Here is a 112,408-nt window from a genome sequence, read left to right on the forward strand (position 1 = left end):
GCATCCTGCAGGTTCTTGACAGAGAAAGAAAATCCCGCCTCGCAGTGGACTGCAGTTAACTGAGGGGAGAAGGCGGGGGAGCGTAGGAGATGCAGAGCGCAGAATCGACGGACCGCAGCGCTCGTGCCCGTGAGACGGCGTCACTGTCAGCCCTCGCTTGATCAGAACCCTCAGCACACTTCAACTCCGCGCCGTTTCTTCACGCCACAAGTACGCACATACCTGGTAGTGGGCCGAAGTCTTCCTCGAATCAGAGATCCCGGCCAGTCGCGATGCGCATCTCTCAAACTTCGCCTGCTTCAAGTCGCAGTGAGCGCATCCACGCATGCATCAACTCATACAGACAAACGCCCAAAATGCCTATACTCCCATCCACACATCCATGCATCTATTCATCTCGGAACGGAAATCCACGTCTACGTGGTTGTCTATCGACACCTGAGCGCGCGGTTGTGTCTCTGATCGGCTCCTCACGCTGAGCACATGACGCCGAGAGACAGAGAAGCAGTTGCAGCCTCGGACGGGCGAAAAACACGGGCCAGAGAGATGTGGAAGCGAAGGGTAATAATGCGTCTTGCGACACACACGCGATGCAACGAAGATTCCCCGGTTGCCCATTCTAAATTTATCTGTGGAACTCCTTGGGCGACAGATTTTCCTCCATCGATTTTGCACGGTCTCCAAGCGACAGCATGTGCTTACGGTAGACTGGGCTGCCTCTTCGCAAAGAAGCACGCCAGGAGTCACAGCGTCGAGGGCGGGAGAGGCGTCGCGAACTTCACAGAGAGGAAGCGAGGAAGAAGCGATACCCGCGGCTTGCGTACTGGTTTTAGTTTCTACCCCTCTAGATTTGATTGCTCGTGGAGAACGTTCTTTTTTTCGCCCAACCTATCATTGTCCGTGGGGTGGGTCGGTACAGGCATCGAATGGAGAGGTCGGCCAGAGAGTTGTGACGGGGCCGTCTTTCTGCGGATTTCTGTGTTTTCCTCGTTTTTTTCATCGTCTTTCCTGAAGCGTATATTCTGTAGCAAGAAAGCCGCATGTCTGAGGAGATCCTGTCTTTTTCGCGTTTCTGTTCACTTGGGGCTCGTCCCGCGCAGCGTCTCCACTTCTCGCTCTAGGGTTGAAAAGGCCTTCCCGGAGCGCCGTGCCCCAGTTCCCCAAGGTTCTTTCCGACTTGTTCTTTTTCTGCGGAAGCATCGTGTTCCTTGCGCGTTCAAAGGTGCCCGCGGAGGCCCAACCGCCTCTGTTGTTTCGATTCCCTTTTCGGACTCGCCGCGCAGGTGTGCGTTGTGACCGTCTGTTTTTTCCCGTCAATTTACGGTTTCGCCTCCGAAAGCCCGCGGCACAGATTGATGACCAAGCCGCAAACAGTCTGTTTTCCGCTGCGCTTTCGATCGCAAGTGTGTCTTCCACTTTCCTCCACAGTTTTTTGTCGCGTAAACGAGCCCAAACTCCATAGTGCGACAGCGCATAATTGTCTGTCTCTTACCTTCCCGAATTGCCCAGCAGAGAAAAGAGCTCGGGCACCTTCAAGGAAAGCCTGACGGAAAGCGTATTGTGCCTGGCTGACGGGGGATCTCGGATCGTGGGCGGCTACAGCGTCGGAGAAGATGAAGTGAGTCCCGCGGTCTGCAGGAGTAGGCTGCCGCATGCATGCAGCTGCTCAAAGGGTTGCCTCTCACGCCTCTGCCTTTGCGAGATCTTTTGTTTTTGTCCATCGCCGCACGTTCCTACCGCGTCGGCATCGTTCGCGTCGTGGTCCCGAGCTGTCCCAGTCGCTCCCGGGCAAGATGGCGCAGTCCCCTTTTTCGGCCGCCGTGCGGCATCGCAACGGGAGATCCGCCAGCTTCTCCGAGCTGCTGTATCTCCCGATCAAAGACACCAACACACATGTGATCCTGCCTGCGGCGCCGCCACCGGATCTCGCGTCTTCGCGGCAGCCTGGCGAGCGCCTTTCCCGCGGCGACGACGGGGAGTTTCCGACCGGAGTCTCTGTGTTTGTGGATGAGTCCGAGTGCCGATTGATTGGCGAAATGCTCAAGCGAGAGGTCTGTGTCTTGCACCACTGGTTGGACTGCGCGCTCCACTTCCACGCGAACCACAACGCCTCTTCTTTCCTCTCGATTCTGCAAGACGCCGACTACTGCGCGAACACGGTGCTGTACTCCAACAGCGACATCTCCAACCAGCCTCTCGCGGAGCTGCCGCCCGCGCCGAGTCCCGAGACACGGCTTCGCGGCCTCCACGGCGCGTCGCACCTGACGGCAGGTCGCGAACCTGGGCCCGCGGAGGTCTCTGAGCCTGCGGACGGCGAGCGGGCTGGATGGGATGGCGACTGGCGGGTCTTCGTGGATGCGGCGATGGCTGCCCATCACACGCACGCCGCGCTGCGCGCGCGCGACCAAGTCACCCGCCACGAGGAACTGCTGAAGAGTGAAGAGTGGAGACAGAAAGCTGAGGCTGCCGCCGGCCTGCCTGAGGCCTCGCGGAAGAAGGGTGGCGGCGTCGACATCCCGCTCCTGATGCGCAAAGACCCCCACCTGCTCTCGGTTAACAGTGCGGCCTTTCTGAAGATCGCCAAGGCTCTCCTTCTCAACGTCGACGCCGCGAACCCGCCAGCTGGACCGCCTGGCGCGACGACCGTCTCCGGACCTTCTGGAGGCGCAGCAGGAGCTCTAGGAGGACGAGGCCCAGGAAGTGCAGCGCCGGGAGCGCCCGGCGTCCCGCTCGACGGCGCCCCTGGGCCGCACCTGTCGCACGCCTTTGCTCTGCCCCAGGAGCAAGGAATGCTCCTGGGGCAGAGCGCAAGCGAGGTGAAGGCCGCCGAGGAACTCTTCCGATTGGCAGCTGTCCATACACCGCTCCACGCGGTGCCGCTCCTCGGGCTGGCGAGCTGCGCCGTGTACGAACGAAGGTGGGAAGACGCCCTGCAGTACTACTGCCGCTTGATTGCCTACTCCCCGGTCCCTGACGTCCAGAGCTCGGCGTCTTCCGACCCTGTCGTGGTGAAGACGGTCGCTTCGTCTCCGCCGGTTCCCGAAGCCAAGCCGCCGTCTGCCGCCGCCAAGGGCCGTGCGGGCTTCTGTCCGAGACGCTATGCCGCGGATCTGCGCTTTGCGGCAGGAATGTGTTTTCTCCGTTTGTCTCGCCACTCCGAAGCGCGCCGAGCCTTCCAGCGCGCGGTGGCCATCGACCCCAGTCACCAAGGTGCGCTGTGTGGCCTCGCGCGCCTCGTGAAGCCCGGTCCGTCGCAGCTCGTTGACGAGCAGCAGCTTCTCCTCGCCGCTCACCGCTGCTGTCCGAGCGACGCCTCCGTACTCCTCCAACTCGCCGCCCGCTGTCTCCTCGTCGGGGACCTGAGACAGGCAGAAAGCTTGCTCCGCGTCGCCCAGCCCCCGCCGTTCTCCCTCGAACTTCTCGCTGAGCAACGCTACCTGAAGGGTTGGCTGCTCCAGCTCCAAGGCCAGACGTGGCGAGCCGTCGGCGAGCTGCAGCGGGCGCAGCAGCTGCGGCCGCGACACCCTGCGACCGTGTTTCGACTCGCGCAGTGTCTCCTACTCCTGGGCGGAGTCGAGCGCATCATAGAGGCTCAAGGGCTTCTCGAGAGTCTGCTGCGTCTGCTTCCTCGCAGCTTCGAGGTCCGCCGGCTCATGGGATGTGCCCTGCTGGCCGAGGCCGAGCAGCGGGGCCTCTGGGCAGCCGACGGCGCAGATCGCGCGGAAAAAGACCCGTCCGGCAAAGCCGAGGGAGCGCGAGGCGGCGCCGCAAACGCAGGTCTGACCGCTTGCTTGCGGCTGTACCAGCGCGCGCTGCAGGAGTTGAAGAAGGCCGCAGAAGCGAACGAAGAGGACCCTGCCACGTGGATGCTCCTCGCCCGCTGTTACGAGTCCCTTCTCGTGACGGGCCAAGATCCGCGGTTTCAGCGCCCCTGTCTCCAGGCGTACGAAACCATTGTTCGCCTCGCTCTCGCCCAACAGCAGCTGCACGCGGGCGGGGACGAGAAGGCGCCCGCGTCGCTGGCTGGAAAGGCAGAAGTTGTCGACGACGAGGTTGCCAAAGTGGCGAGCCTCGACGACGTGTTCGCGGGGCGGGTGGCCATGCCCGAGGGTCTGCCTCTCGAGCTGCTGAACAACATGGCTGTCCTATACCTGGTTGCCAGCTACCCGAAAAAAGCCCGCCTGCTGTTGACCCGCGTCTTGGACCAGTTGACCGCGGAGGCAAAAGAGCGCGGCGTCGGAAGCGCGGAAAAAAGAAGCGACGGCAGTCCAGGCTCGGAGGCGAAGGTGACTGGTGACCAAGGCGTAGGTGGGGCGAGTCCAGCTGACGACAAACATCTGACGAGCGGCCGCGCTGGGCCTCCTGGCGGCTCCGAAGGCGGGAAAGCCGCGGCCTATACAGCTGCGTCGACGCTGGCGCTGAGTCAGCTCGTCGCGTTCAACCTCGCTCTCGTTCTGATGTCGATCGGGTCGTACAGCTCCGCCAGTTCATATCTCAAAGAACTGTGCGGGTCTTCGGCGTCTCCTGGAGGCGCGCGGAATCCAGGAGCGACAACGCTCGCTGTCCCCTCTGCATGGCTCCTCCGCGCGCGACTAGCTGCGGAGCGAGGAGACATCCTCGCTGCCAAGCGCCTGTGCGAGGCTGCCAAGGCGACAGGCATCACCGCGGCTCTGAACTCCACCCCCTCCGCCCTGCGCTCCGGGGGAGCGTCCGCCGACGCGGCACTGACACTGGCTGAGATCTTTGTGGGGTGCGGCAAGATCGAGGCCGCGCTGACGTCTGCCTTGCGAGTGGCGGGCCTTAAGAACCGCGGGGGCGAACGCGACCCGTTCGCTCTGACCTTCGTCGCCGTGCTCCAGCGCCTCAAGGCCAAGCGCCTGCTCCAGCAACAAAGCATTGAAAAGTAAGCCGCTGGAGTTACGTATGAGATTATCTTCGCTCCCGCCGTGTCGGGAAAGAGCCAGTGACGAGCAACCCAGAAGTGACGCGCGCAGCAAACACGTGCGGAACAGGGGCGTACATGTCGTCGCGCCTCTTCACCGCTCTTCGTTTCTGAAGACCAGCGAGAATGACGAGGACATGCAAAAGGACCGGGAACAGGAAACGGCGCCTCGTACGCGCGCGTGACCGCCGTCAAAACGTATCAACCGTAGACTGTATAAAACCACTCTATACATACAGAGAGATACAGGAATGCGTTGGTGTCGCTGGAGACATGGATATGTGTGCGTGCGCTTGCGTTCCAAAATGCGTGCACGAACGTCGTAGAAGGCGTCTTCGCGGTCGCACATGTGTCACGTCTTGAACCAGCTTTTTGTCCACGTCGACTACGGGGAAAGCGCCGGTCACATGCGAAAAAGGGGGTTGACTTCTTATTTCCCCCCTCTCTCGCGGCTATGTCCTTGAATCGGTCTCGCACAGGGCTAACGGGGCGCTGGCAGAGTCCCGGTATTTCTTCACGCTCTCGCTCCAGTCCTCTCCCAGCAATTGTCACGCGGCAAACGGCCTCGCAGTCCTGCTGGCCGAGGAGAATTTGACGGTACGCTGCAGAGACGGCTGTGCAGTGACGCGGGAACCTTTGTGGCGTCAGCGGGAAGGCGCATCTTTCGTGTAGCGGCGATACCCCTGGAGTGCCGCTCCCCCAGTGTCTCGCAAGGCAGCCTCGGCGCTGGCGGAAACGAGGAATCCCTCAGGAGAACCGCGGCCTGCGTGTGGGTGCCGAGGCTCGTATGCCCGGGTCCCGTGGGGTCGTGTTTCCAGATTGTGCAGTGCGCCGTTTAGGTGCAATGCGTAGTCGTAATTTTTTTGCGCCTTTTCCCGTGGGAGCCAAGGACACCTTGTTCTTCTGTGCCGACTTTGTGGTTGCATGTTGCTGCGTTTCAAATCTGCCTCCGGTCTTCTCCCTGGTTCCAGAAAACAGCCCTGAGCATGTTGCGGCTTCTCCTCGAGTGTTCGGGATGCAACACCGAACTGAAAGCGACGATCCACACAAACTGCGGGCTCCTGCTCGCGGCGCTCGCTCTCACTGAGAGGCCCGACATCCGCCTCACGGAGGATGTGTCCAAAGCTGACCATCAGAAACTCCATCGCGTAAGAGTGATTTTGGCAGGAGGCCCGGCCTTCGCCTTTTTTATTCTGGAGCCAGGAGTCGCCGCAGACACTGCGCTTGAACGCCATAGAGAAAGAAGACTTCCGTTCGCGCCTCCCAGTCGGTTTTCCGCCCAAGAGGGAATCCCCCCAGAGTGTCTTTCGGGTCGGCAGTACGCGTCGCGTGAAGATTTACCCCTTTGCCCCAAGCTCGTTGTCGCAGCAAGTCGCAGTGCTCCACTTTCCTTTCCTGTCCTTTGCAGGCCTTTCGCCACCTGATGATCGCTCTGGAAGCTGCCCCGATGCAGAAGGATCTGTATCTCCTCATGGGGCGCCTGCTGTACGACTGCATGGTACGATTTGCGCCAATTCGGGAGCCGACTGCGGTGTCGCCTTCCCCACCGGCAGGCCGCTGGGCCGTCCCCGGCGCCGTGGCGAAGGCCCGCGCTTGAAACAGTCTCCGAGTGGCCTGTTGCACTGGAGCAGAGACCTTAACGTTGTCGTAGGCGGCGGCGCAAACCGCCCGTTCAACCCTTTGGAGCGCGGCCTCGGCGGCTCTGACACTGCGGAAAAGATTTTCGGGGGAAACCGGCGGAATTCGTTCTGTTGGCGCCGAGAGGAGTCGCGTGGGGGAGACGCGTGCGCTCTAGCAGTCGGTGGTTACAAGAAAACGGAGACTGGAGGGTCACCCGTTCAAGCAGGGGTCTTGGGCGTTGCCCGTTGTCGGCGTTTTTTCGCATGGAGGTCTTTCGTGTCGCCTTTGTGAATTTTTGCCTTGTCAGAAATTTGACGCTGCAGTTCTCCTCCTCCAGGCTGCAATGCAGCGGTGGCCAAACGACCTGCGAATTGCGTACAACTTGGTAAGCGCCCCCGATATTCTCTCTACGCTTTTAGAACAGCGAATCGACCCTAAAGTCACAGGAGAAGCGGTCGTAGTCTCGAAGTTCGCCAACCTACCTTTTCCCCCTTTCCTCTGCGTTGGAGGCTTGGCGAGAGGGTGTCGACGTCGTTGCCTGCCTTCCGTTCCCGCGCCTTCTCTCTTCGGCGTCGCAGAAAGTCGGGGAGGCTAGTCTAGCACGGCACGTGGTTTCCAGAAGAAACTGACGTACCTTAAGCCTTCGGCTTGTTGCCCGCCTCGTTCACCAAAACGGAGGTGACATTTTCTGCGTGTGTCCGACCGCCTTTTTTCCTGTGTTCGTCTCTTGCTCAGGCGGTGTGCATGGACGCGCGCGTGTGTAGCGACTTGCGCATGCGAGACAAGATGCAGGATCCGCAAGTGATGAGAGAGTTGCTCTGCATGTGCCAAGGGATCGTGCAGATCCTGACGCGGCTGATGTACGCCAAGCGGAGCTGGGGCCATCTCGACCCTCACGCTCTGAAACAAGTTCGACATGGTGCGTGAGCAGCCCGAGCGAAGAAACGCACCAACCTAGCTTCGGTGGAAATGGGGCGTTCCTTGCCCAGACCCTTTAGGGCTTTTTCCACATGTGCATGTTTCGCGGTTGGCAGCATCGGTGGAGCCCGGGACCGGCCTTCTAGTGTGTCGCCGGCATGTTGTGTGCGACAGTGTCTGCTGACCGGAAGCGTGTGCGCTCCAGTGTACGCCTTTGCCTGCACGTGCACACTTCTCGGGCTCAGGTATCTCGTGTCAGAGATGTCAGAGACGAACTCGTTGCGCTTCTCTCTTTTGTGTGGTCGATGCAGGGCTGTTGCCGCCGAGTGCGCTGGAGAGTCTCGAGCGGAATGCAGCGCGGTCTGACGGGACGGTGGCGATCGCCCCAGACGGTGCAGAGGAGCTGCCGAGTCTTCAGCAGCTCGAGACGCTGCTGATGAAGAGCAGGGACAAGATTCTGCCGCATTTGAAGAAAAGTTTGCCACTCATCGAACAGAACTGGAAAGAGCAACAGGTGCGTGGCGTTACCGCAACCTCCGCCCGCAGCCTCTCGTCTGTGCACCACACGCCACCGAGCGAACCGGAACCTCGCGACAGGGACGGAAAGCTCGGCTGCTTCGGAGTGTGTGTCGTGTATATTGCAGAGTATGTGCCGTCCTCAAGGCCGCACTGCATACGCACCAGCAGATGCATGCAGTGGTAGACGGGAGGGACGGGGTCTTCTCTGGATACAGTGGCCAAGCGTGGGTGGATGCGAGGCAGGATTGCCGGCGGGACGCGTGTTTTCTATACCGATGGGAGGGCTCGGGTGGGCCCCGTGGAGCGAATGGAGGCAGCGGACGTTAGGTTGTAAGCGTGATAGATGAATGACGGTTGTCACTTGCGTTGACAGCGCGAGAGACAACGACTACTCAGATGCTGCGAGGCGTGGTTGAATTCGGTTCCCCGACTGCACGCGAGTCGTGTTTGATGTGTGTGTCTCAGGAGCGGCGGGAGGCTCAGCGCCGCGACCAGGAGGAGCTGCGGCGTTCAGCGCAGGAGAAGAAGCAACAGAAACTGCTGCAAGAAGAGGCAGAGCAAGAGAGACAGCTGGAGTTGGCGGAGCGCCTGATGTTGGAAGCGAAGGAGATTGCGGCGACTCTCCCTCTGAAGAGAGAAGAGGAGGACGGCGGAGCAGCCGGCAAGAAGCGAGGCAAGGCGGCTGCAGGCGACAAGCGGCGAGGAAAGGCTCAGGAAGACCCCGATCGAGACTTCTTAAATGACGACGAAGACGGCGAGGAGCACGTGGAGCCAGACGACGAGAGGGGTCACCGCGAAGGTCGGAAGAAGAAGAAGAAGAGACAGCGAGCCGAGGAAGGCGAAGGGGACGTGGAAGGCGAGGACGAGGACAGGCGAGAGAGAAAGAAGAGGCGCCATCGCGAGAAGGAAGAGAAGAAGAAACTTAAAAAACAGAAAAAGGAGAAGAAGAAACGCCGCCATCGGGAAGGCGGGGACGAAGAACGGCGCTCCGAAGTAGACGCTGAGGGAACGGACGCTGAGGGAGAGAGAGCCGAAGGCGAGACAGACCAAAGGGGAGCGCATCAAGGGACGACGTATGAGGCGGAAGTCGGCGATGCAACTGCCGAGGGCGAAGAGCAAAGAGATGACATTTCGCGGGTCCCTGCGGACTCTGGAGATGGGCATGACGTCGACGAAATGGAGTCTAAAGGTGGCGTCGAGGCGGCCCACGAATCAGTAGACGGGTCACCGAAATCCCAGGACGATCTCCCACCGGCACCGGAAGGGGATGCTTTGCCCGAGGAAGAACAACCTGGCGACGCGTACGAACCTCAAGATGGCGAAGACGCAATGAGTGATGAGGGCAAGTTGAAGAAGGCAAAGAAACACAAAAAAGATAAGAAGAAGCGGAAGAGAGAGAAGGCGAAGAAGAAGAAGCACCGGCATGAAGAAGGAAGTGATTACGAACACCAGTTCGAGGAAGCAGAGGCAGAGTTCGAAGGGAACGAGCAAGGCATTTATGATAGCGACGGTGAAGGGAACAAAAAGAGACGCGTAACCGATGAAGATGAAGCGGAGTGAATTAGAAGTCGCGACAGCACAAGGTGCTAGGAGACATTTGCGTCCCGAGCTGTGTCGACGCCTTGCCAGTCCCAGCAAAACGGTAACGAAGTCGGCCAGGGCACCATTTCAGGACTCGACAAGAAGCACTTTTTTTCGGTCCATGTGCAATCGTACCTTCGGGCTGTCTGGGAGAAGCGGCTAACGCGGACGCCTCGCAGTCGAGGGCAAGATTACGCGTTCGAGAAGAGGCCGAGGCCGCACCGTGGGTTTTGCGGGGGATACGTGGAGGGGACGGCGACAGGCCTGCTGAATGCGGTGTCTTGTCTGCTCGCTGGGTGTGCAGTGGGTTTGTTGGTAAGCAGAGCGTGGTGCCGAGACATGGGTACAAAGACAACAAAGTAAGAAAGTTTCGAGCCTCGAGCGAGTGGATCTTTGCGCCCATGGCGTGTAGGTTCTGCGCCGCATGACGGTACTCCAGGACAGGTTAGCGTAACCCTTGCCGGTGTATTCTCAACATGTTTCCGAGGCATGTAGTAGTATGGCCTCTCTCCCATGCCGCCACTGACGTGGCATGAGACCGGAAGGGAAGAGCTCCGTCCGTACGCTCATGGATTTGTCCAGGACTTCCTGCCGCTCAACAACGATGCCGTCTTCCAGCTTCCAATTAAACTACATACTAAAATGAGTACACGTAAACTAGCCCACCTATAAAAGGCAACATATGAAACGTAATACACATAACTGTTTCGACGTTCCATCAGATACGTAGTATCCTCCAAGTAGCCAAGGTACCATGTATGATATTGAAGAAATGGGGTTTTCAATCCCTATAGCACCCCAGAAACTCTGAGTAGTCGCCCTCGTGCCTCTAGATTTCTTCGCCCTTATTCACAGAAAGTCTTCAAGGTCCGCGGAGTCTGTCGAGATCGTCTTTGCGCGCATCTCTTTTTCCGGAGCTTTGCAATATACTGCATGTAAGGAAGACTCCTGAAATTCACCCCATACCTGAGCACGAAGGCGTTTTGAAATTCTTCAGTCCAGCCGGGAAAAAAAGCTACAAACACGCTAGGGCCATGCGGTGTAACAATTCCACGTCAGCAACCCTCGCTCTCATTTTTTATCCTGCAATTTGAAAGTGAAATTCAATTTTATTTATATAGTGTAAGTGGGAAGACTCCCAGTACGATGGTACTAATCGTACTAGCATCTGAGTAGTAGTTTTCCACTGTCCTCGGCAGGGGGATTACGTTTGTCGTCGCCCGCCTCGCCGACAGATGGAAGCGAGAAACCCTCTGCCTCATTTGGGAGTACCTTCCTCGAACAAGCGAGTTTCTTTCACAGTTATGTAGTGGATTTCGCAACCACGACGACGAGAAGCAGACGTCTCCAGTGTGGATCCTAGATGGAAACAAATTAAACCAAGGTCAGGTCATTCCAGAACACGCGCCTGGTCCGCGAAACGGCTAGAAAACTCTCCAGTCCCGGTTCATAAGTGACACGTTCTTGCTGTGCATATAACAGTTCACAACAGGCACCCAGGGGCGCACATGTGTCCGGAGAAGATACCGGTTTGTAATTCTTTGCGTTGACCAAGCTACCGCCATCACGCGTGGCGTCGTTGTAGCTCCTACGCCTGGTCGACGTACGCGGAGTAATGGTGGTGAAAGTAGCAGTAGTCCTGCATCCCTAGCAACTGAAAAACTTCCGTCTCCCGAACAGACATGCTCTTGGTAGATAGCTGCGGAGGTGTGTGGTGTAGCACATCCACTTTTTAGTCGTCGTAACAACACCCCTTGCTGTCGCGTCTCGCAGTGGATTGTGCTGGGTCCAGTGCGTTAACACCCAAAAGCCATGGTGTACGCACCACACACAATTGTGCAGGAAGGCTGCTGCTCCGCGCGAAATTTCACCGATCTATTTCTTTTCTCTGTTAGACGAAAAGAACCCAGGGTCCGACGGTGGTTTCGCCGAAACCGGCCCCGGCTCTTTCGGGGCTGCACACGGTAGCGTGGTGATCTGTCGCGTTCATGGGAGCGCCGCCACAGCAGTCGCTCACTAAACAGACTACAGCTCTTCTATCTTTACTAGTGGCGAAGCCGTGGATTCCACAGCTCTGCTATAAGGTTCCTTCCCCCTGGCGAGTGCGGAAACTACATATTCTGAAACGCTATCTTTGTGTCCAAACCAATCACGTTCGCAACAATCATTCCAAAGACAAGAGACATGACTGGTGGCGTGTGCGAAGAATCCACCACTGTCCGGTTCAGTCAGCCTTTTTTGAGGAAAAATTGGATAGCAGTTCCTCGCCTGTGTATGTTCTTTTCACGGGGAGAAGTCTACTTTGGTCGTTTCTCCCGTTTGCTGATGGAATAGAATCCGCGGAGGAGCGGTTTGTTCTCGTTCTCCCATTTTCTGTGTGTCGACGCAATTCGCCTCTCCTCCATTTTTGCCGCTGGGATATCACCGAGGGTTCTTTGCATGCTTTCTCAAGTTCCAGGTTTTGAAATAACGAGGTGAGTGACCTTTAAGTATTTTCCTTCCAGCGCATTCGTTTTCCCTTTCCTTCGCCGCACAATGAGGAGCGCTGAAAAACGTTCTTTCCTCGGATTCAGTGCCGGGGCACTGATTCTCTTCGTAACATCGCACTTTCTGGCTAGCAGTGCAGCACGGTCCGAGCTCCCCGAGGGGCCAAGCGGCAACGAAGCTGGTATGTCTCCCTCGGAGGAGTTTCTTTTCTTGAGCAGCGCGTCCGATTCCTCGGTGGCAGCTCCACAGTCGGTGACAGTGCCCCAACAGCCTACGCCCCGAAAGAGAATTGTTATTTTCTTCTCACGCCAGAGTCCAGAGTCTTCTCGCAAAGACCTGAGCACAGGTCCGCATTACGAACGCTCAAGTTCGACAGTCGGTGGCCAAGTAAATGCGCAGTCGGACGTCGCTGAAGAACGAAAGGGACATGCAACTCCACATGCAGGTATCGGGAAAGACGCGGAGGGTTGTCTTTCCCCATCCGACCAGCGCATCATCAACGGAAGCACTCCACAATTCACACAACCGACGTTTGACGCGGCCACCCACTCTGGGCACCCGTCCACAATGTTCTACGAAATCCTTTTCTCCTGCGGTCGCCGAACCTTCGGCAACGAGGAGAGAACGGCGATTTGTGTACAGAACGAACTGGATGCACGAGCCGGCCAACACCTCAACCCCGGCTGCATGAGTTGCTTCGCCAAAAGCGTCGCGTGTGCCGTTTCAAACTGCAGGGGAGCCTGCATGCTCGACACCTGCGCAGACCATTGCGTGCAGGTTCGTCCCCACGTTGCAAGTTGAAGTGCCCCGCAGCGGCCTTCATCGGGTCCGATTTTCCACCTCAAAAACGCCTCATGCACGCAGTTCTCACGTCCTGAATGTTGGGCCTTTCCGTTTGATTCTCCGTTTGATTCACAACCTAAGAGTCCCAGGTTTATATATACACATATATATACGTTGCTACCATATGTACCTGTTTACTCGTCGTTGCAGCCAGTTATGCGTATGGAAACCGTTCAGTTATATATATATATATATATATGTATGTATGTATGTATGTATTTGTGTTTCTTCGTGTACCTGCTCATATTGCTGACCGGTGGAGCCTGAAACATGTCGAGACGGATTCGACACTCGGCCGCTCGTCTTGGCTGGACAGCTTGCTGGCCCCTGCAGTTCGATGTTCTCTCTGCTCATGTGTCGGCGTTGCCACCCGAATTGGAACTGCGTGAGTTCCAGGTTGGAGTTCTGAGCCGCCTCCCTTGCGAGCGTGTGTCTTTCTGCAGTGTTCTGAGGTGCACTGCAGAGACGCGCTGTTGGCCTGCACGGAACTGCCAAGCCTCCCCCCGGCGTGCACTGAGAACAAGGTGGATTATTGGGAAATGCGGAGATAAGGAAGGTAACGCCTCCAGGTGACCGCCGTTTTGGCCTTTCGCTGGGCTCGTCTCCGAGGGGTGCGGCAACCCGTGCACACGAGCGGTACGCGGATCTCTCTCGCGCCGTACTTTGCACGGAAGATGAAACAAGCCCCTGACAGTCGGCGCTGCGCACAGATCCTGGCCACTCGAATCTGGGAGTTTTTCTCCGACTTTTCCAGGCAGGTGGGGAACTTGGTGTAACCGCGAGAACAGTCTGACCAGGAGGCGGGGGTGGGCAACTTCGGCACTCTTGCCACTCATTCTTCCTAGCGGAGATTTTTTATATGTTTCTAGGAAACTTAGTGACCTCGCTAGCGAATGCGCCATGCGAACCAGGCGTCTGGCTAGCGGGGAGGAGGAATTGCGAGGACGGCATGCGCATGGTCACTTTCACACAGGAGCCTCTCAAATGCATGCGTAGACTCCAATGTTTCGTTTTTGCTCTCGGGGGGACAGGTCGAGTGCGCAGAAGGGGGAACGAAGTATACTGTTCATTTCATTTGTAGAACAAATATACCCGTAAGCTTTTACGCTTTTCTAGAAGAAACCTGTTTTTCTGCCGATTGTCTGGCTATGCTGGACTGTGTTCAAGGTCCATCGCCCCCCTTGCCATCGTCGTTTTTTTCCCCTCCGTGTATTCAGAGCGAGGTTCTTTCATGCCTAAGAGATGTAGAGTATTGGCGTTGACCAGCGTGGGCAGTTAGAACCAAACACGAGGCACAGGCGCGTGCAATTGACAAACTTCTCCATGCACAGCAAACCTCGGCAACGGCTCGAGCCGTTTTGGGTCAGGAGCGCAGGCGGCGTCTTTCGCTTACACACGCAGGAATCCGTATTGATCAGCGGTCACAGTTCTTGAAAGAAAGCGTTGACGCGTACCTCTGCGTCGCAACGCCTCACAGCGCTGCCTGTGGTTTTTTCCTTAGCGGACGATGCGTTATTAGCCGACGAGAGTCGGTAGACGCCGCAGGACTTCCTTGGTCTCAGTCGTATGTCTCGTGACGTGTCGGAAATAACCACGTTTCCGACAGTTCCTCCACCGGCAGAACAGGAACCGCGCAGAGACAATCAAACGGTCATCTCGAAGGGTTTTTATTCTCTCAGTCAAAGTTGCTTAGGTCACCCAGCGTCCGTCTTAACCCATTACAACGAGGGTGTGGATCCTGCACGCGACGGTGGGAGGAGCCGACCGTAAACTAGACAAATCCGCTACTGTTTTAGACAGACGGCGTCGGCATCCGATTGGAGCTCACGAGAGTCGGTAAAGTTGTGTACGTGAATCGGGAAGGGAGATGTTCACTGAATGGTATGGCGGCGACGAGCGCACCAACTCGTCGAGGCCGCGCGTAGTAGACACACGCCCAGCAGCATCTGACGATTTCAGGAACACCTCGGTAAGCCACGCGATATGTTAGTGGATGTTCCGTAGTTGCCGTTAACGTTCTTGGGGAAAAGTGGGGTGCTGCCACTAGACGAAGAGCCGTCCGTGCAGGTGAACGGCGCCCGCGATCTGTGGCTCGACTTGAGATGCCCGCGGGGCCGGCGGCTTCACCCCTTCCAGTACGTCAAAAACTTCTGGGTGCTCTTGTCGAGGCAGCGAATGCACTGATCTGCCGCGTCTCTGCACGGTGTGAATGCAGTTCCCCTGATAGCTACGGCGATGCGTTGCACAAGTAAACTGCGCACCCTCTTTTACCGAGGTCTAGGCGCGTGCAGTCGACATTTTAAGTGAAGGCTGTGCGCCCTAAACTACACTACAGGCCCCCGCCTCGCTGAAGCAGTCTCCCTGGTTATCAACTGCCGGGTGTCGAAGAAAGGACACTCTGACGGCCTGGGTTGCGCCCATGCGTCGCCGTTGACGGCCTCTCAGTGCAACAGACGTACGCTCCAGCTGAGCAACGGTCAGGGGCTGATGAGGAGAGCCAACAATGATGGCCAGACTGAATCGAGTACGCTTCGGGGGCGAGGAGATTGTTTGAGTCACGCAGCGAAACGCTAGGACGTTTCACACAGCGAGAGAAAAGAGAAGTAACTGCTTTTCTGTTGACAAGAGAAAGAAGAAGAAATCAGACGGTAATGTCGTTCACTGCGCGGTAGCGCCCTTGGTGCCACTCAGCAAGAAGTTTAATGTGGAACTCGGCCATCTTGACTCCCAGGTGTTTCTGAGAAAAGCGCGACACAGGCACGAAAGCAAAATTCCTGTCGCCAGCGAGGACCGAAAGTTAAGCAGGACCGCTTTGTCTTTTATCCCTACCAGGAGCTGCAGTATCCGAGTCCACGAACCGAGGTGGACTGCGCACGCCACCCAGTATTTGCTCGCCTCTCCTGCCGACACGCCGCGCAAAACGCGGAGACTCTGTCATTGTCTTCAAACTTCACCCGTGCGTTCTTTCCTGTGCTTCCACTCTTTTTGCTCCTAGCGTCACTTGCGTCGAGACGACTCATGCCAGCGTCACAGAAAAAGGCCCCGCACAGAACTTACGAGCACTTGTGCCTGTTCGGGAGTCAGAGGTTCTCCCTTTGTGCACACTGTGTAGTCGCCCAGAAGAAGAATTTTGCCGTCCTACAGACACGACAGAACAGTAAGCCGCGGGGGAATGAGCCAAAAGGTGCACGGCCTCGCACCCACACAGTCGAGGCAGCGGCAATCCGTGGAAAGTAGGCTTCGGAGTTCTTTAGAACAGAATAGTGTTTGAAAAGGCGTGGTCCCTAGCAGAGTTGCGTGACAACCCATCCATGGACGTTTGGCACGAACAGGTCGCAATTCCCATCTCTAGCGGGTACCCGCGTGTGTGCTCCCTGATGAACGGCATCCAGTTGGCGTTTGCAAACTGCTTGAAGAGTACTCGTCGACAACGCGATCGCCGCCGAAACCCCGTTTGCGCCGGACGTCCCTGCAGATCTTACTTTCAGAAGGGTGGGCAGACCTAGAGACCGGAAACGCTGCTCTAGCGAGTGCGGAAACTGGGCAAGAGCGTCGGAACCCTCCTGCAAAAAAGCCAGAGCGCGCGCGGCCCGTTGCACCAGGGTAAACGGAATCTTCAGGGATGCTCAATAACACAGGCACTAGCGACTCCAAGAGAGTGCCTCGCAGCTGCTCGCGGCCCGTTCAGATCGAAGAGAACACTGCAACACACTGGCATCACTTCATTTACACACATACAACGCCACGTCCTGTCTCCGCGACCATGGGGACTGGCCACAGAAAACGGTGTCTGTTGTCTCAAAACGCGTTTTCATCGAAGGGACCGACAGCCGGGAACGATGGGAGCCCCGACGGCCACCGGTGAGCGCAAACAGCTCTGCGAGGCGTTTTCTTGTTCGAGAGCGCGGGCGTGACAAAGGCCTGACGCGTCCATACGACTCGCATGTGGTTCCGCTCACCTTCAGCTGCATGCTCTGGGTGGCGACAAAACCCGCCCTGGCGAATTCTTTTGCCTGGACCTTGCGCAGCAGAGCCTGCAGCTTGTCAGCTGGGTGCGCGCAAACAAGCAGCGCCCGATGGCCAGACAAATTCTTGGACAGCTTGTGAATATTTGGGAGGCACTCGGTTGAGGGTGTCGTGCCCAGCGCTCGCTGGATGACCTTGTTTTTGCCGTAAAAAACTCTGAACAAATGGCATACATATATATATGTATGTATATATGTATATACATGTATATATATATGTGTATATATCTGCATATAAATATACATATATATATATATATATAGAACGAAGAGACGCCATAGTCAGACCAGACTCCGCTTCCCGCTCCACTCTCGCCATACGCTGGCATGCCTCGCCGTGTACACATCTTGCGTTCGGCTCGGAGTTCCTGAGAGTCGACGCTCAGACAAGCTACGGTCAGGGGGAGTGGCAACAGACAGTGGTGCGGCTTGGAGTCCATCTAGCGAGACTCGACGACAACCTCGCGAAAACGACCGGCCCTCCGTCGCAGCAAAAACGCGAGTTCGGGCCGGCACACACACCGAACCTGGTTCGTGCACATCCGGAGAACCCGAAGAAACAAATGGATATACGGAGAAAGACAAAGCACACACACGATTCACAAGGAGAACCAAGTCGTCAGCTGGGCCCGCAAAACGTTTCATCGGCCTCCTCTGGCGACGTGTTTTATGCAGTCGGGACACATCAAGAGAAAGACGAGGGCAGCCAACAATGAAGGCACTGACCACACCTTTGCACGGAAGAGCGGCACACAGCGCGCTGAAACGGTCCCTCGCGTTTCGCGAAAGCGCCAGTTGCAAATCGGCGAGATTATGTACAGTCCCCGGGTGTCGACGGAGTTTCTCGGGGCTACCGCAGTTCTCCTACAGTTGCACTTTCTGCGGCATATCTAAAGCCGTACGGAACGATCCCCCCCTGAGTCCGTAAGGAAACAATCCCAGGTCCACGGAGAACAACCTTTAGCATCCGCCAGGGCACGCATGAAGTGAGCAAGTCAAGCAAGGATGAAAGGATGCTTATCGCGCTGCATCGCTCCACGAGGGCGCAGCTGCAACATGTGAAAAGCCGCCGGCTGCACTGTGGGTGCCGCCGTGCCTACCACCAATATGTGCCCAGAGCGTGGAGAGCCGGACCCGTCGCTGCCATCACCCCTGTTGCTCACCTGCCTGGCTTGATCAGGTCCCTGACCAGCTTGAGCAGAGAATTTCTCTGGTTCACGAACTCGACGAGGTAAACATGCTGGTTCTCCTCTTCACAGACGCTTCGTACGCTGTCCATCCACTGCTCCTTCACCTCCCTGCCCCGCTCGCTATTCTTCTGTTTCTTTACTTTCGTCAGTGAAACCACCTTGTTTCGCTTTGAGACCGGCATCTTTGCTCAACAACAGAGCGGTAGCGTGGCAACACTTGTCTGTGCTGGCTTTGCCGCAAACCACAGACACCTGGGAGGGTCAGCAGGAATCTCTGCTGTCGGCCCGACGGCTCCTGAAAAGTTACGATAACTGGAACGCACCGAGAACCCGCAAAAAAGCCGAAACCGGTGAGACCGGTCGAAAGCGATGAGTGTTCAGATTTAGGGACGCGACAAATGCGGCTCGGGAGAGGGCATACGCGTGGGTTCGTACCCTTGGAACACAGGATGGATTCGAGATTGCGTCTCTTAGGTTGCAGCAGTCAACGGTTAGACCTCCAGAGCAAGACGGACGGCCTCAGACACCAAAGCAGGCACGTTATGGCGGAAGGGGCGCTCCCCCGATGTCCTCCACGCACTTTGGAGTCCACTGATGTGCGGAAGAAAACCAATGGACCAGAATGGACAGCAGCCCCCTGCCGCGTCAAATTTAGGCTTTGGGCAACGCCTTCGAGACGAGGTCGAGGGCGGTCAGTATTCTCAAGCGCATTCGACAACAAGACGCCGCTCTTGTCAGGTGCAGAGGGCAACTTCGTATCACTTTTTGCGTCTCGCTGCTACTCAGGACATCAGAATGCCGATACGGCTGTTGCACAGCGTAGTCTTGATTGTCCGCCGAGTAGAGAGGATCATACAGGGTACACCAGAGCTAGGTATACATTCACAAAAAGCTAAAGTTTTCTGGTTCTCGGGAAAAATTCAAGTAACAGGAAGAAAAGAGTGGGTCAATTGCAAAAGTGACGGTCAGAATCTGGATGTTTTCAGCCCGCTCGTCGCGAAGTTCCGACACAACGCAGCTACGACAAATGGATTTGCCTCTTCGGTCATACTTATTCTTGGAGCAATGAACCCGCGCCCTGTCTCTCTAACGAGATTCAGGAGGCACTAGACAACATAATTACCCAAGTGGCGAGCTTCTTCGTTCGTCTGACTCCGAAAACCGGGCTCCCGATGCCCTCAATCAGATGTGGGGCCCTGCATGCATGCCAGTCGACAGGACAGCTGAGAACCTGTCTCTCGCAATTGTCCTTACATGCTGGTCGCCTACAAAAACAGCAGTCCAACTCGCCGCACTTTCATGTGCAGGCAGTCATAGATTTGTTTATGTCAATGATATTTGGTTTGCCCAGTTCGCCCTACCACTCAATAGTTCGGGTTCCAGAATAATTTGTTTCCGATCTCGTGGGACTGTGCCGCCAGAGTGAAGGCGGTGCTTCCGCTGCAAGCACAGTTGGCTGTAGTTGGCCCAGCTTCTTTGCATCAGAGGTATCGAGAGTCTACGGTTCTCCTTCCGGAATGTGCTCCTAACGTGCCTCTCGAAGTAATCAGCTTCTATATATTGCCAGATATTTGATTTCCTCTGCAGCGCAGTGCAACCAGAACATGTGTGGAGGGGACTTTGGCGTGCTTCCAGTAGGCCGAGCCCCAGGCAAGTGAAAAGCGGCGGAAATTTCAAGCAAACCACGTTTCTTTTCAGTTGTTCTCGTCCCTCCACTCATCGTCGGTGCAAAGCATTGCTCGGCAAATACACAGCCCAAACTCCCGGATGTTTGCTCACTGGACACAGAGCGTTTAGGCGCAAGACACAGCGGTTGTCTATGAATAGCGAAGGTTATCGCGTGTGTCTACAAAAACTAGGATCCAGAAGCCCTCGAAATTGGTGCGCTGCGCACATGCACAAACGCGTTAGAAATTCTGACGAGTTCTCTGTCGTCGAGATTCATCCTTGCGTGCTCTTCACTGTCTGACACCGCAAATCTTCTCCGGTGCACACTTTGCCACGTTCCCCATACGCTTTTCTAGTTGGCAACAGGATAAACTGGAAACTCTGCATTTATACAATGTACATCCCTGTTGCAGATGTCGGGCTCATGATGGCAGCACGGTCTGCGATAGTTAATCCTTGAGGCGGCTGCACCAGGATATTCTAGAACCCGAACTCTTGAGTGTTACGGCAAACTGGGCAGACCAAATATCGTCTCTCCATAGAATTTCCAGGTACCTGCATGCCTCATGAGAGGGCCGGCATTGTGTCACCAAAAGAGAGTTAGTTGTGCAGGAGGGATTTTAGGAATTCGTGACTTGGGTGTCTTGGATACCATCGAAGCGAACGTAAAAGAAGTAAGGTAGGAAAAACATGGTTTCGATATGGAGTTGACGAGTCTTGGACACCATCGAAGCGAACGTAAAAGAAGTAAGCTAGGAAAAAACATGGTTTCGATGTGGTGTTCACGAGTTCTTTGAACAAGCGTAACCCCGACACCGCGCTTGCCGCGTTGAACAGCCATGGCGTGCACGGAGACGTTCCGGAGTCTTCCGCACGCTTGGCACAGGACGTGTCTGTGCCTGAACGTAGTCATTCTTTAGTTTAGGAACGGAGAGTTTAAGTACGTTTGTGACGGTTTGAGGTGCTATTTGCAACAAGTGACAGACGAGAATGGCAACAAGGCCCGACATTCAACCTTAACTCTTCTAAGGGCATCTGTGAGTTCCGTGGGTGTGCTCGCCAGTCATACGTAGCTATTGGAGACACGTGATTTTTGAACCGTTGAAACACTAGCACCCCACTGTAAGGTGAGGGATCAGACCCCACACAGACACGCTCTTTTCAGTCGTGGGGCCTCCAATTGTTAGGCGTGATACTTCGGCGTCAACACCTTTAAAGTCATCCTAGGGAGATTCCACCAATGAAACAGTCGCCAAGGAACCCGTGTTTGCAAGCTATCAGTCGTTACTCCTCGACGCGAGTGAGAGACAAACTGGTGGCCGACAGGGCGTCCTTGCGACCACTGCCGTATTTTTGTGCGGACTTTTACCCAAGATCGAACCACGGACACGGTTTCCACTTTCCAGCAACTGGGAAGCAGCTGATGTGTCGTCGCAGTTCTTGCGCGAAGAGTTGCCGTTCTCGCACCTAGAACCTCAGCGGTGTTCTGGAGGAGCCCTGCGGTGACAGAAATTTCGTGGCAACACAACATCCGCTTGGAGGTTGCGTGCCCATAACGCACTTCCTTTGCAAGTGCGAGTCGCCCTCACATAACCACAAATGCTGACATCTCGAGTAAGTTTGTGCGTGCCCCCGATGTACGGTCCTACTGCGCAGTAAATGTGCGGGTTCTGCGTGGAGCCAGCGTCCGGGTCCACCCGCAGGTTCCCTTCCTGGGCACTGAGGAAGCCTAGCATGCGGCCATGGGAAACCGAGCTTCACCTCTCAGGTGACGTGGAGGTTCGGAAGACTGGCGATTGAAGGCCGTGCGTATGGAACTGCCTTGACCATTTCCTCTGTTCTTGTCTCTTCGCCGTGAGCCTAAACATATCGGTTCTTCGGCACACGTTCTTGGCAATAGCCGATGGAAAGTGCTCCCCTGCCTTGGTCAAGGATCGGTTCAACCACCTGAGCCGTGTTTGATTGCTCAGCCACACTTGGACGCCAGAGTTTCTGCGTGATCTGCGCGTTGGACTGCGTTCTTTCTGTCGACGACGTGTTTTCACTTTGTCAACGACGCATCGGGACGCCTCTAGTGTGAAAGAGAAGGTGCGCCAGGACCAACAGCCACTGGGTGCGGTGCCCGCGCCTATCAGAAGACTGTTTTCTTGTCGCTCGCCCAGGCCTGCGCCCAACCGCCACAGCCCACCGGTCCTCTGTGCTCCCTCGGCCTTGCCCTGAGAGCAAACGCGAGTGCGCCATTATATACCGGGGAAGAAACCCTATGAAAAAGACGATTTTGAGTACAGCGTTCGTTTTCTATATCGGTAAGGGGGAAGCCACACGGGCCACAGAGTGCACATGTGTTTGTGTGTGGTAAGAAAAAGAGACATTTTTCGCGCAGAAGAAGCGCGGAGACATGAATTGGTGCCGCCTGCCAGACAAAAAGCCTTCACAGCCCCGCACATGCGGAGCTTTGCAGTATCCTGGAGACTGTTCCCTGCGTGACAATAGTTAGAATTGAGGCGAGTCATTCCGAGTCTTTGACATTTTGGGGCCTTTCCGACTTTTTATTGCTTTTTCTTTTCAAGTGTCATCTTTGTATGGCGGCCGTTAGTCCTTCCAGACAGACCCCGCAACCTGCATTCCCTCGTGGATTACCCCTACCCCAAACGGAGTCAGCGGGCCCCACACAATCGTCGGCCCAGACGAATTTTAGGTGAGGAGGTATTTGTGCGTATGTGTTATACACCCTGTGATGGGTTTCCTAGGCCATTTGTTTCTGAGGCGAACCGTTTTATTTCAAGTTCATGTCGCCATTTACCGGCTCTCCGAGGGGCCACAGTGCACACGGGATGCGCGGGGCATTTGCTGCCTACCCCATTCTGCTGGCTACGAGTCCGTTCGAGCGCGTGAAGGAACGCCCGCAGCCACAACGAAGTTGGACTCCCAGCAAATCGTCTTGACCCTGATCACCGCGTAGTTGCCCAGATATTGGTACTTCCAATGTTAGATCATTACTTCACAAGGGGGAATCCGCTGAACCTTGTGCGCAGTAACAGTGGAACTCAGCCGCTCCGTCGAGTCCATTGCTTTCCTGGTCCCTTTCAAGTGTTTTCAATCGCTATACATACCATGTGGGCTGTAAAGACACGGTAATTTGGGTGGCCTTCATTCTCGGAGGGAAATCGCCATCTTCTGAATCTCGCAGTTTTTTTTGTTTCACCGTCCATTGGCTACCTCTGTTACTTCGGGACGACACGACACGTACCACAATTCTAGGGAGCATCATCCATTCCCCCCGATGCTCGCGGCTCCGTTTCGAAAACCAAGAGACTCTTGGCCCCTCTCGCCTTGTTGTTTGAGAAAGTCCGAAGATGCTGTACAAGACGAACTTATGTAAATTCTATCTGAAGGGCACTTGTAAACGGGGCCACAAGTGTTCCTGGGCGCATGGAGAGAAGGATATTCGCCCGTTCCCGGCCTTCTTCAAAACTCGCATGTGCTACAATTGGATTTATTTTGGTACCTGTGACCGGCAGCCATGTACGTACGCCCATTCGCATCTCGAGCTTCGTGGATCGGGCAAAGCCCTTCGGCTGTGCAATTACTATTTCCGCGATGCCCATTGCCCAAAAGGCGCCAGGTGTCCGATGGCCCACGATGTGAACCAGCTGGATCCGGCCATAAAGAACCTTCCTCCGCTCCTCAATGAGTGGTCGGAGACAAACCCGCAGTCGCCGTCAGGAAGAAGCCCCACTCCCTGCAGTGGCGCTATTGATGCCGCTGGCGCCTCACAGCACCCGCCGGTCAAGACTTGCACTTCGCCGCGTCCGCGACAACAGCCCAACTACTCTTTACCGTCCCAACACCCGCACCAGCAGCATCTCAATCCCCAAGAGCTCGCCCGTCACCATTTTCCCGGCTCTGTTCCTGCCGCCCCACATCGCGGTCTCCCACTGTATCCCCAAGGGCCTTCTCTGTCTGGCCCACATGCGGAAGGCGTCGCTTCTCCGCATGCCGTCTCCTCGCCTCACCACTCCACCGTCCAACGGAACTCAGGCCTTCCAGACGAGCGCCTTCCACTGTCCCAGCTGCCGCACAGTGGTAAGCCCGCAGGCTCCCCACGGTGTTGCACATCGGGGGGACTGAGTGCCGACGCAGTGCATGAGTCGGCGCGGCAACTCGCCAGTCACGAAGAAAGAGCGTTTCCTTGTGGCGTGGCGGGTGTCGACCCTGTTACACGGGAGGTAACGCCGCCGGTACGGCTGTATTCTTTCGGAGACAACAGCGGTGCATCGACGCCTGCGTCTGGGGTCTCAGGAGGAATTCGTCCCTCAACTAGGCTGATCGAGAACTACGCGAGGCACGCCAGAGCAGGCGGCGGGGAGCGGCTCGACAGCGCCTCGCTTCTGCCTCCGCCGCACCCCTCAGTGACGCCGAGCGCCTGCGGGCCCCACGAGTCGCTCCATGGGGCCGAGCTTTCGGTGGGCGGCCAGGCGCGCGCGCCAGGCGCCGGAGCTCCTTTCTCGCCGCTTCCTGCGGACCCACAAGATGGCGGCTTTCCGCCCGTCTTGGACGGCGTGGTTCGCGAGCAAAAGGGAACGGGAGGATCCTTGCTCTGTGATTCCTGGCTCTGGCCTCAGCAAACCGCGGGGCATCCGCTCTCAGCGCCTAGGGATGCGTCAGGTGTGATGGAGGCAGCCGGCTGGTCAGCGGCCAGTCCGTCGTCGCTGCTCTCCGGGGTGGTCTCGGCAGCGGGCGGCGCGTTTTCGGAGTTATCTGAGCCGGGCACACAGCGCCACCAGGACCACGCGCTTTTATACGAACTGCAAAGGGATGGCAGTTCTGAAAGCCGACGAGGCTCGAATGGCGAGTTTTACCCGGGGAACTGTGACCCGTTCGATCACTTGTGGGCTCTCCTAGACGACTCGCCTGGCCCGGCAAGCACCGAGTTTCGCGGGACGAGCAGTAGCCTGAACAACCGGATGCTTGATCTGCACTCGCCGGCAAGGTCACTCTGCGATTCCGGCGTGGATGCGGGCGTTGCTGACGTTTTCCGCGTGGGCAACTCTTTGAGTGAACTGATCGGAACGGAAAAGCGCGAGGCGGCAGAAGGTTTCCGAGACTCGCGCTCAACGGAGTGCAGCCAAAGTCTCAACCATAATCGTGCAAACTGGTCCGGCGCGGGAACAGACGCCGCCTCAGAGGGTGAGAGCCCTGGACGTTTTCCTGACGTTGGCGTGTCTGGTGCGAAAAGGCCCGACAGTGCGACGTGCAGCCCGAAGGCGTGTGCAGGAAACATTTCTTCGCCTACGAGTGTCTCTTCGCCGCTAGGCGCTTGCGGCCGAATTGGCGGCGGCACCTTTGGTCTCTCTTCTACCGCGAGCAGTGGTGTCGGGTCTGCACACTCGGGAAGGGAACCGTTCTTGTCGCAGGCGCGGCAGGTCCGGAGTGTCTCTCCGTCGGACGCGGCGCCGGCATCCGGATTTTCCGTTGGGGGTGAAGCGGCTGCGGCGGCGGGCGGTGAGCAGAGCCCGCCCACACAGCGAGCGGGGAAGGGGAGTGCGGAGAGCGAAGGCGTTGCGGGTTTGTGCACCCCGGTGCTTTCGGCAGGAACGGGATTGTGGGAGGAGAGTTCTAGGTGTTCTACGGGCACAGCGCTGGGGCGGGAAACGAGCCTTCGGAGCCAGGCGTGCTGTAGCCCAAGCAACAGCAACAGAAGCTATACGAGCAACTACAGCACAAGTCTCGGGACCAGTCGAAACGGAGGCAGCGATGTGGCCAATGGAGAAGGAATTCAACAGGGAGTCCGTAGCTGCTTTGAAGTCATGGGAGGAGGGATCCAGGGCGCGCCAGGCCTGTGGACTCTGGCAGCACGGGCTGGGACCGAAACCTCCTCCGATCCTGCAGGGTCATCGGACGAGCACGTCGATGAAGCTGATGCTGCACATCTAGCAGAGTTCTTCCTCAACGCGCCGCTGATGTAGCCGAACAGGACGTGGTGTACAAACGCGCAGGTGCTGGCGTGGAGACGGCTAGGCAGCTTTGGGTGCATCCGCGACAACCGGGAGCAGCTTCGACGTGCATCGGTTTCCCCCAGGCACAGAGGACATGGGGAGGGGCGCAAACAGGCCGTGGCAGACTCAAGTTCGCACCTTGGAACGCGGTGGGTGAGCCGATGCGAGAATACGAGGCTGTTTCTGACATGCACTGAGAGCCATCAACAGGTCGAAGCAGATGGTTCCTCCATCCTGCTCGGGGGTCGAGAACCGGTCGAGCGGAGCTGCACTGTGTGGCTTGGCACAGGCCAACGCATTCCGAGTCTTCCTTCGCCCGTTCTGCGTATTCTTTCGAAATGCTAGAATACTTTGAAATTTGCGCTTTAGCGGCGACGATGCTTCAGAGAGAACATGCACTATTGAGCAGTGGATTTGCGGAGAGCACGCCTCCGCAGAGGGAGAAGCTGCTGCTCCCTCGGTGTGCGCGTTCAAGGGAGTGTGGTAAAGTCCCGCTAGCATGTCGTGGGAGAGTCAGGAGACACGCACAAAGTGAAGCTATTACCAGAGGCCTCGCATTTTCTGGTTGTGCCTCACGCGGTGTGCTCATGACGAACCGTAGAATGCAGGTGACAGGGGACTGGAAAGTCAAGACAGGGCACAAGGAAAGAGCGGTTGTCGGTCGGAGCGTGGCATATTGGAGCCGTACTTACAGCAGCGAAGCAAGGCAACGCATGGAGTTTGCCAAGGAGAAGCAACGTTATAACAGCTTACGTTGTGAAGCCGCCAGACGTGGCTTAGAGTGCGGTGTAGGCGGGAGAACCAGGCGATCCTTGATACGCAAAACTGTACTCGAGGATGGTGTCAAGTGATTCGCAGTGTTCGGATGCTTAGGACACAGATGCCAGCGGTGGTGGCTGCGTGGAGCCATCAGTCTACGTCGACTCGCGCGCTGCAGTGTGAAGGCGACAATGTTTCGACCCACGGGGCAGTATCTTTCTTCAATGGCTTTAATCCTTTCGAATTCGCTTCGACTACAACTGGTAGGACCCGGCGTGCCGGCACTCTCTGGAGGCAGAATCTCTGACTTCCTCCTCAGTACGCTGACGCTCAACCACGCATGTGCAGCTGCCCGATATCTGTTTTGCGTCGTGGGAGCATTTTGCTGTTTCGACGTGGCGGGGTCGCGAGTTCTTGTTAAAGACTTTGTTTCCGGATGCCGTCCCTCCTCGTGCTTCCGATGCAGTCGCCTTGTCTGGTAATCCCGGCCTCTGATGCGGTCTTTCCCCCGTGTTGCTCGTACGTAAACAACTCGGCGGTGTGTTCTGCGAAGACTCGGTAAATCTGGTGCATTACAATCCATGGGATTTGTTCGTCGTGTAGAGGACCAGTGCAGCTGCTGTAGTGCTTCAGCTTTGTGATGTGCGCGGGGAGTTGGCTGTGCGTTAAGACCGTATGGTGACACACACTTTGGTGACAGTCTCGTTTGCGGGTTCTGCGCCGAGATAGTGACTCAATGGTATCCATTAGCCGACAAAATGTCGCACCACATATATGCGTGAAGGCAAAGCGACGCTGATGGGCAGGGCAGTCTTTTGTGTGGAAAATGTTCGCGGTGAGCCTTTTAATACGCTGACAGACACTGCATGTTTTCTCGGGTCCTGCCTCAACCCGGGTTAACGATGAAGTCGTACCTCTGCTCACTCCCCCCGAGAGTCCACCTTCTTTGGCTCTAACAGGGGGCATGCTTTTGTCTTTCCTTCTTTGTAGTTTTCTTCACGATTTAGAGGGCTTGTTTGTCGGCGGTCCTCTTCAGCAAGTTGCTGGGTTTTGTGTGCTTGGCGGAACCACCCCGTTTCCGCCTCAGGTGCGGCATGAGCGGACGAGCTAAATCGACAGCACCAGATGATGCACATGGGATTTAAGTGTCTTTCTAATCGAAGGCATCGACGCGTGGTCTTTCCGGTGCCTGAAAGTCGTGTACCCTGTCAGCAAGCAATTGCTGTGCATTCGGTAGGTTCTATTTGGTCGTTCACAAATGCATTCTTTCTGGGAACCTCGCGGTTCTTCTTGTAATCGGCGACTAGCGTTAAAGGAACAGGCGGGATGAACCGTATGTTCCTGGCGTTCTCGCGTGTTTTTTTGTGCCCCCGAGCCGTGGGAAGGCGGATGCTCGGAACACACCACGTGCGCGCTGTCGCAGAGCCACGTGGTCACGGGATTCTCCATTTGTTGAGTTCTTGAAAGCTCGGTACTACTTTTTCCCGCAGTGACGCTCTTTTGGCTGTTCTTTTTGGGAGATATCTTTGTTTCATATGTAAGGTTTAAGGACGTTTGGGCATATATATATATATATATATATAACCGGGAATTGCGTCGGCTGCTGTCTATGCGCAGGATTGCTTTGTTGAGTGGTTGCCAGTCCACCGAGTCAGTGTCGTGTGCCAGGGAAACTTGCGGAAATACATGGAGTCGGTCCAGGGGCCACGTGTTTTCTCTTCACTGGGAACGAGGGGCGAGGGCTCTGTTGGACAGATTCCGAGCTTGTGAATGCCTCACGCAGGCTTCGGGGGTGGTATGTTGAGTTCGCTGGTCGGTTTGCCTTTGGGCCCCGGATGATACTTGTCCAAGCAATTTCGTTTTTGAAACGTTCCAAGATACACCAGACTTTCAAGCTTTAAACAGATTCTTCTGCTGTAATGTCGTGCTGCACGTGGTGGAACACGGCCGCTTTATATTCTTCTGTGTGCCGCACCCGCTCGCCTGTTTTGCACCAACCAAGGGTCGATGGCACTTGCAAAAAGAGACCCAAGCGTTTGGCCCAGGCAAGTGCACGCCAGACAACAGCGCAGCGGGGCGGACCTCCGGAGAGAACAATAGAAAAATGTTGCTATGTTGTGCCGTTGCTCGTTACGAACAAATTGTGCCAGCGGCTGGGCCGGAAGTTCACAGACAGTCTCTCTACACGACGCGCAAAATTCATTTGCTGTAAGGAGCCGTTATAGCAGCTTCCGATAAGGTTGACGCTAGCTATTCCAGAAACAGGAGAAACTTGGCGACAGAGAGAACACGATAGAGTGTCCAGCCTCTGCACGATTCACGTACTTCTAGTTGCAAGAACTATGTCTAGATGGCGCCTCCCAAAGGTGCGCTTTCTGGCAGACGACTAACTCTGTGAAGGCAAATGCAGCGAAGTTACTCAGTGTGTATGGCTGCCACACATGCATTCCGCAGATAGATCGTGCGGATCGATTCAGGTTATTCTTCTATTCAAGTACACTAGATGCCAAGGCAGCAATTGGTGTGGGTTTTTCGACTGGCAACCCGTTTGCATGGTTACAGTCGAGACGCTGGTCTTCTGAGAACATGGTTTCCACTGACGCTTTCTTGGTTCCAGCTTCGCCCGGTCGTGGCGGAAAAGGCACCTACCTTAGGAGTTGGTGACGCTGCTCTGTAGAATGACCCTGATCGTGCCTAGCATGATTTTTATCAGCTTTGACTATTCAAATTTTGACTATAGTAATTTCAAGCTATCTGCGAGTAGTTGCCAAGGAAGGCGTTTTCTCCCAGAGAGCCGTGAGTCTACTACCCTGGGCAGAGTGGTGCACTGCGAACAACCACCATCTGTCCTGCTGGCCAAAGCACCATCGAATCTTTGGGATCGGCTTACTTCACACTGTACACACACTCTGTGCGCAAGCACGGCATACTCTCGGTAAGGATACTTGGCAGGTGTAAAGCGTCGCTGACGTACATCTGTAGTTGATTCTCGGTCGGCGTACTCTCTCGACAGCAGCGTCGGTTTTGGTGCAGGCAACCAGTTCACACACATCGTTGAGAACGCGAACATACGTTAAGGTCTTTGCGAAAAAAGAAGTTGTGCCCCGTCCGGCAGGTCGCCCTGGGAAACATGCACGTTCCAGGGCGAAGTCACGGCAGAAGGGACCACAGTTCCCTGCCGCTCCACTTCGCTCGATCCCGTGGCGCGTCCCCGTGCCAGTTTCTTGAGCCAAAGCACCGCCACAAAGATCTGGTGGACTAAATTGAAGAGGTAAACGTCGGTAGCAAAGAATGCTCATGGTCATCAGACACGGAATCAAAGCAAACACAGGACAGTTGCGACAGGCCACAAGCCAGGCTCGATACATCCGCTCCACAGGCGGCTCGTGGCCTGTGTGGTCGCCTACGATGTTCATGCTGGTAGAAAAGTCTACTGTTGATACGGTACGTGCCAAGTCAGCAAGTGGCAGAACGACAGAGCAAAGGTTGTGAACTACACGCGCTATTTTTCGAAAAAGAGATGCTTAGAGCCCGAACATACAGAACCCTTCTCCATTTTCTTCATAGCGCGATCCCTTTGTATCGTCGTACACCCGTACAATAGGTATGACTGTTTATGCGGCTGTGATGGGGGCTGGGGCCCAGTTTGGGCTGTCTCGAGGTTATATGGAAACGTCTAGTGGGAACTGTCCGTTTCTGTGAAGCTACAAAAATTGTTCTTTACGGTTTTTTAGAAAATTAGGCGCGGACCGCTGTACGGTGCGCTCCTCCTGCCATGAATCCGAACACAGCCCCCCAGACACCCTCGGTTTCCCAGAGTGGCGATCGCTGTGAACCACCTCACCAAGTGCTGTTGCGGCTTTCCTGGTTTCTTTTCGCGTTTCCCTTGGCCGCTGTAGTTTCTGTTGTGTAACCTGCACACGAAGAACTGAGCAGTTCCCTTCTTTCTCTGTTTCAATGGTCCCACAGGCAAACGTTAGCCAAAACGTCTTCCGAGCCCATTAGCGGCTCGCACATTTTCTTCAGGGGGGGAGCTCGCACGTCCCGACGGCCAGAGAGATTGTTTCTTCCCAGTGTTTTGGGCACATTTACGCTCTGAAAAACAAGACGTTTCCGCGCCAGAATCTTCTTCAGGGATACACAAATGCTCTTCTGGATTTCTCCTCCTCCTCTGTTCTTTCTCGCTCCTCAAATGCCAGGCACTTCCTGCTGGCGCTGCGAGGTCTTCCCGCGTACCGCGACGATCGTCTTGGCAGAGACTGCAGCGGGAGCTTCAGCCTCCCGCCGTTTCGTGTAGTATGTTCCGGCTCGTTTCTTTGCTGCGTTTTTCTTGCCCCTCGCACCTTTTCGTCGTCCTGCTTCCTCACGTGTGGCAACCGTCTGTGTCTTCGGCGCCTCCGATCGATGCATGGGACGACGGGTTCTCCCGTCGCTGAACCTTGGCTAGGCGGCATTTCTTGTGAGGCCTGACTCGTTTCGGCGGAGTTTGACGTTGAGGGAGCGCGGAAAATGTCAGTATCAAGTGGATCTTGAAGTGTGAGCGCGCGTCAGCACAAAGCTTAAGAGTGCCTCAGAGACCGAGGTATTCCAGGAGTCCGTCCCAGCCCCGCGCGGGCAGAGCGATACGCCGTGTCTCCGTTTCCATGCCGCTCCACGTTTCAGCGCCTCCATATTCTTCAGGAAAACTGAAGATAGTTTTTTCTACTCGACGCGACGCCAAGGGGGCCCTGTTTTCTGCAGCCCGTTTCTTTTTCCTGTGAGTGTGCGTTCTAACTGTGGACGAAAGCCGGTGTCTCTCGAATTCCCCCAGGGCCGTCGCGAACCGTCCTCCACCTTCGGGTGGCGACGGCTGTAGCGCTCTGTCTCTCTTTGATCACGCGCCCGCTTCTCGCACAGAAGAAACTGTGCGGTTCGATTTTTCCTGGTGATCCGTGCTCTAGCCTGGGCAGCGGCGTCTGCCGTCGGGGCCCGCACCGAGTGTTCACCACGTGTCTCTTTTGTGGAGATGCCGGAACTCGTCTTTCCTTCGGGGCAGAAGGCGCCCGAGGGGGGAGTTCGGAACGCGGAACTTTTGGCGTTGCTAAAGCATCTCCAACAGCGTCAAACGGCCTCTTCCTCTTCGTCTCCCTCCACGTTGAACCAAAATGAAGGACAAACTCCCGGACCTCACGCCTCCAGTTCCTCCGGCGTCTCCGTGGCGCTGCTTCAGCTTCTCCAGCAACGGCAACAAGTGGAGCAAAAGGAGTTGCTGCTCCGCCTCGCTGAAGGCCAGCAGGTGGGGCGTGCGCGAGCGCCCGCCAGCGCCTCATCGCGGCCAGGCCGGCCGACTGGGCCCCGCCCCCCGCAGGTCGGTTCTCGCGCCTCTGCCTGCAACCCAGGCGAGTCGCTTGGCAACTCGCGCTCCAGTGTGCCGGCTTCGACTGTCTGTACAGGGGGTAGGCCCGCGACTCCAGACCACTTGCCGCGTGAGGGTCAAGCTCTGAAACAGTTGTTCGCCCATCTCGTCTCTGGCGGCGCCCAAGCGGCGAGGTTCCGCACAGAGAGGCAGTCTGATCCACCGGCGAGCGCCCGAGGGCCGGCGGCCTTCCCCGCGCGTCCACCGAGTCCGGTGGGCAGCGACAACTCGGACGAGGCGGCCTTCGTGCGGGGTCTCCGAGAAGGAAGACGCGGCGAACCGCCCTCGGGAGGATCGCGCGCAGCGCTGGCGCGCCGTCTGCAGTTTGCGTCGGATTCGGAAGAGGCCATGGATGAGCAGGGAGGGCCGAAGCCCGTTCCGCTCCAGTCTGCGCGTTCTCGCGGGCGAGAGCCCTCGCGCGACGGCGGGGCTGCGCGACTCGGGGATCTGGTCAAGCTCCACATGCAGCAACAGACCCACGAGCGGATCCTGCGGCAGCAACTCGCAGCTCTCACGAGCCTGCATGGCGAGCCGGGAGGGAGCCAAGGCCGGTCTGGGCCGCGTCCCGCGCTCCCCTCGCGATCCCCTGACCCGGGCGGTGGCGCCGCGAACTCGCAGGCGGCGCTCCTGCAGCATCACCAAGCGCTCCTGCAGCAACAGAGACAGCAGGTGCACAAGTATCTGGTGGAGGGCGCGGTGGCCGGGGCGGAGTGCGCCTCGCCTGGACCGCAGCGAGGCGACAGTCCCCAGGGGGTACGCGCTGGAGCGTCGGCTCCGCCTTCGGATGCCTGCTTCCGGCGACAGGGCGGCGGCGCGTCAGCCTGCGCCAGGGACGGCAGCCAGGGCCGGTTGGGCGGAACTCCAGATCTTTCGGCCTTCGCTTCGCTCACGCAGCCAGGCCTGCTCGGAGGCTCGGAGCCGTCCGCCGCGTTGCGCGCGCTGCAGCAGCGGCTAGCTGCGGCTGCTGCGGCGGGAGCGGCGGCGGCAGGGGGTTCTTCCGGGCTCGACGGGGACGCCTCCGACCACGATGCCCAGCTGCTGTCGAAGCTTCAGCAGAGTGTGGCCGTTGCCTCCTACAACCTTCTGCGCCTCTCTTCTCCGAATTCAGCCGACGCAGCTGCGGCGTTGCGTGGCCTCGGCGAAACGCTGGGCCGCATTGCGTCGCGAAACGAGGCTCGCGGGGCGAAACCTGCGGCGGACTTCCGCCCCGCGTCTCTGTCCCTGGGTGGCGTCGGGCCAGGCGGGTGTGCTGGGGCGTCGAGACGCAGTGAGACACGAGATGTGCGCTTCGAGGGTCTCCGCGGGCGGCCGCCAGCCGCAGCGGAGGGCGTGGAGTCGGCTGTCTTCCCGCCGCAGTCTCGCGCGGGTGCGTCGCTCCCGTCCAGTCGCCTGGGCAAGGCCCCGTCCGAACCCGATAGACCTCCCCCGTTCTCCGTTGCCTCCCCTCGCAGCGCTTCCTGGCATGCGGCCCACCCCGCTTCGACTCCGAGCCTCGGCGCTTCGTCTGCCGTCTACGCAGACAGCGCCCCAGCCGCGGGTCTGCCTCGGGCGGCGAAGTCTCCGGAAGAGAGCGCAGCCCGCGAGCGCGCAGCGGCGGCGAGAGCTGCGGCAGTGTCGGCGGCTGCGGCGGTCGTCGAGCCGCCGCTGGATCCGACCCGCGAGCGGGTTCTGAGGAAACATGTGCAGGCCTTGCGGCCGTACTTTGAGGTGACGTTCTCGTTGCCGGGTTTCTTCGGAGGCTCGCCGCGCGCTCCGGGGAGCAAGACGCCGGAGAGCGGGAGAAAGGGACATGGGGAGGAAACGGGGAAGGCCGCGCCGCGAGGCCGCGAAGGAGAGAGCTTGCAGGGGACGGAGGCCAGCAGCTGCAGCCAGAAAGAGAATGCATGCGCAAAGACGGAGGCAAGCGTCTCAGAGGCGGGGGCCCGCGGCGTTGCCGGGGCGGAGACACGCAGGGAGGACGGTCAGGAGAAGACGCAGCGCCCGAAGCAGAAAGAAGGAAGTGGCGGGAAACAACGCGGAGAGGAAGCCCCGCGCGGCTCGCACGGTGGGACGGTCCAAGACGGAGACGAACAAACGGCCGAGTGCGTGCCCGCGGCGGGTCACGATCCACCAGGGGCGAGCCCAGGAGCGAAGGAGACGGGCGAACAAGGAAGCACGGGCGACGCTGGGGAAGGGGTCCGTGCGAGGACGGGAATCTGCCTTGAGCCGCGAGCCTCTCGCGCTTCCGACGGCGAGACGTCGACTGCTTCACACACTCCTGACATCCTTCCTCCTCCCCTCGTGTCGTCCTTGGAGGACGAGTTGCCTCCGCTCCCCGCTGGTCTAGGCAGATCTACGGTCGGGCGAAGGAGGTCGAAGGACGGAGAAATTGCGTCAGCGGCTGTTGACGGGGACTCGGCCGAAGCCGCGACCTCCGAGTCTGCGGCGAGTGCAGGGCCAGGCGATTCCCCTCACTTGAGCGTTCTTCGGTGGAGAGCGGACGCGTCTTTCCTCTTCTTCGACATCGTTCAGCATCTGCGGGAGAGCTGTGACTTGGTTCCCGACCCCGTCGTCTCCCGGCTGCTGTCGAGACACCCACGCAACGTCCCCGGGGCGTCGCACGGAGGAGAAGCCGAGCGGACCTCGGGGCAGGCCTCTTTGCATAGTGAAGGCGAGAAGGAAGAGACCCAGACTGTGGGTTTAGATGAGCGGATCAGTTCCCGAAGACAAGAGAGGGACGAGAGGCGAGCGACGTCCACGCGGGCGTCGCCAGGGGAGCAGGACGCTCGACAAGGCAGAGAGCGAGAGCCTTCCTTGCGGTCGGAAGAAGAGTCGGGCCGCTCTCTCTCTTCGCCCAGGAAGGCGCACGCCGTGGACAATGGAACGGACCATCCGAAGGAGAAGGAAAACGAGAGCCGTCAGGCTCAGCTCCCACCGTCACTTCCCCAAGGCTCGCCTTCCACGTCTCCAACAGTCGCCGACGGTCAAGAGGCTGGGCCCAAGGGCGCCTCCGCTCAAAATGCCGTCTCCGCTGGGAAGGAGAAAGCGGGATCGCCGGTGCCTCCAGACTCGGACAGTCCTTTGGAAGAGGGCGAACTGCTCTGGGACGGCGGCGCACCCGCGACTGAGCGCTGGTGTAGCGCCCTGATAGAAGGATGGTCGGCTGACGCTAGGCAGCTGCCAAGAGACAGGAGCAGCACGGAGGAGGACGAGAATTCCGAGACCATGCAGAAAGACTCGGGCCGTGGGCATCGGTCGTCGAATAGAGAAGCCAGCGTGCTGGAGACGGAGACACCTGGACAGGCGCCTTATGCACAAGGAGACCTCGGGGAGGAAGTGGGGGCGGCGGTGGAGAACGACGCGGAGGAAACGACCCGAGATGCCTGGTGGTGTCTCCAAGCTGACCAGGAGAGACTCGAAGACTTGACCATGCCCCACGTGGAGATTCAGCGGCTGCCGCTGGAGTGGCCGCGGAGCCTGGCGGCTGTCTGCATGAAGGTGAGTGAAAAGAGACAGAGTCCCCCAAGGACAGAAGATGGAAGTGGAGAGTAGAGGAACAGGATTGAACGGCGGAAGCGAAAAACAAAAGGCGTGACTGGACAGAATCGGAGAGAAGGGCCAACGGAGAGCGAGAGAACAGGACGAGAGAATTTGCCGGAGAGAAGAGTGTAGAGAACCAGAAAAAAGGGGAGAATATACGAGGAAAGGCGTCGCGTCGGAACACACCGCCTCGGTTTTGCGGTGTATGCTGCCGTGCGTCTCACGCGCCTCATGTGACACCAGAGACTGTCAGACCCATGCCACCCTGCAGGACCGCAGCAGAAAGCCCCCCGTTTGAGAGCAGTCGAGCGCGCTTGCGCCGATACGCGTGTGTGAGTTGTGCTCGCGCGAGAGAGAATCCTACCGGCTTTTGGGCACTGGGGAGGTCTGAGAGAACAACAACAAAAGCCGTGACGGCGCGCCGTACGTAAGCGTTTCGGCTACTCCGGTTACACTGCGGCCGTCTGTCTCGTTCCCTGTCGGTATCTTTCGCCTGCATGGCACACTCTGGACAGTGGCGTTTTCCTGTCTTCAGGCTCTTCAGCAGCCCGACGCCGAGAAGTCGCACTCGTCGCTGGTGACGGGCGTCTGGGACACTGTCTGGGGCGCGTGTCGGGACTTGTGGGCGAAGCGACCGCGCGTGGGCCTGGAGGCCAGTCGAGAGGCGGCGAGCGAGGCGTCGGAAGCTGCGCGAGGAAAGGAAGAAGAACCTGGCGATCCGCAGGTTCCCGCGAATCCCGGCGACGGGGACGAGACGACGACTGCCTCCTTTTCCATCGCTTCGTGTGGCGCGTGCGAACAGGGACCAGCGAAAGCGGAGCAGAGCGAGGACGCGCAAGAAACCTGCCTGGTGTGCGAGGCGCTGTGGGCGGCTGCAGCCTTCCCCGACGCAGAGGACGCGCCAGCGGAGAGGCGACCGTTTCGCCACTTTGGCGGGTGTCCCACGTACGCGCTTTCTGGCGGTAGCTTTCGACTCCAAACTGGCCTCGAAGTCGCGCCGTCTTCCACGCCCTTCAGGGGCAAGCTTGAGACTGTGGAAAGGACGCCTGAGAGGCGCAGCGTCACCGCGGGCGGAATGGGGCACAGCGCCGCGCCGAACGGAGACTATCAAGAGGAGGGAGACTCTGCGTCGAGAGACGCGGACTCCCGCGAATCTTCCGCGACTGCGGAGGGAGGCGAGGCGGAGGAGAGCCGCCCGGTGGAGACAAAGTTCGAAGACGCGTCCGAAGGCAGTGCAAAGAGCCAGGAGAAGTCGAAGGAGCGGCGCAACGAGAAGCAAAAACTGTTCTGGCTAGCGCATGCACACCACCCCGTGGCCGTGGACTTGTGGCGCCCTCCGCTCGCGCTGCTGGAGGAGCGCTTTGTGTCGGAGGTGGAGCGCGAAGTGGCCCACTGGCGCGTGCAGGACATTCGAGAGCGAAGGCGAAGGCGCGACGAAGAGGAGGCGACGGAGATGAAACAGCTGCGTCTGCGTCTCGAGGCGCTTCAAAGAAGGAAAGCCGCGGGGGACCCGAAGCAAGAGGAACAGGATCGAGAAGACGGGGAGTCGGCCGCGGACATCGAGCGCTTGTTCGAGGCCGAAGCGTGGGAAGAGAAGCCTACCGGTGGGAACAAGACTCCCGGACACCCAGACGGAGACGAGCCTGGAGCCGAAGTCGCACCCCGCCGGCCGTCGTCCTCCTCTCTCGCTTCCGCGTCGGCTCCGTCGGCACCTGCGTGTGGGGCAGACGGTTCTGAAAGCTTCGAAGCGGAGGCGGCCACGGCCACACAGACGAACAAAAGTGCCCTTGAGAACAGAAGGGAACACGCAAGGCGACGATGTGTAGACGCCTGGAACGGCGTTGCCGGGGAGCGAGAGGCTGAGGCAGCGCGGTGGATAAAACGCCATCTCGGTGAGTTCGGCAGCAGAAAGCCTGCTCGCGTCTCACCTGTCGAGCGCCGCGTTTTCGCCTCAAGACCGTTCGTCTCGCTCTCCACGCCAAGTGCCCATACATGCAAAGTGCGCCGACACACTGCCTACGCCGTCACTGCGTAGAGTGATCTGCAACTTTGCATATACGTGCACAGTCACGTCTTGTTACCAGTTGCCTACTTGCAGAGCGTTCCGAACCCCGCTGTATCCACTTGCGCGTCTATCTCTGTGTCGCTGTCCTCCTGTCGAAACGTGGATCGAATGGGTCTCTGTAGTCCTCTCTCTCTACTCCTATGTCGTTGCGTGGCTCTCCGTGGACGCGATGTTGGCCGCCTTTCTTCTGCGTTCCCTGTCTTCAGGTTCGCATGCACTCCGTCGCGCGGCGTGTGGCCTTTCTCCTCTCTTGTCGCCCGTTCACGCGCTTTCTCCCGCTTCTCCCTCGCCGTCTGGGGCAGGAGTCGAGTCTGTGGAGACTGAGGACGTGAGCCTTCCGCAGACGTCGGACTCGCCAGAGACGCCAGGGCGGACTCTCTCGCTTCACTTCCTCGCGGGAACGGAAGATGGATGGGCAGTGTTTGCGAGCCCAGCGGAAACGGGCGAGAAAAACGGTGTGCCTGCGCTTGCTGACACGTCGCCTGGGGGTGCGCCGGAAGAACAAACAGAGACGGAAGGGAGCACTGGTGAGAAGGACGTGCATCCGACTGCGAAGGCAGCAAACGGGAAGACAGTTTTGCTTCGGCGTTTCCCCCTGGCGTCTCTTGGCTTCTTCCACGGGTGTCGCCTGGCCGTTGAGATGCTGCGGGAAAAGGCGGGCGCGAGAGAGCGGGAAATGCGAGGCAAAGACCCCGACGGGGAGGAGGAAACGGCTGTTGAACCCGCCCGTCGCCAGAGCGAAGCGTTACGTGAAGAGGAAGAGGAGCTTCGATGCCTCCTGGCTCAGCATTCCGCCGCGTCCCCCGGCTGGCGATGGTGGCGAGAGTTCACCTCGGAGAAAGAAGAAGAGGCCGCCGCGTTGTCTGCTCTGTCGTTGCTCCCGCCGCAATTCTCGTTGCCGGAGCGGTCGAGCGAAGCGGAGGAGGACGCGCCGGCGCAGAGTGAAGACGAGAAACCTGAGCGCGTTCTCCCCTTCCGCACGACTCGGAGTTCGCGGCTGATGCAAGAGAAGCTTTCGCAGCTTCACACGTCCCGCGCGCTCTCTGCGGGGGCTTCAGCGCCTGCAACTCCGCAGGCAGAAAACGGGAAGGCAGCCCGAGCAACGGCGGCGGTTCAGCGCGCCGCCGGGGCGCAGGCGCCGCGCGGCAGCGCCGGCTCGGCTGCAGGGGGAAAGAAGATCCGCATTTTGGTGGTTGGATGCGACGACGTGTCCGACGTGACGCAGGACTGCCGACAATGGCTTCTCCGGCGTCTGCGGCTGTTTGGAGCGAAGCGACAGCGCGCGGCTGTGACCTCTGCGGGGGTCGGGCTTCAATCGTTTTCCGGCGACGTGGACGGAGAGACAGAAAGGAAAAGACAGAAGCAAGGCGAAGAGACCGCGCGCCGCGACGGAGACGGGCGGCCGCAGGGCGCGCCGGGAGAAGGGGTGCGGTCGCCTGAAGAGCAAGAGGTGGAGATGAGCACCCGTACGAATGTGAACGAAGACAGATCAGCTAGTCCCGAGGAGGCGCGAGAGCACACAGTCCAAGAAAGCCTCGCTGCGCGCCGGCTTCCAGACGGCCCGAGAGGCTGCGCGGGCGGCGAAGCCACGTGGCGAGAGGGCGTGAAGGACGGGAACAAACTGGGGAGAGAGTCACCGAAAGACGAAGAAGAGGGAGCAGACACGCCCGAGCGCGCTGCCGACGGCGCTTCTTCGTCTCAGGCGTCAGGCGCTTCTTCCGGATGTGCGTCCCGAGGAGGGAAACGGAGGAAGACGGAACTCGCGTCGCAGTTGTCCTCTTTGACTTCTCCCGCGGGGCCCGCCACGCGGCTGTTGCTCGAGCGTCTGTGTGAGTTGCGCGCGCACGCCTCAGGGACAGGGCCTTACAGCGGCAGCGAGAGGCTCCTGCTTCGCTTTCTGCCCGAAGCGTCGTGCTCAGGATCGCCGTGTGAAGAGAAATCCGAAGACGGCGGAGAGAAGGAGGGACGCGAGCCGAGCTGCGCCTGGAGCAGTGAAGGCGAAGACGCCAGAGGCTCCAGAGACCGCGGCGACGCGACCACGCAGAGACACACAGTAAGACGCAAAGGCAGAAGAGTTGCGGAAGAGGAGAGTTCTGACATGGGACGTGTCTCCTAGGGCCCCGAGTTTTTCTCGCAGCACCCCGATATACACCACCTCGCCACTCTCACCACCTACATCTTTTGCATGAACGTTTACCTAGATGCAACACACAAATGCGTGGATGCGTACGCATGCCATGTGCACATGAATCAAACGTCTATAGACACATACATGCGGATCAATGTCTTGTCTCCGTGAATATAGCTGTGCGTGTGAATCCGTGATGGTGTGGATGTGCCTGAGAATCGCGGGTGGTATTTGGAAGCGTGGGCAGTTTGGCGCCGAGTGACTGCGCTGAGATGGACCTGGAGCTCCTCACGTGCGTGCTTCCTGTGTTGTCTCTTTATAGGCGAACACCTACTCTCTGCGCCACCGTCGCCGCGGATCGCACTCGCCGGTTCCAAAGGGCCCCCGCCAGAGTCCCTCAAGTTCTTCTCGCCAGCACTCCCGCGCAGCGTATGCTGCCCAGGATGCATGCGCCAGGCAGATGTCGCCCGACGCGTCTCCGGTGTCGGGCTCTCGCAGCGGGTTCTCTTTTTCTTCGCTATCCCATTTGCGAGGTGGGCGTCTCTTTGCTGCTGGAGGCCGCAGCGGCTCCGGCGGCCACACCCAAAGTGCGAATGGAGACGCTGCCGGTCTGAGGCATCGGTAGTTTCGTGCCGTGTTTTTCTGGCTGAATGGTTCGTCGCTGTCGATCCTTGCGTCTCTCTGTTCGGCTTCGCCGATAGGTCAGTGTTGGTGTTGGAATGGGCCTTTGGAGATGCTCTGTGCGTTTCCTTGTTTTTTCGTCGGATGTTTTTCCCCGTGTGGGCGAGGCCGGCGTGCGCGACCGTCTGGAGGCCGTGGCGCCTTGCGGGCGTCTCACGTGGGCGGTCGGTTTTCTCTGCTGTTGCGTGTTTTCTCTTTGTCCCCCCCGGTGTCTCCTTCTCTGTGTCAGTTCTCTGCGCTCTTCTCTCACGCGTTCTGTCTCGCCCCTCTCCGTTGGCTGTTTGTGTGAATGCTCTTCGGCCTCGAGGGGTGGTGGGTAGCCTCCCACGTGGGCCAGCTGGTTTCTCTCGCCTTCCCAGGGCGTGGACAGTTTCTCCCGTGTTCCCGTCCTCATTTGACGATCGGGTGTGCTCTCCCTTTCCACGTCTTTTTCTTGCCGAGCTCGGAGGGATTCACCCTTTCCCCGACGCCTGTTTTTCTCCCACGTCGCTGGGGGACCGCTCTCCCAGAGGGGCTTTCTCCCCTGCTCGAAACATGCCAGGGGTGTACATACACCAGCGCCCTTCTCTCCTGTTTTCTCCCCTTGTGTCGGAGGGAAATCCTTTCAATGCGGAGTGACCCGCTTCTTTGCACACCCCGTACACACTGTGCGACGTAGCGTGGTGAGCGGCATGTTCACAGCGAGAGGGTGTTGAGGCCTTGTAGCAAAGTCGGACAAAACTTTTCTTGCGGCGTTTTCAACCCCTGCAACACAGTGACACTCGAGTCCTTTTCGCTTCCAGTGGATCTGCCGTCACATCGACGAACGCGACGAGCGGAACCCGACCAAGCCGGGCGCCACGGCAGGGTAGACACAGCGCCGTGAGCGCCAGGTACACCTCACATTTCACACTTTCGAGGACTGCATACCAGAGGCCAGCCTTTGCATGCAGTGGTTAGAAATGAATTCCGGTGCTTTGAGGGACCGCAGATGGGAGAGGCCGCGAGCTCGCTTCGGTGGAGCGGTATCTGGGCTGCAGAGGAACCGGCGCTGGTTCCTGAATTTCTTCCCACGGAGAGACACTAGGCGGAAAACAGCAAAAATTGTCTGGAGAAAACACTCGAGGCGAAGAGGGTACTTTGGCACACGTGCGGGGGAAACTGTTCATGTGAAGTGCACGTTTGTCGGCCTGTGGAGTACCCTACGGCAGCCTTCCGGCACGGTATCTACACGACGTTTGACATTGTGGTAAATGGTGAATAAGCGCGCACATTTAAGCGCTCTCGAAAGACGGTGAAGACTGTGGGTATCTCCCATCGTAGTCTTTTCACTTGCACGGACCGCGAGAGATAGCTCGGCATTCCCCAAAAGCGCAAAATCCATCGGGTCCCCACTAACTCTACACCACAAAAAAAACACGCCACAGATCTTTGCTTCTGTGTGTCCGTCCTCAAGGTGAATGCCTGCCAGCCTGCATCTCTCTTTTCCTGCCAAAACACCCCTCAAGCCTCCTCCCGTTTGAAAGTGGATATTTGAATTTAATGCATTTTCCTGCATATACCTATATATATATATATATATATATATACGTTCTAGTTGGAGTAAGGGGCTATGCACACGTGGCATGTTTTGCCCCCATGCGGCATCGGGGCGAAAAACATCCAGTACAGTTATACATATCTCTTCCCGTGTCCGCATTTGCATGGAGATGGTACACAGACGAAGTGTATACTCTATGAAGGCGCAATAGCCTCAATAAAGTCTCAACTCCTCTGTATGCGTGTGTGTCTATCACGGGGCGCTACGCTAGGTCTCCGGTTCGATGTTCCCTACGAGGAGCGGGGAGTCTTCAGGCCGTGCGCTGCATTTTCCACGAGCCGAGCAGCCTGTGGGAGAAGAAGGGAATCTCGGGGCAGGGGGCTACCACGTCGCCGATGCCTGCGCGCGAAACACAGGCACGAAGAAAACGGTCACGAGAACGGACAGCACGAAAAGGAGAAAGGACTCGGAGAGCGCCTGTTCCAGCACCAGCGAAAAAAAAGCGGCAGATGCGCAGACCGTTTTTGTGTCCTCTCAGAACGCTTCTGCTTTCACGGAGTTTCGCTGGAAAACCCTAGAGACAAAGCCGAGGAAGGCGAGTCGAGAATTCCGGTCTTACCTTGCACATCGACTCCGCTGCAAACAACAATCGGCAGACCTGAGGCCAGAAGCTCGCCGCCAAGGCCGCCGATGAACTGGAGAAGAACGAGACCGGTCTCGAAGGGAGCGAGGACATTGGCAGGCGCAACTCGCCCGCTGGGCGACGTCGCGGCTTCCGAGAGGGACCGCAGACTGCGCTTCTTTCTTCTCGCCTAACCAGGAGAAACAGAGAGGGAAACCGGTGCGGCGAGGATACAGCGGAGAAGCCAGAAATAAGGGGTCAGCAGGTCTGCCTGCCCTAGGGTCTGAGAGATTGTTGAGAACGGCACACGCGCGCGCGCCTGCTCTCCTCCTTGTATGAGCAGGTCTAGGCGGTCCACGCACAGATCCAGCTGAACGCTGATTCTATATCTATTCCTGGGAGGTTAGCATTTGCCTACGTATATCTGTATCTGTACCTATATATATATATATATATATATATACTGCATATGCATAGCCATACATATGTGTATTTGGTGTGCGGCTGCACGAATGCTTCGGCGTCCTCCTACCCTGCTGCGGCTTCGTCTCGCGGTTTCTGCCTCTCTGCCTTCTTCTCCGTCTTTGTCGCGTTTCTCCTCTTCTTTCTCGTCTTCTCTTTCTCGCTGACAACGACGCTGAGCTTGGCTCTCTCCTTTGCTCGCACCTCTGGAGGAGCGAAATTGCCTCCGCTCGTGCATGCGGGCAAGCGCGCTCGATGTTGCTGCGGCTAGCTCTTTCGGCGAGGCAGACAGCGGCAGAATCGCGAGGACTTCGGTGGCCTAGAAACAACGAGCAGTGCCACGGACGCGCGCGATTGCGGCGAAAACCGCGTGAAAGAACTACCAGCAGGGGAAAGAACTCGCGACGAGAGGGACCTTTCCTCATGGGTTTTTCGCCCTCTTTCCTTGCCAACTGGAAACGAACGTCTTCACCCGCATACCACCAGACAGCGTCCGCCCAAGGCCAAGAAACCAGTCGAAAAGGGGTGCTCTGTACTTTGTCTACTGAAGTGTAGAGCGACGCGCTTACTGGTCTAGATGTGGAATTCGCAGCGTGCGAAGAATCTTTCCCTCAGTTTACACATGTTTACTAAACAGTTTGAAACCCTCGTCGAAAATCCACGCGGTCCTCCTCCGGTGCCCTACACTCTGCATTTCCCACCCAAAGCGCACGAAGTCGTCAAGAAACCCGCAGATCACTCCGGTTCTGAACGTGAAGTTCCACCGCGTAGCCCGGTCTTGGGTCTGGCTCCGCTAGCCTTTTTTTAGGACGCTCAGAAACAAGAGACACCGGACGTAAACGGAAAGGCTTTCGCCTCTTCTTCTCTCACTTGTCTGACTGCGTGCGCGTAAACGACAAGCGTGGTGTGTCTGCGAAGAGCAGACGGATGCGCCAAGACATGCAAACGACACCAGAACGCCGCCACAGGGGTCGGCGGGTGCAAAATTGCCTGTCGCCTCAAAACGCTCTTGTCGACAGTTTTGATTCGCCTCGTCTCGTCAGCAGCCGGCGGCGGAGGTCGACTTAGGGAGTCTCCGAGAGAGTCTCCGCGCTCACGCCTGCATGCAGCTCGGCACATCCGGCGCGCAGAGCGCCTCTGGTACCCCCCGTTCGTCTCCGCTTCCCGTTCGCGAGGCGACAACTGACGCTCCTCACGGCCCCCAGAGACACACGGAGAGAAGGCGGAAGACGCAGCCGCCGAGGAAGATGATGCAATGCAGAAAGACGGCGGGGAAGAAGAAGAACATGCAGACGGAGGTGAAGGGGAACGGGAGTCGGCGTGCCGGGAAGACAAAGACGTCCATGAGGCCTGACGAGGTGCACACGAGAGTGTCTCTTGAAACGCTTCTGCAAGAGGCTGCATGGCCTAGGCTGGGTCAGCCTTCGAAAGGCAACAAGAAATGTTCCACACGCGCGCAATCCCAGCCAGCGTGACCAAGCACGACTTCTGACCTATATTTCTTCTGATCGGTATTTTTTGAGTCGAGACCGGCCTTCACCGGGCGCCTGCTTCGATCCTTTGTTGCCCCCTCGCCGGCGTCTCTGCGCACGTCTCCCTCTCCTGTTGCTAGCGTCTCGCATTCTTTCCGTGCATTCTTCCTCTTGTTGTGGTTGTGCTGAACTCTTCTTACAGGCTTTGTGCAGTGTGTCTAGGCAACGGAGAGGTGTGATGGCCGTCACTCGTCTGGTGTGCGTGTCGCCTTCCCTTTCGTGTTCGGCTTCTACGCGTTTCAGTGTTTTCTCGTCTCTCTTGTTCTCGTTTTTCTTCGCCGGCGCCCCGGTCCATCCTTAGCCGTCCCCTTCATGTTGCCATTCCATTCACAAACACCTGCCGTCGGTTCGTTTTGAACACGAAATGCGAGTTTCTCGTCCGCCTCTCTCGCGCTCTCCATCGCGCCGTCCGACGTTTGTTCGACTGCTTCCTCTCACGTGTGTCTGTTTCGCTCGTCGCCGCCTACCTCATGTCTCTCCGCGGTCAGTCTTACGAGAAGCAGACCGGGTCTCAGGAGCCTCACGCGTCCTTCTTCCCTGCTTGCTGCCTCAACCTCTTTTCCCCTCGTCCTCGCCACGTCGCCTCGCCTCTCCCTGTCTTTTCTCGGACCAGAGACAGGCAGCGAAAACGCACGAGGAAGGCGAGAAGACACGGCGGCACCTTCGCGGCTCTCCGACGACTCCAGTCCCCATTCGTCCATCTCGCCTCCCTTTGTCCCCGCCACTCCTTTCCCTTCTTCCCCCTCTCTCCTTTCTTTCTGAAGTTCCTCGATTTCCACAGCTGGGCTTGAGACGTCTTTGAGGGACGCGACCTCCGGCAGAAAGACAGCAGCGAGAGAGCTGCGTGCAGCAGAGACGCAGCGCGCTGCATGCGGGAGACGACGCGGAGAGAGAAAGGAAGCGAGCGAAAACAAAGAGAAGACGAAACAGAGGCAGGAAACGGAGAGAGAGTACGGGAAAGCGCGAGGCACGAGCACGCGTGTGTGACTGAATGTGGTGCACCTAAATCGACAGATAGACATCTTTGATCCACGCCCATACCGAGACAGACGAGGCGTTGAAATGCCGAAACACATGTACCACCACAAATTGAATTACAGAAACCAAATGCAAATGCAGTATGCACGTATCATAGATGTATCCATATAGACACTTTTGCCTACACGCATGCACACGCAGGGAACCAAAATTGTGGACGTTTCCTATTGCCTTACTCGCGTTTTAATCTGAGCTCGTGAAGGCATATATATATATAGGCCTGTTTGGGCCGTCGTACAAGTGCCGGCACGCGTGCTCTCGGTGTTTGTTTGCATGTGAGTTTAGTTCGTCTTCTTACCATTTCATCGGCGTCGCTATATCAGGTAGAAAGGAAACCGACTGTCTTTCGCTGTCTCGGAGCGATTCAATCCTGGCCTGCAGCCAGAGGAAAGAGGCGCCTCCGTGTGTCTTCCGCATCCGTGCCTCGTCCTGATCGTCCTCCTCCTTCACCTTAGTCTTGACGGTCTTTCCTCTTGTCACACTCCTTCCGTGCTCTTCCTTTCGCTCGTCTCTCGTGGGCAGCCTCGCCGTGCTTCCCTCGCCTCTTCGCGCCTCGTCGCGTCCAGGAGACACAAGCGACGCTGGCGACGACGCGCACAATGACCGGCTGCAGGTGGAAGCGGAAAAAGACGAAGAGGGCGCGAGGAAGGGACCGCACAAAACGTGGTCTCCGACGTTGAGGCGACCCTGAAGAAGGACGCCACCCAGCACAGCACCTATGGCTCTCTCGCCGACTTTCTCTTCAGACGCGCACTGCGCAGCTCGCTCGTTTTCTTCGCGTGCGCCATCATCGCGCGAATCGGGAAAGACGGAAGCCGAGCCTCCGCTACGGGGGCGAGGCCGCACGGCGGTCGTTGCAGATGGATTGTCTGAAAAGAGTGTCTCGTCGCGTTGCTCAGCGGCGGCACGACACCTCGGGAAGACCTCCGTCACCAAGAAGGCGCTGCGAACGCAGGGAGGCAGAAGCGAACACGCGGAAGACAGGGGAGACGGGCGAGAGCAGCGGGAGGAAAAGGCTTCACAGGAAGAAGCGCCAGCTGAAGAGGCGGGCGCGTTTGGAGAAGCGATAGGTGGAGACGCTGACGCAGACGCCGAAGGAGATGGGAAGGAAGACGCAGCAGAGGCGCACGCCGTGGCCAGAGAACGAGACGCGGAAGGGGTAGGCGTGCAGGCCGAGGCGACAGAGGAGGAAGAGTCCCGCACAGAGGAAGACGGAGCCCGCCTGAGAAGCACGTCGCTCCCGTCTCCCCTATCTCCCCCGTCGCCTCGGCTGGTGTGGACAGTCGATCGGAGGGACGTCTTGGAGACCAGCAAAGAGGAAGAAGACCCAGGCCAAACTGAGTGGGGAGCTGAGGCGCGTGCGGCGCCACTGGAGGCGGATGCCTCGTCGCCTGACGCAGGGTTCCAGCGAGGCAGTTGCTGCACGGCTCGGGCAGGCGACGCAGCAAGGAGCGACAAAAAAGTGGAAAACGCAAAGAGAGCAGAGGCAGACAGGGAGGACAGGCACGCGAAAGAGAGACGGAAACCCGGAGAAGAAAGGCATCGAAGAGAGATAGCGGAAGAAAGGACACCTCAGACAGTCGAAGAAGCGCGAGAAGGCGGGGAATAGCGCGACGGACGGAGACGGGGAAGGTGCACGAGACAACCAGGAGACCCAGGTGACGCGTAGACCAAAGCAAGGAAGAAACAACGGAACTCAAAGCAGAAGCCACGTTGAATTCGGTCCCGCCAGACCACGATACATTGCGGGGTCTCCCCCCAAACCATAACTTCCTAGTCTCAATGGCATGCGAAAGAACTATAACACCATGATGTGTACCCAGTTCGTCCCTGGATAAGTTCCTCAGTCTCCTACCTCTAAATATGGTCCTATATGGCTGCGCACGAGGACATCGAAATGCGTGTACGCGACCTGATACATGCCCACAATGGTACACACTTTAATATATATATATATATATAGATATATATATACTGGTGCAGGTGCACTTTTGTACGTCAAGCTGCATGGTCGTGTCGGCATTTGCACGTCGGTCTCGATTTGGGTGAGGGGTTTTCGACAGAACACGAACCTGCAACCATCGCCGCAGCTGCTCTATGCCCTGGCCCTCGACGCAAGAGACACAGAAAGCGCCTCGGCAGGCGAGCGGGAATCGCAGGGCTGCAGCCCCAGCTGGTGCGTTCCCCCGGCTGGCGGATGCCTTGTATCCTGCATGTCGTTCACGTTCTTCTGCCTGTCTCAGTCTCCCCCTCCTTCTCCATTCGTCTCTGCGTTGCAAACGAAGAAGGACAGCACAGTCTTCGCTGCCTGCCTTCCCTGTCCTGTTCCTTTGGTTGCGCTGTCTCGGCAGGCTTTCGCAGCTCGTGTCGTGTCCTCCCGGGGCACTCAAAGAGCTGGAAGGATCGTGTTGCCTCTCTGCAAGTGCTGTCTGCCCCCGATCCTCGCTCTCAAGTTTCGCCTCTTCCGCTGTCTCTTCCACTGTCTCTGCCGCCCCCCGCTGTCTCGCCTGCGTCTCCTCGACGTCTTGGCCCGCACAGATCGGCGTGCAGTCGACGAGGGCGGCTCCCGCGACGCAGAACATCGCCTGCAGGTTGCCCACGACTTCGGCGCACAGCTGCGCCTTTATGGCGGGCTCTTCGTCCTCGTTGTTCGCTGTCTCGTCTGTTCTCTGTTTGCCCCACACGTTTGTCCCCACTGGGTCTCCCGGTTGACCGACCGAAGCAGTCGCAGCCTCGCCGCCTTCCACACCGTCGACAGGAGAAGGGGCGGCCTGGCAGGCAGAAGCGAGCGAAGACCCCGGCGCCGTTTCGCGAGCTCGGCCGCTGTCTGCTCGCCGTTCCCATTTGTTGAAAACCAGAGTGAAAGGCAGGCGCAGAAGCACCAGAGACGTCGCGAGCAGGACGCGCTCCTGCTGGAGTTGGACAGGGATGGGTGCCGCCTCTGGCGAAGCGTCGATGACGATGACGACGTGGTCAAGGCACTCTCTGAGGAGGCCTGCGCGCAGAGAGACGGGAAGTGGAAAGACCAGAAAAGACCAGGTAAGACACGACGCGCGCAACACCACAAAGTGTGGAAAAGCGAGAAATGAGAATTGCGGAAACGAAACGCATGAACCATGCAGAATTTGAAGCCACGACGAGGACGCGAGTTTTCTACTTTTGGGATATGCCCACTGTCTCTACCTGTCAATGCACTTTTGATGTACTTGGGATGCCCCGCCATATCCATCAGCGTAATCGCCGTTGCAGCATTTCCTGCGTCTCCACTATTTCGCGCCCGTCCTTCGTTTTCAGCTTTCGTCGGTGGAGACGTCCCGCCCAACCGTGCTTCCTTCGCATCGGCGTCGTCTTTGGATTCTCCGAGAGAAACAGCAAGTGAAGAACCGTCGCACGCCTGCGCCGGCGGTGTACGGACACCTGAGGATGCTGAGCGGGGAGATGAGGCAGCCGAAGCCCGCGGAGTGCCTGTGTCTCCTTTGTCTCCTTCCTTGCTTCCGTTCTCTGTCTTTCCCGCCGCACGCGAAGGAGGGAGAGTACGAACCGTGGAGCCATGGCGGATACCACGGCCTGGAGACACGGGAGAGAGGAAGGGGGAGGAAGAAGCGAAGGAGGAAGACGCGACAGACGAATGGCGGTTAGGGACTGTTTGGGGCCGCGCGCGAGCGGGAACGGGCGAAGGGTGAAGGGACGCAAAATGAAGGGCTGACGTTGCCCCAAGAAGAACTTCGTGAGGATGCGTGCACATCCGCAGACGAGCGGAGCCTCTGAGGGCGACACAAAGAAAAAACGGGCCGAAGAAGAAACGCACGGGGAGGAATGAAAATTGCATGCACCCGACGGGCTGGCAAGAAGACACGAGAGACGGGTTCTCAGTTGCTGCCACCGCTTTTTTCTCTAAAGAATTACAGACAGCTCGCTACCCTTTCCCTATACGTCCGAAGCAGCTGGTGTCCAAGGGTGAGTGCCCAGACGCACGCGTGGCACACGATGCGACATAAAGCACAGAGAAGACAACGAAGGAGACGAGGGCGTACATCCATCAGAAGGGAAGACACCGAAAAAGAGACACGGCTCTCCGAATATAAGAGGGGAGGAGACGCTCAACGGCAACCGGCCGCGCCGTCGTTGATGCGTAGAGATATGCAGCTACACAGGCGACTCGAAGATAAACGCGCACCGGCATCTGTAAGCCGAATGACGAAAAGGAAAACACCTCGCCACGTGTCCCTCCACCGCTACCAAGCTGTCTCTTACTCCCCGTCGTCCAGAGTCCCTTCTTCGGCAAGCACAGCAACGAGGGAACTCTTTCCCGCGTCATGGGCTCCAAGGACGGCAACGCGGATTTCACGGGCGCCTTGGGCTCCAAGGCTCTCGGCAGATGGGGCCGGTAGGGCGCCGCCCCTCGAGGGGTCGGGCGCAGTCGTCGGCGCATTTTGACTCACGCGAACGCAGGCGATCCACTGCCGCGCGGGGACGAGGAGAGAGGTCGGGAAAGGCGGGAGGCACCAGAAAGTTTCAAACGTGAAGAGAGAGAAAAAGAGAGGAATGGGACACGAAAAATCGAGTTTCAAAGAAGCGAGAAGAACGGAGGCAGAGGAGAGAAGTCCAGAACTGACGGACTGGGCCGACGCGAGCGGCGCGGGGCGGCAAACGGCGTTGCCACCGAAAGTACTGTCGTTCACGAACATGAGGCAGATACATGATAATTTACCCACCGTCATACACACAGATACATATGCACATACCTGCATATATGTGTATATATATTTATAGATAGGCGCATATTTACGTATACATGAATATGTTTAGTGTATATACACGCATACATATGTACATCAACTATCTAAGCACCTGTTGAGAATCTCGAATTGTTTGGTTTGCCGGATGCGAGTTCCATTCGGCGAGTACGGGTTCGCGGCAGGTGAGGCTATGGTAGAAGGAGTCGCCGTTTTGTTTTTCTCCACAGCAGCCAGGCGCCTCAATACGTTGTCTTACCCGTGCGGTGTTGGTCTCGTCAACGGTCCCTAATATTCTCTCCCAGTCCAATCTTCTCTCCTTTCTTGTTTCCTCAGTTCCCTCGTCGCCTTCTTTCTCGTGCCTCCCGTAGCACTTCTCGGCCTCCCCGTCGCTAGCCCTCGCTCCCGGTGTCTGCGTCTCCTCTCGCTCCCTGTCCGTGTTCGTTTCCTTCTCTTCTTGCTCTTCTGTGTCTTTCGCCACTCGCTCCAAGTCCACGACTCCCATCGAGGCTGACAGCGAAGCGGCCATCCGCGCCACAGCTTCGATACTCTCGCGCATGCATCGCGCCGAAATGCCCACACCGAGCCCTCCGTCTGTGACGCCGAGGAGATAAAAACAGACGCCCCCTCCCTCCTGCAAGCGATACTGAAGGAAGGAAAGGCAAAATGGGAATGCACGTGGTCTGCCAGAGAACGGAGTGCAAAGAGTAGACGACATGAGAAAGTGGAAAACGCGAATAGGGACTGGGTTAGTGGCGTCTTACCCTCATTTGTGTGGTGCGGTGAGCGAGCTTAGTTGGGGACAGCTGCGACAGAAAGAGTTTGTACTCCACGTTGCCATCGTCCTTTTCAGCAGGATAGACAATCTGTCGTCTTGAGCTTTTCGTCTGCTTCAGGAGAGATCTCACTTCTTCCTTCAGTGACAAATCGAAGGAACAAACCGCGTCATCGTTCCGAAGCCTCCTACTCCGCTTTCCCTTGAGAAGCAGCTCTCGCCTCGGCATTTTAGGGGGGAAGAAGTCGCAACTGTTAACGGAGGTGGACGGCGCACGAGGCGTTTCGAACCGGTCCGCTGCATCTCCGCGTGTTTGCTCTGCGGTTCCACAAGGCGCGTGCGGAGTCTGGGCATCCGTCTCCCCGGCCGAGGCGTCTCGTGTTTTCACGTCAAGGCTGTCGCTGTCTCGGGCCCCCTCTGCGAGTCGAGTGTTCTCGTCCCAGCTGTGTTTCTGCTCTTCGGCGTCGGCGGCTCCGCTGCCTGTACTACGGGACACCGTTTTGGCCCGAATGTTGTCGCCGCCCAGGCAAGAGACTTGGCGGCGGGAAGAGCGAACCGCTGAGGATTCTCTCGCGCCGGCCGTTGCATGCGGGATCCACATCGGTGATGCCATTCTTTTCCCTCTCCACTATCCGGGAATAAATCGCCGAGGTCTGCCGGCATCGGTCCTCTAGTGTATCTCTATAAGAGGCATGTTTCGAAGCAAAACAAGAAAACGTTGGAGAAATGCAGCACTGAATGTCTCCCGCTACACGCATGTAAGCTGGCAGAGCCGCTGCATTTTGCAGAAGAGCAAAGAGCGTCAAGAAAACGCACCGAAGGGGATGTTTCTCTGCCACGGATGAGAGCGCTGTGGAGCCAAAGAGAGGTGTATTCGCGAGAGGGAAAGATATCTTGCGAACGGCGTGCGGGGTGGAGGATTTCCCCTGTAGCACAACTGGTGGGTCTAGCTACTCAGGCAAGGAGACAGGTGAAACGCAGGGCTTGAGACTTCGAGACTAGGACTGTTTCTCTAGCACTGCCGAAATGCACTCAGCTTCTCTCTGATCTGAACAGGTCGTTCTTCAAGTAAGATGGACTTTTGTGAGGACGAAGACAGCGCAAAGCTGGCAAAAAGAGTAGCCGAATGAAGAGAGCGCCGCAGCCGATGTATGAGCCTTCATCTCACCGAGAAGGAACACTCCAGTCGAAAGCAATTTGGCTGTCCCTTTCACAGGTTTGATCAACAGAACGAGAGAAACAGAGGGAGGAAGCAAGGAAGGTACGAGTTGTGTCCAAGGTATTTACCGATCGATGAACAAAATGAGATGACAAGACAACGAGGAAACGCGGAGATGGACGAAGGAGTGGCAAGGGGCAGTTGTAGGGGAAGGCGGAGAAGGGCTTTGCAGGGATACGAGGTTGAGCATGGCGATGAAGGAGCAAGACTGAGCTACATATTTGAGAAATTACCGCTAAAAAGATCAGTCTGAGACACGAATGCACAGAACAAACGTACTTCGTGGAAGGGAAACGTATTCGAGACTCGAGGAACTTCTTCCTACAGTCTGCTCCGCTAGAAGCACAGCTCTAAGGAAAGCTCCGCAACAAGTTATGCTGGATGACCATCCTGTGTTTCCTCCTCCGCCGTATCCACTGCGCTTCCTTTGGGAGAAGGCATTGCTTTCCGCACATGAAAAAACCAACTGCGTCTCTTACATCTCTCCTCACTGGTCAAATACAACAGGTGCAAACGCAGCTTGCCGGACAGGAAGGACGAATCTGGAGGAAGAAATGAGTAGTAATGGATTTGTGACGTTTTGCTGCTCAGCAACCGCAGTATACAGCCGCTTTCAAAGTTTCGCTTTGTTAAAGTACCCTTTGGATCCACACAACCATCGAGACGATTCGGATCGATGTTACCGATTATGATCATGCAAATAGTAGTGTGGTGGAAATACACAGAACGACGAGACCGTCCCGGTTCTATTGACTGCGGCCTAATACAAGAATGTTCCCGTATTTCCAGATACACAGGAGAGAAATGAAAATCGTAGAAACGAAGGGCAACACGGAATCATGAGTCTTTAGCACCGGCTCCCGCTCGCTTTGTGAGCACTCCCCGACGACCTTCAGTAAAGGGCCGATACACTCGAGAGGTAGCCGCGCGAGAGTCGAACAAAGTGTGTGATTCGTGTGGCTACAAAGAAAGAAGATTTACCTGCGAGTCACCCAGCGCAGCCGCTCTGTTCCGGAGAGAGCTCAGAGAAAAGACGGACCCTCACGCGTGCGTTTGGTTAGAGAGAAAATCGAGAACCCGGGTGAACGGTATGTTCAACAACTCACAACGACTCGCCCGCAACGAGCGGCGTTGAGTCTTGGAGCAGAACTCGAGGGGGTGATTCAAACAACGTACGATACTGGTCGCAATCTTATCGCGGAAACCAAACTCTTCCTCGGTGAGTGTTTCTCTCTTAAAAGCACCTGCCTTTGCTCTCCTTCGCTTTTGGTCTAAAAAATATCATTGTTTATCCCATTATGCGGCGTTTCGTTGGACGGGAAGGCCTCCTGGTCCGCTGCGACTTTTCTCTCGCGCTAGAACACAAAATCGGGGCACATCTCCACTTCTTTTCGGTGGCCAGTGCAGTAACCTGTACTCGTGACAAGAATAAGGAACCTGTTTCCTCGTTGAGCCCACTCCGTGTCAACAAAAACACAGCAACGCATACGCTCACTGGATAGAGCGGAAACCGGAAAAAGTCCGAAGAGAAGGGGATGTCATTATAAAATACACCCATTTCGTTCGAACGAACATTCCTGAAGCGCAAACGCGTACAGAAGAGGGTGACATTTACACGTAGTTTATTTCGCGGTGGCTTCGACAGGAAACGAGCCTTTATTTCTCACACACATTGGGGACGGAAGAAAACGTCAGTTCACCACACGAGAGACCGTATCACAAGAAGCTTCGTTGCTTTCATGCAGCAGCCTCGCCGCGTCCGTTCTTCTGTTGGTCTACCGAGACTCGGACAAAAGGCGTGTGCAGTCACCCTGAATCGTTGACTTAAAGTTTACACAAACAAGCGGTGAAAAGTAACGCAAAATAGCAACCGTGAGTGTAACAAAAATTCAGCGCAGGCACCATCATGTAGGCGAACCAAGGAAAAGTCTATACAGACGTGTAGAATTCCGGGTACCCAAACCCGTATATTATACAGACAGACTCGAGAGGACAGGGTAAAAACCTATGGTTTGTGCGAGCACCGTGATACATAGGCGGAAGACACTTATTACAGTGTTTCATTTGTTACCCGGAGCTTCTCCTGCCGAAGTATAGCAGGCTCCTCAGGGCGCAATCATAACGATGGAGCCATCCCTGTATCAAGACTTACAAGCTCCTCAATGTGAGAGATGGACACATCATGAGCTAATGCAAAGTGATCAGTTGGACGTGTGACACATCCAGTTATAGAGAAAGTGCAGGAAGAGAGAACACGAATGCAGAACATGAAGGGTTCCCTCCTCTATATGACGTCTGAAAAACAGCCCATTATACAGCTGTGAAAAAAGGTGAACATCGAAAGGCGTCAGGTGTAGGGAGAATGGGCCGGGCCTCCAACGGGAAGTGTGAAACTTCCCCAGTATTAAGACTTGATTTCCAAAGGGGAAAGGCTACCAGATGGAGAGAAGTCAGGATAAAAGGAAGTGCTCTTAGTGGACTGAAACGCCGGAAAAACGTATGCCCCACCAAAGGTAGTACAGGAAATACATACATATACACGATAGCACAAAATGATTGGACACGCAGCGCATGCTGCTGTAGAAGGTGGCAGGCTATCAGTTTCTTTCCTGAATATCGGAAAGGATCGAAATGGACAGTGAATCCACACAGCTTCACATGGCTCTACCCTGGTCGTGTATCGTGGGAAAATATAGTTATATCAACACATAGCATCAAGTTTTTTAGATGACTCGAGTCGCGTGGTCCCGGTATCTAGCCTTGCATACAGCGGGCCTCTCTCAAAACAAATGTTGAATGAACGGAGTCATGACACTCTGAACAAGTTTATTTTGGATAAGGTTCGCGTGGTGCCATCCAGCAGCGTGCCCGTCGTTTCTCTCCACTCCGCGCCTCCCGTCACTTCGCTTGCATGCTACGCTTCCTCCCGCGCGATGCCGAGGACAGGTTGAGGGATGATACAGCTCGTCCCGTATCAAAAAAGAAACGAGCTAGGAGTTAGGCGAAACATCAAATAAAGGAGACCTTCGAAACTATCCTCATCGGGCACATGGTGCCGGCAAATTTGTATATACATATATAATCCTACTGATAACTTGGCCCGACGGCTGATGGCGAAAAATGGGTCAGGACTTGTAGGGTGCAATTGTTCACCAGGACAAGGAACAGTGCGGTATTCGAATGAAAAAAGAACGTGAGCCCTTTGCGATTTCGCGGGGACGTTCGAAGAAACGAGGTAAGAGGCGGCGGTCTCTCTATTGTTTCCTACAATACCTGCCCTACACCCACTTTTTTACTCACGAAAATTCAAGGTCTTCCCTGCGTGGTGGACTCTTGTGTACCGAAGGAAACATCCTGCTGCTCGTGTGCGGTTTTTCTGCTTCCTATCTAGAGGTGGACAAGCTCAAGAAGGAAATCCATCTATCCCTACGCATGCAAGCATGTGCAGAAGTAAGCAAATACGGGCATACACATATGTACAGAATACGGCACATATTGGCGTAGAAATAAACGTATGGAACGCTAGATGTCCGGGAGAATAACGATCGGCGGCCCCCGATCATGAGGTGCATGGACCAAACACAGGCAACCGCCTGCAATGGACCCGAAATAGGAAAACATTGGTACAGCAGCTCCGAGTTCGTGGACGCGATATGACTTATCACTATTCCTTCATAACTCAACGGCATCCTTCACTTGGGCTCGCCATATGAAGTACATCAACGGTGACTTGAGAGCGTTCGTCTAGTTGGTCGCAGCCTCGAAATCGATCCCAGCAAGCACAGAAAAGGACGCGCAGGTCCGGAGAAGACGCCTGGGAGCTCGTCCCGACGAAAAAAAAACTCTCTCCAGACGCCCCCCCCCCCCCGTCACTGCACTTTGGTGCCACCCCGAAAACCTTTTTTAGCTGAAACTGTCGTTGCTCCTCCCGTGACTGCGTTTGCACACAAACGCTCCCTTCCGACGCGTGCCATCCGCGCTTCTGCCAGCAGGAAGAGCTCTCTGTTAAGACTCGTCTTGTCTGCCGGCGTTGCACCACCGAACGTGCCGTCGTTTTCCCCTTCACAGAGCATACGCCGCTGGGGGAACTTGCTAAACAGCAACATCGTGACGAGACCAGCGCGTTCGAAGCTAATGAACCTAACGCCAGACAACAATTCACAAGTCTCATAATTTCGGGCCGTCTCGTAGCCGCCTGTTCCGTCCTTGGTAAAACTCGGCATAGGTTTCTCGGGTCACTTGCCACCGGATGCCTCCAGGTGTACTGACACCTCAGGAGCAGCTGGCGGTGTCGCTATCGTGTCATTTAACCCAATGACTGTAGCCTCGGGGACTCCAGCTTTCTGCATTGTAGGTCCAGTGAGTTGGTTCTGGGAATAGAGGAGAGCACTGATGAGAAGGTCTCCGAGGTTGACAGACGAGGCCGTAGCCACAATGGCGAAGAGGAGAAAAACCAAAGCAGGCAGGAAGAAGGGAAGTGAAGAGTCTGAGAACCCAAGCCGTGCATATCCGAGAGCTGTGACGTAACAGTACGCGGTAAGTCCGACCACTTGTATGGCATTTGAAAAGAAGAGTTCGACTGTAAGAGGAAGAAGACGGAGGATGGGGAAGAGGAGGAGGTAAAGAATGAGGCCAAAGACAAGATACAGGAAGGAGGCATTCCAGTGAACATCAAAACAAAAGAGAAACTCAGGGCGGGGGCCTGAAGTTGAAGACGGGGACAAATTCCTTCCTTCTCGTGACCGTGAGGAAATAGTCCCTGTTCGGGAGTGAGAATGACGGGGACGATTAAGAAGAATAAAGTAGTTTAGGAGAGGAAGAACAAACGACGAGAGGAGCAAGTAGACAGGGGGAGCGAGAGATGTAAATAGGAACCCTAGAGCCGATTGAGAGAAGGCCAGAGCGTACACGACACCAGTGACCAGAAAGAAGAAGAAGAGCAGCAGGAGAAAGCCTGGGTCATCTCGGGCGTAATAGTTTTTCTGTTTCTTCCGAATACTGGCAAACTCATACACTTTGCGAGGCGAAAACAAAAGCAGATAAAACTGAGCAAGCGAGAACTGCAAATCCATCAAAGAAAGATGTGCAACCCTGTGACAGAAATTCGATAGGAAGGACGTGAGGGTGGCGGGAGGGATCAGAGAGGGAAAGCAGGGACACCCTCCCCTGTGATACGTCGGCAGCATTGTGGATACGTAGATGGCGAAACGGGAAGTGCATCAGCAGGCGACAGCAAGACAGCCAACGCCGAAACGACAGTGCTCACAGTTCCCCGCTGAACAAGACGAGAGAGGAATAGATGTATGACGAAAAAGAAGGGAAGCAAACGAGAGGCGAATTCGGATTGACGATAGGTCGGAGAACGAGGGGTGCGTCCACTATCAAGCATTGTTCCGTGACACAAGAGCCACCTGCTCTACGCGTCAATGGCAGCCGCCATTCATCCTTTCTTCTCTCTCACATCGGCGTCCAGGAACAACATCTTGCGAGAAACCACTATGTGTTGATTTACCCACCATCTTTCAAAGAATTACACCGCGAGAAAAATGTTGAGCCCTTCGCGGGGTTTCCTGTGCAGACACGCTTTTTCTGCGCGTCGCAGTGCATCCCATTGTTGGCATTCCTCTTCAAATGACGGCGGAGAAGACAACACGAAGGAAATGGCTTATCTCACCGGTCGACGCCGTTCTTGCCGCGTCAGCACTTAGAAACGGTAACAGCCCATTACTCAGACATCCGCACACCTGAACAACAGGACCTATTTCCGTAGAGTGTCGCTACACTCACGAGACGAATCCATGCACTGGATTCCCAGCGTGCGACGATTGGCTGCGACTGGCCATAAACGTGAGGTCGTTCACGAGTGCAGGAGTAGCCACTCTACCAGATGATACACAAGACTCAGCAAGACCAACAAAATAGCAGACTATGCACGACACTCTGAGATACTGTAGTGTAAGGAAATCTTTACTTGTCTGGGGACGACTGTCCTGAACTGTCCTTCCGGCGATGTCGGATTCGCACGTCGCTGCCTACGATCCTGACGCATACGGGGGCTGAAAGCCAAGGAAAAACCTGATGTAGAACGTCAGTTGACACACAAACACCTAAGACAGTGCCAGAAACGGGAGAAGGTTTCACGAGCCAATAGAAAAAAGAGTTACAGTGGCGCATGCGCTCATGAGTAGAGAGGATGAGGTGAGACAACTGCTTAAAACCCCTGGAACCCAAGGGGGAAAAGGGAAGGAACCAAGGAGCGCGAGTGGAAAACATCCGTCAGATGTATAATGGAATATTCGTATGCTGAGAGATCTGCGGTGCCACTCGTTGGTCCACGACACAATCATGATCCGCATGCAATACAGCTCGCTGGACAGCCGGCGAAGTGAGCGGTTTGTGCAGCTTGCGCTCACAGCAGCAAGCGAGGAGGTCGTCGATAGCTTTTCTCAATCGAGAATTAGTGAACTCATCCGATTGAGGCATCTCTAGGGTTTGTTGTTGCATAAGAATCACTCCATACAGTGAACAGTATCTAACCGAGATGCTCTAACAACAACAACAACAAATACAGCACCGCGGCCCGTTAGCGTTGGGTGGCAGTCTCCTGTCCGATGTGTGTGCTCGAAGGCCGTGAGTCAGGTATATCCGATGAAGCTAGTAAATACACCAAGCTACGGATGAAACGCGAAACTCCGAGTACGATGGCGAAATGTGCTCCTTTGTATGAATCTAATCATACCGGCGCGGTCGGTGGTACCCTTATCGTCGGGTTTGCTGTGGTGAACACACCGTTCAACCCAGGCAACCATCGAACTCCGAATATACATTGATAGAATAAACAGAATATTTTCCAAATATCCAACGTACCAAACGTGGCACTGGAGTAATGGGTGAGCCAAATAGCCACAATGAAGTGGGCACGCCGTAGCTGTAGGGTAGTTACTTGCGTCTCATACCATTTCCGAGTTACCCACAATAAAGTGCTTTACCACTGCTGTACACCAGTACGCCGAACTCATGACATATAAACATAAAGGTGGTCAGTGTACGTTAGGGACTATATCTTACACATGTGACTTGGGCGCCAGCTTCTGTAACGCTCTTCGAAGCAGCAGCACTGTCGTAGGCTTGTGTGATACCAACTAACGTCGCCTCTAGTTGTTCACCCCGCATCTAGTTTCTTCAGTAATCCATTATTCACGTGAGCCAAATGTCTCCATCCTTCTAGTGGACCTGCACGGCGATGACTCCAAAACGCAAAGCGAACTGTTTTTCTGATGTCCATTCAACTACCTGAATCACGATGCTTACCAAGAGAACAACACGATTAGGCAGGTCCCATGAGTGCCTTTTCCTCAAGCGAGGCAAGGTACCGTGTCTACGTAACTGATTTGCCTCATATTTGCACGTGGAGCATCGTATGGCTTGTGGTGTACTTCCCGCCGCGGGAAGGATTTTCACGCGCCAGGGCAGCTGCCTTTTATGGATGTTCATCACTTTGAGTGGCCTCTATTTTTCGCAGCTGCTGCGGGTTGGCTCTCATGGTTATGCCATTGTCAATCTATCTTTCAACGCTGCAGTAAGGTCACTCTCGCCACATTTCTACGCATTTTTCTTCATGGATGCAGCGACCGTGCACTCGCCCTTCAATTTCATTCTCTCGAAGACATATGCCTCCCACAATGTCGTACTGAAGAAGACGCCAGTCCTTCGGAGCGCTATTACGAGTCCACAAAAGATGATATCTTTGGGACCCAACAAAAACTTCCGCGATACGCAGCTGTTTGAGAAAAAGCGAAGGATGCGTGTTGGCTCCGCTTATGAAATCATCGGATCACTGCAGACCTCTACATAGGCTATAAGCCTGTGTAGGGTTAACAGGAGCGCTTGAACGAAACCGACCGTACCTGACTTCCGCTGACAAAGTGTGCAAGGACCAAGGGCTGCCGACGGTGAGTGCTGACACTCAAACTGCACTGCCAAAAATGTCAAGCTACGCGATTCTTATTGCCAAGCGAAATTGTGAAACCGAGACTTCCGTGACTGATGACCGTTCTTTGAACCAATACACGACGAACGCTACTTTAAAACATCGTATAATACAGTCTCTTGATAGTTCCCATTATTTCGGTTTCAACAGGAGATACCCACTACATGGCGGTATCAGGAAAGATGATTGCTGACTCAGCTCGTAGAACAGCGTGGCGCATGATAACTCATAGCTCGCCTGAAGAATGGAGAAAATACCCCTGCTGACGCTCCTGTTGTCACCCTTCTAGCTGCCGGCCAACACCGGTGCCCACGACGTGATATTTCGGCGCAGGAAGGCAACTTCGGAATTAATGTGCGCAGTCAAAATCTACGCGTATTCAAATGGCTATACGGACGACGCTTGGCCAATATAGGTAAGTAACCTTTTCCTAGACGGAAACACAATGAAGGGAAAAAGACGCAGTCGACGATACTGCTGTCTTCACCGACTTGCAACACAGATCACTGCTGCAGCATCAAGCTCTACTTGTAGCAATGTCTCACATATCCGTGCAAATATCTTGTGTCGCCCCTACACAGAGAAAACAGCAGGCGATAGCCAGGATGCAGCGCAAGCACCAGCACAAGCAAACAAACGGAACAAAGCGTCACATCTTGCCTTCGCCGGATAGGAAGTTAACGGAAACGGCCGCAATTTGCTGGCTGCAACACGTCGATGGAAGGGCGTCTCTGTCGGGGTTTCATACAATCGACTCGAATCTCGCGGGACTCGGCGTCTCTCACGAGAAACAGAGAGACGAGTCTCGACGAGTGCGAAGTAGGCAAGGCGATAACAAGAAAGTTCGTATGTTCCTTTCCGTTGTGTAGGCACTGCTGGGCAAACTATGTGTAGTTAAATGGGTGCAAGGTTGTCCGTGCAAAGGCACCATCAGAGACCTAAGAAGGCTTTTTTTCGTAATAGTCGCAAACGGATGCGGCGCAACTCAGCTCCCCTGCGGTGGACGGTTGGGATTATATCTGCAACTGGCGCACGGCCTCACAATCGATTCGATTCATATACCGCGTCGCAATAGGCAATCGACGAGACGGGATGAAATGTGGCTACACTGAAATCATTTTTTTTCCCTACGTGAACCATGCGTTTCCTCCCTTTGTTTTTTTCTCTTTGTGCCTGGTCAAAGGGAAAGTTGTCCCTTTCTGCTTTCCAGTAGGATGATAGTGTGTTTGTTGTGCAGCTCCGTTACACGTGCTGGTCAGTCCAGCGGTCTGAGCCCCTGAACAAGAAGATACCAGCGGGCGGTCTCGGTTTATTTCGCGTTTGCACTGTTTTTTCCACGGTGTCGTTGGGACCTTGCCCCCATGTGTTTCACTCTGAAGCAGCGTAATTGAGAGAGCTTTGGTAAAGGCGTAGTATCTTCCTCGTCACGCGTGCGTACTGCCCCTGAACGGCTGCTAGAGATGTTGGATCAGGTGCTGGAGACGCCGTTTCGAGTTGCGGTTATCAGTTTTCTGTCGCTCTACCAGGAAAGAATCCTGTGCAGCGCGTAGGATTTGAGTACGGCCTCATTTCCACATCATCGGCGCAGGTAGGAGAATGTGTTGTTGTTTGCAGCAGGAAGTACTCGTGCCAGGCTTCGTTTTGCTGATCCTTGCCTCGAGGGACATGTGTCGCCTGACTGACGTCGTGTTTACGTCTATGTAAACATAGAAAGAAAAAGGACGCGTGGCGCTGTTTTGAATTTTCGTCGCCAACACATCAATGATGGCGATTTCGCTGACAGCAGGGGCCACAAGAGGCTGTCGGTCTGTAGCGGATTGGTATACGTTTTGCCTGCGCTCTACTGATAATTAGTCCCCATGTAGTAGTTTCGTCCGTATTTGATTCGTATGACCGCCGGTGACAGCTCTCATCGTACATCTTTCCGGGTTGTGTCGCCGACTCTCATAAAGGAAAACCCCTCTTAATGGTGTCGTCGTGAGCAGTAGGGCATCTGGCTGAGCTGTGGTGTGGTGCGCGTGCGTTTTACCGCAGGCGTTTAGGACTGACTGCGTGTAGTCGTCGTCGTGCGGGTTCGTTAATCTCAGAATAGAACAGGTTTCATGATCTGCTCAATCATGGGAAGCTGGCGGCGAGAGAGGCCGGCGCGGCCATCAGATCAACAATGGATTACAGAGTGGAGACAAATTGGGATCGTGGGTGTAGCAATTTTGCTGGTTCTTGTGGCAGAAAGCAGTTTGCTCGCAACCGGAATTAACCCGAAGACTAGGTCCGGCGGATCGCAGACTTTGAGTGCTAGCACTCCACAGAATCCCTTCCAAACCCCAGAGCTGAAAGCCTTCCTAGAGAGATACAACGTAACCCTTCACCACCGTAAGTGCCTGTCAATGCAGCTCGCGTCAGTCAGACTCTGGACATGGGTTGAGCTTGAACTGTTCATTAGCTGCCCGTATTCAGTCACGCTGTTTCTACCAGAAAAGTAGTCGAGAGGCGCGACACTGCGGAGGTGTGCTGGACCCCTGGAAAGAGGCCGTGTCATAACGTGTTGAAAACATTTACTATAGCATAGCGTTTGGCATGGCGGTCTTGAAAAGCTGTTCAATTCGGTTGTTGGATGCTGGTGTGTTTTCCCCGTGGGCGGCGGGAAAGGACCGTGAAGGTGTGGTACAATGCCCAGGTGTTTGCAGTAACGGTCTACATGCTGAATGACACTGAAAACACTTATCTAGGTGTACAGTAACCCGTCAGGGAGACGAGCACAGTGCGGCGGACACACCAGTTATGGGACGAACGACTCTGACATCACTGATTTGATTGAATTGCCATCTTCCTTCAAACACCACAAAGAATATCAAACTCGGAGATTTTTTGGGATCGTTACGTGTATACTAGAATTACTCCTGCATTCTTACGATCCCATTCTTGCGATTCCTGTAAATGTTTTTGCAGAATCTGGTGTTAACGTCGACCTTGGCCAGGACAAGGAAGTTGATGGCAAATTATATCGGGAGGCTGCGGGGTTGTGCCCCGTGTGGGGAAAGTACATTCAACTTCATCAGCCGAACCGTCCTCCATACAAGAACAACTTCTTGGAAGACATTCCGACTGAAGCGGAATACCAGAAGTCAGGAAATCCGTTGCCCGGAGGGTTCAACATGAATTTCGTGACGCCTGCCGGTCAACGAATTTCACCATATCCGATGGAACTTCTTGAAAAAAGTAGCAAAAGTGAGAAGTTGTGGAGCTATCACACTGGATGATGTGTTCTGTCCTTGTTTTCTTGGCGGTCCGTTTATCGAGTCCATTGGTGTTCCGGTTCGCTGTGTGTGGGCAGTACTTGCTATTCTGGAAAGTGATACTGCGCAAGGCACTTTGTATTTCATGTGTCAAGTAGTAATGTAGCTTACACCCTAAACCTAATGCATATTATTTCTGGCATGTAAACATGAAGTACAGTAGAGAGTTCGTTTCCTGTTTTTTTATGCGGTGCTGGAGGACTACAGACTTTCTGCTTCCCTATGGTTAAGTACGTGTGTTCCCGTCTCATCACAGATGGTTAAGAGGCGTGTATCTGAGTTTCCCTACATGGCCCCAGTGTCAAACTCTGGTGTTACTGGGCTATCATGATTTGTGGAATTTCGATGTCATAAGCCGTTTCACTGTCAGCCTACTGCGTAGATCATCTCGGAGCCGGGTGAGACTGAACTGCGCGAGCCACCGACTGAACACAAGATACATTGTTTTCGGTTATACGTTGTTCTTTTTCACGCCATACCGATGGAGGATCAGTATCTTTGAGGGCAAACTTCGGCATGAAGGCTAAATTTGCGTTTGTGCTTGTGCGATTGTGTTTTCCAGTCAAGGCGAGTACAGAGCTTGGGAAGTGCGCCGAATTCGCCTACAAGACGACTGCTATGGATAAAAGCAATCAGGCGACTCAGTACCGCTATCCATTTGTGTATGACTCTAAGCGGCGGCTGTGTTACATCCTTTCCGTATCGATGCAGCGAATGGAGGGCAGTAAGTACTGTTCTACCAACGATGACCCGGTTAATCTCACATGGTATTGCTTCGAGCCCCAAAAGAGTCCTACGGCGAATCATAATCTCATCTTCGGATCGGCCTACGTTGGAAAAGACCCAGATGCGTTCCTCACTAAATGCCGTAAGCTACACGTTTTCACACCTTTCGCGAAACACATTTGCTTCCCGTATAGATCTTCTGACTCCGTTTTTCTTATTCCGAGGGGAGCCATCCGTTTCGCCTGAAGCTCTTCTAGGTATTTTTCACCGCTCTGTGTCAGAACTTGTGGTGAGATGTGCCCTTTGTCTATGCTTCGCGCCAGCCAGAGCAACCTAAGAACTTTGTTGGTATGCGGTTTCGTTCCTTTGTGTTCAAAATCCGGAATTCTCCTTAGTGTTTCACGTCTCACAGCTATGGGCATTTGCTTTGTTTGACTCGCAGCAAACCAAGCTCTTAAGGGGTACAGATTCGGTCATTGGACAAACGGTCGGTGCCACGATTACACTGAGCTGGCCGACTCGTGGATAGAAGCTGTGGATTCAAAGGCACAGTGCTGGGTCAAAACATTTACAAATGATGAGGTTGCCAGTGACCAACCCCGGACGTATCCACTGACATCGCAACATTCGTGGAACGATTGGTGGCCTGTCCACGAAAAGGATCAACCTCACTCAGGTAAGCGTTTCTGCTCAACCTAGCAGTTGTTATTGTCGGTTCATCATTCCGAATGTTGTGTCGGTGCCACTTCCGCTGCTTTACCCGGTGCTTGCAAAGGCACTTCCGGAGTCTGTGCTGTGATATCTTTGGATATAAGTCACATGGCAATCGGGGAACGCCACAGAAATAGCGGTTTTTCGTCTCTACGAATGTTAAATAGGAACGCGTTGTTTGTTGTGCGTGCACGTTCCATGCAGGTGGCGACGGGCGTAATTACGGTTTTTTTTATTTTGACAGCAACGGAAAGGGCAAGTGTGCGCTCTCTCACAAAGCACCCGACTGCCTGGTTTCGGATTCTAAGGCCGTGTCCTATACAGCACTGGGGAGTTTGTCCGAAGAGACGCCTGATATAATCATTCCGTCAAATCCATCTGTCAATCCTTCCACACCCGATGAGGCACTACAGTGTAGGAGCTCGGAGTTCCCCGAGACGTTCGGTTCCTGTGACGTTCAAGCTTGCAAAAGACAGAAAACATCTTGCGTTGGTGGGCAAATTCAAAGTACAAGCGTCGACTGCACCGCCGAGGAACAAAACGATTGTAAGGTTATGATGCTTGTGGCCTAGTTGCCAGCTGGTGCTTTTTAGTCGGCAGCTGTGACAGCATTGCGGAACAAGTTCATTCCAGCGATATTTTCTCTCTGATAGCGTCACCTGACGTGTAGGGTTGTGTAAGTGTTTAAACCTCCCCAAGATACAGATAACTATTTTTTTCTCGTGTAGCCTCCTCGCAGCCCCGCGTATAGGCCTGCCGCACTCCGATGCAGAAAAAACTGCTTTTGCTGTTCTGGTAGTAAATTGCTTTTCGGTCCGCCTTCAACAATGTGGCTTCAGGCGGCTCTAATACGGCATTGATTGCCGGGATGGCTATAGGAGGCGTTCTCATCATGGGCCTTCTCGCCGGAAGTGGCTACTACTACTCTAAGAGGTGAGTCCAGTCTACACCCAGCTGTGTGATGATTGAGGAGATTCGCTGCGGATTCGTGATGCCTCGACGCGAACTTCTGAGTGCACGCAAAAAAATGTGAATCGGAAAAGCCTGCTTCCTAGTTTATTCAAAACGTGCCGCACCTTAGCGCACTGGCTTCAGCTAGGAAGGGATTTTTCGTGGCTCCTGGCGTGACCATGGTTACAGGCATGTCGCTGATCGTCTCCGTTTGTTGGTAACAGGTAGACGCTTGATCCATGTCAGGAATGTGTACGGCGCAGATCTATGTCTTGCATATTACTTTGATACAGTATACGTCAGCCACTTGTGTCACCGAGGCGCTGAAGAGTGTTGCGGTGCATGAATTTTCAGACTGAACACAAACCAAGGCGTCCCTGCAGTTGATCATGACCATGAGTTTCAAACGCAGAGAAATGCTCAGAAAAAGCGGCCAAGCGACCTCATGCAAGAAGCAGAACCGTCGTTTTGGGATGGTGAGTCTGTATGAGCGGTAAAACGCCGTTTGATTCGAGACTACGAGTTACGGCAGTGAATTCATGGTACTGCGGTGGCGATGTGGCGCAGAATTATTTCGGTCAGTGCTGCGATAGGTTTAGTCGAAAGCAGGACAATGCACGAAGAATTACGAAGAGTCGCTGTGATGTTTATTGAAAGCACGGATTCGTAGATGGGTGGCATTCCAAAAAGGGCGACGCCCACTGTGTTTGCAGACCTTTGCTGACACCTTCGTATCTGGGTTGCTTTTGTCCTGTTATATTGGTTGGCATACAGAGGCAGAGGAGAACATTGACCAAAGCGGAGAAACGCAAGTTCTGGTCGAGGGCGATTATTAGTCATAGGATGTTGGATACAGTTTATATTCTCAGAACGCAGTCGTATGAGGAAAACGCTCTTCGTTTTGTTGCCCCGTCTACTAGGAGGACAATATATCTACTAGGACAATATACGCTCTTGGCGCATCATGCTCATATTATGAACACATCGATAGGTGTATCTGCGTACCGCACGGTTGTGAGCTGCCGACCGTTTGTGGTCTGCCGGAGCCAGTCAATCAGTTTATGGAACGGCTTTGTTCTACTGCAGTGTCAAGCGCTGGGATTGTATGTGTTTACAAAGGATGTTTCGAAGCCCAGCGCGCGCCTACATGTATATCTATCTATGTAAATAGCTGGTGAAGACATTGGGCGATTGTGGATTGCGTAGATTATCAGTTATTTGCCTTCCCAGTCAGGTAGGGGTATACGGTCAGTGACATATCCTGTTTTGACGTCCTTCTGACTGTGATTTTCACGCCCGAAACGCAGCCGATCCTGGTAGTATGTATCAGCTTGGAACAGCAGTTCGGACGACAGCCAAACGACACTGCTGCACCAAATGAAGCCCTCGAAAGCAGATATTCAGTGTTGATTTGGAATAACGCAGAAAGTTGGTAGTGTGCGCGTCCCAGCTGAAATCATCAATGCATTAACGCTTTCATGTGTGTACAAGCCGCCCCCCTGGGCTCTCTCGTGGCGGCTAGGTAACCCCGTGGGCAGTTGGCGTTTAACGAAGTTTCGGCGACATGGTTAACCATACGCATGAACAACGATTTGGTGGAACTGTGGTGTACGGAGTCGACTTCTTAATGCCGCATGATGTTTACGTTTATGACGTATCAAGTACACACACGAATTCCACGGCTACGCTCCGAAAAGCCCTATCGTTCCGCTGACCGAAAAACTGCGCCGCAAATGACACACTTCAGACTGGTGACGCGTGAACCAATTGGGCCCAAGTGCCGCGGCTGCCAGCTTATGCGACAAATGAGCGTTAGCAAATTGTATGTCCACTGCCGGTGCGACATAACTGAGATTTCCGTTAAATTGTTGGAGCGAGAAAACGCAGTACTATGCGACTAATCTGAGCATCAGCTGTCTGCTGTCGACAGTGACGAGACTAGAAACGTTACGTCCTGCCCGCTGGACAAGCCCCCCCCTCGCCGAACCCACAGCGCTGCTGCTCTGTGTAAGTCATTGGTGTCTTTCTGGGGGACTCCCGCGGGGTACACAAACACTGAACACGCCACACAGGCTCGGATATGTACCTCACCGTAGAACTATCACGGCCTTGTTTTTCTAATCAGGTAGCACTTCGTGGCAAGGGCCATATATCACGATGTGCATTCTAGGTTCCACAGTCGATGATAATGATTGCCGCAGGTATTCACACCACGTTGACCTTGAGTATCTACACTCTCTATAGACAGTTCGGTTGCTGCTGAGCGTTTCCGTGACAAGCTAGAGATGGTATCTGCAGTTTGACGGCTTTGGGAAGAAAACGATTTGTGGGCAAGTACCGCGAGTCTGGAGAGACGACTCAAAATAACAGGTTTTAGGTCGCGCGTGACCCTCAGTCCGATCAAAATCGGCGGCGTGCGTCCAACACAAGGCACACTTATTGTCGTAGAGGGGATTTTTGTTGCGACAAGCCCATCACTCATGGCTTACAAGTGTTCATGTTCACAAGTGTCTAAGCTGCAGCTGCATACCAATCGTTATAATTCCACATGGCTCATCGTAATGATCACTGAATACTTGACCACCGTAGCTGGCGCTATCGTGTGCGCGTCTGTCACACACAGATGCTACGTTGGATAAACATCTGTACTGTGATTTCGTTTAATCAAGCAGGTGCGTACGGGAATCACGGTGGTTAGTCCGACAATGATTGCCTACCATGTTGCTCCCCAGCACTGATGCCGTGCGACTACATGATATTGCCTACTTGATGTCGGATTTCGCTCTGCGGTTCCATAAGTGCTTTGTTGATGACGACAACGGATTATGGAGAGTACCGGAAATGCCGTTTGCAATTTCAAAAACGATTTGTGTTTCCTACTAGGTTGACAAGAGTAGCTGCGCAAGTACACCTACCCGGAGAGATCCTTCCGGTACCCACCAGTGGTTAGGGACGTTTATGGCAGCTGCCAACCATTTCGTACAGAGATCCATAAAGACAAATATACACTTGCGAGCTCGTTTACAGAAAAAGAAGTGTAGATTCTAGCCCTTGCAGAGCGTTTTGGGGTCTGCACACTTAAAGGGTCCTTGGATATGTTTTGTCCTCTCTTTTGAATTAATCACGAATGTGGACAGCACCATGCGGCATTCATTACATGAATCTTAGGATTCAAAGTGTCGCTGACAAGCTGGACGCAGCCGCAGATATCGTGCCAAAATGTGCTGGTTACTGATCCTCTCATTTGCAAATCCCGCTGATTTCATTTTCTTGCGCGCTGCCTCCTGGTGGCGCCGAAGAGCTGACCGGAGAGCGTCGATGGATCAAAAGGCACCGCAGAGCGTGGCAAGTGTATGCGTCCACCATGAGCTCAATGTTCGAGCGTCCTCGCCATGCTGGAGCCTGTTCAGACACAACATCCAACTGATCCAAGGGATGCGACAAGAGGTACGAAGATGGCAATGCGACCACGAGGGCAAGGAAAAACGAAACTACTGCCTGTGTCTGTGCGCAGTCAAGACACGCATGCGGCTCTGAGGTTCTGTGCAGCTGGGCACGCGCGCAGGTTTACACAACGGCATGCGCTTCCAGACACGACTACATGTGGTCCATCACCGTACAACGGATATTGAATTGGAAGAGGGTTTACTTAATAGCTCAGATACGCTCATCTATCTGCGCTCGAAGCCTGCAGACTGTTTACCACGGATACGACTATTAAAAGACTGCATGCTGCCAATATCGCGGGGCTATACACCACTGGTGAGAGCGCTAATCTGCCGAAGACCACTTCTCCGGCCGTTCAAACCCGGTATACAAATTCCACAAAACCGTCCGGGACCTGTGAGGACGAAATCTTCAGAGCCCCACGGTTGTCTGCGAGGCACTATGTAGTGATCAAATTTTCGGGTGGGACAAGAAACGAAAGGGGCGGTCACCGTATCTTGGCACTCCAAACACCCTGGAGGACCCGACTGAGAGTTTCCCGTAGGACTTACTATTAACGTTGTCGGTGTCATCCGCTCTCCTGCTTGCTTGCCACCACCACTCATATCCGTATCACCGGCCTTCTCAGAAGCATCGCCTGTCTGCTGAGCACATGGAGTCATGCCTGCTTCCGTTTCCCTTTCCGGCAGAACAGTTGTGACGAGCACGAGAGGTCCTTCTTCGGTCATCTGCCGGAGCTCTGCCCCCCCTTCAACATGTTTCAAAGTGCTCATGTCAACCCGAGGAGGCGCGCCTTCATCACCCAGCAACGCCATCATTAATTCATTGCTGATCCGCAAGATAACACGCGCCTCCTTGGCTTTTTCCTGGCACTGCGTACCCGGTGGTTGTTCGCCGTTCCCTCGCCGATCCGGTTTGACATTTTCGCTGTCTCCCCCTGGCAGAAGAACAGCCCCTCTGCTGTCGTCCGGGCCTGTGGTTCCGCAGCTTGGCTCGGTTGCCGCCTCTCGACAATCGACAGCATCAACGAGCGGGACAAGCCACTGAGCGCCACCATAAGAGAGGCGATACTTGCTGGAATTTCGACACTGGAAAGCTACACAGCCTGCGCTCACAACTTTGTACCGTGACCTGCCTACTCCACTCAAGGCTCGCTCGACGCCGTGAGAGGTAAGCCACACAGTTCGCAGAAGCTTTTCGTCTTTCCCAGAGGATCCAACATCCGCAGACTGCTCCGCCGATATTCCCGTCACGGCTGCTTGCTGGGCAGTGGAGGAGGCGGCGTTAGGCGAGACAGACCCGCGGCTCTTTGCTTTCTCCTCGCCACTGCTTTCTAACACGGTTTCGGCCGCTGTCGGGTTTTCCCTCGACGATTCTGCGTTCTCGCGCTTAGGCTTCTTTCTTGCCATACTAATATTTTCACCCTCGCCTCGGCGTCTGACAAAGAGACACGCCCGGAGTTCCTGAAGCAGGCGTAAACGCCGCCGTTCACCTCCCACTCCTTCCTCGTCTTCAGAAACTTCCGCTGCGGGCATGCGCTCCTCCGCGCCAACAGCGAAATCCTTTGTCACCCCCAACGACGCACATGCGGCGCGCCAGGCCGCCCTGAGCTTTTCTTCGTGAATGCATGCGCCTTCGTTCTCTCCGTCTTGGCCAACAAACTCCGAGACCGGAACTGCTCGCTTCTCCTTTTCCTCCGAGAGCTCGGACTGGGCAGACTCTTCACGTGCAGCTTCTGCGGCCAGCGTCTGTTGCACTTTCCGGATGTACTGCTTCTGTTGCTTCTCAACGAAGCTTTGTGGCCAGCCTAGAGACACGAAATCCAACTGAAGCTGATCAAGAGTTCGAAGACCCTGTCCACCCTCTGATGCCACATTTCCTACTGCCTTTCTTGAGCTTTCTATGCACACACCAAGCGACTCCTCCTGTGGGTCTGCACAACTCGGCGCAGGTTTCACTTCTGTCTCCTGATCCTCATTCTCTCGCTCTTCTTCTTCCTCTTCATCGTCGTCATGCATGTTGCCGTCCCCGTGTGTCCCCTGAGGTGGCCGTGTCTGGGCGTTCTCGGAGGCCGACTGTACGTGGAAAGGGACGTGCTTCTTCTTCTCGAGGACGGCTACAAAGAAGCCTCCTGGACAACGAAGAGGGGACCGAAGCGCCACAGGGCGAATGAAACGCCTCGCCAGCCCTACAGCTCAAGCGGACCTGGCCGCCACGGAGAGCGGGTTTCTCGAAGCACCGAAAAAATGTGTCATGCTCTATCGTCGCAGAGGTCTCTCCGCAAAACAAAATAGGGGAGATTCGCACTAATGCGTGTACATAACCAAGAGATGAAGTAGTTGTAGATTGGATCGTACAGAGTATCAAACCTAACACAAATTAACTGCGTTAAAGAGTACCGGGATAAACTGCGGGTATCACGCGTATGCACGTGACTGTAACGGAGAAGGCCACGTGGAAACCCGTACCAACGCCACACACCACATACAAATACACGCACTCACGTACACAACGCGTGAGTTTGTATGTACGTGTAACAAGCTAGAAACGTAAATATCCACGAACGTGGATACTGAATTCGCGTTGGAGTGCATCGCCTATGCCGAGAAGCGAGTGCTCGGTGTGGAGATATGCATCTACGCACTGCCTACTGCCGCCTTGGTCGTCATCCGTTTGCAGACCCCACAGCAATGACCCGTCACACCCAAACTCGCAGAACTTGGGAAGGCGAAACCAACGACAACACGGCTCCAGCTGGGAAATTGGTGCACGACACTGTTCACAGAAAGTGCTTTTCCGTGCGCCCATTTATGTGAGTCTTCTGCGTCGCCGTGTTCTGCACAACGCACGCGAGGGATATCTCACATACGTGGAAACGGCTCGACAGGCACGTACAAGAGGATGTTCAGAGGTTTGCCTCTGGCGACCTCTCCAGACTTCTGCCGCCGCGCGAGAGCCTCACCTGTATTGTTGAGATGAGGAAGGAACCGCATGCACCGATGGAGAGGCGGTCCTTCCTGTCGCTTTCCGTCCCCGTCGCCCGCCGCCTTCGAGGCGGCGTACTGCGGAAACATGGTTGGTCGGATTTTTTGACGAGATGCGCTGGTGTCGGGAACGTCCTCGTATCGATCGTAGAATTCCTTCTGCCAATACACGCGCCCTGGAGAGAGAACGATGCAGAGCAGCACATCTGCATGGGTGTATCCAGCCGGCGGCAGCCGTCGAGGATCGTGAAGAGAGAAGACCAAATTGCCGCAAAACGCAGAGGAAAGCGGCCGTTTTCCGAAGCCGTTGGAACTCGACGGACACAGGAGAGAACAGGCGACAGAAAGCCACCGGACTTTGGAAGCGCGGCAGTTTTTTCACGCGTGCCCCAAAACACGGAATGAGGGCTTTTATCGACGCCTGCTGGGATTTTTAGTTCACGTATGAAGGTCGCCGTCCACAGGTATGTGCAAGGAGACCTCCGTGACACACCGCACCCGTGCGGAGAACCGAGGCGACTCTGAGTAGCCAAACACACGCGTCTTCATCTGTCCATCATGACGGCCCAGGCCGCGAGCCGCTGCGACTAGGCAGCTTCGCAGTGCAGGAAACAGATCCATGTTCATATTTGCAGACACGTGTCAAAGTGAACGTGCCTATTTCTACGGTTAATGGTTTACATGGAAAAGCAATAGGCGACAACAGGGAGATGCTGGGGGGTTCTCGGCTTTGCATCGGCCGGTGGACTGTTCGAGACCCAAAAGCAGCGACCGCGTACTTACATGTATGCAGTCCTGGGCGTCGTTCGAGAGCAGGGAAGACGCCGGAGCAGTCGACGAGTTCGACAGCACCTTTCGTTTTTTCCTGGAAAGCAAAACAGCCATGCGGCGACCCGCTCGTGGAAGGACAGATCGCACGCGCTCCCGCCCTCCAAAAAAACGGACGCGATGCCGCTTCCAATCTGCCTACCTCCCCGTCCTCCGCGTACCCCGTCGGTGTCGCTGACTCCCTCGTGTCCCCCGCCCTGTGTCGATCTCTCTCGCCCTCGCGCTCTCCGTGCGCGCCTGCGCGCTTCTCGACCCCTTCTCCGCTCGGTCGCCCTACTCCGCCGTTCCTCCCACTCTGCGGCTTTGTCTCGCGTCGCCACAGGGAAAGTCGCCTCTGCGTCCTTCCTCGGAAACGAAAAGATTTTAGGGGCCCGCGTGCCGGAACCGGGCGCCTGCGCTACTCACCAAGGCAGCTGCGACGACCGCTTCGTTCTCGACGGGGTTGAAGGAGCAAGTGCTGTACACGATTCGCCCGTTCACTTTGCAGAGCTTGATGCCTCTGTGAAGAACACCGAAAACAGGCGTGTGTTGCCTCACGCTTTGTCGCCAGCCGAGCCCTCTGCTTGCCACCCTCCGTTTTTCCCAAGTGAAGACTACCTCGCAAATCCTCCCAACGAGTAACGAATCGGATCGCCCGGGGCCAGTCGACACCGGATGCGCCTGAGCCTCCCCAGCGGCCTCGAGGCCACACATTGCCGCGCTGCTCTGGGCCTCTCAACACTGGGATCAAAGGCTGTCGCGTTCCAGTCCGACAAACGGGGCATTCCGTTCTCGACTGCGGAAGTCCCTTTTTGCCGCGCACAGCTACCCGGGTTCCAAGCCGCGTTTACCTCAGGAGAATCTGCAGCTGCAGGCGATGGCAGCCGAGGCCTTGGTTGCTGTGCCAGCGTGTCCAGAGGCTCCGCGCCTTCCGCAGCGTCCCGTCTGCGCTGCACGGCACGTCGCAGAGGACGCAGTCAAAGAGCAGAGGCCGTAGGTGCGAGCTCGGAAAGGCAGAGGGACAGACTGTCCCTTGACGGTCCTCGAGGCACGGCGGCGAGGGAGCAGCGGCTCGGTCCGTCGGAGTCGATGCCCCGGGCGTCGCGGCCGCCTCAGAGGGAGCAGACGGCACCAGGATGGCCGGGAAGAACTGCGCAGAGTGCGAGGTGACGAGGAGACACGGCGAGTGAATGTGCCGGAGGTGATGGATGAGCCTGGGGAGCGCGCGCAGGAACACCACCAAAGAGGCAGAAACGGCGTGAAATTAAGAGTGTCGCATGCGTTGCCGTTTCGCCCACAATGCCGGCGGAGACGACGTCGCGGAGCCGAGAAGGAAAGCGCGCGCGGCGCGCTCGCACACGGAGACCGAAGTGTCTCTGCACGCGAAGGCGCCCCCTTGGTGCGGGGACAACAACGCGGCCACATCTCGGCCGCTCTCGCCGCGTGGACCGCGCGGCTTTTGTGGTCTTCACGGCAGCGGGAGAAACTGGGCCGAGACGTGGAACCCTTTCCGAGAGGATTCGGTCGAGTTGACGCTGCGTGAAGAAAACCGTGGAGGAAAGCTGGAGGAACCGACGCCATTCCCATTTCTTGCCCCTACGCGATCCATAACTGTATAACTCAAATCGAATAACCAGAGACATTGTAGTACCTAGGATACTGAATATGACTCCACGCGCGGTTGCGACACACACACGAGTCCGGAGCTTACATGTGCGCCCTGCCAGAATCTGCATCGTTGGCGACCACGAGACCCGCTGCAGGGAGGGAACGCACAAGATAAGAGCTGCGTTCTTTTCCGTTTCTGTTTTAAAGCTGGAAACCCACCGGAAACCACCGAGCGTCTCTCTCGCCGCACCAGTCCTCCAGATACACTGCATGGCGGGAAACGCCAAGAGTAGACTGACGTGCTCTACAGCGAATGTGCCACGAACTAAGGGAGACAGAGAAAAACGGGCAAACATCCACGCATCGGCAGCTAGAGATAGAAATCTGCACATTCATACAGACACTAGCTATATATATATATATATATATATATTATGTATATATATGTATATATGTATATATATGTGTATGCATATATGTATATATGTATATATAAGTATATAAGTATATCTATATATATATATATATGTATATGTGTATATGTATATATGTATATATATGTATATGTATATATGTATATATAAGTATATATGTATATATATGTATATATGTATATATATGTATATATATGTATATATGTATATATATGTATATATAAGTATATATAAGTATAAATAAGTATATATAAGTATATATAAGTATATATAAGTATATATGTATATATGTATACGTGTATATATATGTATATATGTATATATGTATATATGTATATATAAGTATATATAAGTATATATGTATATATGTATATATATACATATATGTATATATATACATATATGTATATATGTATATATATGTATATATGTATACATGTATATATGGTTATTGGCAGCGTTCGATACGTGTGCAAACGGGGGTGTCAAGAGTGCCGAAATGTCTGCGCCACAGAGGCTGGCGGAGCAGCTCACGTGGCACGAGGGCTGTGATTTCTGCGTGGAGAGACGCTTCGTGGGGAGGCGCCGAGGGCCCAGTCTCTTGATCCAGGCGTTTCCGTCTCGCGTGCGCGCGCTCCTTTTCGTGGACGACGTGCATGCGCTCGAGGAGCTGCGACGTTTTGGACCCGGGAGCCGCACAGAGGTCGAGGACGCAAGAGTCCGCCTGCGCAAGGCAAAGGGCGACCCCAGAAGGAACGTGAACGCGAAGGCGAACAAGACAAGAGAAAGAGAGGCAATCTTTACCGCGAGGAAGTATCTCTCGCGTGCCCGTTTGCTCTGAAACGTCTTTCGCGTGGCTTACTTTGATGTCGAAGAACAGAGCGGGAATCATGCTGACCACTTCCTGCCTCATGATCGTGGCGGCCTCCGACTGGGCGACGAGAAAGCGGTGGAAAGCGCTGGCGAGACAGCACGAAGACACAGCGGTGAGTTCCAAAGCGTGGGTCTCCTTCGCACCGAAACACCCCCCAGCGTTCGGATGAAAGCGCTGCAAGGAACGCTCTGGAACACATCTCCAGACCGAGGAGGCGGCGCCGCGAGCGGCCGCGACCACGGCCCTCTCTCTAGGCAAATCTGTCGAAGCAGGCTACACAAAGATCTACAGATGGAGCGCCGGGCGCCCTGAGTTGGCGAGTGTATATATGCCCGCGTTTGCATGCGCCTCAGACCTTGGGCGATCCGCGGTCGTGAGGCGCCGCGGAGGCCAGACAGAACGGACACAGGGTACAACGGCCAGCAAGCGAAAAGTGGAGAGAAGAGGAAGACTGCTGGGTTGTACGCGACGCACAACAGAGGCTTGCAGGATCTCAAGGCCGCGCGCGATACGTCGATCTGGAACGCCTCGGAGCCTTGGAGGAACCACGAAATCGCTCGAAAGGCGCGACTGAGCCGCTCGTCTCGGCGCCAGCAGGACGTTGGAGCTAGGGCCCTCGTTTCGCCGGAGGACGGCGCGGAAGAAGAGGAAGAGGATGAATGCGCTGGATCAGATGCGACGGGTGAAGCGTCGGAAGCGGTAAAAGTTGCGTCTTCTTTCTTGAGTCTGCAGGAAACACAAGAGAGCGAAGAGAGACGGAAAACCGGGAGGCGCAATGAAGGGAAATTCCTCCCAATGCTGGTCCTTGGCGCGGGTCTCGGTCTCCCTCTTGCGCCTCGACGGCGCGACCGTCTCTGCCTCTGTCAGCGATCGCCCCTCGGAGCGTTTCTCTCCAGACTGTCAAAATGTCCTCGAGATCGTTATCTCTGTCTCTCGCTGCCTCGTTCAGGCGGGCAGAAAAAAACGGCGCACGTGAAAAGGTTCCTGCGCGAGGCTTTCGACTGTCTGCAGAGTTTTACGAAGAATTGTAGATTGCACGCAGATGCGAATCGACGTGGAATTCTTCTAAGCACGCGCCCCGCGGAACGAGATGAACTTTCTTTCTGAAACGCGTGCCTCTGCGGTTGAGCGGCCTCCGTGCTTCGGGGGAGGCGCTGAGCTGACCAAGATGTGGCGTCGTTCCCAGACGCCGCGTGTTCGCCTTTGCCAACTTACTGCTCCATGGTGCGGTGTATGTACTGCCGAATGTAGTGCTGGTGAGGCGTGCACGTCACAACGCGGAAGGCAGTCGGCAGGTCGGTCCTCAGGCACTCCAGGAACCGCGGCCACTCCTCTGGGACGCGACACAGCAGCACAGTTGCGAGGAACGCAAAAACAGGCAAGCATGGCTCGCGAGGAAGATGCGAGAAAGGAAGCGAAAGAAAGAGCAGACGGAGATGACATGCCCACAAGAATGCCGATCCTCAACGGATTTTCGGGCCTCTTGACAGTAACGCGACCCCACGGGTATTTCACGAATTCTCAATTCCACGCATATACGTACTGATATATATATATATATATATATGGATATAGATGTGTGGATATATATATATATATATGCATATATATGTATATGTGTACGTATAGACACGCAAGCACATATAAATCAAGAAAGGTATGGATCGACGGATATTGTTGGGGAAAGAGAAGACGCGTTTGCGTTTGACATTCTGAGCTGGCGAAATAACTGGCTGAAAAGAGCAACTGCGCGTGTCTTACCGTCGGGCACGATGTTCTGTTGAAGGTAGTAAGCCTCCCACTCCGCATTTTCTCTCACGTCTGGGGACGTTTGCCACACGCCATTGTCCTCGCCTTTGGTTCCGTCTGCTCCTTTGCCTCCCTTCTTTTTCCCCATCTTGTCCCAGAGAAGAGAAAGCGCCGAAGAAGACGGTGGAAGAAAAAGAAGAGGCGGCTGTGGGCTCGAGAAGCGACGGGAGGCGGCCGGTCGGTCAAGATGGCGCGAAAAGACGAGATGGAACGGTTTGGCGGGCAACAATCAGGCAGAGAAAAGCTGGAGACGACGGCGAAAAGCGAAGAGGAAGGCAGCCGCGGAGGTGGAGACGGACAGAAGGGTAGAGCGAAGGAAAAGAAGCGAGGCAACGCGCGAGAGGAAAAGAGAGACAGCGAGAGACACAGAGGGAGCCGAGGCCCGAAAACGGGGCGCGGAGACAGCGAGTGAGCGTCGCGAGGCGAAAGCTCCAGCCACGCAAGTCATGAACAGACACCAGAGCCTTCTTAAGGCAAAGACAACACGAAACCAGGCAAAGGCAACCGACACGGAGGAGAGTGAAAAACGCAGAAAACACGGGAAGAAGTCTCGGCTGCGGAGAGCGATTGAGAGGCGACTCGTCCAGCGTGCATGCGTTGTGTCGGAAGGACACAAATCGTGTTTCTTCAATGCGTGTGGGGTATGCCTTTTCCTCCTCGCGTTCTCCTGTTCAGGAAGCCGCGACTCCATCTTGACCCTTTCACTCGGCGTTTTTTCTCTTTCGCGTCTTGGTTCCCCCTCGCGTTTTCCCGGTTCTGGGCACGCGTCTCCACAACACACTCGCCCCAGTCCCGTCTCAGCCAGAGAGCGCAAGAGACTATTTTCCGTTGCGCTTTCGCCACTCCTCGAGCGGCCTTTCGACGCTCTGTCGTCTTCCTCGCGCGGTGTTTCCCGACCGCAGCGAACTTTTTTGACTCTCCCCCTTCTCTGTTCGCTTTGCCGTCCCGTCTTCTCCCGCCTGTCGTTACACTCGCTAGAGACCGCGTCTTCTTTCCCTGTCTGTTCCGCGGCTTTTCTCCTCTCTTCTTCCCTGTGAAGAGCGCCTTCTCCGATCACGCGTTTCCCCGCTTTCCCCTCTTCACTCGTCTCCCTCTCGACCAAGGTCTGCCTTTCCGTTCTTTTCCCGCCCGGGTCCTTTCGCTCCGGCTCCCACTGCTCCGGCTCTTTCTCCCGTCTCCTTCCGCCGTCTCCTTCCGCCGTCTCCTGCCGCCCGTCTCCTGCCGCCCGTCTCCGGCCGCGTGCTTTTCTCCACCATGGGCAATCTCCTGTCTTCGCTGCTCCCCGCTAGGGTCCACAAGCGCCTGAGTCGGCTGTGGACGAACTCGTACTGGCTCGTGAGCACGGCCGCGTGGGTCGTCTCCACTGCGGCCATCACCCTCGCCGCCCCCGTCATCTTCCACTACGAGAAAGAATGTCAAATGTTTGAGACGCAGGCGCAGTTCTACCAGCAGCAGCAAGCGCTCTTGGCGTCAGGCGTGGCGGGAGCCTCAGGCAGCGCCCCAGGAGCCGCGCCGCTCTAACGCGGGCGACCAGGCAGAGGGAAAGGGGTAGAAGCGGCGGAGGAAAAACACCGGAGAACGGGGAAAGAGTTAGAAGACGGCGAAGCGCCGAGCGAAAGGAGAAGAAAGACCCGCTCGGGCACGGAAAGCGCTTTCCCCGTCTGAAAAACGCAGGCGCAGTCTGTTGTTCACAAACACCTGGGCCTGCGGAGAACCCGCCTGGTGGTGTGCTTAGCGGTTCGGGAGGCGCTCAAATCTTTTCTCCTGAACAGAGAAAAGAAGGCAGAGGAAAAGATTGGAGAGTGGCAGGGAGGAAAGAACAGAGAGTCGCGACGGGCAGGAGAGGCACGCATGTCGCGAGTCCGGAGTGTCTCCGCGTGGCCGCTCTCGATGTGCCGTTCAGACTAGGCGCGCGCCTTCGATTTCGCCGCACGAGCTGCTGACACACGTTTCCCTCTGGACAGACGTTGCAGGACTTGTTTCTTTTTAGAGATGAAAGCGTCGGTGTGCATGTATCCAGTGACGCCGTCGACTCAAGCTGGACGCTCAGGTGCGTCTGCCCCGGCGTAAAAACACGTTTCTTCTCTGTTTTAAGAAACTTACAAACTCAGCGGAAGCGCCACCGCCGCACGCCTCGTTTTTGTCGCGTAGGAAGGTTCCAGACGCAGAACGCGCTCGCGCGCGTTCTGCGTTCGCGAAAGCAAAACATACACCCTCCGAAGCACACATCCAGCGACTCGCTTTCTCCAAGTCGCACAGGTTTCGCAAACACGAAATCAGATGTGGACTCGCCGCATACAGGTTGCAGCGTCTCGATAGGTCGCGAAGGCTCTGAAACACACACACAGAACTACAGTATTGCGCTTCGAGTCAAATGCAGAAATGTCCAGAAATCTGCATGTGGCTGTTCCGCCTGACGCCAAACGCCCCTAAATGTCGTCTGACAGGAGTTGCTGACAACAGCTTTTTCTGGAACACGCCCTCGCTGCTCGGGTATACCGCTTTTCTGAGTTTCGGTCTAAAATCACCTTTTCCCGGATGTGCGCCACAAACGAAAAAGCATTTTCTCTCTGTCTACTCCGGACGCCCCCTCTTCCTCCACGTCCACCTCCTTTGTGTTCTCTGTCTCGCGCTCTGTCAATGTCTCGTCTGTTTCTTCCTCTCCCATTTTCCCGCCTTTCTTCTCTCCCTAGTTCCCCCTGGCGTGCGTGGAGGTCCGTGTCTACACCGCAGGGTCCACAGACGGCGCGTCTCTCGCCCCATTCTTGGATTGCTTGTCTTGGCTGCCGCACAGAGAGAGCCTTCTCAAGAAAGGTTCTGTGCCGGGTCCTAGCCTCTCACTTTCCTCGCGTACATCGCCTCCGAATGTCGTCTCTCTCCTGTGGCGAGCGGCAACCAAAATCGGGGAGTCACTCAGCGGGAGCGGCGCTGGCGAGGCCGATGCGCCGCATGGATCGAAGGCGGAAAGCTGCGACCTGCTGTTAGAGCCGCGAAGATGTCTTCCCCGCAGTTCTCTACGTGCCCATCTACGGGTTTTCGCTCGGTTTCGGCAATCGCCGGACCGTTGTGTTTAGGAAGGCGAGCGCACCTTGGAAAACGCGACGAACGCAGATACACAAGGGCCCCGTCCAGATGCTCTCTCGTCCACCGGCTGTCTCTCCATGTGGCTCTGAAACGCGTGTCTTTGCATTCCCCGTACGCACGCGCGTGTAGTTGTGCCTCTCGCCTTTTTTGTGTGCTGTTCCCTTGGGCAGTGCCGGCAACAAATGATAAACGAAGATGCTCAGTCTTCCAGCGTGTGCGCGAGGCTACCTTGGGGCCCGTTTCCTACGCAGGGCCAGCTACAGAGTTGCGACTTAGAATTTCGTATAGAGGCACGTGGGACACGCAGAAAGGTGCTCTGCATGCAGAGGCGCGCCATACGGATCCCGCCAACTCCATGCGTTGACGAGGACAACCACAAAAACAGCCCGCCTTTTCCCGTCGCGGCAGGATGCGGCTTTCTTCTCTGCAGCGGCGCGTTCGTGCGCGGGGCTGTATCGAGGCGTGGGTGGGAGAGAAGGTGACGTGACAAGAGGTGCTCACACGGGAAAAATGTGCTACATTCTAAGGCAGAACACACATGGCAGACACGAAGACAAGGACGCGGGACACGGACACAAGCCAAGCGAAACAGAAACCGATTGCCCCGTGCGTCATGTGAACTTGACACAAGGTGTACATACACGACGGATTCTAAGTGCATTTCCCGCCGATGCCGAACCAGGTCGAGCCCATAACTATATATACCGCGCTTTCGACTCTCGCGGGTGCAGAAACGGCGCCTTTTCCACGCACCGGAGTCTCTCCAAAAGGCAGAAAAAACAACGTTTCCCTTTCGCTCTCGCCCTGGTTCCTTCACATGGCTACGGACCCCACACTTCTTTGTGTCCCTTTCTGCACTGTTCGGTCCTTGCTCGCTTCCCCACCTTGGCCTGTCGTCTCTTTCGCTCCCCTCCGACGCTTCTGCCTGCGAGACACGTCGCCCCTCGCCTTCTTTTCCGCACCTTCCGCTTGACTTGCTGTCGAAATGCAGTCCTTTGCGTCCACCTTTCCTATTTCGCCTGTCTCTATCCTCGACTCTTCACGTTTTCCAAGAATCTTCCGCTTTTTCCTCGCCTTCCTTTCGGCACACTTCTCCTTCATGTCGCCGTCCCTCTTCGATTGTTCTCGATGGCAAAAACCGCGAGATCTCATCGCCTTCGCCGCCGCGCGCCTCGCTTCGAATCTGGCGAAGGACCCTCTTCCGTTTTCGACTGGTTCCCGTCTTCTCTTCGCTTCTTCTCTCTTCGGCCTGTTTCATCTCTTGCGGGGACTTCCTCGCCTTTCCGCTTCTTCTCCCGCGCATGCAGAGCCTCGACAGAGCCACCCGCCTCGCCCTCTCCCCCTCCGTCTCCCGGATGCACCGTCTCTTCCTCTCGCCCCGCCGCCGAACTGTCTCCCTCTCCGGATCTCTCTGCGTCTGCCGCACCTTCCCCTAGTCCTTCCTTCTCGGCGTCTTCCTCGCCCTCCCCAATCTCGCCCAGCCGCTCCGCCAAGGTCGCGCCTTCTTCCGGCCCCTGCGCCAGGACAGACACCCGAAAACCACGCATGCGTCACGCCCTGGCCGACGAGCCGCCAGCCTAGCAATGTAGATACAGGTCCGCGGTATTGTCTCTCAACAAAATATAAGCGCTGCGCCCGTTTCAGGTGAGGATAGACTACGCCTGGACTACTCAGGTTTAGATCTTGAAAATGTGTTTGATGTTTTGTGTCGGATGCCCAGTACCACAGACGGCTCGGAAAAACGTAATTCCCGCAGCTCCTCCGCAACGCAGGTGTCCCCGGGGTAGCACACAGAAGCGAGAAAGGCAGCGACTTTAGCATGGAGATATAAACCTAGACAGCGTCTGAACACCCGCAGCGCGGCCTCTCCTTGAACACCCGAAGAAACAGACACGGGCAAAACTGGACGTCTGCGAGAGAGAAGACAGCAGCGGGCCAGAAGGGACTGAGACGCCCAGGAGCCGGAGAAGAGAACAAGAAGAGAGAGAAAACAGGTGATGCAGAGACAATTTGGGAAGCTAGAGAAGAAAAGAGAAAGACACAAGACGAAGGGAAAAGAAGCACGGTCGACAGAAAAGCCGTCGCCCAGATGGCGAAGCGAAAGGGCATAGATTCGGGTTGACGGCGCTTACTCAGATAACACAACGCATCGGGAGGGAGAGAGAGATTCATTCTGTTAACAGGCGTGAACGGCAGAGGAGCGAAGACACCCGGCAAAAAGCTGTAACGAACAAACCAGGCCTCACCTTTTCTGTTGCATCGTCGGTTGCCGCCTGGAGTTTCTTCTGTAGCTCTTCCACGACTTCTCGAATCACCGCGACGTCCTGGAAAGATGGCAAAACACACCAGCCGCACAGGTCTTGGGCATCAACAGCATCGACAAGCGGATCCACCTATCAATGCATAGGAGATGCATTTATACAAACGATACATGCCGATATGAAAATAGATGCACACAGAGGTAATACAGCATGTGCATCCCTATCTATATCAATATATATCGATATATATATATATATATATGCATGCAAATATGAATATGTATATATATGTATACGGCAATGTGTTTGGAAACGAGTGTTCTACCTGAGCTCCGCCACCGGCGCCTCCCAGAGAACCAACTCTGTCTGTTCCGCTTCTCTCTGTTTCTTTCTCTCCGTTCCTGGCGAGTTTGCCTTCTCTGGCAAGCGAGGCGGAGCCTCCGAGTGCGGCGTTGGCGCCCCATCGCCCGGCAATTTTGATGGAGACGCGGCGCAGGAGATCTCGGAGGATTTCCTCGCCGCCGCCTTCTTCGCGCGCCGCCACTGCGAAGCGAATCAGCGGGAAAGACGAGGAAAGCCGCCTCAGGGCCTTCTCCAAGTTCGGCGAAGACAAGCAGACAGCAGAGATCGCCTGGAAGTACACCCGGCGAGCCGCCCCCGCTCGCGCCCCGGCCTCGCTGGAGGCACTCGATGGCGAGAGGGGTGCCGACGAGACAGGCGCGCGGCTGCGCGAAGGCGAGGCCGAGTCGATGACGTGCTTGGGGATCGGAAGCAGCGCAATGCGCTGGCAAAGCTTCTCAATCAACGCTTCGCTGTGGCGGTGCTGCTTGACGAATTGAAGGAGAAATCTACAAAGAAAAACACAGAGGCGCGAAGCCAGACGAGACATCCACACAAGAACAGCCAGGAGAGAACCCCAGGATAATGCAAGTACCTGTGGACGATGACTCCAGGTGTCTTCACTCTTTCACGCCCCGATGCACTTATCGCTCCATTTCTCCACGCCCATACCTACGTTCACACTATATATATATATATATATATATGAAACGATGCAACGCTATATCCAAGCATCCACCTACACCCATATATATATATATATATATATATATACAGAGAGAGAGAGAGGTATGATTTCGTGATAGAGTGTGGTTGGCGGATTTCATCTGTTGAAGCCTTTGAAAAGCCATGAGAAGGTACGGCGCCTCGCAAAACGCGAGGGAGGGGGAAGGGGGGAGAAGAAAGCAAAGGTCGGGACGCCCCCTATATTCTGTAGCTCGGGGGCCCTGTCTCGTCATTCTGCATCCCACACACAGATGTCGTGTTTTCTGTTCTTACGTTACGAGTCTCTGTTGTTCTTTTCTCTCCTTCTTCTCCGCTGCGTCGCGCGGTTCTGGAAGTGCCTTGGACGGTCCGTTCTTCGTGCTCTTCCCTTCTTCTTCAAACGCTTCGTCCTCGCTTTCGTCTCCATCGGCTTGGTCTTCCTCGCGCTTCGTCCCTTTCCGCCCGTCCCCTCCCTCACCATGGGAGCCTTGCGCGGACTTCTGTGTGTCATCGCGGCCGTCCTCCGGCTCGCCTGTGTCCACGGCCCTTTTGTCTCCGCCGGCGATCGCGCCCAACAGTTCCGGCAGGCTGTTGACGATTGCGTGGCTGCCTTTTCGGTCAACCTCGCAAAAGAAGATCTCGGCGGCAGCACGGATGCGAGCGTCGGGGTCTCTCATCAACTGGAGCATCAGCACCAACAGCCGCCCTTTCGGTTTCACCATCCCATTCATGACCAAGTGCGTAAAAACCTGCACGCCTGCGTGCCGTACCAGAACGTCCTCATCCTGCAAAATGTTGAACACCACGTCGTTGTACAGCTCCAGCACATTCGGGTGCCTGCGCGAACGCCTCACACGAGCAAACAACCCTACAGAAAACCCCTCCCGACACAGCACAGCACGAAACGGAGACCCCGCGGGACACACACATAGGCATATACATGAATACAGAAATCAGTACAAACACTTACATATATGTACACAGATACGTGGTGCATACATTCATGTATACATAAATGTGTATGTATAGTACCGCCTCTCTGTGTCTCTGTGCGCGTGTGGCTACAAAGAGGTAGAGGAATGTGAGAAAGTATCTGTAGATCCCTGTAGGTGGATAGCCGCTAGACATCCTTTTCATGCAGAGGTGCGTGGAACTCAGGGGACGTTTGGAAGCGTGAAAGGTGGCGTTTTCTGCGTTACTGTTGAACGGACCGGCAGGTCAGATCGCCGTAGCAGACGAGAAGCGTCTGACGGAGAGCAGAAGGCAGCCTGCCGCTCTCGCTTGGTCGGTCTCTTCCTTCTGTCTGTCTCCGTCCGGGGGGGCCCTCGGTGAGGAGCTTGCCTCCACATGGCACCGGCATCTCTGTCTCGGCGCCGAGACGCGACCTTCTTTCCCCGCAAGAATTTCCTTTTTCGAGCAAAGGCGTTTGAAAGGTATCTTCAAAGACCCGGTCCTCGAGACGAGGCGTCTCGGGCAGGGGCTTCTTTGACCCCGCCGAACCCTCCGAGAGAGACGACGCGTCCTTGAGGGGCTTTCTGGGTTGACTGAAGAGGAGGGAGATGAGCGCGTGGAGCACCGAGGTGGTTTTGCAGATGCGCGATTCGCAGAAGGTTCGCGAGATTGTCGCGAATTTGCACAGAGCAATCACGGCGGCCGCATGCAGAGTGGCGAGCCCCGGGGTGTCCTGGAGGGCGGAGAAGGACGAGAAGGCGTCGAGATCCCGCTGGCTGTTGCCGCGCGCATCGTCCTCTCTGGAAGTTCCCGAGAGGAAACTCGGCGTGTTGGGAAATGGCTGAGACGCATGAAGCCTCGTGTCGCGCTTAAGAGGCGTCCAGGCGCCGTGGTTCTGGAGATTTTCTTGGCCATCGGCACTGCCTCGGGGACGCACGCCCCCTGCCGTCTGCCCCGGCGCCTTTTCATCCTCCAGGAACGTGGCACGCGACGGACACGGCCGGCGAACGAGGCGCTGCGGCTCGAGCGCGGCCACGAGGATCAGCCGTTTCAGAGGCCTTCCGAGAAGGCCTGCACCGACAATTTGATTCTCGACGATGTGTGTGAAAAGTTCGGCTTCTTCTTCTTCGCGCGTCTGCATTCCCATGTTGCCTTCGACGGTCTGCATCTCACTGGAATCGTCCGCCTCCTGGGCTCTGCCGCCTCGCCCGCCAGCCGACGCAGCCCCCTTCCCCCGGGCCCCGGCTCTCTCGCCACCCTTCCCGCTCTCGTCCTCCGACGCCCCGTCTTCGTCTCCGTGCCTCCTGTCCCCTTTCGCCTTCCGCGCTCTCTCCTCGTCCTCACCGCGCGCGTCCTCCGAGCTGCGGCTCACTGCCCGCCGCTGCATCTCGGACCGCTCGTGTTTCACGTCCGACTGCTGCTTCTCGAGCAGAATGCAAATGCGGAGAGCGACGTGGCCCGCGAGGAACACGAGGTGCGCAAGGTGGTACAGCGAAGGCGGCGCGGCAAACAGCGCAGGCGGCAAGCGACAAGGAGACGGTGGAACGGGTACCGCCGTGGCGCTGCCCGCCGGCGGCGCAAGGCTGCGCTGAGAAGCGGGAACGGGCGAAGGGACAGCGGGAGAGAAGCCGACCGGCCGCGAAGGCGCAGGCTCGACAGACGGCTGCCGCAGCAGGTGACTCAAGAGATGCGCCAGGAGCTGCGACCAGAGATGCTCGGGACGCCCGCAGTGCGCGAAGGTCACGTCGATCACCGCCTGGGCCGCAGAGAACCTGCAAGAGAAGCCACCCGTAGAGAGGACACGTGCACGCGTCGGGTATCGGGGGGGAATCACGAAAACGAGCAAGCCTTTGGTATCCCCTTCTCCCCGTTTGCTTTCGTCCTCGACCTGCCTTCCCCCTGACGGCTCGCTCCTGCCCTCCCCGCCTCTGTGTTCTGCCTTACCAGTTCGGGTCTGTCGTGCCGTAGTGCGCCATGATGGCCTCCAGCGCGACGCCTGCAGCCTTGGTGGTTCTCCGGTCGGGCAGCGAGGCGGCGAGAATTCTGCACAGCTCCGCGGCGATGAGAAACCGGACGCCTTCGTCTCGTCGATCGACCTTCGCCCCGCTCGCGCGGAGCCGCGTTTCTCGTCCTGCGGCCACACTCTTCTTCAGCTGCTGCACCAGCGCGCCCTGAAGCGCGAGGAGCTGTCCGTTGGACAGCTTGTGCAGGACCGCCTCTGCGGAGTCTCCACCCCCGCTTCGTTCGTCGTTTCTTCGAAGCAGAGAGGCGTGCGACATCTCCGAGAGCGCACTCAGCGACGGCAACTCACAAGACGAAGAGAGGCCCGAGTGCTTCGTCTGTTTGCTCGCTTGAAACAGCAGCCGCAGCAGCCCCAGCGCGCACCGCGGAGTGGCGTCGCGACCCAGAAGGAAATCTGCGGAGAGGAACGCAGGCCAACGCGACGGGAGAAGTCGAAACACAAACCCGTGACGGGAGGAAACCGACGCGACGGAAACACACGCAAGTCCCCTGCCGTGTGGAGGGACACCAGAGTCGCAAGAGGGCCGCACGAGGCCTTGCAGCCCAGACACACGCTGCACGGGGCCGGATCCCTGCCTCGGCGAAGAACCCCACAGCTGAGAGCGATGAACAGGACGGGAAACGCAACTGTCCCCGTCCACGCCGCGTTCGAAGATCCAGCCCTATTCACCTTGACACAGGAAGATAGACAGTTGTGCCTGTTGATTCTGCTCGGTGTGGAGCACGCAGAATTGAGGAGCTGTGTGGGGACAGACGAGGAGCCACCGACGCAGTCGCAGCTGCTGGCGCCTTCTTACTGGGTTGCATAGCGAGAGCAAAGAGGGCGTCTGCGGCTTTTTTGAGGGCCGCGCGATGTTCGTTTCCGCCTTCCTTCGAGAGTGCGAGGACGAAGAGTTTCTCGATGCATGCAAGTGACGCCATGTCGCCCTCCTCGATGAGCTCGAGCAGTCTGCCGGCTCCGAAGCGAAAGGCGCCGTTGACTGTCGGGCTGATTTCTGTGTGCAGTAGCAGTTTTTCCAGCGGCCGAAGCGGCGCGGTCGACGCTGCCAAGAGGCCCGCCCTCTTGGTCGCGAGCCCAGTCGAGGTATCCCTTGAGCATCTCTGTCCTTTTTCTTTTTTGTCTCTGTCTTCTCTCCCTGCGACACGTCCACCGCCTGTCTCCCCCGGGCGCTCTTCCTCCTCGCGTCTCTGCGCGAGGGCCTCGTGTCGCTGCAGATTGCACCGCAGCGCCCAGTGGTCTCTCAAGATCACTTGCTGCTCCTCCAACTCCTTCGGCTCCAGAAAGAGACGATAAAACTCGAGCAGAAGAAGATCGGCGACCGCCGCACTCCGCGAGAAGGCCAAACGCAAGGCCTGCTGGAGGGCCGGAAGGAGACGCCGCCGCCGCAGTTGGAGCAGCAGACAGCAGTCGACGAGAAATCGCAGCGCCGCTTTCTGGTCGCCCTCGCTTCGGGAAAAAAGGAGATCCCGGCAACTGAAGGCAAACATCGCAGGCGAATTGAAAGGTACAGGGCCAGAAGAAACCGACGGCAACGAGGCCGCGGACAGAAATATGCAGACGGCGCACGAGGAAGGCAGCGACCGGCACGGGCAGAATCCGAGACGGGAAAACCGGAGGAACAGAGACAACACACGCGCGCGAAAAGCCTTACATGTCGATCGCTTTGCTCAGCGCCTCTTCCGCTTGAACTGCGAGCTCCTCGAAATCGACGATTTCCATCTCTTGGCTTTTTTCTTCCCGCGGGTGTTCGCTCGCGTTCCCCGCGGCGCCCTCGGCCTCCGCGTCGTCCTCTGAAGAGCGCGCACCTTCTCCCGTCTCTGTTTGGTCACCTTCCTGCTCTCCCTCCGCACTACGATTGTTTTTCTCGTCCGCAGGCTTCTTCGCTTCCCGCCGTCGCCTCTGCAGCACAAGCACGAGCAAATCCACTGCGCCGTATTTTGATAGTCTAGGTCGGTCCACTCTCGGGAGATTCCGCCGTGCGTACGTGGAATTCGTCTGTGTGTTTCACGTGCACGTGTCTCTCACCGGACAAAAAAACAGGAGACTCGCGACTGCCCTGGCATTAAAAGCAGCCCCGGACCCTCACCCCCCCTCCGGGACCAGCTCGGCACCTCGCCCTCCTCTCGAGTCTTCAATCGCTCCCCCAGAGCATCGGTCAGAGTCCCGGCCAGAGGCAGCCGGACGCGCCTCGGTCTTTTTGTCTCTCTCCGTTCTCCCGCGTCTGGAGATTCTGGAAAACGTTTAAACCACGCGGAACGGCCACCCTTGGCGGGTCCGTCCCCCGTTAACGGTTTGGCGTCGCCCCAGTCGAGAAAGCCCACAACTCGTACAGCAACACTCTCAACAACGAGCGTGTTTCATACTCCTGCTTCTGAGTCTGTCACGCCCAGATCAAGTTCAAGCTTCGGCGCCTGTCGCGTCGCAGCGCGACAAACGATCGAGGCCCGAGCAACGACCTGCTCGCCCTTGACACGCAAGTATACCTGGCCCGCCAGCGAGGGGACGGGGAGATTGGAAGCAGGAGGCAGCTGCTAAGCTCGACAAATGAGGGAAACAGCGGTGCGGAGGTCAGAGTGCGCGACCCTTCGATGCGCAGGGGCATATCCACACGCGTGCGTCGCGCGGCGGAGAGCGCTTGGAAGACACTTCTCTCGATGCATTACCCGTTATTACGGTCTCTAGCCTATTTTCTGTGCTCCGCAAAAACATATTGGTCTGACACCACCGTATCTATTTTCTAGCGCCGCGTGCAGTGTTACCCTTTACACCGTGTAAACCCGGCGGTGCACTAGGATGCATGGCACCAACTGTCTGTGTCGACACAGCCTTTTCCTCGCGTCGCACGCGACGTACCTCGGCCTGTCTCTCCTCAACCCGTCGCTTGGCGAGGGCCCACTCGTCTTCTCCGTGGACAAGCAGCCAGAGGAACGGCTGGTCCGGGGCGTCTTTCCCTCCAGCGCGCTGCTGCTTGACTGCCAAGTGGATGAGGGAAGAGAAGACGCCGACGGCGGCTGACCGGACGAGGGTGCTCTTGTCGAGGAGGCGGCCCACGGCCTTCTGGACGCTGCGGACAACGCAGAGTGTGGGGAGCGCCTCTTGCTCGCCGATCAAGTCCGCCAAGACCTTGAGAGCCCAGGATCGCGCGAGCGGCGTCCGGTCATCCAGGCGCAGCAGCAACTCGTGAATCAGAGAGGCGCGTTGTTTGCTCCAGAAGGCTCGCGTGCGCTGGCGAACCGCAGCGCCCGGCGTCAGCGCGTCTTTGTGGGGCGGGGAAGAAGACCGCGATGACGGGCTGTCTTCTCCCCACGCTGTCGCGCCGCCTAGGGCGTCGTCGTCTCCGGTGGTTTGCCTTCCATCTCGCGCACTCTCGGCTCGACTGCGGGTTTTCGTGTCTCCGCGCGTCGCGTCGCCTTCGCCTTCTGCGTCGTCCTCTTCATCTTCCTCGAGGTCGACGATGCGGTGCGCCCTGAGCAGCAGCGCCTTCAGACACTCGAGGAGCGCCTTGCGAATGTGGTAGGCGTCTGCCGCGAACAGCTGCAACAGCGTGAGTTTTTCGTTCAGCCACACACGAGGCAGAAGCGAGGCAAAACTCTCTAGACTCGTCGCCGCGCACGCAAAGCTCTTCTTCTGCGCAGCCGTCGCCTTGTCCACCCCGCCGCCGCACAACAGAAGCTGCTCCTTCAGCTGCTGGGTCAGCTCACGGAGCACGAGCGCAGGGAGGCGGCGGCGGCGAAGACTCTGGAAGGCCACCCAAACACAACCACACAGGAAGGCGTCGGCCAGAAGCGACAGAGAGGAACGCGAGGAACGGGTGCTGAAAGGCAGGCGAAGCAGAGTCAGAGAAAAGCCCGGAGAGGGCGCCAGGGACTCGACGCAGGGCGAGGTCGAAGAAGACGGAGCAGAGACAGGAGGACACGGGAGCGAAAACAAGAGTACGGGAAATGGATTCCAAAAAGGCAGAAGGTGCGCCATGCAGACCACGTAGAAAACTGAGGCAAGACCCACTGTAAACCGAAAGGTCCGCCCCCGACGCTTACTGGACTCGTGAGGACTTCGACCAGCGCTTTGCATTCGGGTTGCAAGAGAATGCTGTGGAGCTGGGTTCTCCACGACAGCTGTCCCTCCTCTTCCTCGTCATCGTCCTCGTCCGCTTCCTTGTCTCCCTCTTCGGGCTTGTCTTTGGTCCCCGCGCCTTCGTCTTCCTCTTCGCCGCCTCCCTCCTTCCCCTGCGGGGACGCGCCGCGTTCCTCATTCTCGTCTTGGGCCTCTTCGTCCGTCCCGCCGACGCCGTGTTTCGCGTCTCGCATGATGTCCTCTCGCTCTCGCTCCTTCTCCGCCTGTCGCTTCCTGTCCTCCTCCTCGCGCCTTTTCCGCTTCATCTCTCGGCGCGCCGAAGTCAGTTTCTCGCGTCTCGTTTCGATCGTCTCGAGTAGGGCCACGAGCGCCTTCTTCACTACCGCCTTCAGCTTCTCTCCCAAGTTGTCCTCTGACAGAAAGAGCGCCTGGAGACTCGCCTGGCTCTTCATCTTCTCCTCGTCGTACAACACATGAAGAGGCCGCATCAGGGCCCGAAGCAGGTAGAACCGCTGCCGCTCTTCCTCCTTCTTCTCGCCGCCAAAGTCCGAATCAAAGGCGCGCCAAGCCGCTGAGAAACGCACCAAACAAAGCAACTGCCGTCGGAACGTGCGCGCCGCAGCGACCCAAAAAGATATCACTTCTGAAGAGACAGGCTGGAGGCCCCAAGCCCTCCGCGGCAGCTGTAGCACCGATCGGAAGGGAGACACCTTTCGTGACTCACGCACGCGCCACAGCGAGCACGCGATGGGCTAGACTGCTCTCCAAGAGACATCTCCAAGAACGTCGCTGCTAAAGACAACGGAGCTGAGGACGAGCGCGCGCGCACACGCACAATCGTTCGAACGCCTCCGCGTCGACATGGACGAGAGGCGCCCACGAGGAAAACAAAAAGGGGCGAATCGTAAGTCGCGTCCCTCTCGCGCATTCTCTACTCTCCCCTTCTGACTTCGGTGGTAGCCTTCTCTCTTGCTCGGCTCTCTGCCCATTTTTACCTGACGACAGAGCGACTCCACTCAGCGCGCGGAGAACGCCCGTCAGCTGGGAAATGACGTTGTGCGCCGCCCCCCGCCCGCCTTCCGGTCGTTTGTCCCTCTTTTCTGTGGGTTGCGCGAGCTCTTCGTCTTCGTCAAAGCCCGTCGGAACGCCCGGGGAAGTCTCTTCGAAGTCGACTTCCATCTGCTCGTTTTTTCTGCGCTTGCCGCGGTTCGCTGGGATGCCTCGGGTGCTGCGGACGCTCCCCTGTAGAGAAGCACGGAACGGCGGAAACGCACACCCACATCGACTCAAGAGGGATGTCTTGAAAGGGACACCAGAGAGGCAGGGGCACGGCGACATGCGAAGAAGGCAACGGAAAGGGAAGGAGAGCGAAAACGCACGCTGGGAAAGGTAGCGCGGACAGCGTGGAGGGAACAGGAAGCTGAACAGAACGAGGAACTGGTATTCTCCTACGTTGGGCCATGAATGCGAATCACCAAGGAGTCGATAAGCCGATGCAGAGGCAGCTGGTTTTTTCAGCTCTGCGCACGCTGGACAGAACGGGGAGTGTACTGGCGAGGGGGGGTTCTTCGGCTCGCTTCCACGTGAAGTGAGATGGAAGAGACAAAACACAGAGAGGCGGCGTTCGAAAGAAAAGACGGAAGCTCGAACTTAGGACAGGCAGTTCCCCTTTTTCGCTCTCGCTGGAGTCTCACCAGCCCGTCGCCTTTCTGCCGGGATCGAACACTGGCAGCGAAGCGTCTGCCTCGGCCTCGGCCCGCGTGGTCGGTCTCCCTCTCGTCTCCGCCTCGGGCTTCTTCCACGTCTCTCACAGTCGCGTCGACGAGCCAGTCGACGAAAAAGGCTCCACAGAGAAGCAGGGAACGTAGGACGCGAGCTGCCTCCAAGACAGTGTCCACCGAGGCGAGGCCCCTCCCAAGCAGAGACGCCAAAGCCGGCGCCAGTTCGCTCTGGCCATTGGCTACGGCGCGCTCGATTCCGTCATGGGAACCTCTGTCTTGTCGGTCTTCGTCTCCTACCCCGAAATACGAAATCTCGCCTAGAAAGTCCTCGTCGCCGTCTGCGCCTTGCCGTAGGGCCCTTCTTCGCCGCTCCTCCGCAGAGAGCCCGCCCTGTTGCCTCGCGCAGAGGAAGCGGAGGGTCGGCCCGTGACCGTCGGGCCGCGCTGGGCCAGGCAGCGCCTCCACCAGGCCGGCGATTTGCAAGAGAATCTGCGAAACCAGCTGAAGAAAAGCTGCTTGCAGATCGGGGGCTCGACGCAAGGAAGAGCCATCGCCGTCTGCTGGAAACCCGCCGTCCCCGGAAGCCGCCTCGTTGTCTCCGCTGTCCGGCGGGCAAGCAAAACATCTACAGGCAGAAAGCCGCAGTACGGTGGCAAAGGAAACAGGAGAGACTCCGCGTACGAACTTTGAAGACGCGTTGGGCATTGCGGGATTCGACTGGTCGCGGCCTTTCGTGTTTTGGTCGCAGGCAACTGGAGCAACATCGGTTATGTTCTAGGCGTAGTACATGGACTACTGTTACTTCAGTTACGAGATACAGACAGCCAAGTCCCCTATGGTTGAGCTGGGTTAAGAACGTCTGGAGACAGTTGGTTCCCTATCTACCATTTAATAAAATCGTGTAGCTATATTCAACAGAACTGGTGTGTGCGTTTTCAGGCACAATTTCAGGAATGCAGTTTAGAGACTCGGCGTCATGGAGTACCATTCTCTGACCAAGGCCGCGGGGCGTCCTAGCGTCTGAAAAGTAGGCTGCTTTCTGTTACACGATGGACTCAACCATGTCCACTGAAGATGCCTAGACCCACAGACCACAGCCTCGAAGGCGTGTGATGAGCCGAGTGTATTCGCAAAAAGACAGCGAGGCGCCTCGCATGTGGACAAAAGGTGAACGCGTGAATGTATGTGGCAGGCGGTCACTTTTTTCTCCGGCGCATCCAGACGGGAGGGGAAATTCACGACGCGGTGTAAGAGGGCCGAGCGAAGAAGGGCCAATGTACTGCCTCTTCGCGGGGGAAGGGGAACTGAGATTTGGCCGGCCGAAATGGAGGCGAGGCCACAGGAAAAGAAGAAAACGCAAACTAGGAAACGACCGACGAGTTGAAAACGCAAACTAGGAAACGACCGACGAGTTGAAAACGCTGCTGTCGGGAACATTCAGAGACAATCAGAACATGGGGAAAGAAACTGACTTTGTTAGGGCGTAGAGGAGGCGAAAGCCATCTTGCGTCAGAATGGTGAGGACTCCGCGACTCTGCTCGAGTCCTGGAGGGACTCCCCCCGGGGTTTCGCGTCTCCGTCCGTCCTCTCGATTCCTCCAATTCCTACTCGGTGGCGTGCCTATGTAACCAGAAGCGTCATCTTGGAGTCCTCTGCCATTGCTCAGATAATATTTAGACCCGTCACCCTCTCCAGGGTACGTCGAGGACCCGGAAGAGCCAAGAAGGAGACGCCGCAGCCGCTCCAGAGCAGCGGCGTACTCTTCATTGCTCCACTCAGACGGTCGGGTGGGACAGGAATCCCCGGCCCATAGAACGCCTTCTCCGTGAGCAGAGAAATCGGTAGATTGTCGTCCCGATTCGGACGATCCAGAACTGGAGCTAGACGCCGCTGCAAAGGCGTCGAAAGCCGGAGCTCGCTCGAGGGCTTTGGGGTCTCCGGAAGACGGTGGGATGAAGACGCACAGACGAGGAAGGTTGCAGTCAGAGCCCAGAAACTGAGAGGAGCCGCGCTCTGGACCGTCTGTCTCCAGCAGAGCAGGCGCTTCTGAGAGTGCCATTGTGGAGCGTTGAGAAAGAAACGGGAGACGGGAAAGTAGCACAGACGCGATTGGAGCAGTCCTTCAGTTCACTGGATGCGGCATGGTGAAGACAGAACCTGGAGACGGCGGCTCCTCAAAAGAGGTCCAAGTTGCAGTGTGCACCGATGCAAGTCAATAAAAAGCGTCTCTTCTCGCGACCACAGGTGACTCGTAGCGTTTTTGTGTGGCTTTCGGTCCCTGTGTCTATGCCTTACTCCCCAAGGAACCTGATGCGTGTACAAGTGGAGCGTCGTGCCTGGAACTGGTCACAGTGTGAGGCATTTTTATAATTGGCGAAGAGGCGGGACATCCTTGGGAGGGAAAAGTGTATATGCTTTCTTTCCAGAAAGGAGGCCTTTGACCGGATGATGCATACGGGCGTGCTCTGTCCCCGGGAACGCGAGGTTCCCTTGTCTTGTCACCGGGAAACCGGCACGCAGTTTAACATTTTATGGTGCCACGCAGAATTCGGACGGCCAACGAGAATGCGTTCGCGAAACAACAGGGGACGACGACACACTGAAAATAACGTAGAAAAGAAGGGGAGGGAAAATAGAGTCACACCGCGTCACGTTTCTTTGCAAATTGCCATTCAACCCCCAGAACGGACGAAGAAGCTTGTGTTGCGGTGTGGAGGGTGGCGACACCCGGCTCAGGTCGAGACACCGGGAAGAAGGTATAAAGCGGTCTCTTCAAAAACGAGAAAAGAAAGAACCGCAGTGCGTTCCAACCAAAAATGATTGGTGCGGTCGATACTTTCAGGACATTGGAATGGAAAAGCGGTGTACTTCGTGGGCTTACCAGGAGAACACTAGAGACAGTTGAAACCGCCGTGTGCATGCATCCGTGACGAGACATCCAAGCATCCGTGAGGAACAAACAAGAGCCAGGGGGAAGGACCGGAAAGGTTAACAGAGTCTGGCACAACGTAAACCCTGCGGATTATCATTCACTGTGAGGTTGATCGTCGCACTGAAAAGTGGTGAGACACCATGCTGTGAGCTCGGCCTGGTTTTACTTGGTTTCCTGACAGCAGTGAAGAACATTCGTTTGCCCCGACCAAGAAAACAATTGCATGCTGTTGACGGGAAACAACACACGCATCGTAGACATTGGCGCTTGTTGGTGACCAAAAATTGCAGTGTAGGTCATATCTCTCCTCAACAAAACCATCCACGCCGGAAGGTTTCCCAGAATCAGCCCCGAGCTGCGATGTGGGCCGCTGTGCAGCTGTCAATTGCTTCAGCCAGGCTCATCTAATTCGAATTTGCATTTACCACCGAAAAGATGGCGCATGACCTTCTTCAATGAGGTCCACCAAGTGCTTGTGGAACGTCGTTGCCGGGGACAGGCGCCAGGCTCACACCGTAGGGGTTCTGCGAAGCGTGTGCCCCCAGTCATTGTCTCGTAGGTATTCGGTAAAGAAGCTAGTATGTCTCTCACCTGCTATCGCACTCGTGGAAAGAAAATGTTAGGGAACGCTGCAGGTATAGGCCGTTGACTATTTTATGCATTCGGGTGCCACGGCAAACGGAAGGTTCCAGTCTTTCTCTTGAAAGCCCCGCGCCGCCTTGTCCCGTCACAAAAACAGAGGATATCAGTAGCAGACGAAGCAGCAGTTACGGAGTGTCCGTCATGTTGTTTGCGTTGCATTTGCGCATTTGGGTAGTCGAGAGATGGAATAAAGGCCAGGCCTTAGGGACGCGGTGAACTAACGGCATAGCTTGCGTCACAGCGCTTTCCGGTAGGACCAGAACGTACTGAATTCGTGGAGTTCAGGCTTTCTCCTCTTCCCACTATCGTTTCTTTGTCTCCTCTTACACTCACGGATGATACACATGAGTTTGGAATATGTCGTTTGCGGTGCAACTCGTATTCCGCAACCAGCTGAAAACACTTCTGTGTACTGTAGCTTTCGATACTGTGGTGCCTCAAAAAGTCGTTGCCACCAATGAATCTCTGAGGATTTCTAGTGCCTACTTGTGTCTCTATCGTGTCTCGGGGTCCCTGGCATGCACAAATGCTTCAAGCCGATAGCAGTGAATAATGATGTTGCTGTCCTGTTGCAATCGCTATTTATTTGCTTACAAGCGACGCTGGTCTTCGAGTATAGTTCATTCCTTCGAGCCCCCCTGTGACGGGTAGGCCCATTGCCGCCTCGACAGCGGCAGCGTAACAGGGCTAGTGAATGGATGCTTTTGGGTACACAAGTCAGCCAAGGAAGTCGGCCATGATGTCTGAAACCTTTCAGCAGTTGCATTTTCTTGTGCAGCTGGACGGGTGTATGATTGACAGGACCATGGGCGTTGCAGAGGATTCAGCGGATGTGCCGCAGTGGCCACGGCGATTCCTCTTGCATAACTAAAGAAGCAGGTCTTGCCACAGCAGCCACCCGCCTGTTTTCAACGCGGGTGGCGAGCCATGCGATGTGAAGACACTTCTCGTTTTTTTAGTCAATGCAAATGGCGATTTCCCTATTCGAAGGCAAGGTCAATCTCCCATTCCATGCTGTCTTGTACTCAAGAATGATAGAATGATTTAACATTTCTTGTCGCCCAATAGCTGAGGCTACATCTCGCTCTGAACAAGGTTATGAAACTGGATGATTATGCAGCAGGAACCGAAAACTCAGCGCAAAATCCAGCAGCCCCCCCAATGTTACATCAATCTAAGTGGCTATGTCAAAATGGATGGGGTGAAGCATTCCAAATTTTGTTCATAGTCAACTGATGTGTCGGTACCCGCTGATGGCTCTGACAACGAAGAAGAGTTGGCAACACCATCGGATTCCCATTGCTAGAGTTGTTCTGGTCATCGGGCCACAACACTATTTCACTCAGTTCAGTTCTCACTGGGTACGGGCTGGCTCGGCGAACGGCTTCACAGTTACGGCGCCCGCACTTCCCTGGCGGTATCGATAGTGTCTGCTGGCTGTCGATGACAAGCATGACCATACCCGGCTTCTGCGAACGTTGAACCATACGCGCCACTACCTGCTTAGTGTTGCTACAGAATTTTGCAACGCTGGTTGCGCCCGACCCACATTGACATGCCGGCGTGCCAGGCAGATCCTCGAATCTGTGTCTTGAAATGCTTCCTGTCTGCGGCCCGGTCGTTGATGGGATAGTAAAGGCAACTTCATCTTGGGTGGACGACTTGTCTGTTGAAAGCGGTGGATCATTACGTGAGGGTGTTCAGCAACTGGGAGCTGCAAGCACCGAATCCCGTGGCGAGTCCTTTGGAACCACACGCTCCGAAGAACCTCTGGAAACCGATAAACAAATCCAGATTTTTTCGCTACGCTACGTCAAAATATATTGTGATGACACTCGAAATTTCAGCGTTCGCTACGAGATATGCACGAATGCAGCCCGGAGACCCCTTCGTTCTCTTGACTGTGAGCGATTTCACTTGGCACACCTATCTTCTTCAAGCAGCTTCTATTTGCGCCACCGAAATGCGAGAGTCGTGGAGCTGGCAATTTTCGGCAGTCAGCTCTTCACTCACGAAATTTAACAGCAGCGGGCGAGATGCGGTTTGTCAGTGGACGTTGAGATGCTAGAGCCAGCGAATGTGCTCTTGTCATTTTTGGTTTGTAGGTGTTTTTGTAACATTACAATACCACCGAACCCTCTCCTTTTCCGGACTTTTGTGAACGGTAATAATCTCCTAAGCGAGGCATTTCCTCTTGTGACAAGGACGATCCATGCTATCATCTTAGCTGGCAGCGGGTAACAGAGCCAGCACATCTACTCTGACATAAAAGGGACACACGAACCCTCCACCTTACCCCCCCTGGATCGCTGGGCTCGCCTCACAACGCATACTACATGTGACCCAGCACACCGCCTCCACGCGAGAAACAGGCAAGACACTCGTCATGTGAGTACGCTAATGAACTGCACATATAGATTATCCATGCTGATCTGCAAATGCGAAGCCGCAACCGTGCTCGTGCTGGGCATCAGAATTTGCGCTGCAGTCACGTATCCAGCAATCGCCTCTATTAGCTTTGTGTCAGCCTCAGACCTGCTAACGCGTCAGTAGTCCAGGGGTAGGATGCAACCCTCCCAAGGTTGCGACCCGGGTTCGAGTCCCGGCTGACGCACTTTTTCGGATTTTGAACGGCCGCGAATTAGAGCAACAGCGGGTGCTGTACTGTTGTTTGAAAATGGACGGTACTTTTCGGCTAGTGACTGTCTATAGCTACGGTGTGTTTGTTGCTTGCAAGGCACAACAGTGTTGCTCAGCCTCTGCCTGCCCCCGTTGTCGTGCGACCACCCACTATTATATTTACCATATTTACATTCACATGGTTATTGCAGTAAATTTCTGGCCGAACAGAAGGGACTTTGAGCACATATATTGAAGACGAGCTAACTTATCCAAAGGACTTGGCGCGTGGCACAAACTGTCCCCTAGTGTGCGGCAATCCCCCGCCCAAAAACCCCCTGTGGACGAACTTTAAACATTTACATTTCCAAGAAGTGGCATAACTGTCCTCACTATCTTACAGGAGAGGAAAATGTTTCGCCCAGGCGACGGTGAATGTTGGGAAGTTGTAGAGGTCGAAATTTTACATCTGATGCGCTTTTTATCAGCAAGGGGGGGGGGGGGAGGGGTGAAGGGCACCAGTACCCTACACGCCGTCCCTTCCGACGGAGAGGCTCGCTCCCATCATAATTACTTCATTGAATGTTATACGTTCACACGAAATTGTTACAGAACAAAGGCACACCAGGTACAACAGGGCTCTGATGGGATGTGTGAATGCTTGCTGCCGCTTTGGTGCTCATCGGTCCCCTGCCCGCGGCATTGCGAGGAGGCTGAATGGTGTGTGTCCTGTCAAACTCAGCTCTCACCTGGATGAACTGCTGGCGTCCGTGACGATTTCTAGGTTACTGCGGAAGACTGCTCCAGTTGAAGCTTGCGGAGGCCCTTGCAACAGAAGGAATAACCCGGATCTGGACGTCTGTCCCGTCGCACAACAACATTATATAAAAAGAGCCAGCTCTACGGTTCGCACGCGTCAATTGATGCTACTACTTAACAAAAACAACCGACTATACTTTTTAGCTGATTTAAATATATTTTGGAGACTGTCCCGAGACACAAGCCGTCTCTTTGAAGCACAGACGTGTGAGAAGTCCCGGATAAACTACTGGCCATTAAAATGATTGAGCAGTGTCTTTATCGTTCTTGGTGCAGGGAAATACCGAGCGCGTATGAGCAAGATGCGTGAATGAGTACCCACTTCAACTCCCTGTTATAGACAGCCAGTAGCGCTCAGTTTGAAAAACAGGTCAACGAGCTACTTGCAGGTTTCTCCTCTGTTTCGTTACGGTATCCTTGGTCTGCAGCACACATAGGGTCGCGCAAGTACAGGTTACTTTCCTCTTCCTCGATGGAAGCATTGTGTGGTTTCCCACTTGTATCGCCCCTTTTCTGACTGCCGTGTCCAGCAGCTCTTGCATATCTTGCTGAACAGCGTGACATAAAAGTATATGACTGTTCCCGACGTATGGAGGATGCTAGCGAAAATGACTGCGTTCTGTTCTATACCTTCGCTACACAACACATCACAGAAATTGGTAGTGTTTGCGATACCAGCCATCCCGCGCTCATATGCTTCTCTCACTTGAAGCAAAGAGCAGCTGACCTGCTTGAGCCTACAACAAAGACGCTTATCGCTTATTGAACTAAGAGATGCGTTCGATTGGTTGTAGCTACACGAAACCATTTATCGCTCTTTTTTTCGATCTACACGTAGTGTTCAGTTGACAAGAGGAAAGTGATCCACTGGCATAGGTTAACTTGTTCACTGGGCGAACCTGTTGATGATTAGGGTGTCGTTTGTACCGTGTTGGAACTGAAGCAAAAGCACGAGTCTGCTGAGACGCCACTTTGCTACCCACCCCACCGAATCGGCTGGGTGAATTTTGAATTTGCTTGAGTGGCAGCCCGTAGCTCCGTGACGGGGTACCCCTCCAAAAAACAGCACACACAACGCAGCAGCATAACAAGCCCATCGTCTGATGCGACCACCACGTCCGAGACAGAACACAGTGAATGCGAGGTGAAGGTAAGAATCCAGGCAACGTACCACGTCGTCAACCGATCCTCCACCCCGAAAAAGCATGCGCAACAAAAATACTACGAAGCGGAGACCTCCAGACAGAGCGCACCACTGGGTATCCTGAGCCACTCACATTAACATCGATACCCGCGGATCGTCACCTAGTAGCGAGTACGCACACACTGTGACACTAAAGGAATGCCAACCTGCTGTGGAGGACAACTAAAGAGGAGGGCCGCGTGCAAAGGCTAGCTTCTATTACATGGGTCTGTAGCGACGTCAGTGACACAACATCTGCCAAGACCTATGAGGCATGTCTGTTGAGGAAGAGCAATCGTTGCTCTAGCCCCATAGACAGTGCAGGCTGGGATTACGGCCATGATACAGAAGAAAGAGCCTTCGGCCTTCTAGTCCTTCCCCTCACTGAAACCCCAGGAACTTAGTGCCGTCTACCAACCTCAACAGTCGGATGCCTAACCGGAGGCATCCACTAAATTGGGGCGACATGAGCGACCTTGGTGATAGTAGGCTCTTTGCAGCGGGTTATCTCCCTTCTCTTAACGGGTGGTTTATGCGGCGTTGCACAGGAACACTCAACGTCTGATGTACTCAACAGCGTTTTGCTAGAGCACTTCGACGGATTGTTGTCCACAGCCGGTTAATCGGCATGCTGTTGTTCCACGCACCCCTAGAATCCCACTGAGTCATGAGATGCAGCTCGGCGCTTGCGTGAAGACACTGTCCTCCAACTGCCGGTTATCATCCCAAATACTTTGCATGCAATAGAAACGAACAGCAGACGTGAAGTGGGTTGTCGCTCAGGGCAAACCACCACTGTCGATTGCCCCTATCGTTCAAAAGTAATGACGCCAGCTTCTTTCCTCGTGCTTTTTGAATCTCCTTTCGTGGACGCTAGTACCGTGTCGTGACATATTGGCGGTTCCACGGTCATTCGACTCATCCCTAAAAGCAAAGCAAGATCATCACTCGAACTTCCCTTAAAAGCGGAAACTGTTTTGCTGCTTGCAAGCGTTACGGCGATGCCACCTGTTGAAGTAAATTTCTTTCTACCCCCTGTCTCCCCTCCGTGAGGCCTTTGAGGTGAAAGACACTACGCGTAGCGCCTCTTAGGACGTATCACGACAAGTCCGCTGAATTCGCTTCTCCCATCACTGCTCCGTTCCGCGAACTCATGAAAGCATGCCCGTCTCCCCCTGCCCGAGGAAAGAGTTAAAGACAGCGTCTGGGTTTGTGCTCTGGGCGACAGAAGAAGCACGTGGATCTCTCTCGCCGTCCTTAACAAGGCCAGAAGATGCTGTCACGTCGCTCATCTGCCCTCGAGATTCTGGCGATTCTTCTCGTCCTGATGTCAAGCCCAGGAACTCTCCTGGCATCGTCAGGGGCGATCCCCCGAGGGAGGAGAGGAGGGCCAAATTAAGGAGTGAAAGGCCGCCTCCATGTTCGTTTACGCTCTCCCTACTTTGGCCACATGGTGTCCCAGCCTTTGTCACCAGACTCAAATCTGAATAACTCGCGAGGCCTTCTTGAAGCTGGCGTGGCTCCATGGACACCGTCCCCGCCGCGTTGTCTCCTGGCGCGTCCTCGTCGTTCCGAGCGACTGCGTCACCTTCCAATCCATCACGCGAGGTCGGGAAGTTGACTTTCGTCTCGTGTCCTTCATTGTGTCCTTCCCGTGCTGCCTCCACGTCCTGGTCCTCTGTCATTTTTAATGCGTGTTCTGTTTTCGCTTGAGACACTTCTTCCTCGCCGCCAGCCGCTCCGCCTTGCGCTTCCTCTGCCGCCTTCCGGCAAGCCTCCGCTGCCTGTTCAAGGGCCGGAACCGCTGCGGCTGTGCCTACCTCGGCCGTCTCCAAAACGCTGTCCAGGGCGGAGGCAAGCCGGACGAGCTGGAGCTGAACGGAAGGCGAGAGCTGACTTGGCATCTTTTTGGACCGAATGCAGTCGACGAAAACCCCGAGGAACGGCTCGACTTCAGAAAACGTCTGGGCCCTGTCAACGCGCTGAGCATGTCTGATCAGGTGGAAAGACCAGGTGTGGAAAAGCGCGGGGGGTAGAACTGACTGAAACAGACTCAGACAGTTGTGACGAAGATCTTCGAGAATATAGTGGATGGCGTCCTTCTGCAGCACCAACAGCTGGTGGCCAACCACATTCGAGTATGGGGCGGACGGCGCACTCCCCTGAGCGGAAGATGCAGGCGGAAATGTGGCAGCGAGAAGAGAAGACTGCGCAGACGGGGAGAGCAGATACGGAGTCGCGGGCGTGAGACCGCAGACCTCGTTCGCTCCACCTTTAGGCGGAGTCGCCGGGATAGGTCCACCTCGCGGCAAGGAACCGGCAGACGAAGCAACACCGCTGACAGAAGCGACCGCCCCACCCTCAGGCAGCAGCGGCCGGCGACGCAACCCCGCCTCAGCGGCGGTTTCCGGTGAAATCCCCGAGGCGTCCCCCGCAGCGAGCCCTGCGACCTCGGACGGAAAACGTGTCCCTACGCCCAAGACGCCTCCAGGAAGAGGGGAATCGGAGAGCGAAGACGCCGCAAGCAAGCCCGCCAGAGCAGCGGCCTGCGCACCAGCTCCATAGCTGCCGGCCTCGGCTCCCGCCAGCCCTCCAACGCACGAAGCAGTGCCTGATTCCAGCCCGCGAAGGAGCGCGGCGGGGAAGGTGGGGCACGTAGACGCGGCTGTCTCGGTCGCCGCTGCACCATGGCCTCCACCGTGGAGTCGACGCGCCACCGGAGTCGAGCAGAGAGAGGCAAGAGAGGATGTCGGCGACACCTGGAAAAACATGGCAGCCGCAAGAAGTGTGACAGGAAGCAACGCGGATGCTCTGAAGTCGCGCCTTTTCCTCACTTTTTGGTTTGCCCAGGTCGTGACAGTCGAACTCCGTAGTGTGTCCACGTACACTGCGACTTGAACTTAACTGTTGCTGCTAACACTACGGAAAAGGCACTGCCGATATACCATGACTAGCTTGCCAGGCAAAGCATTTGCACACACTACGAGCCAGATGCGGGTGGCCCGGAAGAAATCAGAAGGGCAGCAAACCGCATTCTCCGAGTGCCGGAAAGGCCGCTTGATGACGCGACGAACCTCGGGTAGATGTGACGCGCCTGTCCACGATCCTGGCGTCTCCACTTTTTTGCTTTGACGTCGACCTGACCTGCCGCCCCCGGCTGGACTCTTATCCGCCCCTCCATCTGCTGCTCGCTTCTTCACATGGGCCCCCTTGGGTGCAACAGACCCCGCTCGGGGACGGCCTGAACCGCTGTCTCCTGCATCCTCGTCCCTTCCGGCAGCGGGCATTCCTGGATCCACTTCCAGAAAGCGCGTGGCCTCTTTGCCACCCAGCAGGCTGCGATCATGTTTACTGAGACTCGAGGCCAGAGCCGCAGCGGCAGCCTGCCGGTAAGTCGACTCCATGCGGCGCCGGGTCTGGATCGCGAGCAAGCGAGCGCGAAGGAATCCGTGCTCTTTAACGGGAAAATACTGCGCTCTTCGTTTCGCCAGTCCCGGCAACCGTTCTGCAGAAGACGGCGATGACGCCGCCGAGGCGAAGGCACTGCTATCTTTGTAGTTGCAAGCCCAGCGAAGCTGCGCGCGGTCAAACCAGACACCCGGGACGCGTGGCATCTTCAGAGCCTCCCGCACTAAATCTTTCGCTGGCTGACTCGTCAGGAGTTTGTCAAGCTCCGGATCGTACGCTTCACTTTCGTAGACTGAGTGAGTAAAGACGTCAAGCGAGGCAGGGGGGCTTGAGACGACATCTGTATTCTCGCCCGTCGCGAGCACTCCCTCTCTCTCAGTGTCTTGCTCGGCTGTCCCCACCTGGGATCGCCCACTAAGCGGCTGTGCCTCTGACGGTTTTGACAACGCCTCAGGCGCCAAATCACCCGTGCCCCGGGCGTTGCCTCCCCTAAACGCCTCTAGCAGCGCTAGTGCATTTGCTCTCTCTACTGTTCTGACCCCTTCAGTTTCGCTCTGCTTCCAAAGCTCGGTTGGTGATTCGCCCCCCTCTCCTGTCTTCCTCGAACTACTGCGTCCCTGTTCGCTGGAAAGACATGACGGACTTGACGGGAGCAAGAACATTCGCGTCAAGTCCATCAGCATCTTTCCTCTCAAGTCACCCGCGTCTTCAACGTACGTGGTTGACCTCGCGCTGTCAGTCTTGTAGGCGCTGACGGTTCTTACACCCGGCTGGTCGAGCGCTCCTTCGATCTCCGTCTCCCCACTCCCTTTCGCCTCCCTGCTTCGCTCTCCAGAGGCAGTGCGAAGACCCAGCTGCTCGGGTGTGTGTCGGGCCCCGGACGTGTGTGCCGCCCCAGCCGTGCCTTCAGCCGGCTCTTCTCCAATCATCCCCCGCTGCCGTTCACCATCAACCGATCCCAGTGGCTTACGAACAGCTGCGTCCTCGTGTCCCTCTGCACGGGGACCGGCGGACTCCGTTCCCGTATCCGTGGACATCCCTTGGTGGCCACATGCCACCTCGCCACTGACACAGCCTTCACCGACTACCGATCTCTGGGACAGCTCGCCACGAGCCTGAGCAAGTGAAGAGATCTCACGCGTCTCCCCACTTTGCAACGTCCCCACTGGAGTCGTTGTCTCGCAGGCATGCCCCGAAACACCAAACTCTATCTCGGCTCCACCGGTTCGCCCCGAGCTTTCATTCTGCACTTGCATGTCACTCTCGAGAAGCGAAGACGTAGAGCGCACGAGTTCGGAAGGTCCGGAGTGTCGGCGACGCCGCTTGCGGTCTGGAGACTCGGAGTCCGATTCGGGCTCAGGCTTACTCGACGCATCGCCGCTCGCGTCCCCGGAATTTGCCTCGCCTGGAGACATGGCCACCGATGCGAGAAGGCCCGCAAGCGCAGTCCCGTCTGACGGGGCAGGTTGACACGGGGCCGTTTGCAGGGTGGGCGCTTCTCCTCCGTCCTTTCCCAGCGTGCCAGCGTCCTCCAAGTCCAGTGCTCCCCTCTCTGAGACGTGCCCAGCGGCTGCTTGTTGCAGTGCTTCCGGAGGCCGGCGGCCTCTCTGATTTTCTGCGGCGCCTGCATCCCCCCGGGCCTTGGCGCCGTCCAGCCACGCCGCCGCAGCCACCGCATCCGCGGCTGTCTCCAAGCCGGAGGCCGCGAGCCACATCGACTCCAGAGTCGCGATCGGGTGTCCCCGTTTGCCTGAGAAAGCCCCCGCGGCGACATCCAGGGCGGGAAGAAGGGCTGAAAGGCTTGACGGCTGCACGCCAGGCGAAGCCAGCAGCGCGGCGAGTGTCGACGTCGACACGCCTCCTCCTTTGGATCCTGAAGCCGAGGGGACACCGGGGAGTCCTGTCTGCGGAGCGGGAGCATCGCTAGCTGAGAGACTGTCCAGCGCTGTCGGCGGATCAGGCGACGAGAGCCCATGGGACACATCGGCACAAGGCGCCTCGTTCTTTGCCCCAGAAAGAAGAAACTCGAGAGGACTTCGGGAGACACCCAGAGCCGCCGGCATTGAGCTGAAGAATGCGGCGAGCTGTTGCTGCTGCTGAAGTCGGGCTAGGCGCTGATAGTGGAGCCAAGTCGAAACAAGGTCCGAACCCTCTAGGCTGGCAAGGCCAGAGAGATCCTGCAGAGCCCCCCCCAGAGCATTCCCTGAATTTGCAGCCAGCAGTTGCTGCTGCAGCATCAAGGCACCGAGCGGCGAATTCAGCTCTTCCGGAGACACACCTGAGCTCGCTGGAGAACGGCCTCTGAGATCGCCCGGGAAACCTGCCTGATTCGCCGCCATCCCGAGAAGACTCTCCTGCGCGTCCTGACAAAGCATCGCCTCGACAGCTGCGGGCACAGGAAGAGGGGCGTCTGAGTTCCTCAAATCTCCGGAATCCGTTTCCCTCCGACTGATGCTGCTGGCCCGGTCTGGTTTTGCGCGAGTTCCTGCAGCTGCCGCCAACCGCTGAGCGGCATCGCGGCTGCGAAGGGCATGCAGTGGCGAGTTTACCGGCGTACAGCGACTTGAATGGGCGTCGCCCGGAGACGTGGACATGGGCAAGGCCGGGGCACTCCCAGCTCTCCCAGCCGCGCCAGCGAGTCCTGTTACCGCTGCGCTGAGTGGCTTCTTTGACAACATGCAGTTGACCGCCAATTGGTACGCGACGTCGAAGCCGTGAACCTTCACAGGGTAATATCGTGCAACCCGTCGCCCGCCTTCTGTCCAGTTCACGCACCATCGTTGCTGCAAGGAAAGCGCACGGAGAAGAACGCACTGAATAAAAACGTCAATGCATTTCAGAACTGAGTTGTGATGATTAGTACGGAAGGGACGCAGCGAAAGAAAACGTCGTCGAGGCCGAAGACACAGGCGAATGGGAACGAAATGTGAAAAGGTGAAGGCTTGTTTAGAAGACTCCGAGACTGACACGATGATTGCACATGAAGCCCCACACAGAAACAAACTACCAAACAGTGGTGACCTGTACCTGGTAGCGGTCGAAGTAGACTCCGGGGACTTTCGGGTATCTCTTGGCCTTGCGCACCAGCTCCTCGACCAAACGTCCCTTCTCCAGTTTGTACAGCTCGACAGTCGTTCTATCATGGGAATGCCTCAAGACATCGAGCCGGTGAAGCCGGACCACTTCGTCCTCCTCTTCGCCACTCTGACCAGCCCCTTTTACGTCGCCTTTGACTGCAAACAACCCCTCATCCGACCGGCGAGATGCAGTGCAAGAGGTCTTCTCGGCCCTCGGGGGGGTTCTCTCGCTCTTCACGACGACCGCAGGTGCGCCGCTCTGCTGGACAGCTGTCTCTCGCGCTGGTGACCTTGCAAGCAGCTGCAACCTAAAATCGGGAGCGCCTTTGCGCGATATCGTGCGCGTTGCAGACAAACCAGTTGCCGGACGTGGCGGCACTTCCTTCACAGATGCAGGCGCCAGCACGCCCTTCATGCCACTGAAGTCACGGGGAGCGGACGACGACCGCAGCGGACCTCCATGAACACTACCAGCTTCACCTCCCTTTCTCCCCCCAGCCGCTGGCAGCGCGGCTACGTCGTGCGGCAGGGAGGCAGAGAACGAAGGCGGCGCGCTCGGCAAAAGCGAGGAAGGCTGTGGAGGTGGGGTTGCTCGAGGGCGGAGTTTCGACGCCCGGAGCGAGATTGACGGGGAAGAAGATGACGGGGAAACACAGTCCGCAGCCACGGCAGAGTCGCGGAAAGCGAGAGGCGACGGCGGACCCGCCTCGGTCTCTGTGCAGAGGAGAGACGACCAGCGCAAAGCCGAACCATCGACACGAAGGATGCCCGACGCAGAGCGAAGTGGGTCCGGTGAACCTCCCGTGGCTATTTGAGGAGCCGGAGACGACTCAGAGGAGGAATTTGGTGCTGCCGACGAACCCGTCCCCACGCTTGCTCTCCGAGGAAGGTCAGAGGCTTCCTTCTCGTGGCACGGAAGATCGCCAGCAGACGAAGCCGCCGAGGATAAGAAGACATCGGCTGAATCAAGTCCCTCCGGTATCAGAGGGCAACCCGTCGAAGAGGCGCTGGCAGAAGCCGCAGTGGGACAGGTTGCGGATTCAGAACAAGCAGGGAGACAGGCGATAGCAGGATCCGGCTGCTTCAAAGGCAGTGTGGATGCGTTTGAGGAGCGCGACGCTGAAACATCGTCCAACAGCAATTCAGAAGCTTGCACACTTTTCGGAAGCTCCATTGGCGTGAGGTCCTTCCCGAAAGGCTTCTCGTTCCGTGGAATCACTGACTCGCACGGTCTCCAGTGGAGCTTCACCTCTGCTTCCGGACCATTTCCGGCAGCTTTCGGAGGAATCGTTTCTGTAAGTTCTTCTGTATCTTGTCCGCCTTTATCTCCACTCTCGTGGTTGTTACACCACAGCTCCACCGATCCTGTACCTGAATCACCTACTGGAACACTGGGCACGGCTCCTTCCTCTCTAAGTCCCGTGGTTTCTGGAGTCGATCCGTGTTCGACGGACACATCCTTTCTTCCACCGACGCCGTCGGGTTTTGACTCGGACGGCGCGATCCGGATGTCATCGGCATCGTGAGAGCGTCTAGCAGTTGCCGACGAAGTAAGAGGCGAAAAAGAAACACTCTCGGCACTGTTGGGAGAGAGGTCAGCCTCTTCGGAGGCCCTTAGCGAGGAGACAACAGAATGCGGGGAAGACTGAGAAGCGCACGTCGACGGAGTACATACAGATGAAATGGCCACGGTCGGCAGCCCAGTGCGGCTACCGTTGTTCGTTGGGCTTTGATCGGCAGAAAGAGGCGTCGCTGCCGTGGAGAGAAAGGAAACTGGATTAACAGACGGGATGAAAGATAGCCGCGCACTTCCAGATGCTGATGACGTGGGGGTCTCGAGAGCTGGGCAGACCGCGGGAAAATGAATCGAAGAAGAAATGTCGGTGTCGAGAGAGGTCAAAAGCTTTCCTAACAGATGTTTCTTTAGTGGTTTCTTTTCCCCTTCGAGGGAATCCTCTCCTGCTGGTGACCCAAGCATGTCGTCTTGGGTGTTTTGTAGGCCAGGAGCCTCCATTGGCTGCGCACGGTCTGGAGCATACCCTGCAGACGCAGGCAAATTAGAAGTTGACTGTAGAGAAGCTGAAGCTAACGGTCGCCGGACCTCAGACACCCGCGGCCATTCCCGTGGCGCCTCAGGATTCATAACTGCACACGATCCTGAGCAAGCTGCTCTGGCTTCCGGTGACTGAACAGCACCTCCCTCCCCAGCTGAATTTCGCTCCCGTTCCGAGTTCAAGGGACAAGTCCGTGCCTCGTGTTGGGCGGAGTCCCTACGCGGAGGCGGTTCCAGCACCGCGGCGAATGCTTCGGCAGACGCGTGCACCATCCGCCGAACAGCAGCGCGCCAAAGACGCGGTCAAGCAAAATCCACGAGTCTACACGAAGAAAGTGACCAGACGAGACACAGATTGAAGGGGGCAGCGAGACGCGCAAGGGGTGGCATAAAAACGAAAGCCGACATCAGCTCCACAGATGGCTTCTAAGAGAGAGTCCCCTCAAAAAGTAGGACGGGAAAGCGTATGTTTCTGGACAAGAAACAACGCGTCCGGTACAGGAAACCCAACGCTTCAAGAAAAAGTAACAAAGAAGACGAGAAAACGCGCAAATGACGCTGCTTTCCTCCAGATACATTAGTGTTTCGTTGTGTGACGTTTGCTGGGACGTGCTGCACTGAGACAGCAGAACGGAACTCTGAGGACACCGGAGGAGAGGCGAAAGTTGGCGGGTCAATTCTTTTCTGCCCCCCTAACGTCGTACAACAAGCTTTGCAGAGTGACAGACATACAAATCCCAAGCAAACAGATGCATGGAAAGGGCTGGAGAAAGACAGAGAGAAAGAAAGACGTTTTGGGGTTAATCCGTGTCAGAAGCGCCGGCACAGCACATCGCAGCAGACGCGCATTCTCTTTGCTCACGGCGAGTGCGACGCAAACCGTGGGGCCCGGATTGGGCGGTCTGACCGGCTGTCGCGACACACAGTTTTATTATATCCTTTTTTCCGAAGAATTGAGCACGAATTCGGGAAAATAAAGTGCGTCGTTAACGGAAGAGGCAGTACTTTCCGCGTTTCCACAAGCCAACGAACTCACACTTGCAGGGCCGACGCCAGACGCACGGCAGACGCAACGAAGAAGCAGAGAGGTGGTAGATGAGAGTGACGGTGCCTTGTGCGGCAACCCGCAAGCGATGACCAAAATGACGACGGGCAGCGCCTTCGCAGTGCTTACTGGCGGGGCCACCTCTCGTCTCATGTGCAGAGAGTGCCACGTAGCTGCGGCAGGGGAGTACGATGGTACTGATCATACTAGCATCTGAGTAGTAGTTTTCTCTCGCTGTTAATACGAGTGATAACAGTAATCCATATATTACGCCTAGAACATAACCGATGTGGAATAACCTTAATGTAGTAGGATATTGAAATATACACACGACGCGACACGAAACGGAAGCCACACGAAACTTCGGCAATGCCTCGGTCGTTCTTCGTCGGCCAGGAAACAGGACTTTAGAGAGAAAGCGACAGTGGCGTGATGTCTTTGTGGACCGTAAAGGGACGACAAGATGCGACCAAAACCACGCCAAGAAGTGGCCGCCAGAAGGGCGAAGCGTGCGGCCCATGCAGCACACGGACGGTCCCAGGAACTCGCCGAAGGACTCAGAAGCAGAGGGAAGCTGTAAAGGGGTAACGGTGGCTGCCGGAACACGAGGACAAACTGAAAAACAATGGAAACCTGGGAAGCATCCCAAAGTAACAAAGAAATGTAACTTCTGTATGCACACGACACATAGGCAAAACCAGCAGAAAAGCGAAGAAGACAGCCTCTGGCAAGAGGGGTCTGAAGGCGCGACGGTATATGTACAGACTCGGTTTCCGGACCTGGCTAGAAGTCAGCGACTGACCATGACGCCAACCGGGACTGTAAGAGAGGAGAAGCGAGGGGGCAAGTTAAGGTGGAAGCCTACAGCGCGTTCCGCTGTATTAACGCACAAGAAAACAATCTGTGCGACCAAACAGAGCCACACACCCATCCGGCATCGCAGCCAAAGCTTGCTCCGCACCGGTCATGGAGCGACTTCTGTACGTGCAAAATAATACGGTTCCACATGTCACGATGCTTGATGTCACTCCGACGGCCGGATGTGGCGCCTCGGTTTATGAAAGACAGATCCGGTGGGTAGGCAAACAAAGGCCCAAACAAGAGCACATAGAAATTAGGTTTTAGGGTGCTTGCTAGAAGATAAGGGCAGGCAGCAGTCGGCTGGACCACCGTGGACTTCCTGTCTCGTCCTTCTTCGAATCGCTGTACGTCATCGTAGCCAGTTGCGCGGGTGGCACTAGCTCGTAACACATGCGCCGTATCCTGCCATGCAAAGAAATGTGTCATCCCAACGATATCATTATGGCGGGCGGCATACTACAAAGTGATAGCGCGCCGAAGAATCATTGAACAGGAATGCCCGCCGTGCAGATTCTGTTTTAGAGATGCATCTAGGGTCACAGCAAAGACGGCCGCTATAGCCTGAAGAAGCCCGGCACCTGCTGCTCCCCTCCAAGTATTGTCACTGTTTCTGCGACACTTCGGTCATCCAAGTCCACGAAGCCGGCATGTTGTGCGCTACAGTGGGGGTTATCCCTGTGCGGAGGCGGCACTGCGGCATCCACTAACGCTTGTTCGCGGAAGGGTGAATTA

At 56.1% G+C, this 112,408-nt stretch overlaps 12 protein-coding genes and 1 non-coding gene across 13 annotated transcripts; 7 read left to right on the forward strand and 6 right to left on the reverse strand.

Moving 5' to 3' along the window:
• Positions 1–1,793: 1,793 nt before the first annotated feature.
• Positions 1,794–9,559, forward strand: NCLIV_028610 (hypothetical protein; the record flags this gene model as incomplete). Its single annotated transcript, XM_003883055.1, has 8 exons — positions 1,794–4,903; positions 5,422–5,539; positions 5,914–6,090; positions 6,351–6,440; positions 6,870–6,947; positions 7,298–7,481; positions 7,792–7,994; positions 8,465–9,559. The coding sequence occupies 8 exons, from the start codon at positions 1,794–1,796 to the stop codon at positions 9,557–9,559; spliced, it is 5,055 nt and encodes a 1,684-aa protein (XP_003883104.1).
• Positions 9,560–12,754: 3,195 nt separating this feature from the next.
• Positions 12,755–13,461, forward strand: NCLIV_028620 (conserved hypothetical protein; the record flags this gene model as incomplete). The annotated part of the gene is made up of 2 exons (XM_003883056.1): positions 12,755–12,856; positions 13,354–13,461. 2 exons carry the CDS (start codon positions 12,755–12,757, stop codon positions 13,459–13,461), a joined length of 210 nt encoding a protein of 69 aa, XP_003883105.1.
• Positions 13,462–15,551: 2,090 nt separating this feature from the next.
• On the reverse strand, positions 15,552–18,307 carry NCLIV_028630 (conserved hypothetical protein; the record flags this gene model as incomplete). The annotated part of the gene is made up of 6 exons (XM_003883057.1): positions 15,552–15,647; positions 15,968–16,048; positions 16,393–16,473; positions 16,870–16,958; positions 17,458–17,462; positions 18,099–18,307. The coding sequence occupies 6 exons, from the start codon at positions 18,305–18,307 to the stop codon at positions 15,552–15,554; spliced, it is 561 nt and encodes a 186-aa protein (XP_003883106.1).
• A 5,118-nt stretch (positions 18,308–23,425) lies between these two features.
• NCLIV_028640 (putative zinc finger (CCCH type) protein) lies at positions 23,426–25,762 on the forward strand (the record flags this gene model as incomplete). Its single annotated transcript, XM_003883058.1, has 1 exon — positions 23,426–25,762. One exon carries the CDS (start codon positions 23,426–23,428, stop codon positions 25,760–25,762), a length of 2,337 nt encoding a protein of 778 aa, XP_003883107.1.
• A 5,794-nt stretch (positions 25,763–31,556) lies between these two features.
• Positions 31,557–40,283, forward strand: NCLIV_028650 (conserved hypothetical protein; the record flags this gene model as incomplete). The annotated part of the gene is made up of 4 exons (XM_003883059.1): positions 31,557–35,423; positions 36,001–37,357; positions 37,737–39,583; positions 39,981–40,283. 4 exons carry the CDS (start codon positions 31,557–31,559, stop codon positions 40,281–40,283), a joined length of 7,374 nt encoding a protein of 2,457 aa, XP_003883108.1.
• Positions 40,284–42,168: 1,885 nt separating this feature from the next.
• On the reverse strand, positions 42,169–51,624 carry NCLIV_028660 (conserved hypothetical protein; the record flags this gene model as incomplete). Its single annotated transcript, XM_003883060.1, has 10 exons — positions 42,169–42,257; positions 42,478–42,670; positions 43,013–43,261; positions 44,969–45,314; positions 45,811–46,931; positions 47,585–48,507; positions 48,696–49,276; positions 49,767–49,972; positions 50,508–50,894; positions 51,013–51,624. 10 exons carry the CDS (start codon positions 51,622–51,624, stop codon positions 42,169–42,171), a joined length of 4,707 nt encoding a protein of 1,568 aa, XP_003883109.1.
• Positions 51,625–56,477: 4,853 nt separating this feature from the next.
• NCLIV_028670 (conserved hypothetical protein) lies at positions 56,478–57,428 on the reverse strand (the record flags this gene model as incomplete). The annotated part of the gene is made up of 1 exon (XM_003883061.1): positions 56,478–57,428. One exon carries the CDS (start codon positions 57,426–57,428, stop codon positions 56,478–56,480), a length of 951 nt encoding a protein of 316 aa, XP_003883110.1.
• A 4,906-nt stretch (positions 57,429–62,334) lies between these two features.
• On the forward strand, positions 62,335–66,752 carry NCLIV_028680 (putative apical membrane antigen 1; the record flags this gene model as incomplete). The annotated part of the gene is made up of 8 exons (XM_003883062.1): positions 62,335–62,605; positions 63,182–63,460; positions 64,091–64,396; positions 64,697–64,930; positions 65,170–65,511; positions 65,805–65,898; positions 66,271–66,392; positions 66,691–66,752. 8 exons carry the CDS (start codon positions 62,335–62,337, stop codon positions 66,750–66,752), a joined length of 1,710 nt encoding a protein of 569 aa, XP_003883111.1.
• Positions 66,753–69,156: 2,404 nt separating this feature from the next.
• Positions 69,157–77,967, reverse strand: NCLIV_028690 (Multisite-specific tRNA m(5)C methyltransferase, related; the record flags this gene model as incomplete). The annotated part of the gene is made up of 11 exons (XM_003883063.1): positions 69,157–69,339; positions 69,915–71,494; positions 72,326–72,523; positions 73,131–73,212; positions 73,581–73,674; positions 74,006–74,368; positions 74,866–74,911; positions 75,731–75,920; positions 76,059–76,155; positions 77,286–77,403; positions 77,832–77,967. The coding sequence occupies 11 exons, from the start codon at positions 77,965–77,967 to the stop codon at positions 69,157–69,159; spliced, it is 3,087 nt and encodes a 1,028-aa protein (XP_003883112.1).
• A 1,166-nt stretch (positions 77,968–79,133) lies between these two features.
• Positions 79,134–79,400, forward strand: NCLIV_028700 (hypothetical protein; the record flags this gene model as incomplete). Its single annotated transcript, XM_003883064.1, has 1 exon — positions 79,134–79,400. One exon carries the CDS (start codon positions 79,134–79,136, stop codon positions 79,398–79,400), a length of 267 nt encoding a protein of 88 aa, XP_003883113.1.
• Positions 79,401–82,111: 2,711 nt separating this feature from the next.
• On the reverse strand, positions 82,112–95,096 carry NCLIV_028710 (Os07g0659500 protein, related; the record flags this gene model as incomplete). Its single annotated transcript, XM_003883065.1, has 14 exons — positions 82,112–82,477; positions 83,210–83,287; positions 83,550–84,072; positions 84,563–85,105; positions 85,480–86,991; positions 87,164–87,635; positions 88,039–88,715; positions 88,894–89,141; positions 89,606–89,773; positions 90,096–90,980; positions 91,280–91,887; positions 92,312–92,558; positions 93,011–93,662; positions 94,510–95,096. The coding sequence occupies 14 exons, from the start codon at positions 95,094–95,096 to the stop codon at positions 82,112–82,114; spliced, it is 7,566 nt and encodes a 2,521-aa protein (XP_003883114.1).
• A 4,058-nt stretch (positions 95,097–99,154) lies between these two features.
• On the forward strand, positions 99,155–99,225 carry NCLIV_t090011. Its single transcript has one exon. It is a non-coding gene; the product is annotated as a tRNA-Gly (tRNA).
• Positions 99,226–102,383: 3,158 nt separating this feature from the next.
• Positions 102,384–109,731, reverse strand: NCLIV_028720 (uncharacterized protein; the record flags this gene model as incomplete). Its single annotated transcript, XM_003883066.1, has 3 exons — positions 102,384–103,991; positions 104,307–107,423; positions 107,668–109,731. 3 exons carry the CDS (start codon positions 109,729–109,731, stop codon positions 102,384–102,386), a joined length of 6,789 nt encoding a protein of 2,262 aa, XP_003883115.1.
• Between the last annotated feature and the right edge of the window lie 2,677 nt (positions 109,732–112,408).

The sequence above is a fragment of the Neospora caninum genome, chromosome VIIb (genome assembly GCF_000208865.1).
Source record: "Neospora caninum Liverpool complete genome, chromosome VIIb".
Lineage (NCBI taxonomy): Eukaryota > Apicomplexa > Conoidasida > Eucoccidiorida > Sarcocystidae > Neospora > Neospora caninum.